This window comes from Prionailurus viverrinus, chromosome D2 (genome assembly GCF_022837055.1).
Source record: "Prionailurus viverrinus isolate Anna chromosome D2, UM_Priviv_1.0, whole genome shotgun sequence".
NCBI classification, from domain to species: Eukaryota; Metazoa; Chordata; class Mammalia; order Carnivora; family Felidae; genus Prionailurus; species Prionailurus viverrinus.
The window spans coordinates 52589690-52733868 of NC_062571.1; the positions used below are offsets into that span (position 1 = coordinate 52589690).

Here is a 144179-nt window from a genome sequence, read left to right on the forward strand (position 1 = left end):
ATTTTAACAAAGCTACTTAGTTTTTTTAAGCAAAAACTACAGCATCAAAAGCCAGCTTTAGTGCAAAATTAACAAACCAAAATTTAGTAATTTACGATAAAAGCTTTTAAAAATTAATTTTTGGAAAGTAAAAGCTACCCCCCCAAAAACGTCCTACCATTTTATATTTTTGCCATATGTAGTTTGCCCATAGTGAAAAGGCAATTCATTCTGAAAATAAAGATGGAGTAAATGACATTTTAGACTCATTTCTAAGTAAATAAAGAAGGTTCTATCAAAATCCATAATCTTATAAAATCAAAGAAATCATGTGCTATGATAAATAACTATTCCTTGCAAACTGGTGCAGCCATCGTGGGAAACAGTAAAAAGTTAAAAATAGAACTATCCTATGATGGAGCAAGTGTACTACTGGCTATTTACCCAAAGAATCCAAAAATCCTAATTCAAAGGGATACATGCAGGGGCACCTGGGTGGCCCAGTCGGTTATTTCAGCTCAGGTCATGATCTCATGGTTCATGGGTTTGAGCCTCAAGTCGGGCTCTGCTCTGACAGTGAAGAGCCTGCTTGGAATTCTCTCTCTCTCTCTCTCTCTCTCCCTCTCAGAATAAATAATTTTTTTTAAAAAAAAGGGATACATGAACCTCAATGTTTATAAGCAGCATTATTTACAATAGCCAAACTGTGTAAACAGACCAAGTATCCATCAACTGGTGAATGGATAAAGAAGATGTAGTATCTATATACAACGGAATATTACTCAGCCATATGAAAGAATGATATCTGGCCATTTGCAATGACATGGATGGAGCTAGCAAGTATTATGCTTAGCGAAATAAGTCAGAGAAAGTCAAATGCCATATGATTTCACTCATAGGTGAACTCTTAGAAACAAAATAAACAAGCAAAGGAAAAAGAGGGGAAGAGAGAGAGAGAGAGAGAGGGAAACCAAGAAACAGACTCGTAGTTATAGCAAACAAACTGATGGTTACCAGAGGGGATGGGGGGGGCGGGGCAGCGATGGGTTAAGTAGCTGGTGGGGATCAAGGAGTGCACTTGCTGTGATGAGCATCAGGTGACCTATGGAAGTGTTGCATCATTGCATTATACACCTTAACTAATATTACACTGTTAGGTAACTAGAATTTAAATAAAAACTTAAAAAAAAAACTTTAAAAACCTATACCACAAGTCTACAGCGTGAATACATAACTAGAATTGGTTCAGAGCGTTGCCGGAGGGGTAGCGGGAGGTGGGATGGTCGGACTGGGAAAGGGGCATTAAAGAATCTACTCCTGATATCATGGTTGCACCACATGCTAACTAACTTGTATGTAAATTAAACAAATAAAGTTAAAAAAAAACAACTAGAGTTGGTTCAGAGACATCGCTGAGCATGATTATTCCATACAAGAACTGCAAAAGAAAATCACAATTAAGTATGGTTGGTATCTGAATATAAGATTTCTGAAAACTGGCAATCCATTTGCTTAGTTTCCAGAGCAGCATCTGTTATAGCAATGTGTCAAATAGTTCACGCCTTTGAAACATTAGGGTTGTTTTCGATTAAAGCACCCAGGTCTTTTCAGTAAGCCAAATGTGCGTAAGATAATGCTTAAATTGTCCTAAAATGAGGAATTTTGGTTGCTAAAGGCGAAAAAGAGGCTGACATTACAGAGGCCTTGCTCCAAGTTGCATTTCTTGTAGTAAAAGCAGGTGTAAGTTATACAGTTGATAGGAACTTTGTGACAAGAACCACGATCAGTAAAAGTGGTGTTTTTCTCTTAGAATAAAGCATAACAACCTACTGGCAAAATTTCTTTATCAAATAAGACTACTGAAGTCTGAATATCTGGAACACAGTTGTAGAAGGCCATTACTATCACATATCCATGCCAGAAGATATTTCACTCTGTAGTTGCTCAAAACCGGGACGCCTGGGTGGCTCAGTCGGTTAAATGCCTGACTTCAGCGTAGTTTGTGTTCTCATGGTTCGTGAGCTTGAGCCCCACTTCGGGTGAGCACAAGCCCCGCTTCTCTCTCTCTCTCTGTCTCTGTCTCTCTCTCTTTCTCTGCCCCTTGTGGGATTCTCTCTCTCTCCCTCTCTCTCTCTGCCCCTCGTTCACTTGTGCCCTCTCTCAAAAAAAAAAAAAAAAATTACAGTTGCTCAAAATCACTGAAATTATGAATCACCTTTAACATTGTACACATTATATTACATGATTCTATACATTATGATGATAGACAGATAATAGATAGATAATATATATTAGGTATATATTAGATAATGGAGAGGCCCTTGATGGCTTCATGTGTTTATCACAGCAAATGCATGCTACACGGAACGAGACTGTGGTTAACAAATATTTTGTGAGTCTGTGGTGTGAAACGGAAAATGGATAACGGATCTGGTAGTGACGGAGTAGCAGCTATACGTTAGAGCAGGGGATGTGCTTCTGTGCAAATCAAAGACGCGGCAGCCCAGAGCCAATCCACAGGCTGCCATGGCCAGCCACAGAGCCCAGCCAGCTATGTACTCCTGCCTCCCAGTCTTTACTCAGTGTAAAGGAAATGGTGACAAGTGTGACAATCATCAAGGTGCAGCTAATATTTTTTTGTTTGTTTATTTTGAGAGAGAGAGAGAGAGCATGAGCAGGGGAGGGACAGAGAGAGAGGAAAAGAGAATCCTAAGCAGGCCCTGCACTGTCAGCACAGAGCCCAACATGGGGCTTGAACCCACGAACCGTGAAATCACGACCTGAGCCAAAATGGAGAGTTGGATGCTTAACCGACTGAGCCACCCAGGCGCCCCAAGGTGCAGCTAATATTTCATGTTTGTGATGAGAGGAAATTTTAAGAGTAAAATTGTTTTTTCGTGTCAAAGTAGCTGTTTGATCACACAGTGTTTAAAATGCTGAGAATAGGGGCACCTGGGTGGCTTGGTCCGACTTCGGCTCAGGTCATGATCTCACAGTCCGTGAGTTCGAGCCCTGTGTCGGGCTCTGTGCTGACAGCTCAGAGCCTGGAGCCTGTTTCAGATTCTGTGTCTCCCTCTCTCTCTGCCCCTCCCCTGTTCATGCTCTGTCTCTCTCTGTCTCAAAAATAAATAAACATTAAACAAAAAAAATTTTTTTAAATGCTGAGAATAAAATATTGTTCTAGATTCTCATCATGCTTGTAAAGACCCTTTTTAAGATTTCAAATGGCTTCCTTAAGCTGCACATCTCAGAAATATACCTAGTATCTTGAATAGCCAGAACTTCTTATTTTAAGGTTTAAAATATCATGATGGTCATAATGCTGAAGTTAACATGCTAAGGTTTCATAAGAAAACTGAATTGCAGTGAAAATGATTCAATAGTCAAGAATTCCACTCTGCCAGCCCTTGATTCTCTTTATTCTTCAAAGAAAGAAACCTATGGTATATTAATGGGCAGATCTTAAAACTGCAACCAGATGCTACAAGAGAACATCAAGAAATATTTCTCTCTTTTTTTAATGTTTTTTTTGAGGGGGGGATGGGGAGGCAGAGCACGAGCAGAGCAGGGGCTAGAGAGAGGGAGACACAGAATCCGAAGCAGGCTCTAGGCTCTGAGCTGTGAGCACAGAGCCTGACATGGGTCTCGAACTCACAAACTGGGAGATCATGACCTGAGCCCAAGTCGGACGCTCAACCAACTGAGCCACCCAGGTGCCCCATCAAGAAATATTTCTTAGAGCCACACACAACCAAAGAGTGTTATTAAATATTCAAATGTTTGAAACACTTGAAACATTAGCATCTGACTGAGAACCAAATGTGCTGTTCAGAGAAAAATCTCCCCACACTTTTGGATCTCCCCACAGTTTTGGATCTGTATTCAGTCCAAAAATCCAAAACTATCTGACAAAGTCTGCAAACATTTGTTCCCACTTCTGATGACTTGTAATTGTGAATTAGCATGTTCTAACTTAGAAGAAAATAAAGAGTAAGAAAACAGCTACATAAAACCCGAACTGCAGTTCAGGTCAGCCATGATCAAACCTGTCAGAGATTACTAATTTTAATATGCTTTACTTTTTAAAATGCTAATAGACTGTAAACTTAAAATTGACTCATTGTATATGCTCTAAAACTCCATTAAGTTGGCCATGGACATTAAAAGTTAGAGAGAGGTTCCCCGGGGGGCTCAGTCGGTTAAGCATTTGACCCTCAATTATGGCTCAGGTCACGGATCTCACGGTCATGAGATCGAGCCCCACATCAGGCTCCCAGCCTGCTAAAGATTCTCTTCCCTTCCTCTCCCCCCCAAAAAGAGAAACACAGACTTATAATAAGTTATGACGAGAGAGTGTTTTACTCTGTTCCTGCATACCACTGATCTACAGCTAGCATCCAAGGTTTCAGGCAGGAACCAGAGGCAGAGTCATTCTCTTCCTACTTACGAGTCATCGAAGTGGATATTATTACTATGCCATACTATTTTTATAAATAAGAAAACTGTAATTTGGGTAAGTAAAATGAGCAAAGTCATATAGATTAGACACACGAGAAGCAGACCGAACACAGATCTTCTCACCCCTAATTCAGAGTCCGATTTACCCCATTCTTTCTCAGCATTGGAGACTTTGGGTACATTTGGCATAGTACAATGCTTTTTGGTTTGTTTTGATTTTTAAGTATTTCTTGATTTTTCCTTTTAAGTCATTTTTTGAGAGAGAGAGAAAGAGCGCGAGCCGGGGAGGGGCAGAGAGAAAGGGAGACAGAGAATCCAAAGCGGGCTCCAGGCTCTGAGCTGTCAGCACAGAGCCCCATGCGGGTCTCAAACTCACCAACCTGTGAAATCATGACCTGAGCTGAAATCTGACACTTAACCAACTGAGCCACCCAGGCACCCCTGGCTTTGTTTTTTGTTTTTGTTTTTGTTTTCTTATTTAGTATTCTTTTTTTCTGTGTTTTTTTTTTTAGTATAGTTGACACATTGCTCTGGTTATTTAAACCCTCAACTTAAAGGAATGCTTATTATCCTAGATCTCTGAGTTGATGGCCACTTAGCTAACTGAAGTTCCTACATCACAACTAACTGCAAAGCACCTGTTCTCTCTTTCGTATGTATTAGTGCAAAGCACCAGTTTCTCTCCCTACCCCACAGCCTGCCTCCCACTTCACTTCCAGACCTGCACGTAAAACAAGGAAGCGGCTGAAAACTGAATACTTTTTTTTTTCTATACCTTGAACCAACATTATGGATTGCAGTTGGGCTGAAGGTTCATATTCATCCTATTTAACGGGTCTTTAAAACTCAGCAGAACTGTTTCCACTAGATGGCGGTCTTTACCAAGAACTGTAAGAGCTATGCCAGCTTGTGGCAATTTACAAGTTATAAAGCCTGACTTTCAGAGAGGTGAGTATACTTATACAAACCTTCTGTCTGTGATTCCATTTTTTTAGCCCCCACTGTGGAAAAAGCCAATAAATGCAAATATAATGTGCTTTTTAAAAACAGAAGAGAAATCGTGTTTCAAGTTGAAATTTTTCTTTGTTATTTTCTTTTTTGGGTTGAAACATATTTGACCTTTAACTGTGTCAATTTAAGGCGTCAACACGTTAATCTGTTACATTCATATGCTGTAATATGACTGTAGTGATAATTAGCACCTCTATCATGTTACGTGTTTGTCATTTAAGTGGGATTAAGTTCTAGTCTCATAGCAAGTTTGATGATGGTAAAACAATATTGCTGTTTCTGGTCACTGTCCTGTGCATTAGACCTTTGGGACTTCTTTACCATTCTCTGGTTTGTTGCCTTAAACAGCACCTGAAAATATTCTTGAAGAAATAAGGACTTTCTCCCAGAAGAAAGACTGAAAGACATATATAAAAAATTATCTCTTGTAATCGTCGTTCATAGTCTCAGAACAAAAAATACCTGTTGAGCACCTGAGTGGCTCAGTCGGTTAAGCATCTGACTCTTGATTTCAGATCAGGACATGATTTCACAGTTTGTGGGATTGAGCCCCACATCTGATTCTGTGCTGACAGCACGGAGCAAGCTTGGGATTCTCTCTCTCTCTCTCTCTCTCTCTCAAAATAAATGAATAAACATTAATTTTTTTTTTAGGGGCTCCTGGGTGGCTCAGTTGGTTGGGTGTACGACTTCGGCTCAGGTCATGATCTCATGGTTTGTGAGTTGGAGCCCCATATGAGGCTCTGTCCTGACAGCTCAGAGCCTGGAACCTGCTTCGAATCCTGTGTCTCCCTCTCTCTCTGCCTCTCCCCTCCCCCCCCACCCCCCCCCACCCCCCAGCTCATGCTCTGTCTCTCTCTCTCTCGAAAATAAATAAAAACATTAAAAGAATAAGTAAATTAAATTAAATATTTTTTTTTAACTTTTAAAGTACTTGTTGGTTCTAAAAATTGTGCACGACATTTGGGAGAAGCAATTGGCTATTGCTATTTATAGTTGGCATTTGTTTTATATCTTTTCTCCAAGTGATAGTATTTTTAAGTTAAAATATAATCTACCTAGTAGAATTTATCATGTGCTACACAGTTTCTCCTCTCATTATCAATGAGATTGTTTCTTCCCTTTAAATGCTTTGTTATGTATTAGTATTTAATGACTTGTTATTTGATTAGTAGAAATAATTCTTTAAAAAAATTTTATGTTTATTTATTTGAGAAAGAGAGAGAGAGAGAGAGTACGAGCAGGGGAAGGGCAGAGAGAGAGAGCGAGAGAGCAGAATCCGAAGTAGGTTCCAGGCTCTGAGCTGTCAGCACAGAGCCTGACGAGGGGCTCGAACTCATGAACCGTGGGATCATGACCTGAGCTGAAGTTGGACGCTCAACCGACTGCACCACCCAGGTGCCCCTACTTTTCTTTCCCCCCGCGCCCCCCCCCCCCACCCTGAGATTTGGAGGGCAGAAGCGACGCAGCAGCCATGATTTTCATGTTTAGAACTCCGCAGCAGGCACTGTTCTAGCTGGTACACGTTTTCCCTTCTCTCTCTTACCTCACGGCTCCCCTTGTTGACCTGGGAACCGCGTGGGGCCTGCAGTTGTTCCAACTTCCTGTGACTCCTCTTTCACCTCCTCTGACTTCTGTTAATTTGATCGTCTTTAGTTTCTCTCAATAATGATTTGTAGTTCTTTGGTGTGATGGTCTTGCCCAACTTTTATTATATCTATTGCCAGGTATGTGATGTTTTTGATGCAATTGGAGATTTCATCTTTTTAAATTTCATTTGCTACTGTCTGTGGCTGGTAGATAAAAATACAAGTTGATTTTTACATTTTGATCATGTATCCTACAACCTTGCTTAAATTTAGTTTTAATAATTCATGAACACTTTTGGGTGTTCTACATACACAATCATGACATCTGAGATTAATGTGTTCCCTTCTTCCTTTTCCTTTTTTGGACTGCCTGGGACCTCTAGTATAGTACTGAGTAGCAGTGGTCATAAAAGGTAACCTTGTCGGGACGCCTGGGTGGCTCAGCTGGTTAAACGTCCAACTTCAGCTCAGGACATGATCTCACCATTCGCGGGTTCGAACCCCACTCGTGTGGGGCTCTGTGCTGACAGCTCAGTTCAGAGCCTGGAGCCTGTTTCGGATTCTGTGTCTCCTTCTCTCTCTGCCCCTCCCCCGCTTGCTTGTTCGCTCTCTCTCTCAAAAATAAACCTTTAAAAAAAAAAAGGTAACCGTGTCTCACTGCCCATCTCAAGGGAGGGTTTGTAAATAACTCACTCTTGAATATTATATTTTCCATAGGTTTTTTGCAGATATTCCTTGTCAGATAAAAGAAATTCCTTCTACTCTAAATTTGCTAAGAGTTTTTATCATGAATGGTTTTATTGCACCTGGGTGGCTCAGTCGATTAAGCGTCCAACTTCAGCTCAGGTCATGATCTCACACTTGTGAGTTTGAGCCCAGCTCAAACTGTGCTGACAGCTCAGAGCCTGGAGATTGCTTAGGATTCTGTCTCTCTCTCCCTCTCCCTCTCTCTCTCTCTGCCCCTCCCCTGCTCATACTCTCTCTCTCTCTCTCTCTCTCAAAAATAAATAAACATTAAAAAAATTATCATGAATGGTTTTTGCGTGATCAAATGTTTTTTCTGCATCTACTGAGATGATCATGAGTTTCTTCTTTTTTCTGTTAATATGGTGAGTTACACTGGTAATTTTCAAATGTCAAACCAACCTCAACAAAAGTCAGTTTGGTCATTATACATCATCCTATGTACACATTGATCGATTAAATTTAGTAATATTTTGTTTAGAATTTCTGCATATCTCTTCTTTTTTTGAGAGAGAGAGGAAGAAAGCATGCAAATGTGTGCACCAGCAGGGGAAGGGCAGAGGGAGAGGGAGAGAGAGAATCTTAAGCAGGTTCCACACCCAGTACAGGGTTCGACTCGGAGTTCAGTCCCACCACCATGATATCGTGATCTGACCTAAATTCAAGAGTCACCCACTTAACCGACTGAGCCACCCGGACGCCCCTGCATATCTCTTCTTAGGAGAGATTGTCCTTATAGGCCAATTTTCATTTCATTTCTTAATGTCCTTTTCAAGCTTTGGTACCAGAAGTTATGTTTAAAATGAATTGGAAGTGTTTCATCTTTTTCTTTTCTCTGGAGGAGTTGTATAAAATTGATGTCATTTGTTCCTGAAATATTTGAAAGGATTTACCCATAAGGCCATGTGGGACTGAAGACTTCTTCATGAGAAAGTTTTTAATTTCAGAATCAACGTATTTAGTTGATATGGGACTGACTATACACTCTGTGCTGTATGTATCATCTTATTTTATTTTAATGCCTATATAATCTATAGCAATGGCCTCTTTTTTTACTGATATTGGAATTTTGTGCTTTCTCTATCTTTTTTCCCTGACTTACTTTGCTAGAGGTCTCTCAAATTTACTAGTCTTTTCAAAGACCCAACTTTTGTGCCTGTCATTTTTCTCTACTATGCATTTGCTCTCTATTGAATTAATTTCTGTTCACATTTTCAATTACTGCTTCCTACTTTTATGGATGTATCTTGCTGTTGTTTTTCTAAATTCTCAAGATGAATATTTAAATACTTCATTTTCAGTCTTTCATTTCCAACTACAGATTTCTGGAGCACCTGTGTGGCTCAGTTGGTTCAGTGTCCGACTCTTGGTCTCTGCTCAGGTCATGATCTCATGGTTCATGGATTCGAGCCCCACATTCCACATCTGCCTGCTTGCAGGCGGTGTGGAGCCTGCTTGGAATTCTCTCTCTCTCTCTCTCTCTCTCTCTTTCTTTCTTTCTCTCTCCCCTTCCCTCTTTCTGCCTCTCTCCCCAGCTTGCACTCTCTCATTCTCTCTTTCAAAATAACTTAAAGCTACAATTTCCCTGTATCTTTTTGGAAGAACACAATTTAAGCCACTACACAGCCTTAAATTAATTATTACTTTTAGTACTTCCCTGGCAATGTTAGGACTTTAGAACACTTTTTTTTTTTTTTTTCTTAAAGAAAGGCAGACTGCCACGTGCAGTGCCTCATTTGGATGTGTCTGGAATCTTGGAAGCTTGACTCCCCTACGTTCTCCTACAAATGGACCTTGAGAGCTTGTTTGGAGGTTCTAGCAGGGGAGTGCACCTACTCCTATACCCTTGACCGAAGAATGTCCTCCTCTATCGGGGAAGGTCATCCTCTTGGACCGAGCGCACAGCTTCGGGAGGGATGGAGCGGTGAGGGAGGAAGGGGACACCCGCCTAGCCAGCCAGATCAGCCGAATCAACCCTGGCGATCAATGGGGTGACAGATGTCGCAGCCAGATCACCCTCACATCCAGGACTTTAGAACACTTTAACTCCATTTACCATTTCCTGCCTTTTGTGTTATTGTTATTGTATATTAATTCTACATATTAAAAAAAAATTTTTTTTACATTTCTTCATTTTTGAGAGACAGAGAGAGACAGAGCACAAGCAAGGGAGGGGCAGAGAGAGAGGGAGACACAGAATCTGAAGCAGGCTCCAGGCTCCGAGCTGTCAGCACAGAGCCCGACATGGGGCTCAAACTCACGAGCTGTGAAATTATGACCTGAGCCGAAGTCGGCCGCTTAACTCACTGAGCCACCCAGGCCCCTGCTTTCCCTTTTTCTCTTAGTCTGCTGGATCTTCAATTTACCTATATGTCAGACCTGTTCACTATGTCCCATTTGTGTCTGCTGAGATTCTCTTTTTCTTAATCTATTTTCTCCTTCTTTTTCTCTATTTTCTTATATCTATTCATCAAAGTTATGCTTAAAATTTGGCTGATATCTATAATTCTGAATCACCTGTCTGAGCTTTCTCTTGTGTTTTTGGTCATTTCGTACTGTTCCTTTGTATGCTTGATACCTCTTGATTGACAGTCAGATATTGTTTGAAAATTTACAGAAGCTCTGGATGATGAGGGAATCTCCAAGGAATGTTCTCCATTTACTCTGCTAGGCAGGCAGAGTTAGGGCTGATCACCTTAATCTACTCAGGAATGAAATGACTCAATATCGGGCTGCAGTTTTCCTAAAGGCTTTTTCTACCCCTTCATCATTCCCACAGGTCATGGAGGCAGAACCTCAGGGAACTGCCCAGACTGTAGGTTGGAACTCTACAGACCTGTCTTGAACTCTAATCCTTGATACTTTAGTAGCCTGAGATGGCTACAATCTCCACTCTGCTTTTCAGAAAGCCTCTGCCCAGCTTCTTGCCTCCTATACTTTGCAGGTTCAGAATTCATCAAAATAGCTTGGAAAAAACTAACCAATGGGGATCAGTTTTCTGCCTGGCCAGGCTTCAGTCTCTTTAGATCCACAGGATCACCAAAAGCTCTGATGGTTTCTCTGCCTTCCAGCAGCGGCCCTTTCCCCAAGAATTTTATGGGTTTTCAGCCACATTCCTTGAATCCATAATTGTGAAATTCCCCATGGAAAAAACACAACTGCAGGATGTTAGCTCAGCTCTCCATGGTTTTCCCCTGATCAGAATTTTGACCTCTCAAGTTCTAAGTTGCCTTAGCAGCATCCCTAGACTCAAGATTCTTTTTTTAATTTTTTTAAATGTTTATTTATTTTTGACAGGGAGAGACAGAGCATGAGCAGGGGAGGGGCAGAGAGAGAGAGGGAGACACAGAATCCAGAGTGGGCTCCAGGCCCTGAGCTGTCAGCAGCACAGAGCCTGACGTGGGGCTTGAACTCACAACCCGCAAGATCGTGACCTGAGCCGAAGTCAGATGCTCAACCGACTGAGCCACGCAGGCGCCCCCAAGATTTTTTTTTAATTCAACCTCTCTAGTTATTCTTAAAGGATGCATTATTCTGCCATAAGTTACTCTATCATACTAAATAAAAGTAGAAGTTCTAACCACAGAGTTTTAGAGCTCCCCCTCCATTAAAGCTATTGATTATCACTCGGGAAGCTAAACCGCTGAATAAGAGAGTTTATCTTTTTTTTAATTATTATTGAGAGAGAGAGAGAGAGAGATTGAGTGCATGCATGAGCAGAAGCAGGGTAGGGGAGAGAGAGAAAGAGAATCCCAAGCAGGGTCCGAGCTGTCAGCACAGAGCTCTAACTCACTAACCCTGAGATCATGACCTGATGCAAGATCAAAAGTCAGATGCTTAACCCACTGAACCACCTAGGCACCCCAATCGTTTTTCTTAAATCAGGTATATGATGATCTCTAAATCCCAACTGTAATTAGTGTGTCCTATGACAAAATATACATTTAAATGATAGAACTTATCATTGGACTATTTTGTCCAGAAACGAATGAGAAAAAGAAATATGCAAAATAAGAAGTATTTCTCACAGCTCTGGATGCTGGGGCCAGCAAATTCACGTCCAGTGAAACCCCTCTTTTTGGTTTGCAGATGGCCGCCTTCTTGCTGGATCTTCACATGGCGGAGACATCATCTCTCTTATGTTTCTTCTGAGGGCACTAATCCCATTGTGAGGACTCATGGCCTAATTACCTCCCAAAGGCTCCACATCCAAAAACCTTTACACTGGGGATCAGGGCTTCGACATATGAGTTTTGGTGGAGACCCATTCAGTCCATAGCAGCTGTGAACTGTGTTCTATGATGAACTCAATGGTCTGTAGCTGTATGTGGTAAATGCTGCATTTGCCACTGAGACCCCTCTCCAGAAATGGAGGACTTCTTCCCTCAGCCGCTGGAAGTGCTGCAGGAAAGCAGCCCTCAGCTCTCAGCTTTCTTTGGGCATTGTTTGGCCTGAAGAAAAATGGCCCAAGATCATACCTCCTTCCAAAGGTAGCTCATATCCGGTAACTGATCAGTGCAGGAGGTATAAGTATCTGTTCCCCTTGGAACTTGGGATAGTTTTGAAGGGCCATTCCAGATGCAGACTTTGTCATCAGGTTGGTTGGGACTGCATCTCAGTTCAACTTTCTCCCTCTACCCAATCCTGTTTCATTCACCTCCCCAATAAAGACCACTGACTAATAAATGTCTTGCACGCTAATCTCTGTCTCAGACTCAGCTTCCCAAAGAACTCAAGTTGTGACACAAACATTAACATAAGTACGTGTGTGTTAACCTTTGCTGATGTATTTTTCTCTTTTGCTGACCTCCATTTTCCAAACTTTCGGCAACAAACATTTTGGGAAAAGAAAAAATACAGAAGTTTTTTTGTGTGTGCTTTGTTTTTGGTTTTGTTTTTACAAAGTATGATGAGGATGTATTTCTATCGGCTTTAGCAATAACAAAATGTGCCGGATTTTTTGTCTCTGGCGAACATAAAATAGCTGAAAATACATAGACATTGAAAAGTCAAAATACCATCCCTATTCAGAGGAATTCAAAGGAATACACAGATGAAAAGTAAATGCGCATATAATCAGTTCCCATTAGGTAGCAAGTTAAATACCAAGCCAAAGCTTCCACACTAAATCATTTTGCAGTGGCTGTCTCCTTCCCAAGCTCCTGCAACATCACACTTGAGCAGAGGTCACTTAGCCTAAAGAGTTCCCTCACCACTCGTTCATTTGACCAACCTACCTGCCCAGTCTACCATTATCTTGTGAGCTGTCAATCCTATACATACCTATGTCTGACAAGCATTTCTTACAACCATCAGTGGCTCTGTGTATTAATTTCCCAGGACTGTTGTAACGAAGTACCACAAAACGAAGTGGCTCATAATAACAGAAATTTATTGTCTCATAATCCTGGAAGCTAGAAGTTTGAAATCAAGGTCTCAGCAGGTCCATGCTTTCTCTGAAACACTCTATGGAAGAACTTCCCATGCTTCTTCTAGCTACTGGCGATTGCCAGCAATCCTCACATGAATTTTCCCCTATGTGTCTGTGTCTGTGTGTCCTTATCTTTCTTGTAAGGGCTCTAGTGGTTGTACTTGGGGCCCATCTTAATCCAGTATGACCTCAACTTAATTACATCAGCAAAGGCCCTATTTCCAAATAAGGTCACAGACTGAGATTCAAATTGCACATGATTTTAGAGGAGATACTATTCAACTCAGTATGTATAGTCTGCCCTCGGGCTCTCCCAAACTCACACCCATCCCATGTGCAAAATACATTTTACCCTATCTCCAAATCCCCCCCAAACCTTAATGCATGGCAGCACTAAGTCTAAATATCAACAATCAATTTGCTCTATGAAAAAAAATAAAGGATATTGAATACCTATCTCATACCGTACTCCAAAATCAAGTCCAGAAGGATTAAGGACACTTACATGTAAAAGGCAAAAATTTTCACTTCTAGGAGAAAATAAAGGATGTGTTTTCCATCCTAGGATAAGGGAAATTTTCTTAAACACACACAGGGACACAAAGTAGATGAAAATATTCATAATTCAACTATATTAAAATTGAGACGTCTTTTCTTTGGGAAAGTAAACAAGCAAGCCACAAACTGGGAGGAGGTAGTTTCAACACTGACAAAGGATTAGTATCCAGAATGTATAAAGAATGCCCAGAGCTCAGCATAGAAGGCAAACAACCCAACAGAAAAATGGGCTAAAGATATAAGTAAGCATTTAATGAAGAGTAAATACAAATAGACTGTAAACATATGAAGAGATACACAACTTTATTTGCATTTTTACATCATCTTAATCATTTTTATGTGTACAGTACAGAAGCGTTAGGTATATTTGCATTGTCCTGTCACCATTCATTAAGAATTCCCACCTTTCAGATGAGAGCTGCAGGGCCACATCAAGCCTCCATGTATTCATGAGTCTATTTCTGGACTATATTTCATTCCATTGATTGATTTAGGTATTCCTCCTCCACTACATCGTAACACATTCTCCAATGCTATCTTAGTACAACTTGGTAATGAATTTTGATATCAGGTAGGGCAAACGTCACACGTCACACCTAACTTTTCTTTGCTTTTTTTTTTTTTTTTTTTTTTTAGATTTGGTCTCCCATATACGTTTTAGGATCCATCTCAAGGTCCTTGAAAACCCCATTGGGATTTTGATGAGACTTGCATTGAATTTATGGATCAATCTGGGAAAGATTGCTATGTTAATGCTATTGAGTCCTCCCATCCTTGGACATGGCATATCTCTCCATTTATTTAGGTCTTCTTTAGTGAATTTCAATAAAGTTTTATAGTTTCCTTCATACAGGTCTTGCACATTCTAGTTTTATTGCTATCGTAAGTAGCAACTTTTTTAAAAATATGGCTTATCAAACTACTGTAAAAAATTTTTTTAAAGCACTTGGAGACATTTTAATACGGGCTGAATATTAGATGATATTAAGGTATTGATGTGAATTTGGTTAGGTTAATATGTTTAAATGGTATTCATTATGGTAAAAGAAAGTAAGACCTTTATGTATTACAAACTTATATTTGAATATTTACTGGTAAAGTGACATGATGTTTCGTTTGTTTAAAAGTTAATAAAAATCATTTTAAATAGTTTATTTTACAAACGAGGAAGAGCTCAAAGAAGAATGGCAAAATAGTGACAAGCGTTGAAGCTGGCTAATAGATACGTGGGAGTTCATTATACTATTCTCCTTATTTTTGTGCATGTTTGAAATTGTCCACGATAGACTTTAAAATTATATTTTCTACCTATTTTTTCTAAGGTATAGAAAAAATACCTTACAGCAACCCTAACAAACTAGTCCACTTTATATAAATGGGATCATACAGTGTTTATCCTTTTTGTTACCAGCTTATTTCACTTGTCCTCAAGCTTCATTCATGTTACAGCATATGACAGGAATTCCTTCTTTTTTAAAAGATGGAATAATATTCTATGGTACATATATACCACATTTTGTTTATCCATTCATCCGCTGTGAACACGTAAGTTGTTTCTACCTCCTGGCTATTGTGAATAATGCTGCTGTGAACATGGGTGTGCAAATATCTCTTAGAGAGCCTGCTTTCGGGGTGCCTGGGTGGCGCAGTCGGTTAAGCGTCCGACTTCAGCCAGGTCACGATCTCGCGGTCCGTGAGTTCGAGCCCCGCGTCAGGCTCTGGGCTGATGGCTCGGAGCCTGGAGCCTGTTTCCGATTCTGTGTCTCCCTCTCTCTCTACCCCTCCCCCGTTCATGCTCTGTCTCTCTCTGTCCCCCAAAAAATAAATAAACGTTGAGAGCCTGCTTTCAATTCTTCTGTATATGTGCAAGAGGCATTACTGGATCATACGGTAGTGTGATTTTAAATTTTTTGAGGAAACACCATACTGTTTTCCCCAGTAGATGCACCACTTTATAGTCCAACAGCGCACAAGACTTATAAAATTTCTCTACATCCTCGCCAGCCCTTATTATTTTCTGGCTTTTTGATAGTAGTCATCCTGATGGATGTGCAGTAGTATCCTACTGTGGTTTTGATTTGCATTTTCCTAATGATCATTTGGTTTTTAAAAATGCTAAGACCTTTTTGAGATACCATTTACATCCACTATATTTATTGGAAAAGTTAATCTGACAATACTAAGAATTGATGAGACAGAGACTTTTAAAAAACATGCTGCTGGGGGGCATGTAAATTATTAACAATCTCTTTTGAAGGACAATTTGGCATTACCTTGTAAAGTGAATTCATTTTCCCTAAGATTCAGTAATTCCAGTCCTAGGTAGTTGGTTCCTGCAGTGCTTTTTAAACCTTGAGTCCACACTCATTTGTGAGTTCTGTAATCCATTTACTAAGAGTCACAATTAGCCCTGGAGAAGCAAATGTTGTTTTGTTATTTTGTGAAACTTTTGTTTTATATACGTATGTTTACTGGTGGAAGACACTAATTGCATTTCTTACACTGTGAGTAATGGTGAAAAAGTTTGAAAACCTCTCATTAATTCTTGAACACGCATACCAAGAGAATGTATATGAATGTTCATAGTAACAAAAATCGGAAGCAAACCTAGTGGCCCATAAAATTGTAAATTTGTGGTGTGTTCCTATAAGGCAACTCTATAAAGCAATGAAAATGCATGCATGCGACTTACATATGTATCCTTAAGGGAAAAAAACACCACAAAGACTGACATTTTTTTATTTTTGTTTTTTACATTTTTTTAAGTTTATTTATTTTGAGAAAGAGAGCACAAGCAAGGGAGGGGCAGAGAGAAGGAGAGATTGAATCCCAAGCAGGCTCGGAGCCATCAGTGCAGAGCCTGATGTGGGGCCACGAACAGTGAGATGATGACCTGAGCCGAGATCAAGAGTCGGCTGCCTAGCCGAATATGCCACCCAGGTGCCCCAAGACTGACGTTTTTATAAAGCTTCCAAAAGAGTAAAACTGAACAATATGTTGTTGAGAGATACACACATGGGAAGGGATTAATAAGAACAAATCAGTAAATAGGGAATAATAAAATTAGGAATACATTTGGCAGGTGGATGAAACGGGGAAAAAAAGATGCAATAGTATTGGTGTCATAGGTCTTAGGTGTATTCATGGATATTCATTTTATTAATATGCAACATAATTTAAATTTATACTAAATATATTATTTATATGTAATTATATAACTTACATATGTATACAAAGGTTCCTTCCTAAAAGTGCATATTCTCTGTCTTCTTGCACAGTAGTGAATCAACCCAGTAGAAACTGAATTTCCTGAAAAACAGGTTAAGAAGTTAAAGACCACAGGGGGGAAAATGCCTGTCAGCATGCCAAAGGTCAACATGTATCATTTCATGTAAGCATATCTTAACTTTCAAAAGTTCCCAGAGGCCAGGGCAGGGAGTAGGGAATGATAAATAGCTAGATCACCACCATTTTTTTCCTCTTAGTTTTGAAAGAGAGAGGGAGAGAGAATCCCAAGCAGGCTCTGTGCTATCAGCAGAGAGCAAAGACCCGCCCCCCCCCTTCCCCCCAGGCAGGGCTCTATCCCACGACCCTGGGATCATGACCCAAACTTAGAGGCTCAACCGACTAAGCCACCCAGGCGCCTGGCTAGATCACTACCTCAACCGTGACAATTATCTCTGTAGTTTTCTTGCTTCTGTAGTCTACATATACATCGCAAATCATTAAACTTTGTCAGCCATCCGTACACCCAGTGTATCCACACCTCATTCAAATCAGTACAATATTGATATATGTATGGGCCCGTTAGTTCTGAGCTAATAACGATAGCAAGAGTAATTAACCAGAGCCATCCCTCTCAATAATTTAGAATAGGAACAAACTTTCATCGCTCTCCTAATTTCCTTTAAATGAACCTGGGGCAGCTCATCCAAACTTCCCATGAAGTGGAAAGCAACTCATTCATTTTCGAGAAGTGACTTACAAGAAGCAACAAAACAGCAGTTGTAGGGGAAGGGAAGAGACAGTAAACAGAAAAGAAATCCCCCACCCCCAGGAGAAAGGGATGGTGGAAACTGAAAAGTGGAGACTAAGACTTCTAAAAAAAATATGCAAGATCGGGAAAACCTTTCAAGCGCTCTTTTCAGTGTACAACAATAAGGAAATTCAGCTCAGGAAAACCATGCCTTTAAAAAAAAAAAAAAAGGCAAGAAACAGAACCATTCGACTTCAGCAAAACCCACTGCAAAGATGGCGGTGGGACGAAGCCCCTTCTCTCGCCGCCAAAGGTCCTCGCCTCGCATTTCCCACAAACCCCTCCGCGCCGCCCGGCTCGCAGAAACCTGCCGGGCCGGTCTCGGACCACTGCGCAAGCGCGGCACCACGTCACGTGCCCTCCCAGGGCTCAGCGGAGCTGGCAGGAGGGGCCTTGCCAGCTTCCGCCGCCGCGTCGCTTCGGGGCTCGAACGGCGGGTTCGTGCTGCCTCTGCCGCCGCCGCGGGGCACCCGGGGGTCGCGGGGCCAAGCGAGGGGCGCGCGGCAGCGCGGCCATGGGACTGCGCCGACCCCGGTGACAGTAGGGAGCCCAGCGGCCCGGGCCCTGAGCGCGTCTCCTCCGGGGGGCCTCGCCCTCTTGCTCGCAGGGCCGGGGCTCCTGCTGCCGTTGCTGGCGCTGCTGCTGGCGGCGGCGGCGGCGGCCAGGATCATGTCGGGCCGCCGCTGCGCCGGCGGGGGCGCGGCCTGCGCGGGCGCGGCGGCCGAGGCTGTGGAGCCGGCTGCCCGCGAGCTGTTCGAGGCGTGCCGCAACGGGGACGTGGAGCGAGTCAAGAGGCTAGTGACCCCCGAGAAGGTGAACAGCCGCGACACGGCGGGCAGGAAATCCACCCCGCTCCACTTCGCCGCAGGTAACCGGGACCAATGCCTCCTCGCCTCGCCCCACCTGCGCACCCGGGCTCTCAGGCCTGAAAGCAGACACGGTGGTCGTCTGCTTTTCCTCGTAGGACTCCGGTGCTGGTCGTCTCGCTCTCGCCGATTGGGGACCGAGGCGAGGACTTGGGGCTAGGGGGCGAGCGTGTCCCACTCCCTGGAATTTTTTTTTTTTTTTTTTTTTGCTTTGTTTTGTATCAACAATACCTGTACCAACTTCCGGTCTTGCTACTCTCAAAGGTTTCCAGACACAAGAAAGAGTAGGGGACCTAGTAGACTTTGTGATTTGAAAGGCCAGTGATTTTCCAAAATCTGTTGTTCTTGCAAGTTCCACTACAGCTCTTACCAATCATTTGGGTAAAGGTCTTAAAGGCCTTTGTAAAATGTGAGGATGTAATTCAGGAGGAGTAGCTTAATTAGCCGTTGACACGTTAGAGTTAATGGGTTTATCAGGGTCGTCAATCATTAGCAAGTTTCTGGAGAGGCTAGAACTGGAAATAGTCAAGTTTGGGAAACCTGAGATCTGACTTGGGCTGGGTGCGGGTGGGTAGTGGCTGCTACATTAACACTGACAAGTTGGGGTGGACAGTGGTAGGATGAGGGAAAAGATGGTACAGGTACTTGAGCTTGCATCTAGAACTGAAGTTGGGACTAACCTCGCCTCATTCTGAGTTTAGATTGTTTGAGTTACTTTTTCTTAATTATTTACTAGGTTGGCTTTAAACGTGTACTAGGTTTAATTGAAGAATTTAAAAGAACTAGAAATGAGACACTCAGTTTATTTCCATAAAGCATTCAAACTTTTCGCTTCGAGGAAAGAGTATATATCCTCAAGTGAGCCATGCATGATTGAAAATGGGAGTGGGTTCTCATACCTAGGATACTCTTGTTTTTTGGGGTTTTTTTTTTTGTATTACATGGTTGTTTAAAACAATTTTGAAAAAAGCAGAAGGATGAGTTTTAAAGCATTCCCTTCTTTTAGAGTAGGCATGATGAGCGAGAAAGAGTGTAAGAAAAATTTCCTTGTTCACAGATAATTGCTTTTACTTGATTTGTTTGCTTTAACTTGCCCTGTTTTAAAATCTAAATACTACTAGGAGGTAATGCTTTCTATATCAGGTACAACTTTGTTGGGTTCCTATTGGGGAGCCTTTTTAAGAGGAAGGAATGGTGGGAGAACTAGAAACAGCCTGTGGGCAACAGAAAGGAAAGGGGGAAAGCCACTGAAGTCAGATCTCACCTGTTTGCCATTTTGCCTAATATTTTAGTCTTTTCTCAGCTAATTTGGGTTGTCTCATTTGGCCATGTAGTCAACATTTAAGCAACTGATTTGGCAAACTCATAACCAACTGATAAGTAATCCAAAGGGTAGTGTTACTTAGATTCTGTTCACTTGATATGTGGGATAAAAATAACCAAGCAAGATCTTAGTTGCTACCTTTCAAGAATCTGGTGTATTAATGAGTTCATGTCTGAAAATAGTAGTATTTAGAGATTATGGGATTAGCTTTTCTTATTGACCTTGTTCCTCCCCCACAATCCCACCCTTGGTTCTGTCCCAACATTTCGAAGTACTTTTTTACATAGATTTCATGTGACTCAGACTGAAGTAAAAAAATTTGTTTTAGGAACCAATCTATCTCACTATTTACCCAAATTATCTGGTACAGGTCACATGACTAAGAATTTAAGGTACAAAGGGAGAATAATAAAATAAAAATTGTGAATGGTGTACATTAAATCAGAGCATTAAAAGCCCTGCATTTAAACCCAGGCATATGAGAAACTTATTTAAAAATTAGTTTTGTAAATTCAATCTGAGTTATTAGTGAGAAAATATGTTTTTTGTTTTTAAGTTTATATTTATTTTGAGAGAGAGAGAGAAAGAGCGTAAACAGGGTAGGGACAGAGAGAATCTCAAGCAGGCTTCGTGCTAGATCCCATCAACCGTGAGACTGTGACCTGTGCCGAACATTAAGAGTTGGACACTTGACTGAGCTGCCCAGACACCCCAGAACCTGTTTTAATTTTTAAATAAATGCATTTAGCTGCATTTACTCTTACATATGGAAAATACATTTAATAATCTCTTGTAGATAGCTGTCAGTCATGTTGATATGCATGTAAACATGCCGTTGGAAGCTCATTGTAGGTGTGGGGACTATGTAACTGCCTGACCAAGTAGTTTCTTGTGTTTGTACATTATAGAGTAAGGTACAAAGGGGAAAAATGTTTTGTTTTGTTTTCAGTAGGCTTCGTGCCCAGCACAGAGCCCAATGAGGGGCTTGAACTCACAACCCTAAGATCAGGACCTGAGCTGAGATCATGAGCTGGAATTATGTGTAGCTTAATCAACTGAACTATCCAGGAGCCCAGAAAAAAATATATATATACTTTTAAGCCAATTAAAGGGGGAAGGGGACATGTTTTTGTCTTTCTGTTTCGATGTCCAGGGAATAGGAATGAGAGATCTCTGCAGACCAAGGAAATGAATCATGATAGAAGAACAGTTTAGAAAAATTTGGTATGGCTCAGTCGGTTAAGGGTCTAAAATATTTAGCTATAAAGAATAAATTGCTGGGGGCGCCTGGGTGGCACAGTCGGTTAAGCGTCCGACTTCAGCCAGGTCACGATCTCGCGGTCCGTGAGTTCGAGCCCCGCGTCGGGCTCTGGGCTGATGGCTCGGTGCCTGGAGCCTGTTTCTGATTCTGTGTCTCCCTCTCTCTCTGCCCCCGTTCATGCTCTGTCTCTCTCTGTCCCAAAAATAAATAAACGTTGAAAAAAAAAAAAAAAAAAAAAGAATAAATTGCTAACCCCAAAGGAGTTAAGTTCTTCTGTTAATGGAAAATAACGTAAATAGGAACTTTTTTCCTATTAGGTGCTTTTTATTATTAAACTAGATTGCATTTCCTCTAGATAAATACTCTTTAAGAAGCCATTTCTTATGAGAAAAATTGTTTCCTCTTCAGTCCCCCACCACACACAAAGGATATGAATGATTTTTTTGTAATGCATCACAAAACTTGTAGCGGCAAGTTGACGGTAGGGAGACTGTAGCTCCAATTTTGCTAAAAGCAATAACACCTGAAATTCTTGACAGTGTAATCCCCTAGAAAACAGCAGTTTTCAGTAAAGGAGATTGGTTCTCTGAATTTATTTCTGAAAGATGAAGAAGAGGGACAGAAACTTTAGGAAAAAGTCATGTTGTTGTCTGTCACAGCCAAAGAAGTACATAGCGTGCTGTAGAATCTTAGGATGGGGTTGGGGGTGGGGATAGAATTCCATGACTTCGGTCTTTGGGGTGTGCAGAGAGGTATCATTCAGTAGAGAAATATGTAAAATCATTTATTAGGTTTAAAGAATTCAGGTGTAGAAATGGTGGGAAGAGATGAGGTACATAGTTGTATGTTGTTGGAGAATGACAAGTTGAAAAGAGCTTGCATTGTGGAGTTCTAGCTAAACAAGGTATCACTTGTTCTGCAGTTGTGTGCTACTCAGCCATCTACATTGGACTAGCCAGACTCAATTTCAGTTCTTATATTCAGTAGAGTGAATTGCAAAGGGTTGTTTTATTTTTTTGGTTCAGTTTGGTTTTTTATTCAGAGGAGGGTAGTGGAATTAGAGCATCTGGAAATTATTATAAAAGCAACAGATAGGAAAACTAGAGTTACTTTAGGGACGAAAGAAGACTAAGGTTAGACAGTGTTAGACAGAATGTTACTGTCTTCACATATGTAGAAGACAAGTAGAAGAGTGAAATGGATATTGAATATGACTTAAGTGGCTTGGGCAATCAAAACCGGGGCCAGTAGGTGAAAGGTTACAAGGAGTCAGACTGACTTTAACAATCTGTTTAACTGTGGAATTGGCTGCAAGTGTCCAAACAGTGGTTGGATTGGCATCTTTCAGAAATGTGGAAAGGATTCCTGCATAAAGGTGGGCAACTGGACCAACAGTCAGAATCTGGATTGGTATAAGAAAGTGGATTGTTTACCCCCAATTGAAGGTTTTAACAGCTCAGCTACTAAAGATATAATAGCTTTTGTGATTGCCATTCATATCCTTTCCCAAAATGGTGCTGTTGAAGACCTCCAAAAACATTTCAATAGCATTTCCTATTCTTGGCTGTAGGCCAATGCCATAATTATGGGAGATACACAAGATATACCCATATTCCTTACCTAGGACTAGAATTTTTTTAAGTTTTTTATTTTTGAGAGACAGAGAGAGACTGAGTGTGAGCAGGGGAGGGGCAGAGAGAGAGGGAGACACAGAATCTGAAGCAGGCTCCAGGCTCTGAGCTGTCAGCGCAGGGCCTAATGTGGGGCTCGAACTCATGAACTGTGAGATCATGACCTGAGCTAAAGTCGGATGCTCAACCGACTGAGCCACCCAGGCGCCTCTAGGACTAGAATTATAGATTGTTTCCAGCATTGGTTTTTGCTGTGGGAGATGATTAAATCCTATATCAGTAAAAAACCCAAATCTGAAATAAAGACCAGTCTATATAAGAATTCAGGGAACCCCCGGGTGGCTCAGTTGGTTGTGTGCAACTCTTGATTTTGGCTCAAGTCACTATCTCACAGTTCATGCAATCAAGCCCCACATCAAGTTCCTTGATGGCAGTGTGGAGCCTGTTTGGGATTCTCTCTCTCGAAATGAATAAATAAGCATTTTTAAAAAAGAATTTAGAATCTTTGGGGCGCCTGGTTAGCTCAGTCGGTTAAACATCCAACTTTGATTTTTGGCTCAGGTCATGATCCCAGAGTTGTGGAATCAAGTCCAGCTTAAGATATTCTCTCTCTCTCTCTCTCTGTCTCTCTCTCTCTTTCTCTCTCTCTCTCTCTCTCTCTCTCCCCACAAAATAAAACAAACAAACAAAAAAACACCTTAGAATCCTTTCTTGACTTACCAGATCTCCCAGTATATTCTGAAGACTTGAGCTGTACTACTTTCTTCAGATCTTGCTAGACTTAGAGATTGACTTCAATAACAATAGTTTGGAGTACTTGTTTCAGTACTTCCCCATTCAGATTATCAGGATTTGATCAACCCAAAGGCTATGGCATTCTTTTCCAAGTTTCTCCTAGTCTGACCAGAGAGGTAGTATATCTGTCCTAAGTTGAGCTAGGCAAAGCCTTTTTCCCTGTATTCTTCATTCTAAAATATATGTGGAAAACACGTTTCCGGATGTTAGTAAAGTTAATAGTAAATGAGAGGTTTAAAATGATATTCCTCAGGGGCGCCTGGGTGGCGCAGTCGGTTAAGCGTCCGACTTCAGCCAGGTCACGATCTCGCGGTCCGTGAGTTCGAGCCCCGCGTCAGGTTCTGGGCTGATGGCTCAGAGCCTGGAGCCTGCTTCCGATTCTGTGTCTCCCTCTCTCTCTGCCCCTCCCCCGTTCATGCTCTGTCTCTCTCTGTCCCAAAAATAAATAAACATTGAAAAAAAAAATTAAAATGATATTCCTCAGAAAAATTTGGTAAGAGTCCTGGCTATATAAGTCAAAGCTGAAGGCCGCTTGATTATACATTCCCAACTCTCAGACCACAAGAGCCTTCTCAGTTTCATGGCCTTGTTGACATTTTCTGTTTCTGAGCTTTTCCTTCTGGCAAAGTCCTACAAGAGACCAGCCTACCTTTAGACTAGCAGGACACAGGGACAGCATTATCATTTTGTATTGGACTGGTTATATCAATGGCCCATCCCACCTTCGGACTGTAAAAGGAAGGAGAGGTGGTGGCTTTTGGTGAATATTCCTAAGCATCCAAATTGATTTCTATTGTGACTTCCACAGTACTGTGGAAAACCATTCCAAAAACTTTGGAAGCCATTCACTGAAAGCATATTTTAGTATGGGAGCAAAATAAGATACTGTTAACAATACAGTAGTATTGAGAACACTGCTCTGACAGTAGAGTTGGCAATAGTTCCGAGACTGATAGATAGCACCTAGATAGTGGTGAAATTTGACAAGAAAGAAACTGAGTAGATTTCTTAATAGCCACAAATCATCAACTCCATACTCTCTGTGAGGGTCATTTGCTTACTGTTCCAACAAAGTATTAAACATTGCACTAAACAGATGTTTATTAAGTCCTGTTTTATGCTAGATACTGGCTTTGGCCAGTGAACAGAAATGAATGACAATACCTACCATTAAGTGACACAGTTTATTGATCAGTAAATTCACTTTACAAATAAGTCTGCTTTGTTTCACTGTCAGTGCTTTTTAGTGAATTCAAGCTCAAGTATGATTTCATCAGTATTTTCTTTCTTTCTTTCTTTCTTTCTTTCTTTCTTTCTTTCTTTCTTTCTTTTTTTTTTTTAATGTTTATTTGTTTTGAGAGGGAGGGGGTAGGGAGAGAATCCCAATCCAGCACAGAGCCTGACACAAGGTTGGAACTCATGAACCGTGAGATCATGACCTGAGCCAAAATCAAGAATTGGACGCTTAACCAATTCAGCCACCCAGGCGCCCCTGATTTCATCAGTGTTCTCAAATGTAGAGCAGTGTTTGAAGATGAGTGCTGTCCCATAATTATAAAATAGACTGCATTGTATCCAGTGTATCCTGAGCAGCCATGACTGCCAATGAGATCCTTGGGATTTAGAGATTGGCACTAACTCCAAGGATATACCTTCTCAGGTTTTACCTAGCCAGTGAGAGCATTATCAGAATATATCCTATATATCCTGAAATGCTTTTTTTTTCTTTTTTTTTAAGAACTGAGTACTTAAAAGAAGACTTTGAACTGTTCTTGAGACCATATGAATGAAGATTTCATCAAGGATTAGCCCTCAGAGTTCGGGAAGCATCTTAAATCTAAAGATTTTGCCAAACTCCCAACAATAAAATACTTAGAATTTGAAATAGCTACCTACTGACCCCCCTCTAATCCCCCCCCCCCCCCATGCCAAGGAACTGGCTTCAGGCATTCAAAAGCTGAGAGTCCTCATCTACTCTTTTAGGATAGCAACATGATCTCTACCCACATAGTATACTCATTACTATGTGACTTGTAAAAAGTGCCTATATCTGCTGTCAGCCTCCTGACAGGTTTTAGTCATCCTAATGGCTAGAGAATCATGTTAATACAAAGTTACTGAACAGTCATCTGTGTCTTGGACTGTTGGTAACTGTGTAGGTATAATAACTTGACCCATTCCACCCCTGTTTCTTCCCCAGCTAAAACTTCAGTTTTAGTATTTAGTCATACATGTCAGTATTGAGTCTCTTTAACTGGTTTTAAGCAACCTTCTTCAATTCCCAAATGATATTTTAACAGAAGGCTACTACTTGACCCGTCTTCAGCTAGATCACCAGTCCTTTGGGATAGATACCTTCATAATTGACACAATATCTTGTAATAAGTACATGTTCAACTAAAGCTGTTTCTTTTTTGAGAAGTTAGCCTGTGAATTATCATTTTGATTACTTCAGATGTGCTGATTACCATTGAAGAAATAGTGATCCTCCTTCTAAAAGTGCTTGGGCACATCAAGTAGCTTTCCCTAAGAAGAGATACTTTGACTAATTTTTCTTTGTTCTGATTCCTTTTCTCTTACTCTCCAGTTTAAGAATTCTTTTATAAAAGCATTTCCTCCAGGTGGGTGCTGAATGGCTGGGAAAGCAGAACTATTAATTGGGGCAACTGTGGATGGCTTACTTGGAGAGGACAGTAAGATCGACAATGCTCAGGCAGAGATAAGGAAGACTAAAGTCAAAACATAGTGGCAAGATATTTGGCCTTTTCCTCCTTAAAATTTTCCCTCTTGGGTTCTGCAGTGCCATCTATTCTTAATTTTACTTCTTAGGCTCCTTTTCTCATAGTAATTCAGCAAATATCAACAAATTGCTGTGTGCCACACAGTGTGACGGACACTGGGAAAGTAATAATAAACTAAAAGACATGGCTCCTGCCTTTTTTGGAACTTAAGAGTCCAGAAGATGAGTAAATGGTAAATCCAGATTTTAGTAAGTGCCAGAGGTTATTGCCATGAACAACCAAGAAAAAAAAAAAATCTCCATTTCTCCGCAGGTTGCGTTCTACTAGACAAAAGGGGGAGACCAAATAAAGAATGTTAAGATAGAAAGTAACACTGGTGGGTAGAATGGACTGCTTTAGATAGGATGGTCAGGGATGGCCTCCTTAACATGGTGATATTTGAACAGAATAGACACTAGGAGGAATGAATAGTGAGTGACGGCTACCGTGCGTAGTGAGAAATGCAGAGAACAAGGGAGGAGCAGTCCAAGCAGAAGGGCAGCATGTACCAAGTCCCTGAAGTAATGTTGGCACACTTGAAACAAAAAAAGCTGGATCATAGCTCAGAAAGCATAGAGTGGTGTGAAATGTACTTAAGAGAAGTAGGTAAGAGCCAGTTTTCATGCAACAGGCCTTGCAGGACACAGCACAGTGATTAAATTTTATTCTGTGAGCATCAGTGGGAAGCCAGTGAGCTGTTTTTTTTTTTCCCCAATTACTCAAACTTTTATTACATTTCAGGAACAGAAGTAATCAAGAATTTAAATGTAGTACATTTAGCCAGTGAACTATTTTAAAGTATCATATCACTGATGATATAATGATAATGTAATGTTGGTACATATTTATTTTTTTATTTTTAAATTTTTTTTTTTTAATGTTTATTTATTTTTGAGACAGAGAGACAGAGCATGAACAAGGGAGGGGCAGAGAGAGAGGGAGACACAGAATCTGAAACAGGCTCCAGGCTCTGAGCTGTCAGTACAGAGCCGGACGCGGGGCTCGAACTCACGGACCGCGAGATCGTGACCTGGCTGAAGTCAGACGCTTAACCGACTGCGCCACCCAGGCGCCCCTGTACATATTTAAATAATTTAGGTAAATTTAAGTAACTTACTAATGATGATTTTATTTTGTTTTTTAAGTTTATTTTTGGGAGAGAGAGAGCACAAGTAGGGAAGGGGCACAGAGGGAGAGGGAGAAAGACAGACAGAACCTGAACCGGGCTCCAGGCTCCAGGCTCTAGGCTCTGAGCTGTCAGCCCAGAGCCCGGTGCAGGGCTCGAAACCACAAACCATGAGATCATGACCTGAGTTGAAGTCAACCAACTGAACCACCCAGGTGCTCCGATGATGATTGTTTTCAAAAGGTCCCTTGGGACAGAAGTAGAGTGAGGGGCCCAATTAGGAGACTGTTGTAATAATACAGGATGGAGACAATAGTGATTGGGTCGGGGCAGGGTGATTGGAAATGAAGAGAAGTTCTGGAACATGTTAAGTTTGAGATGCCTTTGAAATATCCAGGTAGAACTATGTCCAGTAAATTGTCTGTAATTCAAGTGAAAAGTCTAGCTACACTGGAGATTTAAATTTGGAGGTTATGTATGTAGTTGGTACTTAATGCTGTAGGAGTAGATGAGATCACCTAGGAAGGGAAAAGAGGATAGAGAACTGAATCTTGAGGAATGCTGACATTTAGAAATTGGGTGGAGGAAGCAAGAAGGCCTCAGCTAGATAGGACTGTCCAAGACTTGAACTCCTCTTCTGCCAGAGACCTGTTTTGTCTGTAGCCTTCCTCATCTGAGTTGATGCCAGCTCCACCCCTCTGTTTCTCAGTTCAAAAACCTTAACATCATCCACGACTCCTCTCTCTCTCACCTTTTTACCCCTACCCTCACCCCACATCCAATCCATGAAGAAACTATACTGCTTCTGCCTTCAGAGTACCCAGAATATGCCCTAATTACTCTCACAATTGCCACCAGATTCTTAGAGTGGTCCTCAAGCCTGTCTTTCTGGCCCTCATTAATTCTGACCTCATCTCCTACTTTGCTAGTGCTTTCTCACTCAGCTCCAGTCACTCTGGCCTTACTGTTGGCTGTTCTTTCAAGTCTTTGATCAAATGTTACCATCACAGCAATACCTATGGTTATAGCAGCACTTTTGATAACAGCCCAATTATGAAAAGAGCCTAAAAGTCCATCAACTGACGAATGGATAAAGAAGATGTAGTGTGTGAAATATTACTCAGCGGTCAAAAAGAATGAAATCTTGCCATTTGTAACAATGTGGGTGAAACTAGAGTGTATTATGCTAAGCAAAATAAGTCAGAGACAAATAAATGATTTCACTCATGTGGAATTTAAGAAGTAAAACAGATGAACATAGGGAAAGGAAAGCAAAACAAGATAAAAACAGGGAGACAAACCATAGAACAAACTGAGAGTTGGTGGAGGGGTGTTGGGTGGGGGGATGGGCTAAATGGGTGATGGGCATTAAGGAGGGCATTTGTTGGCACCTGGATCACTCATTTGGTTAAGTGTCTGACTTTGGCTCAGGTTATGATCTCACTGTTTGTGAATTTGAGCCCCGTGTCCAGCTGTATGCTGATAGGTTGGAGCCTGCTTCAGATTCTGTGTCTCCCTCTCTCTCTGCCCCCTCCCCTGTGTGCTCATGCACGCGCTCTCTCTCGCTCTCTCTCTTTCAAAAATAAACATTAAAAAAATTTTTAAGTAAAAGGAGGGCACTTGTTGGAATGAGCACTAGGTGTTCTATGTAAGTGATGCATCACTAAATTTTATTCCTGAAATCATCATTGCACTATATGTTAACTAACTTGGATTTTAATTACAACAGCAAAGGGGCGCCTGGGTGGCTCAGTTGGTTAAGGGTCTGACTTCAGTTCAGGTTATGATCTCACAGTTCATGAGTTCAAACCCTGCATTCAGCTCTGTGCTGACAGCTCCATCCAAGCTTAGAGTCTGCTTCAGATTCTCTGTCCCCCTCTGTGTGCCCATCCCCCGCTTGCTTACTCATGCGTGCGCACTCACTCTCTCAAAAATAAATGTTAAGAAAAAATTTTTAAAGAAATAAACCAAGAACAACACTACCTATGATGACCTCCTTGTTCAACTTTACAACCCATCTCCTTACACACACCCTGATCACTTCTTATTCTGCTCTTTTTGTAATTACCTTCTAACATAATTATTTTTTGCATTTATTGCTCATCTCTCCCACCTCCACAGAATAGAAGTTCCTCACAGGCAGGGATTTGGTCTCTCATTCACTAGCATGTCCCAGGCACCAGAAAAAGTGTCTCTCATATAGTAGATATTCCCTAATCATTTGTTGAATGAATGGATGAGACAGGAGGAAAACCAGTAGTGTGTGATGAAATGGAAGTTTTGGAGACACTATTTCAGGAAGGAAGGGAGTAGTCAGTTGCCAAATGTTGTTGAGAGGTCTAGTCAAATGAAAACAGACATATATCCCTTGGATTTGGTAACATGGAGATTTTAAGTAACCTTGATGAAAGCAGTTGTAAAGAAGCAGCAGAAGCCAGATTGGATTTGGAAGAGGAGTGAATAAGAGAAAGAATTGGTGGCAGCCTCTAGAGATTTGATTATGAAGTGGAGCAGAAAAATGGAAATTTGAATTTAGGGAGAATATTTTGTATAAAATGGAAGATACAGAACATGTTTACATACTGTCAGGAATGATCTAGGAGAGAGGGAGGTATTGTTGGGAGTGGGGAGAGAACAAAGACTTTGAGAAGGGACTAAAGTACAAGATGAAAAGGGATTGATCTTTGATAGAAAGTACACTCCAACACAACAGAAAACTAGCTTCAGATGCAATTTTGACAGTCATATCTCCAGCTCATACCAGTTTCCTGAGTTCAAGATCTGCGGAGCTTTCTACTTGGCATTCGTTCCACAGGCACCTCAAACTAAGCATTTCCAAATCCAAATGATCTTATCCCATGAAACCTGTTTGTTTCTCAAAGATCTGATGGTCACCCCTTCCTTCTCCTCTTTCCCCAGAGTAAAGAAGTTACCAGGTGCTTTCTTGTCTCTTTAGTTACTCCTGTGTACAGTAGAAAGAATTGGAACCAATTTATCCCTGAGAAAGGACCTACAGGTCTCCAGCTGTTGATGGTTTGACTTACGATTGTACTATTTTACAGTGGTGCAAAAGCGGTATGTGTTCAGTAGAATCCATACTTCGAATTTTGAATTTTGACCTCGTGCTGGGCTGGCACCGTGCAATACATGTTGGTGATGCTGGGCAGAGGCTTTGAGCTGCAGCTCCCAGTCAGCCTGTGATCCTGTAATGACAAGGGTAAACAACCGATACACTTAAAACCATTCTGTTACTCACTTTCAGTATAGTGTTCGGTAAATTATATGAGAGACCCAACACTTTATTATAAAATAGGCTTTCTGTTAGATTTTGCCCAACTTTAAGCTAATACATAAGTATTCTAAGCATGTTTAAGGTGGGCTAGGCTAAGTTGTGATTGATGTTCAGTGGGTTAGGTGTATTTAGTGCATTTTGGACATACAGTATTTTCAACTAAATGGGTTTATCAGGATATAATAACCCCATTATAAGTTGAGGAAGATTTGTAGTTAAATTATGGTACTTCCAACAGATAAATTAGGTAATGATAGGAGTTGATTTCTTGGATATTATTAGAGTTTTTAAAGGAGGATGCGAAACTCTTTGCTGTTTTTAAATACTAGTAGGTATTTGCTTGTCCTTCAGTAACCATTTTTATGTTGTAGCAGTTTTTTTATGCTGTTTCTAAGAGGAGGCTTAGTAATATAGGAATAATTTCCTTTGGGTCTTTGTGGGGGCTTTTCAAGGAGGATTCAACCTGAATTGTATTATTAAATTGAATTCAGTTAATTTGCAACTCTGTGAGTGCCAGTTATGTACCAGGTGTTGGGTATTTTTGCAGTGATCATGAATTTTATAAGATTTCATTAGGAATTGTAAGCTCACAGAGATACATACACCCTTCTCTCCTCCCTGTTCATTGCGGCATTATTTACAATAGTCAAGACCTGAAGCAACCTAAGTGTCAATTGATGGATGAAGGAAATGTGGTATATGTATATTTAATGGAATATTACTCACCCATAAGAATGAAATCTTGCCATTTGTAACATGGATTGACCTTGAGGGCATTATGCTAAGTAAAAGAAATACTGTGTGATCTCACTTATGTATGAAAGCTTACCCCCCCCACCCCACCCCCCAAAAAAACCCTCCTAGAACAGATTGGTAGTTGTCAGAAGTGGGAGGTGAAGGGGTGGGTGAATCAGTGAAGGTGGTCCAAAGATAAAAGCTTCCAGTTACATAATAAGTCCTGGGGATGTAATGTACAGTATGCTGACTATTTTAATCACTGTATATTTGAAAGTTGCTAAGAGAGTAGATCTTAAAAGTTCTCATCACAAGAAAAGGAAATTTGTAATTTATGTGTGCTGATGGATGCTAACTAGACTTAATGTGCTGTTCATTTGACAGTATATAAAAATGCTGGATTACTATGTTGTACACTTGAAACTAGTACATTATTTGTGAGTTGTGTCTCAATTTTTTTTTAAAGGCAAAAGATTCCACTAAAACCTGCCTGAAAACAGTTATAAAAACAGTATTCCATAAGACAAAGTCCAGATGCCACCTTAGCATGACATAAAAGATTTTTCCTCATCTGGTTATCTGCCTAATTGGCATTCTCTGTCTTATCGTGAATGATTTGCTTTTTCATGCTTCCGTGTCTGTGTACATTTTGTCTCTTCTGCTTGGACTGCAGTGTTCTACCCTTGCTCAGATCCTTCCCACCCACCTCTCCTCTCCTCATTTTCTTCATGATCCCTTGATTTTTCTGTAAGTCTTCAATTCAGATTTCACTGGAATCTCCTTGGGTAGTCCTTCCTATTCTCTGCTTTTCCCCCAATTTAGGTATTCCTTTCTTTGGACTTCAGTAACATTTTTGGTATACCTCTGTTATGGCAGTTGTATTGAAATGATGGCCTTTTTTTGTTTTTCCACATCTTAAATTGTGAGCTCTTTGAGAATAGGGAGAATCAGAGATAGGAAGATACTTATCTTTGTGACATGGAGCCTAGCAATATTAAAACAAAGAATCCAGTTAATCTTTCCAACCATCTAATTCTTACGTCAGCTGCAACTAGGCCAGCCCCAGGCATACACCTTAAAAAGATTCTGCTGCTTTTTTTTTTTTTTAAGTTTATTTATTTTGAAAGAGAGTGCAAGCAGGGGAGAGGCAGAGAAATAAGGAGACTCTCAAGCAGGATCCACACCGTCACCTCCGCCCATACAGGGCTCGAACTCCTCAAACCCTGAAACCATGACCTGAGCTGAAATCGGGAGTTGGACACTTAACCAACTGAGACACCCAGGCACCCCACTACTGCTGCTTTCTCATTCAGCTCCCACTCTGGTTTTAGAAAAACTGTATTCAGGATTGGTGGTTTTGAGAATATTCGGGTAAGGGTCATCTGGGTGGCTCAGTCAGTTGAGCATCTTACTTCAGCTCAGGTCATGATCTCGTGGTTCATTAGTTCAAGCCCCGTGTTGGGCTTATTGCTGTCAGCCTTTCAGCATTGAGCCTGCTTTGGATCCTCCGTCCCCCTCTCTCTGCCCCTCTCCTACTTGCACTTCCCCAAAAATAATTTCAAAAAATTTTTTTAGCAAAAAAGAATATTGGGGTAAAACTTTAGATGAGTGAGAAGGGGCTTCTGTCTCTCCTAGCACTCAGGTATAACCTCCCCATCTGCTTTAACATATGCCTGAAATTCTTCCCATTTCATTTTGTTTTAGCTGTAAAAAAGGTTTTAAGTGTTGTTATGTGAAAATGGTAAGAGATTGAAATTCATTAGTACTGATTCTGTAAACCAGTATAAATGAGTTGTCAGACTTTTTTCTTTTGTTTGATATGGGGCCAGTTACAGCAGAACTGTGGAACATGGTTTTCTGAAGGAGGTCTCCTACCTAGAAAGAGGTTGCTTGTGTTGTGCACGTGACAACGTAGGGGCTCCTTTGAAGACACCTGATGTCACACTGTTGCCCAAGATCGCTTCTATTTTCATTGCATAGACTAACTGTAAGCAGATATTTTTTGTGTTGCTATCTCATAGTCCCTAATTTAGTGGAATCATTTTTTGAGATAGATGTGGGAAAGAGATTCTAGCAAGAGTTATATACTTTGAATATCTGAAAATGTATGCACGCTAAATATGCAGAACTCCATATTTGCAATTAGAAATGCCATTAGAGAGTGGGAAACATTTGAACTCTGGGCTTTCAGTCACTTACTTCATAACCTTTCTCTGAAGTTAGTAGTACACTTGACCCTTGAACAACGTGGGGGTTGGGGTGTTGATCTCTGTGCAGTCAGAAATCCACATATAACTTTTAACTCCCCAAAAACTTAACTACTAATAGCCTACTGTTGCCCACAGCAACCTTACTGATAACATAAACAGTCAAGTAATAATATTTCATATGTCATCTGTATTATATACTGTATTCTTAAGAGTAATAACAAAGAGAAAATAAAATACATTTATAGTACTGTAAAAAAATCTGCTTATAAGTGGACCCATGCAATTCAAACCAATGTTGTTCAAGAGTCAGCTATACTACCTAAAGCATTGGAGAGTCCCTCTGCTTTCTTATTAAGATTAGTAAGTGATATATTTCAGACCCTCTTTTCATCAATTATTTTTTTAATTGTTGTATCTTTTGTTATTCTTCATCCAAAGACATTTTAGCGTGGCTAGTATTTATTGACACTAATTGATGTATTCTCTTTGGCAAACTTAAATGTGGATAATTTGTTTTCTTTTAGGTTTTGGGCGTAAAGATGTGGTTGAATATTTGCTTCAGAATGGTGCAAATGTCCAAGCACGTGATGATGGAGGGCTTATTCCTCTTCATAATGCATGTTCTTTTGGTCATGCTGAAGTAGTCGGTCTCCTTTTGCGACATGGTGCGGACCCAAATGCTCGTGATAATTGGAATTATACTCCCCTCCATGAAGCTGCAATTAAAGGAAAGATTGATGTTTGCATTGGTAAGTCTGTTTACTTTCCAGAATATTCTTTTTTTTTTTTTTTTTTTTAATTTTTTTTTTTCAACGTTTATTTATTTTTGGGACAGAGAGAGACAGAGCATGAACGGGGGAGGGTCAGAGAGAGAGGGAGACACAGAATCGGAAACAGGCTCCAGGCTCTGAGCCATCAGCCCAGAGCCTGACGCGGGGCTCGAACTCACGGACCGCGAGATCGTGACCTGGCTGAAGTCGGACGCTTAACCGACTGCGCCACCCAGGCGCCCCCAGAATATTCTTGAAGTAACTATTCTGAATCTAAGTTAAATTCATTTGTTAATAGGATCAAATTCTGCCAGACTTTATTTAAATACTAGAGAATACTTTGTGATTTAATCTAACCATTATTTACTGAGTGTCTGTTTTTGTATGTTATTGAGCTTAAGTTCCTTAAAGAAGAGAGCACAAAATTCCCATTCTGTAGAAATTTAGATAAGACACATGCAGAAGCAAGTAAAGTCATGATAGAAGTGAACAGAGAGTGTTAGAGGATACTGAGTACCATGACTGGGTTGGAGTCAAGTTTCTCCTTCCTGGAGTCTTTCCAGGAAGTTGTGGGAGAAAGATTGAAAAGGTAGGTAGACTTCTTTGTAAAAAGCTTTGAATTGCAGATTAAGGAGCTTGATACTGTTATGTAGGTAGTGTGAAATCATTGAAGACTTTGGAGGAGACAGTCTGGTAAGAGTAGTATATTTTTGAAAGAACGATCTGGTACAGTGCTGGGTTGAATGGATGGCATCAGAGAGACTAGCTTGGAAGCTGTAAAATAATCCCGATGAGAAATGAGGGCATCAAGGAGGGTTGTAGAATAGAAATGGCAGGATAAGTAAAGAAGCATTTGAAGGACATATGATCAGTTAACAAATGATACAGGATTGGCCTGATAGGTTGGTTGGTCACTGACGGAAAATTATAATTGAAAAGATTATTTGAGAGTTTTCATTAACCTGGTATTGACTTTTCTGAGCCTAACAGTCAAGGGTTTCAGACTCTGCTTACCTTAGCTCTATTTCCTGATTCAAAACAAGGACAGCTGAAATCCTTGAGACAGCTAGAAAACCAGTTCAGTGCACTAGGAAAAGTCCAAGTGCTCTATGCTGGATTTAAAAGTTGCTCTCTTGGGGCACCTGGGTGTCTCAGTCGGTTAAGCATCCGACTCCGGCTCAGGTCATGATCTCACTGTTTGTGAGTTCCAGCCCCACATTGGGCTGGCTCTGTGTGCAGACAGCTCCGAGCCTGCAGCTTACTTTGGATTCTGTCTCCTGCTGTCTCTGCCCCTCCCCCGCTTGCGCTATCTCAAAAATAAATAAACATTAAAAAAAAAAAGTCACTCTCTCCTCACCCCAAAACCCCATATCGCTATTTATAACTATTTATACCAGTCCCAGCCTAGCTCAAGTTAGGTCATTTGTAATCAAGATACAAAATACTTTACCTAGTGGCCTCTGCCCTGTTCTGCTTTCCTGTGTGTTATCTGAAATTGCTGCTGCCCTCTGCTCACAGCCCTTTTCTAGTTCCTGAGTCATAGACCTATAAATCATCAGCTTTAATAACGTAGCATTTTCCAAATACGGTTATAGATCTGCACTGTCCAGTATGGTAACTGAGCACGTGTGATGCAGCTAGTCTGAATGGAGGTATACTTTTAACATACCGTATTTCAAAAACCATGAAAGAAAGGAATGCAAAAATCTCAATTTTATATTGATCACAATGTAAATATAAATGTTGAAATGATGGTATTTTGGGTATATTGGATTAAATAAAATATTGAAAATAACTTATCCTGTTTTTAATGTGGCTACTAGTAAATTTTAAATTACATATGTGCTCACGTTTTATTTCTGTTGGACAGCACTATTACAGGTAGTGGTAGAGTGGAATGAATATAATAACCCTGTCAAAGAACAGGAGGTAGGCTTCCTGCTCTGCATGTATTTGCCTGTCTTTCACCAGCACTTACTTAAAGAGTATGCTAGAATTTTTTTTAAAAATTTTCTTCCATGTTTATGTATGTATTTATTTCAAGAGACAGCACAGAGCCCAATGCAGGGCTGGATCTCACGAAATCAAGCATCAGCTGAACCAACTGAGCCACCCAGGCACCCCTAGAATATCTTTATATAACAAGTAACAGTAGAGAATATAGCTCAAATCTGTTCTTTTCATGGGCTCTAGGATGTAACATAGCAGTTTTGATTTGGGGCTTGTTAACCCTACAGAGTATTTTTCTTTTCTTTTTCAAAGAATTTACCTGTGTGATTTTTTTTTTTTTTCCCCTCCTTTTTTAATTCCACAGATCCCTGTTCCCGGGCTTTCATAGCTTTGGAACTTCTATTTTTGTTATGGTAGGACATTCTTTGTAACATAGGCAGTGTTCCTTTGGAATGAGAAAACAAGCTTTTAAGTAAACTAGTCTTTTATTTCTTTATATACTCTGATCTGTCTTCAGTCACAGAGCAAAGGAAACCTGACATTAATCTTAGGGGACATTTATTTAAGGTGTCTTATACATTAAATAATGCAATATTTTCTATATTCTTATCTTTAAAATATAACATTTACCATACTGTCAGGATATGAAAGGTCTTTAAATAACTCTAAGACTTCTGGACCAGAGTTTTTGAGAAAATGATTTACTAAAAGAATATTGTCATGGTTACCATTTTGAAAGGTAGTGTTTCTGTGTTGCAGTGCTCTTACAGCACGGAGCTGAGCCAACCATCCGAAATACAGATGGAAGGACAGCGTTGGATTTAGCAGACCCGTCTGCCAAAGCAGTGCTGACTGGTAAGCCGATGTCCTCTCTTTGGGTATTCCAGGAAGAATATAAAAAATTGAGCTCGCTAGGTAGACAGTCTGCTTCCTGCGGTTAATGATGTCAACTAGATTTTGAAAATGCTCTCAGTTCAGTTGTTAACTCTTTTCTACATCTGGACAGTTGATATTTGATTTTTGTGTAAGAAAAGTAAAGCTTTTCTTTTTTCTTTTTAAATTGGTCTTTAAATATGTGATTTCTGCCTTATTTTGGGTCAGGGGTGTTAGATAGTTGTGTGTTACTATCATGTATTCAGGATTTTTAAATGTCCCTGATTTTTCCAAGCAAAAATAAACAATTGGAACAACATCAAAATAAGAAGCTTCTGCACAGAGAAGGAAACAATCAAACTAAAAGGCACCCTAGGGAACAGGAGCAGATATTTGCAAATGACATATCTGATAAAGGGTTAGTATCCAAAATATATGAAGAACTCACAAAATCCAACACCCAAAAAAACAAATAATCCAATTAAGACATGAGCAGAAGACACGAACAGACATTTCTTCAAAGAAGACATACCTGATGACCAACAGACACGTGAAATGATGCTCAGCATTACTGATTGCCAGGGAAATACAAATCAAAACTACAATAGGTACCACCTCACACCTTACAGAATGGCTAAAATCAACAACACAAGAAGCAGCAGGTATTGGTGAGGATGTAGAGAAGAAGGAACCCTCGTGCACCATTTGTGGGAATGCAAACTGGCGTTGCCACTGTGGAAAACAGTATGGAGATTTAACTCAAAAAGTTAAAAATAGAACTACCCTACAATGCAGTAATCACACTACTGGGTATTTACCCAAAGAATACAAAAACACTAATTCAAAGGGATAGGTGCACCTCGATGTTTATAGCAGCATTATTTACAATAGGCAAGATACAGAAGCAGGCCAAATGTCCATCAATAGATAAACGGATAAAGAAAATGTGGTGTGTGTGCGCGCACACACACGTATAACATACATAGATACATAAACACACACAATGCAATATTACTGAGCCATAAAACAATGAAATTTTGCCATTGACAACAACATAGATGGAGCTAGAGAGTATAATGGTAAGCAGAATAAGTCAGAGAAAAACAAATATCATATGATTTGACTCATATGAGGAACTTAAACAAAAAGGGGGGGGGGCAAAGGGGACAAAAAGAGCAAGAAACCAAGAAACAGACACTTAACTATAGAGAACAAGCTGATGGTTACCAGAGGGGAGGTTGGTGGGGGAACAGGTTAAATAGGTGATGAGGATTAAGGAGTGCACTTGTTGTGAGGAGTATCAGGTAATTAAAAGCTTCAACAACAACAACAACAAAAGAGTAGCTTAAAATAAGTGAAATCTCAGAAATTTTTATTAGCCAGTGAATAAGGAAACATCTCATTTTGAAATCAGAGAATTTCTATTTCCAAGCTAAAGCTGCCTAAAAATGCTACTTTTCCAGGCATTGCAGTTGTTCTGCTAAAATTTTTTTGTGATATATATGGTTTTACAAGGTTCTGTATAGGCTGTCAGTTTATAAGAAGTTAAAAAAATAGGGGCGCCTGGGTGGCACAGTCGGTTAAGCGTCCGACTTCAGCCAGGTCACGATCTCGCGGTCCGTGAGTTCGAGCCCCGCGTCGGGCTCTGGGCTGATGGCTCAGAGCCTGGAGCCTGTTTCCGATTCTGTGTCTCCCTCTCTCTCTGCCCCTCCCCCGTTCATGCTCTGTCTCTCTCTGTCCCCCAAAAAATAAATAAATGTTGGAAAAAAAAAACTAAAATAAATAAATAAATAAATAAATGTCCTGATTTTTCAAGATAACATGTTTACCCTTTTAATATACTATTTTTTAAGCTTTTTTTTTTTTTTAATGTTTATTTAGAAAGAGAAAGACAGACAGGTGGAGCACGAGTGGGGGAGGGGCAGAGAGAGAGAGAGAGAGAGACATAGAATCCAAGCAGGCTCCAGGCTCTGAGCCTGACATGAGGCTCAAACCCACAAACCATGAGATCATGACCTGAGCCAATGTCGGACACTTAACCAACTACGCACCTAGGCACCCCTAAGATACTATTTTTTTTAATGTATTTTAATCTTTTTCTTTTTCTCTCTTTTTTTATGAAACCCTTTCAAAAAGCTCTAAGAGCTCTAACCATTCCCTTTTCTAGACAGAGGATTCTGGTCATACCAATTTCATTACCATGAAGAGTGTCAATTATTGTTCTCGCATAACATATTCATGTCTTTGGAACCTCTTAGGATGTGTAAGGCTTAGTCTCTAGGTTTACTTAGACTGTCAAGCCTTTTCAAGTGGTAGTATCCACTTCAAATGTTTCTCCTTCATCAGACTGTTTCCTTTTAAGCAGCTCTCTGCCATATTATTTTCTGGATTCTTCTTCACTGTGTGATCACCATTAGAATCATGTCCAGTCCAATAGTCAGGAGCCTGAGGGCTTGTGCTATGAGCTCTTGTGCTTGGAATTTGTGATATTTCTTCTGGTACTACTGAGAAAATTTAGACTAGTCCCTCAAAGGGGTTCTAGAAAAGTGAACTGCTGTAACTATAAATCCAGTGTTTACTTCCCCCTTCCCTATTCCATGCTATTCCCTGCTTTTTTCTTTTTAAACACCTTGGTGCTGAAAGAAGCCTTGCACTAGTAATCAATATATAATTTGCACTGTGGGCAGCAGTTTGGATTTTATTTCAGCAAATCAGTAAGCACTATCCATTAGGTTAATTTAAGTTATATTCATTTTAAAATTTTGTTTGTATTCGTTTGTAAATATGAAAGCTATAGGCATAAAGAGTTTATATTTGATCCAATTTTTATTTGCATATATTTAAGTAGCATTATAATAAATATAATTTTAGTGTTGAAAAATCTTCTGGATCCATAAAAATGTTAACAATATGTTCAGTTGATAATGCCGTAGATTATCTTTTGTTATCTCTATAATGTTGGTATATTGAATTTTGTTTTGTTTTACCTTTGAGTGAAGTTGTGGGTGCATTTTGTCTGTTGAATAAATAACATAATTGGTTTTAGGAAATTTGGAAAATTCTTTCCTTTACAAAAAAAAGCAAAAGCTCACCAATAACCTACCACCTAGAACAAACTTTTGAAAGTTTGGTTTATTTTCTTCTTGGCTTTCCTTTTTTGGTGAATATTGTTTTAATAAAGCTTCATTATGTAATATTGGATTTTTTTTTTTACTTTTATAAAAATTATTCCATGTTCTTTATATAATTTTAAACTGTACAATATTCTGTTAATTAACCATTTTCCATTTTTTGGAAATTTTGTTTATCTACTTTAAATATAGTTCATGAGGATCTTTATGCATAAAACTGTTACTACTTTTGTGACTCAATTTTCTTTAATCTCCTTTTTTCCCCTAATTCACAGGTGAATATAAGAAAGATGAACTTTTGGAAAGTGCCAGGTATGTACTGGTGTAATAAATACGTACCAGGAATAACTTCATCATTAATTTTTTTTAACAACAAGCAAACTTTAAAAGAGAATTATTTTTTTAATAGTCACATATATGCCTCCATATAGGCTCTGATAAAGAATACAAATTACTAATACATTTTTTTGTGTGCTAGGAGTGGCAATGAAGAAAAAATGATGGCTCTTCTTACACCATTAAATGTCAACTGCCATGCAAGTGATGGCAGAAAGGTACTTCGTTTTGCAACTAAACTTGTGTTCATCCTCCTGGTAACATGAAAGTTACATTAGTGCATTTGTGTCACTAAAAATTAAAACATTTGATGAAGGGGCACCTGGGGGGCTCAGTCAGTTAAGCTTTCAACTCTTGATTGTGGCCCAGCTCATGATCTCATGGTTTGTGAGATCAAACCCCGCATCAGGCTCTGTTCTGACAGTGCAGAGCTTACTTGGGATTCTCTCTCCCTCTCTATCTGCAACCCCCACCCTGCGCTCTCTCTTTCTCTCTCTCGCTTTCAAAAGAAATAAACTTAAAAAAAAGAAAATGTTTGATGCAAATGCTAATATTTCTTTTAAGTAATAGTTTGGATTCTTAAATTTAGTAATACTTTATTGATAATAAATACATAGTTGTTTGCTTCTTATTTAATAACGAACTTACAAACTTTTATGCCTTCAGTACATATGTTGGATTCTGTAAAACCAAATTAATACCTTTATCAAGTTTTTTTCTGGATTTTTGGTATTTGGATTTTTACCTTTTCACACATTTCTGTAGCTATTAATTTCATTAATTTGATTAATATTTCAGTCAACTCCATTGCATTTGGCAGCAGGATACAACAGAGTAAAAATTGTACAGCTGTTACTGCAACATGGAGCCGATGTCCATGCTAAAGATAAAGGGTAAGTAAGCATTTGAAACAGATGAGGATTTCTCAGATGTTTCTGTCCTTGTAATAATCTCTGTAATCTTATAAAAATCTTACTGTTTGCTAAACAGCATAAACATTATTGAGTTTTTACAATATGCAGATTGCTCTCAGGAATCTGAGAATTATAAAATCGTAAAGCTCCCACTCATAGGGCTTACACTGCATTTAGGGAGAATGGAAAGATAGCTAGCAATGTGAGATCTCTACCGAGTGTGAGGTATAATAGAGATAGTACTTTAGGAGTTCCCAGGAGGGAACTCTCAGTGATGGCTGTAGTGGCTGGAAAATCCTTCAGGAGGAGGTGATACTTGACCTGGACTCAGTTCAAGAGAGCAGAGAGCTTAGGAAACATCTTTGTGCAAGAGAATCTGTGTGAGAGGAGGTGCTGAAGCATATATTACAACATCTTTAAGAAACAATGACTAAACCAGTATGGCTGAAGCAGATGATTTATGCAGGAGGGAGAAATGAAGTTTAGGGTTGGAGAAGTAGGTAAGAAGCAAGTTTTAGAAGACTTGGTATTCTAGCCTAAAGAATTCAAGCTGTGAGCTGTGAGCCATTGAAGGATCTTAAGTAAGGGGAAAATTTTTTCCAAAAGAGGGGTTTTAGGGGACACACTCTGGCAGGAATGTGTAGAGTAGTTTGGAGACAAAGAGCCAGAAGGAAAAGGGCAGTTAGAGTAATCATTGTAGGGGTTCAGGCACGATGAGAATCTATAATAATGTTGCAGAGGAATGGAAATGAAGACATAGGTGCAGGAGATATATTACAAGGTAAGTATGGCCAAGATTTGTTGACTGAATATGATGAATGAGAAAGAAATAAAAAGATAACTACATTTCAAATTCTGAAGCTGAATGACTGAAACCCAGTGATACACATGCTAAAATCCAGGAGGGAAATCTTGGAAGAAAACGTTGAGTTCCCTTTTTTTTTTTTTATGTTTATTTATTTTTGAGAGAGAGACAGTGAGCATGCATGAACGGGCGATGGAGGGGGGTGCACAGAGACAGGTAGAGAATCCCAAGCAGGCTCCATGTAGTCAGGGCAGAGGCCAGTGCGGGGCTCGAACTCAAGAACCGTGAGATCATGACCTGAGCCAAAATCAAGAGTCTGGGCACTTAACCGACTGAGCCACCCAGGCACCCCTGAGTTCACTTTTAGAACTCTCGGTTTTATGAGATGATGATGAGGGCTCAGGTAGAGAGAGCCAGTAGATAGTTGGGAATGAAATCGGTGCTCAGGAAAGAAATCCTACAATGAAAAATGGTGAGGAAAGCCACGAGCCTTTAAAGAGAGGACAGGTAAAATTAAAGGCTAAACTGTGTGTGGCTCTTCCTCACCAGCAGCCATCACGATAGTGTCTGTGGTAATTAATGAATGAGTGATCCCCAAGGAAGAGCAGCTTAAAGGTACAAGTCAGGATTTTAAGGTTCCACCGTACCTTCCTATACAGAAAGTTCTTTCTCCATTGCCATCATGAAGGAATTGGGTTTTAGTTTATTAAGTAATTTACCCTACAGAATCTGAAAAAAAAAGTCTCAAAGAAGAGCCAGTTTTTGAGCTTGGAGTCTGGAAAAGATTATAGAAGCCAGGAGGGAGGGAAGTCTGTTCTACACCAAGGGGATAGTATGTGCAGAGGCATCAAGGGAACTGCAAGTGCTTGAGTGTACCATCATTGAAGGGTAAGGTTCCAGAAGGCCAGACCATTGCATGCCAGGGTAAGCAGTTGGAACCAGCTTTCAAAAGCAAGGAAGAACCAGTGAAGGGCATTAAAACAAGGAGTAACTGCGTCAGATTTACCTTTTAGAAAAATCTGGCTACAGTTTGGAGGGTAAATTGAAGTGGAGGCTGTTTCAGTAGTATAAGAAGAAATAATAAAGGCCATGGTGTTAGCCGTGCAGGAAAAAAAAGATGGATTTGGAAGCGACTTGGGAGTTAGTTAGGATTGTTAGAACTTAGTGCTTAAATGGGTGTTAAATTCTGTTCATTTCTGTTTGAAGGTCACAAAAGCCATTTGCTATTTAAATCTAAGTGTAAATTTAATTACAATTACGCCTAGGGGATCTGTAATAACACAGACTTCTTTTCACCCTCACCCCATACTGTAGTGATCTGGTGCCCTTACACAATGCCTGTTCTTATGGTCATTATGAAGTAACTGAACTTCTGGTCAAGGTTAGTTCTCTTCTGTTTTTCTTAGAATTATAAAACCAATTTGAAATACATCGTATACTGTTCACTATGTGTTTTCAGTGCTTGGTGGGTATAGAAGGAATATGTATAATCCTTACATAGATGATTTATAGGTCAGCATTTGACCACTTTGAGGTTTATGAGGTACCATATGGTTTTATTTTATTTTTTCCAAAAAAATTTTTAATGTTTGTTTATATTTGAGAGAGAGACAGAGCGCAAGCAGGGGAGGGGTGCAGGGAGGGGAGGGACAGAGAGAGAGGGAGACACAGAATCCAAAGCTGGCTTCAGGCTCCCAGCTGTTAGCACAGAACCCAACACAGGGCTCGAACTCCCGAACTGTGAGATCATGACCTAAGCTGAAGTCGAGAGCCAGAGGCTTAACCAACTGAGCCACCTAGGCACCCCGGCTCTCAGTACTTTTTTTAATGAAGTATTTGTATGTACGTATCTATGTATGTATGCTATTTAAGTAATCGCTCCATTCCACATGGGCCTCGAACTCACAACCCCAAGATGAAGGGTCACATTGTCTTCCAACTGAGCCAGCCAGGAGCTCCTTTTAATGAAGTTCTTAAACTGAAGTATATTTAGCTGAGGGCAGCTAGGGTGAAAGGAAGTCTAGAAACCATCTGATAAGAAAGATGAGTGAAGGAGCTGAAGGTGTTTAGACTCAAAAAGAAAATCGTAAGAGTTGCTTTCAAATACTGCAAAGAATGTTGATCTCATTTGCTCCGAATATCAGTAGATCAAAGTTTAAAATACATGTTTAACTTAAGATAGAAGATAACTTGTAATAAGATTTACCTGGTAATTATGAAAAATCATGTTAGTTGAGAATTAGTTTCCCATTATTGAGAATACCAAAAAGGGTAAGGAATTCATTTGTCTTGTGCAGGAATACTGTGGAAGGGATTGTGAGAGATGAGATTGAACTGGAATGACTTCTGTGCTCTGTCCAACTCCATTACTTGAAATGGCTGAAATTAAAAAGACTGACAAGGATGGGGGAGCACTAGAACTCAAACATTGCTGATGGCAATGCAAAAGTAATACAGCCACTTTAGAAGACTATTTGGCAGTTTCTAATAAAAGTAAACCTATACTTACCGTATCATCCAGCAATTCCATTCCTAGGGACATAGCATGTGTCCATAAAGGGACTCGTACATGAATGTTCATAACAGTTTATTCATAATAGTCAAAAACTAGAAAAAATGCCCATCAACAGAGTAATGGATAAGTAAATTATGGTGTGTCTGTACAATGGAATGCTATTCAATAAAAATGAACTGTTGATACAACATGAATGAATCTCAGAAACACTGTATGTGAAAGAAGCTGGACACAAAAGTACATACTGTGTTATTGTATTTTTATGAAGTTCAAGAACAGGTAAATCTAACATGGTGCTAACAGAATGGGGCCAGGAATTATCTATAAAAGCGTGAGGGAACATTCTGGGGTAATGAAAGTATCCTATATCTTGAGTTGGGTGATGTTATCATGGCTGTATATATTTGTCAAAACTTGTCAGATTATTCACTGAAGAACTGTGTTTTGCCATATGTAAATTATACCACAAAAAAAGAAAAAAAATTAGAAATTGGAAAAGATGCAAGTTAAAGCTTCATTCTTAACTGTGTTTTTAACAATAAAAGAGTTAAATAAGGCCCTTGTGCATAGGCCTAGCAACAAGCTGCTGGTTTTCCGTGGGGGGGAGAAATGTATTTCTGAAATAATTAGTTTGAAAAGTGAACTTTGAGAACATAACTTGTTTAAGCATGCATGATGTTAAATTATACAGTACTAATAATTCTAAACTCTCTTACAAATTGAACACTAAATATATGCTCTACCCGCCTCCCAAACCCTCAGCATGGTGCCTGTGTAAATGCAATGGACTTGTGGCAATTCACTCCTCTTCATGAGGCAGCTTCAAAGAACAGGGTTGAAGTGTGTTCTCTTCTCCTAAGTTACGGTGCAGATCCAACACTGCTGAATTGTCATAATAAAAGTGCTATAGACTTGGCTCCCACACCACAGTTAAAAGAAAGATTAGCATGTGAGTATAAAATGATGAATGTTCAACCTCGAATATTAAGATACCAATAAACTAAAAATTTGTTCTTTCTCACTGTTTTTAGAAATTTTTAAATAATAGCTATGATACCCTTAGCCATGGGTATCGTTGTTCGTGCTAGCATATTTAGTCACTTGGAGGTTTCTACTCGAGAACTTCTAGTCTTAAGATGCCGTGAAAAGAAAATATATTTGTGTTTGTTTTTTCAAGTCAAGTTCAATGCTTTTTATATGTGTTAGTCTAGATAGTTGGTATGGGTTTGAAAAGAAAGAATTTGGGTTTTGTTCCTATCTTTGGTGTGAGTTTCTGATTAATCTGCCATGAAGTTACAGTGTTATTTGTAGGATTGCTGTCTTGTAAACATAGTCCCCAGATTTTACCATCTAATATGCTTTAGTATGTAGGCAGTTCTATGGTTTTCGGTCTATAACTGATACAGATGTAGTGAGAAACAGCCACCTGGTTCAGATACAGTATTACTACATAGAAGTAGGAAACTGATGTTAACATTTGTATTCTTCTGGAACAATAAAGGCTAATGGGTGGTGTCACAAATCTGATGCATGAAAGGAATGTTGAGAAAATACTCTAATTTGTTCATCAGTAGGTGGCTCTTAAAAATATTTGATTTTCTGGTCACCGGTTCTCTGATGTGTGAGCAAAATTACCTGCTGCTGCCATGCTAGTGTAGGGACCATGATCACTTTTTGTTTTATTTGTTTACTGAGAAAAATTCTCTGCTTTGGAAAATTCTTAGAACTCTCAGGTCTGGGAATACATTGCAGTACTCTGGGTCCCTACAGACCAAAATAGACCCTGAGTCAGCCATGGGCTAAATCTGTGTATACATTTGGGGATGAATTGGGTCATAACTGAGAAAAGCTGGTATAGCACTGTCTTCCTTTTGGGGGGTTATATTTGGAGAATATCTTCAGAACCTCAATAATTTACATGCTTTTTCTTCATCTAGATGAATTTAAAGGCCACTCGTTGCTGCAGGCTGCACGGGAAGCTGATGTTACACGAATCAAAAAACATCTCTCTCTGGAAATGGTGAATTTCAAGCATCCTCAAACACATGAAACAGCATTGGTAATGTTTCAGATTAAAGTTTTTAAGATGCAATAACCAAAAACATGCTGAACTAATCATAACGTCATACTTCTTTTGATGACACAGAATAACATAATGTCCTACTTTTACTAATAGAATTGTTTTAAAGATTTGTTTTTTTGTCATTAGTACCTGAACATGTATAAAGAAAAAATTTCAAACAGTACAGAAAAATAGACAACCTCACCCCTCTAAAAGGCAATAGTATTATTCATTTAAGTATCCTTCCAGAAAAAAAAAACTATTCATATACTGACATATATTATAGGTAGCCTTTTTACTATCATAATAGTACATATCATTTCCTTTTTTGTTATATAAATTGTAAATGCTTGTGATTGAGAATTTTGAACCCAGTCAGGGTAATGAAAAAAAAAAATAATTCTGCCATCCATATAAAAACCACTTGCTTTTCCTTCCAGTATTATAATTTTTTTCAGAATCAGTCTAAGGTCTGTATATATCCCCTCTATACTGTGTGAATAATGTGTCTATGTGAGTAGAGGCTGCTTCTCAGATAGAGGTAGTAACACTTCTGTGGAGCTGTAACAAAGTAGATGAGAATTGGGCAGTCTGTGGAAAAGCAGAAAAGAATGGGATCCAGTAGGGATAAAGTGATGGCAGATAGGAAGAGAATGGTGTAATCAGACTGTCTTAGAACTAACGGTTTAAAAGGAACAAAGTCAGTGCTGCTGTATGAATTGCAGAATGTGCTTTGAGTGAGGGAAGAGGACCCTAAGTAAACAAATATGGTTAGGGGCAAATTTAACTCATAGTCCTACTTACCTAGTATCTTGTAGATAATTCATTTTCTTGGTTATTGGCTAATTTCCTTCCTTATGCCATGATGTAAACTATGTGAAGGTCATGTAAGAGCCTGTCTATAACACATTTTAGGCCTTTTTGCCACTCTAGTTGTAAAAAATATCTAAGCAAGAAAAATAGTAAAGCTGCAGACTAATAAGAAATGCTAGTGCAAATTATCAAGATGGTGCAGAGAAATCTGAAAAGACTGACAGGAAAATTTTCTGGTCTGAAAAGCTAATACTATATATTATTTTCCCTGTAAGTAGTCTGCTATTAAACAACTTATTTCTGTTACTAACGTTAAAACCTACTAGGAGTTAAGTATTGGGGGATAGTTATGGTGCAGGGAGGGGCAGTATTTTCCAGGCTTCCAGAAATTACAGGTGCTGCCCCAGGATGGGGCTGAGGAGTAGGAGTGCAGTTTTGAGATGGATGTGATCAAGAATTCTTGGAAATAAACTATTTCTATTTTGTGTGCTACCCTGATAGATAGATGTCCTGGGATGGTAACTCCCGACATACCAAAGGAGCTGTGTTTACCAGTTAGAAATGGTTTTTATTGAGGGCAAAGGAATGATTTTGGTGACAGCAACAACACAGAATGAATCTGAAGCAGTCATGAAGATGAGATAAGCTTTATAATTAATAGGTTAAAGTAAGAGAACAAATTTCATATGTACTTTGAATTTAGATATATAGAACAACTTAGCTTAACAATTATCCAGAACTTTTATCCCATGAATTCTCAGGCTTCAATTGAACTTAGTATCTTTACATTGATCTTGTCATTCACACATTCAGACATTTGTTGAACACCTATTGTATAGGAGTATTATCTTGGATATTAGAGATGCAAAGATTTTGGGACATGACCATGAGATACATACTAGGTTTATAACTGGCAAATCCCCACTTCCTGACTCCTTTCCTCTTTGACGTATCATAGATATAGATGCTACAGCCTTCATTGTAGAGCATTTCATCTTCTCCCATTGATTTTGACAAATCCAAGCTAATCCAAGCTCCTTATTCTGTTGAAGCAACTAGTTGAGAAAGAAGTAAATACTAATCTTGGCAGCTATTTGATCCGTGCTGTTACCAAGCAGCCTCCAGAGCTGATGAGTGTCTTTTATTTCTTCATGTAAAGAAACTCCAACCTTTGGGGTGTTTCATTAATTAACCTTTAAAAATAACATAAATACCATGTTATGTGGGAATAGTTTTAAAAGGAGCATTGGTCACAGTAATTTGAATTTTCATCACATCACTATTGACTTTTTCAAAGATGTAGGACAACTGTAAAACTCAACCAGAATATTTAGTAACAGATACCCTCTCGTAAATAGGATTTGCAGGCCCTGCCAGAATTTGGTAACTGTTGTACATTTTATCCAATAGAATGTCTTTGAGTAGCAAAGTTAGGTCAAAAATAAAACAAAGAAATTAAATAACTTCTTGGTTGCTCTTGATTGGAAACACAAATGTTCTTAAATAAAAATCAGTCATGTATAGTCCTTGATTAATGCTGCAATTTAAATTATCTAGCATTGTGCTGCCGCATCTCCGTACCCCAAAAGAAAGCAAATATGTGAACTCTTGCTAAGAAAAGGAGCAAACATCAATGAAAAGACTAAAGAGTAAGTATACATTTAGTAATTAAAAATTATTGACCTTTTATTTTTTGGATAATATATTCACTGTCTGGCTGACTTTTTCTTTTTAAGATTCTTGACTCCTCTACACGTGGCATCTGAGAAAGCTCATAATGATGTTGTCGAAGTAGTAGTGAAACATGAAGCAAAGGTATACTTCCTTTTTGGTAATCTTTGGTAATCTAGTGAGTTATTTCCTGTTTAGCAGATGAAATACCTGGCTTCCTAAACTGTATTCTCTCTCACAAGTGCTATTTCTTTCGTCTTAATCTATACTTAAAAATAGACTAGCAGGTACTTTTCTTTATCTGATTTTTTGCTAGGAAACCTAAGGATTTATTCAAAAGTACATGCTTCCTTCTCCATTCCCGTTACCCACACCCCACTGGTCAAGTTTACCTTTGAGGTCTTTTTTTAACAATACTCTTGAGAATATCCTCAGCTGGAGACACACTGATTCTGACCCATCATCTCCAGTCTTCTCTCACTCATGTCTTCTGTTCCTTGGTTACCATGATACTCTTGTTATCCCCAGCCACAGTCTTTCTTATTCTCTGTTATTTCTGTGACTAAGCCAAAGGACTTGGAACAGAAGGAAGTAAATTATTTAAAAAATTCGACTCCCCATTCATAGCTCCCCATATTGGGAAGTCAGTATTCTTTAGTTGACATTTGTATACAAAGCATTTTATTCTTAGAATACTTATGTTTTCATCAGGCTAGAGATCATCACTTGTTACCCAGGAACTTTAAAAAATACCACTCAGTAAAAGATACACATGGCATCCCAGATTGGAAGAGATGACAGTCATCTAATTCAACAGCTCTCACAGTTTTTAGCCACAGAACCTTGCCTTTTCCAAACAGAATCTTGAGTAGAAACTCATTATGTAACAAAGAATGGAACTGCTCTGAATGAAAGGAAAAGAAAGGAGTAGAGACCCTTTAGCCCTTGGGTGGCCCCAAGGCTCTTCCCTAAATGTGCTTTGCCAGAATAGTTTTCTGATCTGTCCTTCTGTGGGATCCCACTCAAGGAATCACTCAGAATTCTTTCTACAATTTCTTGTTTGTGTTTCCTTTCACTGTTCTAATTTCTCTTTGATTTGGGGGAATTCTTGATAATGTATAATCTCAGTCTTTCCTATTGTAAATTACTGAATAAAATAAAGTTTATTTCTGCTTGACTGCTTGGCATATCTCGTCTGTTCTATAACTTTTCATAGATTGCTTTTTTCATACATGTGGTGCATTACTAGAAGAATATCTGGATACATACTAAATTTGAGTTGTGAAACTCAACGAAGCAATCTTGATGAGGGTGACAAACTATCCAGGTGTGTTCAGGAACTGTGGGATTTCCAGAAACAGGATTTTCGGTGCTAAAACCAGAGAAATCCCAGGCAAACCAGGACAAGTTTGTCACCCTGATCTTCACACAAAGTGGTACCCAAATAAAGTTGTCAAGTGGGATGTATTTCACTTTTCAGTGAGTTTTGTTTTGGGAATAAATAGATTAATTGTCCTGAGCATTTTAAATCAGTTTTCAGTTTCCAAAAGCATGGAGACTAGCTCTCTATAATCTAGTTTGAGATTCATTGAGAAAGTCTGAATATATTCCTGTTCAAATATTCTCCAATTCTATGAATATGAATTGGATGTGTCTCAAATCACACTAGTGGCCACAGGATTGATTACTGAGGAACTTAATTTCTCACTTATGTTTAAAGAATTACTTCCCTGGTAGGGAGGGTTGCAGGTAGAGATGAGATGGGGGAATTAACATTTTACTATGTTGTTTTATTACATACCCATCAGTTTCTCCCTCTGTCCATAAGTGTATATATACATATTACATATTTCAGAATAATTTGCAAATTGCTATACACTTCTCCCTAAATATTTCCATATAGGCATTATCTAGAGGTTAGTATTTGTTTACAGGTTTTGGTGGGATTTAAAACTTACGTGCACTGAAATGCACAAATCTTAAATGTACGTTTGCTGAGTTTTGACTAACGCATAACACCTGTGTAACCAAAACTTACCAAGATATAAAATGTTATTTCATGGCAGAAGCAGGGCCCCATCCAAGGCAATCTCCACCCATAAGGCAACAACCATTCTGATGATTTCCTGTATAGATTAGATTTGCCTGTTCTAGGCCTTCATGTCTATGGAATCATACAATACATACTCAGTGTAAGGCTTTCTTTTCAGTATATTTTGGAGATTGATCCATGTACCAATAGCTTGTTCCTTTTTATTGCTTAGAAGTATTCTGTTGTGTAAATGTATGTAATGTGTTTGTGTATCTATACAGATTATATTTGGATGATTTAAAAAGGTAGAAGATTAAGCCGATAGGAATAAATGTTTTCAATGCTAACTTAGTCTCTGGCTTTGTTACTGTCGTGTATCTTGAGGGTTAGTCTCCGCGTTTCTGGACCTCAGAGATCTTTAAGAACACACGAGTTAAAATTTTTTAGGCAGTGTCTACCTCAAAATGCAGTAAATTTACTAATACTTTAATGTCAAACACAACTGTTATTCAACATTTCCTGCTTTTAACCCAAAAAAAGGTCTTTTCTGGTATCGGCCTTCATGAATTAGTGAATTTATGCTCTAGATTTGAGCAAAAACACTTGTTTTGGCACCAGATAAGAGGCTTCATAAGAGAATAATTAGGATTTTTAAATCAGTAGCAAGTGTTAAATTCATAATTGGATGGTTTTAAGTTTTGTGTTGCAGGCTAATTTTGGCTTTTTCTGCATTGTTAAGGTTAATGCCCTGGATAATCTTGGTCAGACTTCTCTGCACAGAGCTGCACATTGTGGTCATCTGCAAACCTGCCGCCTACTCCTGAGCTATGGGTGTGATCCTAACATCATATCCCTTCAGGGCTTTACTGCCTTACAGATGGGAAATGAAAACGTGCAGCAACTTCTTCAAGGTATTAAATGCTTTCATGAAATCAACTTTTTAAAATTATCCTTTAGGGGGGCGCCTGGGTGGCGCAGTCGGTTAAGCGTCCGACTTCAGCCAGGTCACGATCTCGCGGTCCGTGAGTTTGAGCCCCGCGTCGGGCTCTGGGCTGATGGCTCGGAGCCTGGAGCCTGTTTCCGATTCTGTGTCTCCCTCTCTCTCTGCCCCTCCCCCGTTCATGCTCTGTCTCTCTCTGTCCCAAAAATAAATAAACGTTGAAAAAAAAAATTTTTTTTAATAAATAAAATTATCCTTTAGGGGCGCCTGGGTGGCTCAGTCGGTTGAGCGTCCGACTTCGGCTCAGGTCACGATCTCACGGTTCATGAGTTTGAGCCCTGTGTCAGGCTCTGTGCTTGACAGCTCAGAGCGTGGAGCCTGCTTCGGATTCTGTGTCTCCCTTTCTCTCTGACCGTCCCCCGTTCATGCTCTGTCTCTCTCTGTCTCAAAAATAAATACATGTTAAAAAACAATAATAAAAATAAAATTATCCTTTAAATTTTTTCACATATTACATGGCAGTTGGTAGTAAAAAGAAAATGTAGAATTTGACTGTTATTTCATAACTTTTTCTACTCAGTGCTCCAGATGTCATGAAGTCTTAGTTATGATTTTCCAGTAGTGTTTTCTGCCCAGTTTCTCTTAAGTTTTTATCTAGAAAACATTTAAGAGTGAGCTATAATAGTTGCTATTTCTTTAAAGAAAGGAAAACATAAAAAGGTAGGTGTCTCTTAGTTGATCCATAATGATAAATAATGCTCTAAAGACTTGCCCTACCTCTTTGCTGTTTTATTATCTCCTTCATATATGAGGCATGTAGAATTTGTACCAGGTAACCAGCTATTTGACTTACTAAAACATTTATTGAATACCTGCATATTCATTACATTTTTAAATATTTATATCAAATATCTACATTTTGCCTAGGTTATACGTTTCAGCCTAGAAATCTGGTCCAATAAATTTGAAAGTGACTTTGACATCTCAGGGCTCAAATGAGAAGAAATCTAACAGATCAAGCCTCTTATATCTTTAACAGTCACTTTTGATGATCCTTATGCCTGTGGTCTTAGAAACCAGCTTTTGAGAAAAACACTGAATAGATGAAGGCAGGTTGGTAAAACCTCCTGGAAACTGCCAAAGCTGAACTAACTACAAGATTCTTAGAAGATTCTCTTTAGTTCCCTGTATACGATATGTTTGTTCTGGCGTCAGGTTTGGGGTTATAACACTGGTCCTATTCACTTGCATAGTGATGGACATTTATAGTCTTGCTAGTTTTGTGCTAAGTGATTTCTTACCTTTCCAGCGAGTTTCTTAAATTATCAAAGTAGAATTTCCAGGTCAAAGGATAACATGTAATTGTTGAATCATCTTCTAGAAAGGTTTTTAAGTACCATTTTATACTCCTACTGACAGTGTATGACAAGACCTGTTTGTCAGCGCTAGTATGATTCTTAATCTTTTTGTTGGGTGAATGTGTGTGAATTTCAGAAGTAATAGATGCTTTTTTTTAATGCAAAATATAGAAATATTGTCAGGGTAGCCTCCCCCATTTCCACCCTGCCACTAATGGATAAAAAAGAAAAATCTAGTATTGCAGTATTTTAATTTTGCATTTCTAAGATACAGGTTGCAGTATTTTTTCCTTTTTTTTTTTTTTATTTGCCTTCATAATTTTATTTTTTTTATTTTTATTCTTTTTATTTTTTTTTTTAACGTTTATTTTTGAGACAGAGAGAGACAGAGCATGAATGGGGGAGAGTCAGAGAGAGGGAGACACAGAATCTGAAACAGGCTCCAGGCTATGAGCTGTCAGCACAGAGCCTGACGCAGGGCTCGAACTCACAGACCGCGAGATCGTGACCTGAGCCGAAGTCGGCCGCCTAACCGACTGAGCCACCCAGGCGCCCCTTGCCTTCATAATTTTAATGTTATGTTATTGCCTGACATATTTTTCCTAATTGATTTGGGTCCTGCCTTGGTGTACTACTCTAAGATGCTTTTTTACTCCAGGTATAAAAATATTCACTTAGATTTCTTTGAGTATTTTTAAGGTTTAATTTTTTATCCTTCAGTCTTCAATCCATTGGAATTTTTGTTCTAAGATACAAAGTACATGTTTTCTTTCTTTTCTATGAGATTTTAAGTGAGCTATAAAACAAAATTTCAGACCTGAAGATGACTTTAGTTATCTTCTAGTCGATCTTTTCTCTTTTTAGAACTGAAAAAATCTGAGGCCCTTCACCCCAGTTCAGATAGCTAGTTAAAGGCAGAACCGTGGTTAGATCTCTGGCCATTGCTCTCCTAATGTAAAGCTTTTCCACCATCCAGTGGCCTTGGTTGTAGAATATGCCATCTTTCATCTATTTTACATTCCGTTATATTGTTTAAATCACAGTTTATAGTTGTTATTCACATTTACATACATTTTGCCTGTTTATATGTATATAAACATTTTGCCTGTTTATATGTTTAATGTTTCCCAAAATTCTTTTTTTGTCTCGAGAAAGTTTTTAACAGTGTCTTAATGGTTTTCCCCTACTACCTTGGAGATTTATTATGTAATCTACCAAACTGCAAAAAGAACTTTACTTTGAGATAAGATGCCTCCCTTAAAGCTTGGTCCTACCTTCTAAATAAGAGCTAATCACTCTTTCCTTCTCTGTTTTTAGAGGGCATCCCATTAGGCAATTCAGAGGCAGACAGACAATTGCTGGAAGCTGCAAAGGCTGGCGATGTAGAAACTGTAAAAGTAAGATATGATCTTGTGTTTTTGTTAACTTTTGGGTTTTATTTTCACGGTGTTTAATGTATCTATACTGTTGTAATGAAGAGCCTAGTTATGTATATGTGCCTTGTTTTAAAAGGTAAATAATGAGGGACGCCTGGGTGGCTCAGTCGGTTAAGCGTCCAGCTCTTGATTCCAGCTCAGGTCGTGATCTCACAGTTCACGAAATTGAGCTGACAGCACAGAGATTCCCACTCTCCATCTCTCTCTGCTCCTCCCCCACTCACAGTCTCTCTCAAATTAAAAAAGACAAAACCCTTTAAAAAAAAAAAAAGGTAAATAATGATAATCTAGTTCTTCTCTCCAAGTAAGGATCATTGTGCAATGAAAAACTTTAGTTTCACATGCATCTCAGTAAATACGTCACAATCACAAACTTAAGTAAACTGCATGTTTATGGAAGTACATTTTGTTTAAAGCACCTATTCATTTGTCCCTTTAAAAGAATAAGATACCAAATTATTGTCCATTGTTTACATGACTCATAAAACAGGAATGGGAAAAAGAACTAAACAGTGTGTCACTGTGTCTACGTATTTCTTCTGGTTTCATTTCTTTGCCCTTTTCTACCACTGTGTTGTCACTTTTCGGATCCACGGTCTCCTAGTAATCTTCAGTTCATCTAGCCAGCTTCAGTTCATACGCGGCCCATCTCCTGTGGTTATCCTCTGTTGAATTACCCTTCTTCACATTTTGCTTTACTTTTTACCATAGAGTCATAGGTAGTAGTTGAATGCCTGTACCAGATATTTCTGTTACCTACAGAAATGGTATATCCCAGTAAATAACTCAGAGCCTAACATTCTGAAAGAGCAAGACTATTTTTCAATTCACCTAATATAGGTTAAAATTAACATGTTTTATGAATTAAATAATTCTTCAGTAATGCAATGGGTGTTATTTTTTCACTGTTGCCCTCAGACTTTTTCAAAAACAGTGCTGGTCCTATTTGAGGGAACAGTGATAGGTAATAAGTTTTATAAACTAAATTTGTTGATGTGTGACAGAAGTAGCCAAATAAAACAATTTCACTGTATTTCTTTTGTGTCCTCAATCCTGAACAGACTCACCACACAAAGATTTCCTGAGAATGAAATATGTTGGTGTCATCTGAACTTGAGCTCTAAGGAAACTTATTCACTGTCCTTTTAAATATAAAAGAGACCTCTGAAAGTTGATTTAAATGTGCATGTAATCTTTTCCTGCTGCTTTATGTGGGTAGATAGTAGTATAATCATCTCCAAGTAACTTTAGATTTTATTTTTTAAATAATTTCATTTTTCAAAGAAAAAAAACACCACTATAATGCAGTCTTATTGTTTGGTATGTTTTATATTTACATTCTCATTCATTTAAGTAGGAGGTTAAATAAGATACGGAAAGGAGGATTTGGTTTCTATTACTGAATACTGCTGACTTACAGAAAAACAAGTCACTTGAGTTAAAAGTAGTGAGCTGGTTCTTTTTTTTTCTGGAAAAGTGATTTAAAAAGTAAAAGCAAGGTGCCTGGGTGATTAGTCAGTTAAGCATCCAGCTCTTGGTTTCAGCTCAGGTCACGATCTCACAGTTTGTGAGTATAAGCCCTGCCCCACACCAGCCTCTGCACTGGTGGCACAGAGCCTACTTGGGATTCTCTCTCTCTCTCCCCATCTCTGCCCTTCTGCTCGCACTGGCTCTCGCGTGCTCTCTCTCTCTCTCTCTCTCTCTGTCTCAAAATAAATAAACACTTAAAAAAAATTAAAGGCGGGGCTCCTGCGTGACTTAGTCAGTTAAGCATTGACTCTTGATTTTGGCTCAGGTCATGATCTCACAGGTTTGTGGGATCAAGCCCTGAGTCAGGCTCTGCTCTGACAGCATGGGGCCTGTTCGGGATTCTCTGTCTCCCTCTCTCTCTCTCTGCCCCTGCCCTGTGCATGTGCTCTTGCTCACTCATTCTCTCAGAATAAATAAATAAACTTTAAAAAAAATTAAAGTCAACTAGTTAAAGGGCTACCAGCTGATTTGAGTGGGGGTGAGGGTGCTGGGTTAATTTTAAACACTTGGGGCGCCTGGGTGATTCAGTCAGTTAAGTGTCCAACTTCAGCTCAGGTCATGATCTCACAGTTTGTGAGTTCAAGCCCCACGTTGGGCTCTGTGCTGACAGCTTGGAGCCCAGAGCCTGCTTTGGATTCTGTGTATCCCTCTCTCTGCCCCTCGCCCACTCATGCTCGCTCGCGCATTCTCTCTCTCTCAAAAATAAACATTAAAAAAATTGTTATTCATTCACTTACATATATTCAAGAGCATAAAGCTATATCCAGTATATATAATAGTGGAGACTAGACTTTGTTTTTGTAAAGATAAAAGGAGTCCAGAGCAAGAGATAAAGAGAAGAGATGGGGGCAGGAATTGGACTTAGAGAACAAAATAATGCCATTGGATTGAGGAGAGCCCTTCCTTTCTCATTCTCTGGGAATAAGAATTAGGCCGTCTTCACTTAATCTCTGCTTTTAAAATCACCTGATGGTAATTTATTTCCACAGCCTTCCTAGTCCTTATCTGTCCGTAGACAGGGGACTTGGTGTGAATCACTGGGACAGTGACATGTGCATATTACCCAATGAACATTCAATTATGTGTTCAGTTGTGTTTGTTTAAATACATCAGGCTAGATATTTCTTCCTAGGTGTTAGAAAACTTGTCTCAGAGTATACAAAACTAAACCGAGAGGTAGGGAGTAAAGTGGCTGGTGATAACTACCCAAACTAGCAGCACATGGCACATGTATTAAAAATATTCATTTTTCAAAGCCATGAAATACTGTCTCAAATGCAACACTGAATCTGTAGATCTGTCAACCTCTTGCTTGAAAGTGTAAAAAAGCTTTATCAGTCCTCTGATTAAACCCCCTGAAGTTAAACCCATGGATAGCTACCTACTTTGGTTTATTAGGCTTAAGTTATCCCTGCTTTTAAGGTAAGATAGTAAAAAAGTAAGAGTTTTTACTAATATTGATATTCTTTGGACTTTTTTTAAGCACCACAATTTATTATGTTTCTTTTTTCCCCCAAACATTTGTACTTTTCCTACAAGCATGAATAAAAATGCTATTCTTACAGCTTTTCTCATTTAGGCTTCCTCATCTAAAGCAAAGAACACAAAAAAATTATTTGACTCTTAATTTTCCCGAGGATTATAAGTGTAGTTCCTTGACTACAAGCATCACCTGGGAACTTGTTAGAAATGCAGGTTCTCAGGCCTCACCCGAGACACACTGAATTAGAAAATCTGGAGATAGGATCCAGTACGCATGAAAATTTGAGAACCCCTGTCTAGAGCAGTACTTCTAGAACTTGTAGCACTACAGACTGTAGTGTGCTTACAGATCATCTCGGGATTTTGTTAAAATGCAGGCTCTGGCTCCATAGATGAGGGTCTGAGATTCTGCATTTATAACAAACCCCAGGTGATGCCAATACTTCTGTGACCCGGTCTACCTCTACGTATATTTGCCATGAACGATTGCTGATAATTGGTACTTTAGATTACCTTTGTGTAAATAGTAGTAGTGATAATGATAAAATTTACCCACTAGCTTTAGCCTCATCTTTAGGCATAGATGAGAGGACCAGAGGGATGGATTCCCTATAAATGACAAGGTAAAATAAGAATATAATTCCCTGTAAATGACAAGGTAAAATAATGGGGTGTATGGGTGGCTCAGTCAGTTGGGTGTCCAACTCTTAATATCTCAAGCTATGATCCCAGGGTCGTGAGATTGAGCCCTGTGTGGGGCTCTGCGCTGACAGTGCAGAGCTTGGGATTCTCTCTCTGCCTTTCTAACTGCCCCTCCCCAGCTCTCTCTCAAAATAAGTAAGTAAATTTAAAAAAAGAAAATAAGTAGTTTCTGAGAATATTGATTTAATGAGACAAAATAAATCAGACATTTGAAATTTCTACTAAACTAATGAAAACAAGTCAGGATAGTCAGCATCATATGTGTACTGTGTTCCATCCTACAGAAATTGTGCACTGTTCAGAGTGTCAACTGCAGAGACATTGAAGGGCGTCAGTCTACACCACTCCATTTTGCAGCTGGCTACAATAGGGTGTCTGTGGTGGAGTATCTGCTGCAACACGGAGCTGATGTGCATGCTAAAGATAAAGGGCAAGTACCAAGAATTGCTGTGGCCTCTTTTCCTTTATCTGACCTTTCTAGGAAAGTGTGAAAAAAATTTTTTTTTAAAATCTTTTTCGGATAGTTGGGTTGGTAGCGCTTTTATTTTCAGAGAAGTCTGTTACCTAACACTGGCTTAAATGTAGCTTCTTAATTTCAGTTAAGATTTTACGAGGGATCTGGGGCGCCTGGGTGGTTCAGTCGTTTGAGCGTCTGTCTCTTGATTTGGGCTTGGGTCATGGTCCTAGGATTCTGGCATCAAGCCCCATGTCCAGATTCTCTCTCCCTCTGCCCCTCCCCTGCTCGCACACTCTTCTCTTTCTCTCTCTAAAAATAAGTAAGTAAATAGATTTTATAATGGTTAGCATTTATATAAAGCCTTATTTGTATAATGCTTTGTAATCTTATAATGACTAAGGAGATGAGTGTGTTTGATTTTTAATATAGTGAATTTTTCAGTATGCATTGAGGATATTTGAATTCTTCCTGTGTATTTTTCTTCAGAAGTATACAGTTCTCAATTCTAGATAGTCTACAGGTGTTTGTTATATTCTCTGCAATTTAAAAAATTTTTTAAATTTCCTCCCAGACCCTCCAAAAATAATTCCATTTCTGTTTTCAAAATATTTAGGTTCTATAAAATAATAATAAGCAGTGTAATCTCTTATGCAGTTCAAGAAATATGTCAGGGGTGCCTGGGTGACTCAATCAGTTGAGCGTCTGACTTCGGCTCAGATCATGATCTCACGGTCTGTGAGTTCGAGCCCCGCGTTGAGCTCTGTGCTGACAGCTCAGAGCCTGGAGCCTGCTTTGGATTCTGTGTCTCCTCTCTCTCTGCTCCTCCCCCACTCATGCGTGCGCACACGCTCTCTCTCTCTCAAAAAAAAAAGTTAAAAAATTTTTAAAAATAATAAAAAGAAATATATCAGTTATATGTAATTCTAAGTTAAATCTGTCTTTGTGGGGGTGCCTGGGTGGTGCCACTGGTTGAGTGTCCGACTTCGGCTCAGGTCACGATCTCAAAGTTCGTGGGCTTGAGCCCCGCATAGGCTTTGTGCCAACAGCAAGGAGCCTGCTTCAGATTCTCTGCCCTCCCCTGCTTGCGCGCTCTCTCTCTCTCTCTCTCTCAAAATAAATAAATATCGAAAGATAAATAAATAGTGCCTGAGTGGCTCAGTCAGTTGAGCGTCTGCTTTTAGCTCACGTCATGATCTCATGGTTCACAAGTTCGAACCCTGTGTCAGGCTCTGTGCTGACAACTCGGAGCCCGGAGCCTGCTTTGGATTCTGTGTCTCCCTCTCTCTCTGCTCCTCCCCTGCTTGTGCATGCGCTCGCTTTCCCTCTCGCTCACTCTCTCAAAAATAAGCATTTAAGGCAAACCATAAGAGACTCTTCAAAACTGAGAATAAACTGAGGGTTGATGGGGGGTGGAAGGGAGGGGAAAGTGGGCGATGGGCATTGAGGAGGGCACCTGTTGGGATGAGCACTGGGTGTTGTATGGAAACCAACTTGACAATAAACTTCATATTAAAATAAATAAGCTTTTTAAGAGATTTTTTTAATAAAAATTAAATATATATATATATCTTTGTGTTGCATTCCTTATGTAATTTTTCATTTCAGAGGCCTTGTACCTTTGCACAATGCATGTTCTTATGGACATTATGAAGTTGCAGAACTTCTTGTTAAGCATGGAGCAGTAGTTAATGTAGCTGATTTATGGAAATTTACACCTTTACATGAAGCTGCAGCAAAAGGAAAGTATGAAATTTGCAAACTCCTACTCCAGGTATATTTACTTACTATGGACTGGGTTTAATTACATAGAATATGTTTATATTTCTAATAACTTTTAATATAAACTTAAACTTGTAAAGGAGTATGAAACAGCTAATTCTCTACCTCAGTTTCAGAATAAATGTCATGAACACTTGTATATCTTAATCTGCTAGGATGTTTACCACACACAGGTTTATTATATAAAGTCAGCTATCTTCATGTAACAGTTCTCTGATGATTGTCTTAATTTTTTCTATATAGTACTTTAGCCTCAAGACATTTGATGGATTGTGTAATTTATAAGCCAGATTTATTTGGCACTAATAAAAGTGATAGTACTGGTTTAATACAGGTACCAGTGTAGATATTTTACACTAAAAACAAAAGTTAGAGCACTTGGCTGGCTCAGTCAGTAGAGCATATGACTAAATTAAATCTATACTTTATGTCAGTGTTCGTGAAAATTAAAAATAGCATACATGAAAGTCAGTTGTTAATGAAATACTACCTTATTTTGAACGTAATGTAAAATTTTTATTAAATTGCATTATAGGGGTCCCTGGGTGGCTCAGTTGGTAGAGCATGCGACTCTTGATCCCAGGGTTGTGAGTTCAAGCCCCAAGTTGGATGTGGAGCCTACTTAAAAAATAAAATAATAATAGTAATAATTTAATTGCATTGTTAAAGCCCAATAATATTTAACTGCCTCTGTATTCTTTTTATTATAATTTTCTGTGTACTAAATCAAATATAACAACCATGTTCATCTTTAAGGTAGAGTCTCTCCATATAAAATAGGATAGGTTTTTTTTGGTATAGTTACATTGACTATTTTCTTCTTGACTAAGGGCAAACTTAAGCTAGTACCCCTTTGTCTATTTTTCACATGCCCAGCATGGTGCGGACCCTACAAAGAAAAACAGGGATGGAAATACTCCTTTGGATCTTGTTAAAGATGGAGATACAGACATCCAAGATCTGCTTCGGGGAGACGCAGCTTTGTTAGATGCTGCCAAGAAGGGTTGTTTAGCCAGAGTAAAGAAGTTGTCTTCTCCTGATAACGTAAATTGCCGTGATACCCAAGGCCGACATTCAACACCTTTACATTTAGCAGGTAAGTGAATGAAGTTGCATACCTTTAAGCTGGTGACATCTAAGATTCATTTTATTGGAGTAAAATATTTCCTGCAAGTAAATTTAAAAGATGCAACTCAGATGTCGTCTTTTACCACCGTTATACCTGAGTATATTTGTACAGGGCAACTGTATTTCATGTTCACTTTAGTGCTAGTGTGTTTCATTCGGTAAGAACAATTGAAAGAGGCTCTGCCGGTCACTATAATTTTTAAATCCTCTTTGGTGTTTGAGTTTTGGCCATATAAACTTGAAAAATTAGCCTGCTTGAGCCAGCTTTCCTCCTCGTGCTAAAGCTCTCCACCCTTGGGGTAGCTATTAAGCACAAGCAGAAAAAAATCTTAAGACTAAAAAGTTACGTAAGCCTATTGCCAAAGTAATTTGTTGTATTTGTTAGTCCTGCCATAGGAAGGTACTGGAGGCTTCAACAACAAACTTTTTCTCACAGTCTGGAGATCAAGGTGTTGGCAGGATTAGTCTCTCCTTGGGCTGCAGATGGCCACCTTCTTACTGTGTCGTCACATGGCCTTTTCTCTGTTGTGTGCACATGCCTGGTGTCTCTCACAGTATGTCCTAATCTCCTCTTATAAGGACACCAGCCAGGTTGGATTAGGACCTTCCCTACCAGCCTCATTTTAACATAACTACCTCTTTCAAGACCTCATCTCCAAATACAGTCCCATTCTAAGGTACTGATGGTTAGAGCTCCAACATAGGAATTTGGGAGACAGTTGAGCACATAACATTTTTACAAGTTTTCACTCATGAAATTGGCACAGTGCAATTGCTTTTTAGTGCAGGTGTACAGCCTGGTTTCTTTAGCTGCGTGGAAGATGCTAGGGAACGGGCACCTCTGTTGCTTCATTGGTGTCACATTAAAGGCATAATTTGACTCATACAAGTTTATCTAAATATACAGAGTTTAGAAAGAAAAATAAATCAGAGAAAAGAGTAATGCAGGTGTTTCTGCCACTTTGTGTAAAATGGGAGATGGATGTCTACTCTTATTTTTTTTTCCTCTCTCTCTCTCAGTTTATGTTAGTCTCATAGTGTGAATAACTGAGTGTGCTCTTAGTATTTAAAAGACAATTTGGGGGGGCGCCTGGGTGGCGCAGTCGGTTAAGCGTCCGACTTCAGCCAGGTCACGATCTCGCGGTCCGTGAGTTCGAGCCCCGCGTCGGGCTCTGGGCTGATGGCTCAGAGCCTGGAGCCTGTTTCCGATTCTGTGTCTCCCTCTCTCTCTGCCCCTCCCCCGTTCATGCTCTGTCTCTCTCTGTCCCAAAAATAAAATAAACGTTGAAAAAAAAAAACTTTAAAAAAAAAATAAATAAAAGACAATTTGGGGGATGCCTGGGTGGCTCCGACTGGGTTAAGCATCCAGCTTACGGCTCCGGTCATGATCTCGTGGTTCATGAGTTTGAGCCCCACGTTGGGCTCTGTGCTGACAACCTGGAGCTTGCTTCAGATTCTGTGATTCCTTCTCTCTGTGCCCTTCCCCCGCTCATGTTCTGTCTTTCTCTGTCTCTCGAAAAATAAACGTTAAAAAAAATTTTTTTAAGACAATTTTGGTGATATGTGATTTTTACCTTTAAACTTTCACCACCTGTAAGTTGGGACCCCACTGTCCAAGGAAAAGAATTACTCTATGTCTTTAGAGAATTTTGGTAGTGATAACCACAAGTGCTAACATGATGACAGAAAGCTTTTATACTTCCACTGGTAATCAGGAGTTTTTCATCCATACAAGACAGGATGTGATGTGACATCCGATTTGAATTATGCTGTGTATATTTATTTATATTAGCTCTTCTGTATCTTTATGGTAGCTTATCTAGAACATTTAACAATAACTATTTAAATCTGTGTTGTCTTTGTAAGTGGTAAATAAGTTGTATATGCAAAACATTTCTGCCTCCTTGTGCAGTTTTATAACTTGAGACCTGAAAGAACTTTTGGATTCATTGTAATACTTAGTGTATGGTAGTTCTGTGGTTTTGTTTCTCCCTTCTTGATCTTAAATGTTTTGGCTTTAAATCCTTTAGCAAAAGAATAAAAGCTACAAAAAAATAAATGTGAATAAGATATTTTGAACTATTTTAAAGTTTCAAGTGATACCTGGTTTTATGTTGGCAAAGTTCCCAATTTGCTTTCAATCTATGATTGTGTGTCAAATAAGATATACTTTACCATAAGACTATGTACTAAGATAACTAACAGTTCCCAGTATGACAGCTAAGAAGTTATGGTATATTTATAAAATACTAAGTTTCACTTCATGGCTTTAGCAACATTAGGTTCTACTATCAGACACGCACAGGTGTATATCCCTAAGATCTCACTCTACAAAAAGCATGTCTTTGCAGCCTTCCGGGAAAATGGAGTCTTGAGACCCATGCTGGTGTGCTGTCTCCTATTCTGCTGGCCACTTGTGTTTCTAACTTGGCTTTTATATGCTTAAATGCCTTTTATTTGTAGCCCTTGAGACCATGTACCTGAGTACAGGAAGTTGTATATAACAACCATAAAGGCAGGGACTCAGGTAGGTTTTAAAAGGAAAGATATTAGCAAATCAGTCAGTATAACTTTTGAGAGGCTGTGGAATGCATATCACTGAAAGCTTCCAACTTGAGACCAGTGGGCAGTTTTTTTCATAAGATAAAGTTTTAATATATTCTAGTGGAGAATTTTAGATTTCTGTAAACTTGCTTTATTTTTCAAAGCATGTCTATGCTTTTTATACAGATATATACAGACACGTAGATTTAATTTTTTATATTAACAAGTGGAAGTAATTTTAATTCTTTTCTAAATTAGCTGGTTATAATAATTTAGAAGTTGCAGAGTATTTGTTGCAACATGGAGCCGATGTGAATGCCCAAGACAAAGGAGGACTTATTCCTTTACATAATGCAGCATCTTATGGGGTAAGTTCTTTTATATTACCTTTAAAAAATCTCTAAAATTTTCAGGGCGCGTGAATGGCTCAGTCAGTTAGGCGACTGACTTCGGCTCAGATCATGATCTCACAGTTCATGGATTCAAGCCCAAGTTGGGCTCTGTGCTGACAGCTCAGAGCCTGGAGCCTGCTTTGGATTCTCTCTCTCTCTTTCCCTCTCTCTCTCACTCTCTCTCTCTCTCTCTCTCTCTCTCTCTCTCTGCCCCTCCCCCACTCACACTCTGTCTCTCAAAAATAAATGTTAAAAAAATTTTTTTTTAATCTCTAAAATTTTCAAAGTGGAAATCAATATTGCAGTTCTCAAAGGGCATTTAGTTTGACTTTTTCGTTTTAAAGAGGAATAAATATGAGGGCTAAAGAGATTAAATAATGTCCAGGTTTCAATTCTGAATCTGTTGTAAGCTTGCTCTGTGACATGCAGCACATTTGTCATTCATTTTATTATCTTCCTTAGCACCTCTTATTTTCAGTGAGATGTTAATGATTTTGTTTATTTGTTGGTACCAGGAAAACCACTGGGACTCCTAAGAGTCCATAGAGATTCAGGTGCATTGTTCCTGAGTTTATAACAGCCCTAAATATTACAATTAGCATTGACCATTTTCAGTAGGTGTAGTTTGAATAATTGGGGAAGGTTGCTGGTTTCTAAACTGATGTTCAGCAGTTACAACACTTGGATAAATGAGAAGTTGTTTAAGTCGCATTCATTTATTTAGTTCCTGTCCTGTGTAGAATTCTTAAATGTTTTCTGATTTCTCAAGTTATTAAAATGTCTACTGTAACTTTTAATCAACTACCCATAAATTATGATGTTGGGGAGAAACACGATTTTTTTTTTTTTTTTTTCATTTCCAGAGTAGGTTTGAAAATATGGAAAAATAAGTATGTAGCTAGTTTCTTCTTAGGAACTAAAATGTGATAACATTTCAGACTGTAACAGGAGTATTTTCTTTTACAGCATGTAGATGTAGCAGCTTTACTAATAAAGTATAATGCGTGTGTCAATGCTACGGACAAGTGGGCTTTCACACCTTTGCATGAAGCAGCCCAAAAGGGACGAACACAGCTTTGTGCTTTGTTGTTGGCCCACGGAGCCGACCCTACTCTTAAAAATCAGGAAGGACAAACGCCTTTAGATTTAGTTTCAGTAAGTGATGGACTCTTTGAAAAATCTCAGTGCTTTTCTTAACTTTTTAATGTTTGCTTGGTACATATAAAATATCTTTATGGTGAATGTGGCAAAATCTTTTTTTAGCTCAGTTTAAATATAGGATTTCTTTGGTGTTAAAATGTAATATGTAAATAATAGGACTATCAATGAGCTGTTGTATCCTGAGTGCTTTTGGAAATAGGAAAAAGAAGTATGAGGTATAGCTGCTTACGTTAATTTGGAAATAAAATTTCCAAATACAGGCCCTCAGTGAAGGCTGTTAAGGGGCATACTGTGCAAGGTCACATAGGACACTGGTCTTGATGAATTTCCCCTCATTGCCCTCAGAGTGCTACAGCCACAAAGCCTGCTTCTTGTCAGGATTCCAGTTCCTCCCACACTGCCTGTTCCCAGAGTTCCGGTTCCGTGCTTACTTCCCCAAAAGTGTTCATAAAACAAGCTTGTTCCTTAAGTTTTTGGGGTTGTGGTCCCCCCCCCCCCCCAGGGGAACTCATGTAGGAGTCTCTGTTGTAGCCTCCACTTCCTCTTTGGCCAGTGTGACACAGGCTCCTCTCTCACCTCTACCACTGAGGAAATTGGCCAGGGCACTGGAGGGAAAGAGAGAAGAAATTCTTGTTGAGATACAAAGGAAAAGCAGTCCCTTAGATTGCTTTCTACTGAGAGAGATTTCACTGTCACAAGTTACACTGAGAAGCTGATTCAGTTCAGCTTCATTGGGGGTTAAGTAGATTTTTCTCAGCAGGCTGACAGCCCAACCATATTTGTAACATTTCTTCAGGGAAGTGTCTTTCCAATCCCAAACTACCTTGGGAACGCACTTTTCTAATTCATTCCACCCATCTGTTAGTCCACCAGACATAATTGACATGAAACAAAGTGCTCTAGAGAACAGGTGTGGGCTTTAGAGCCTAACAGACTTGCCTTAGAATTCTGGCTACCACTTGTAGTTGTACGGTCTTTCACCTTGCCTAATCTCTAAGCCTCAGTCATGTCATCTATAATGGGGGTGAAATGTCTGGTTAAGGGGTGCCTGGCCAGCTCAGAAGAGCATGCAGCTCTTAATCTGAAGGTTGTGAGTTCGAGCCCCACATTGGGTGTAGCGATTACTTAAAAATAAAATTTTTAAAAAGAGAGAGAGAGAGAGAGAGAGGGAGGGAGGGAGAGAGAGAGAGTGTGTGTGTGTGTGTGTGTCTGGTTAATACGAGAATTAAAGTAATGTACTTAAAGTCCCAGGCATGATAGCAGATACATAAAAAGCACCCCATAGATGATGCTAATATTATTTTAAAATGTGGGTGCTGTGGAAGTCCTCAGACTTGGGAAGAAAAAAGATAAGGATTAAAATAGGCAATATAAATGTGACTAACCATGAAAACAAGTACTGATTTACTTCTTGCTATTAGTGTCTTGAGCATTGTGAAAAAAAATAATATATGTCACTAATTAAGCAAATTAAAACTAGTAAATTTGAGGATTTTTTCCCGTACTAGTAGATTTGATTAAAATGGTTATCTTTGTTTTCTCCCCCCCAAAAATAACTCAATTTTAAGGATGTATCACTGAATATTTTCCAGGAAATATAAACACACCATGTAGATTCAAGTTCCATGTAGATTGAATAAGAGTAAAACCTTGGTTTAGGAGCATAATTCGTTCCAGAAACATGCTTATAATCCAGAGCACTTGTATATTAAAGTGGATTTCAAGAACCGTTGGCTCCGTTTTGATCATGTGATGTTCAGCATCACGTACTGCTCATCTTGAGGAACGCTCACAGAACAAGTTACTCGCAATCCAGGGTTTTACTGCTTCTTTCAGAGTAATTGCGATAGTGTTAAAAAATTCTTACCTTTTAAAATTGCTGTTACTATAGGGGCGCCTGGGTGGTTCAGTTGGTTAAGTATGTGACTTCGGCTCAGGTCACGATCTCATGGTTCATGGGTTCTAAGAGCCCCACGTCGGGCTCTGCTGACAGCTCAGATTCTATGTCTCCCTCTCTCTCTGCCCCTCCCCTGTTCACACTCTGTCTCTGTCTCAAAAATAAATAAACGTTAAAAAAAATTAAAATTGCTGTTACTATAATTCATTTCAGTGCTTTGCAGAAAATCATAGTATGAAAGTTAGGGTTTTTTATGCTTAGCCACATTTAACAGGTTTGTTCTTATTCTCTGTCTTGGAAGAGATGTTCTGAATTATGTTTTATATTTAATAACAGCTTAGCTGGATGTCACTTATTTGCTTTACTTTTTAAAATAATCATTTTTATGTTATATGCAGTTCTAGTGCAAATCTGAGTTTTTGTCGTATTTTTTAATGTATTCTGTTGGGTACAGGAGAATTTTAAAACTTGCTTATCACAGATTTAATCTCTCTCTGACACACACACTAGGCAGATGATGTTAGTGCTCTCCTGACAGCAGCCATGCCCCCTTCTGCTCTGCCTTCATGTTATAAACCTCAAGTGCTCAATGGTGTGAGAAGCCCAGGAGCTACCGGAGATGCTCTGTCTTCAGGTCCATCCAGCCCATCAAGTCTTTCTGCAGCCAGCAGTCTTGACAACTTATCTGGGAGTTTTTCTGAACTGTCTTCAGTAGTTAGTTCAAGTGGAACAGAGGGTGCCTCTAGCTTGGAGAAAAAGGAGGGTAAGAATAACTTTCTAACTTGTATTGTAGCCGCCTAGTTGTCATTTAGAATGCAAACAAGTCATGTTTTAAATACAACTGTTAGTATCAGATTAATTAGCATAGCCTTAACATTTTAGTCTTTCATTGTTTTCTTTACATTATGCTTTCAAAAGGTTTAGATGGCTTGTGCTTGAGTAGTTATGCCTTTACCTAGTCCAGTATATTATTAGAGTTAGGAAATATCTTTACTCCATATCAGAATACCCAGTTGTGAAGATCTTTTTTTTTTTAAAGGAAAGAAAAAGACAGCATACTTGCGGTCTCTATAAAGCTGTACTCTTTACCTTTTACCTGTCAAAATTCATCTCACCTTATGTAACATTGTGGAACTTGTTTTCATAAACTTTTTTGTGAAGTAGCTTATATCTTCAAAGATAAGGAAACTTTTTGAGTGGAAATATAATTGACACACTAGTTTCAGTATGGGCACTTATTTTAAAGATACAGTTAAAAATAAATTTTTTTAAATGAAATGTTTTTTTTAACCTGAAAGTGCCCCATTGGCTGTTTCTTCTATGATGTTGAGATTTTATAGCTTTCTCTTTTTGCAATTTTTGATGCAATGTTTTGCTTCGTCTTTGCATTCTTGATGTGTATAGTAATACCACATAACCTTGTTGCTAAAATGTTGATATACCTTATTCTGTTTGTTTGTTCTGGATTTTTTATCTTCCAGTTCCAGCAGTAGATTTTAGCATAACTCAATTTGTAAGGAATCTTGGGCTTGAGCACCTGATGGATATATTTGAGAGAGAACAGGTGAGTAAATGAATTGATTTGCTTGGTTTGGTGTTCTGTGAGACCTCAAGAAAAAATTAGGACATCCTTGAAGTGCCTTAAACCATTCAACTGTTTGTGGGGAGAGGAGAATGTTTTTTTAAGGGACTGGAAATCAGTTAACTCTTCTAATTGGGCTTGATCTTGGAATTTCTGCTTAGTTTATTAGCACATAAAAATGGACTCTCATGAAATAAGAAGTACATTGAAACAAATGAAAATACACATTCTTTTAAGTGCACATGGGACATGCGCCAGAATAGGTCACATATTAAGTCACAACATCAGGCCTCAACAAATGCAAAAAGATTGAAATCATACCATGCGTATTTTCTGACCACAGCGCTTTGAAACCAGGTCAACCATAAGAAAATTTTTGGAAAGACCATAAATACATGGAGATTAGACAACATGTATTCAACAATGAATGGGTCAACCAGGAAATCAAAGAAGAAATTTAAAAATATATGGAAAAATGGACTGTGGTGTAGTAATAGTAAAATAGCTTTCCCAAATGGAAAGCTTAGCTTATTTAGCCCTTAAAATAAGTTATCCTTGAGCTTGGTTTGTTTAGTTCAGTTGTGTCACTCATTGCCTGCTCTGAGTCTGACACTTCGCTAGCCACTATGGGAAGGTATATAGATATGCTAAGTATGTATCTGGGCTTTTCCAGAGTAGTCCCAATTTATGCCATCAGAATACTGGTGTTTTTTCTTTTTCTTTTTTTCTATTTTTTTGGTTCAGAAAATATAGTTAGTGTAGACTTGTACTCCTAAGGAACTTTTGATCTACTTATGGAGCTCTAACAACATATGAAGAAATAAGTTTTGGGCATAGATTTTAGAAATTCAAAGGGGAAAAAAAAGGTTATTGCAAGCTGGACTACTCAGGAAAAGTTTCATGGGAGACGTATAAATAAAACAGGATCTTTAGAATGTCTTCAGTTTCACAAAGTGGAAATAAAATATTAGAGGGTAAAGAAATAATTTGAACCCTGAGGCACAAGTACCAGTTAGCATAGTCTGGAGTCTGGAGGAACCAGTGAAGGCCTTGTATAAATGGGTGGGTTGTGGAGTGATAGTGGAAAAGACAAAATAGAATACCTGAATGTGATTAACTTGAAAGTACATTTTTGTTTCGCAGCTTAATTCGGTTCAGGTTCTTATGTTAAATGAAAATAACACTATTTTTTGGTAGTGCATGACTGAACTTCAGTTAGCTGCAACTTTTCGGTTTCTGTTTAACAACTGGTTTGCTTTCATTTCTAAGCTGTTCAAAAAAATCTAAAGTAAATGTTTGAATCTAATACATTGTGAGAACACCAGTATGTGAATGTCTACCAAATAGAAGTCTTCTAAACAGTTTCATCCTCTTTTGTAAGATCACCTTGGATGTGTTAGTTGAGATGGGGCACAAGGAGCTGAAGGAGATTGGAATCAATGCTTATGGACATAGACACAAACTAATCAAAGGAGTTGAAAGACTTCTCTCTGGACAACAAGGTATTTCATTTTAAATCAGTGCTAACAATTTAATGGTTGGTATAAAGGCAGCCCTCAACTTACTAAATGATAATTTTTTTTTCAACGTTTTTTTATTTATTTTTGGGACAGAGAGAGACAGAGCATAAACGGGGGAGGGGCAGAGAGAGAGGGAGACACAGAATCGGAAACAGGCTCCAGGCTCTGAGCCATCAGCCCAGAGCCCGACGCCGGGCTCGAACTCCTGGACCGCGAGATCGTGACCTGGCTGAAGTCGGACGCTTAACCGACTGCGCCACCCAGGCGCCCCACTAAATGATAATTTAAAATCTATGAGAGAGAGTCCATTTAATAGGAAGAGCAGTAATTAGAATTTGTGAAACCTGGTATCAGGTCTTAATGCTGCTACTGTTAAGTTTACTGAGCTTCTGCTGTTAGTAGGTGAACTTAAGTAAAATTTCTGGGCTATTCAGAAGTTTGGGAATTGCTTTAGCTCTGAAGTATTTCTCTTAAGTATTCAGTTACTTCTGAAGTTATTCTAGCCCTAAAATTATGAGTCTAAAAGATCAGAAACTTGAATATCTTTCTGTCTTATGATAATATAATAGGCAATGCCTAGGCATTGAGGTGTGCCCATAAAATAATGTTGTAAATCTCTTTTTTTGTTGTATGTAAATGGCTAAATTCTTTAGCACTTGCTGTGAAAGTACTGGGAAACAGTGTTGTAACTGAGAACACTTGACAGAACAGCATTGAATAATATCTTTATTTCTTCTGAACATTACTTAAAGAAAATGCAAATTGCATTTGTTCAACAGATGTTAACATTTCCCATGTACCAAGTCCCAGGTATGAAAAGGTGAATTGTTCTAAATATCAAGGCCGCATTTTTAACTTAATTGTTAAACTAAGGGTGTGATTTACCCTGTCTGCGGACAGACACATCCTGTCATTGAAGTCCTGGCTGTACAACTGGAGTTGAAGAAAAAGACTAGCAAAAATGAAGAGCTTTTCAGGGAAGGATGTATGGTAGGCAGCGTAGGGGTCATCTCTTGAAAAGGAAAAACTACCTCTAAAAAGTAGGTGACTGAAGCTGAGCAATACTTTACACTGGAATTCTGGAATAGAATCGATTGAAAGTGGATGCACTTTACTTTCCTGGTAGGGACTAGGGCAAAATGTTTAAAATATGAGGTAGTCTGGGATATGTCTAGTATAGATGACAAAATTGTATGAGATAAAGACAGAAAACCCGTGACTCCCTGGAATGTTAGTATACAATATAAAAAGTATCAAAAATGAAGAGAAACTAGAACCTGCAGTTGTAGACAGCCATCATGACTCTACTAGAATAATACCAATCCGGTAGGATAGAAATTACGGTGGAGTACTGGAATAACAAGGGTCACTTATGAAAGAGGCAGGTTAAAAAGGAAATCGGACAGTGTTTGTTCATTAAACATATAGTGTCTGGGACACAGTTATTAAGACTGCATTGAAAGGCTCAGTAAACAATGACAGAAACAGGCACACCGCCTCCAAGTGGCAGAGGTGTGTAACTCTGTGCCACTTCTGGTCTGTGGTCATTCTGATACATACAGCTGCAGTCGCAAAGGATCATCCACTCCCACGTGGAGGAGAAATGTCACGACGCACAATGACTATGTCTGCTCTAGCACATCAGGGTCTCTTGCCTACATAAAGTTACCACCTTCCTTGTCTTCATTTGAAGCCAGGATTCTATACCTACATTCTACCTCATTTGCAAAGTGGAACCCGTGGCAGTCTTCTGACAGTCTCTCATTTTGCTGGCTTAGCCTTAGCTCTCATTCAGTGCATCAAGTCAATACATTACTTGTCCTGATCTTTTAGTGTTTATAAGACATCTTGGGGTGGTCCAGAGATGCTTTGGTCAAGCGTGTGTCATGGTCTTTATTCTGGTAAGTCTTTAGTCTCTGAAATATTCTTCTTTGTAAAGTCTCCATACTTCCTGTAGATAATGTACTTCAGACAATGTAATTCACATTACATACCTGATAAGTCTTTATCAGAGTTTAGCATGCTGGTGGTGGTATTGTTATTCAGACCAGACCCAGAACTAGAATAGTGCTCTTAGTCTCTACACTCACACTGCCATGCATTGACCCAGCAGTAATGGATTTGAGCCCTACCTGGGAAAACAGCAGAGCTTTAGAGATCTTGTAGAGACTGAAGGAAAGGTTTGTTACAAATACATGGAAGAAATTAGAAAATTCTGTTTAAAATTCCACTTGAAAAGTTTTTGTGAGAGTAAAGGTACAAAATACATAGTTGTCTTGACCATTGACATTCAGTAAACACAGCATTCATTGCTGAATTAGTGACTGTGAGGGGTTAGAATAAGCATTCAGGGAACGCCTGGGTGGTTCAGTTGGTTAGGCGTCCAACTCTTGGTTTTGGCTCAGGTCATGATCTCCTGGTTTGTGGGTTCAGGCCTCGCATCGGGTTCTGTGCTGACAGTGCAGAGCCTGCTCAGGATTCTCTCTTTCTCCCCCTCCCTCCCCCTCTTGAGCGTGCACACATTCTCTCTCACACAAACTTCTAAGTAAATAAATAAATTGGAAAAATGAAAAACAGAATAAGCATTCAGTAGTCGGTAAACTATGGAGTGTCATTCTAGGATGATTTAAAATTACCTGAAGCTGTATAAATTTCTGTCATAATTCTTCCTCATATTTACAGAAATTAAAGAGACTAAATGCTGAAAGTGCTGAGTAGTTAGTAAAGGAAATAATCTGAAGAAGAAATTTTGTGACAACCTCCTTAAGGATAAGGGGTAAAGAATAGAAAGGTTTTTCTGCATTATTCCCACAAAACCCTTACAACTTGTGTCAAAATTAGCAACCTAGATGCAGTGTGGTGTTCTGGTTTGGATCCTAAAACAGAAAAAGGACATTAATGGGAAAATCTAATGAAATCCAAATAAATTCTGTAATTTACTTAACAAGTGTGACCAGTGTTGTACTGTGGCTATATAAAATGGGAACATTGGAGGAGCATTAATATTCCTAATGGTGACATTAGGAAGTTGAGTAAAAGGTACACAGGGACGCTCTATGTAATGTCAGTCTTTCTGAAAATGTAAATTAGTCCAAAATTAAAAGTTTTTAAAAATAGGTAGTAAGCAAGAAAAAAAGGTAGTAAGCATCAGATAAATCAGGTGGCCATTTTGGGTTGATGTTAATTGGAGGGGACGGGGACTTGGCATAATTTTTTTTTTACCTTCAAATTTTATTTACTAGGTCTTAACCCGTACTTAACTCTGAACACCTCTGGAAGTGGAACAATTCTCATAGATCTATCTCCTGATGATAAAGAGTTTCAGTCTGTGGAGGAAGAGGTATGTTCATATACCTTAAATAAATGTTGGTTCAATAGCTGAACTTCTAGAGGTTTCCAGATCTTGAAAATATAATAGGATTTTAATTGTCCCTAACTCTTTACCACCTGGATGAATGTTCAAAATCAGCGTTCAAGGTACACTCCCTCAATAAACCTTGAATCCAGTAACTTGGTTCAATACTGCAATTAATACTGACACAGAATTCTGTTGGAGAAGAGTTAACTGTCATTTGGGGGGGGGGGGGGAGATGCAAATATTCCCTCCCTTCATGAAGGCAATTGCAAAACCCAGTATCTCATACAAGACCCAGAATATGTGGATGCTACTTTTCCAGGAAGTTTTTCTTCCAGCTTTCTTTTCACGGAACTCTTGGATCCACTGAAATCTTTGAATAGTGCTTTACAGTTTGAAGAACACGTATCCTGTACGTGTGAGGAACACAGGGATAGAAACTTGAGTGAAACTGAGTTCTAATACTCCAGAAACTCCAGCTCTCAATGAAATACATATTGTGCTTTACTAGGGCAAAATGAATGGGAGCAAATAAATGATTGTTTTATTTTTTTATTTTTTTTCTTTTAATTTTTTTTTTTTTTTAATTTACATCCAAATTAGTTAGCATGTAGTGCAACAATGATTTCAGGAGTAGATTCCTTAGTGCCCCTTACCCATTTAGCCCATCCCGCCTCCTACAACCCCTCCAGTAACCTTCTGTTTGTTCTCCATATTTATGAGTCTTCTCTGTTTTGTCCCCCTCCCTGTTTTTGTATTATTTTTGGTTCCCTTCCCTTATGTTCATCTGTTTTGTCTCTTAAAGCCCTCATATGAATGAAGTCATATGATATTTGTCTTTCTCTGACTCATTTCACTTAACATAATACCCTCTAGTTCTATCCATGTAGTTGCAAATGGCAAGAATTCATTCTTTTTGATTGCCGAGTAATACTCCATTGTGTATATGTACCACATCTTTATCCCTTCATCCAATCAATGGACATTTGGGCTCCTTCCATACTTTGGCTATTATTGATAGTGCTGCTATAAACATTGGGGTTCACGTGTCCCTTTGATATAGCACACCTGTCTCCCTTGGATAAATACCTAGTAGTGCAATTGCTGGGTTGTAGGATAGTTCTATTTTTAGTTTTTTGAGGAACCTCCATACTGTTTTCCAGAATGGCTGCACCGGCTTGCACTCCCAGATTGTTTTATTTTTTAGCATGTGAGGTGGTTAGCTTTGTATGTTTAACTCACCCATGCATCTGCTCCTTTTTCTTCCTTTAGTTTGCATTATATAATTTTCGCCTAAAAGTATTGTTTCCAGATTGACTAGCTAACAGCTATCTCTAGAAAGTAGTACTTGTGAAGTTATAGAAGAACTCTCATATAAACAAGAAAAATATTAAAATCTCATTTTGTATTCTCAAAAACAGAATCATAGGCGTCAAGAACCATTTTCCCCAAATCAAAAAAAGCAAAAGTAGGGGGTGCCTGGGTGGCTCAGTCAGTTGAGCATCCGACTTCGGTTCAGGTCATGATCTCACAATTCCTGGGTTCCTGAGTTTGAGCCCCATATGGGGCTCTGTGCGGACAGCTCAGAGCCTGGAGCCTGCGTCAGATTCTGTGTGTCTTTCTCTGCCACTCCCCTGTTTGCTCTCTCAAAAATAAACATTAAAACAAATTTTTGAAGGAAAAACAAAAGTTAATACACATATATTTGACATATTTTTCCATCAGATGCAAAGTACAGTCCGAGAGCACAGAGATGGAGGTCATGCAGGTGGAATCTTCAACAGATACAATATTCTTAAGGTAATAAGTTAGTGAAAATAAAGTTTTCTGAGACCGTAGTTTTCAAAGCCTGAAACAGTAATTAACTTTCATAAGAATATAATCTGTCTAGCCTAGTAAGTCTTTGACATAGCATCAAGGGATATTTGGGGAAAGGGTAGATCCTTAAAGGTTAAGATTCTCAAAATCCCTGTACTATTTTTCATTTTTTCATTCTTTCTTTCTTCCTTTTTTTGTGCTGTTTTCGTAACAAATAATTCAGCATTTGTTGAATTATCTTGAGATCATGACAAATCCATTAGGTTTAGGACCTTAAATATATAAATTATTCAAGTACTCCTTTGTAGCAAAGCTGAATATTCTTTGTGGCTCAAGAAAAGACTCCATCTTTATACTTATTTGTCCTGTGACTACTCCGTGTGTCCATGAGTCCCCCATCTATACAACTTTTTTATAATTTTAATAGTACTCCCTCTGTACCTTCATCTTTTCCAAAAATTGTCTGAGGTTTTAAGTCATTCAAAGGAGAGTCCTGTCTTTTCTTGATACCAGGTACTCTTCTCAGGGCCTTTTCCAACTTTGCTGTGTTTTTCTTGAACTACAGCAAACAAAAATGCATGCTCTACTTGAGATGAATAAATCTTTTTATTAACTACATTGATATATTCTTAATAATTATGAAATAAAACAAAATGTGGCAAATATCTTTTTAATACCTAAATTTTAAACTCAAAAGTGAACAGTATCAAATATTTCAGCTGTTTTATATTATTGTCATATATATACTATTATAAGTGTTATATTAGATGTTGTATTTTAGAGTTAGTGAATACTAAAACTATAGGAGATTGCGTTCATCCTATTAGATGATTTAAGGTAAAGAAATCCTGGGAGCTCCTATTTATTAGTTTATATCATAGTGTGACAAGAGTGACATCTTGATATTTCCATTCATGAACATATGTAATATTTTTAATAAGGCAAATAATCATGCCTTTTATTTTCTTAATATAAGTGAGATCGCTGTGTCAGTTGTGTTCCTTGATTACATCTGTAGCCATATTTGAGTTTTTTTAAGCCAAGACTAAATCCACCAGCTCCCAGATGTGCTCTAGGACCAGCAGGGGGCTGTAACACCTTTAAGCAGAGCCAAGAAACAGCTCTAGGGTTGTGAATTTTGATCCTAGAAATACTCCCAGTGAGACCAGCATCCATCTTTAACTCTTCTCAAGACAAAAATTTTAGGAATTGGAGGGATAGGGAAGGGTAGAGAGAGTAGTAGAGGCGTGTCTGTGTGTGTGTGTGTTTTAAGAATGTTTTTTGTTGGGGGTTATTTCAAATATTTTTCATTAAAAGCAGATACAGATGATACTTTGAGCCAAATAAAATAGGATGAGGTGAAAGATAACCGTTCTCTTTTTAATACTTACATACAGAATTCAGTATACCTGATTTGGAGCTGTTTTAGTAATAATTCTAAATTAATGAGAATGGAAGTATTTTAGTTTATGGTATTCTTGACCTTCCCATAAGTCCATATATAGCTTTTTTCCCTTTGAAGTTTTTCATTTCCAAAATGTAGCTATATTTCTATCTTTATGTTTGAGACCAAGTATTTTTAGCTGACTAAAATAAAACATAGTTTATATTTCACAGAAGTTTTGCCTCTCTTCTGACTATGTGGCCTATTTAGGTTAAGATGAACAAGTAAAGTAGTAAGTAATTATGACGTAAAGATTTTGATTCCTCTGGTTTCTTTTTTATAGATTCAGAAAGTTTGTAACAAGAAACTATGGGAAAGATACACCCACAGAAGAAAAGAAGTTTCTGAAGAAAACCACAACCATGCAAATGAAAGAATGCTATTTCATGGTAAGATTCCTCAGGGCAGGGGGCAGCGCTGGCAGGCTCAGTAGGTAGAGCATGTGACTCTTGATCTCAGCGTCATGAATTCAAGCCCCAATTTGAGGGTGGAGATTACTTAAAAAAATTTTTTTGGGGCGCCTGGGTGGCGTAGTCGGTTAAGCGTCCGACTTCAGCCAGGTCACGATCTCGCGGTCCGGGAGTTCGAGCCCCGCATCAGGCTCTGGGCTGATGGCTCGGAGCCTGGAGCCTGTTTCCGATTCTGTGTCTCCCTCTCTCTCTGCCCCTCCCCCGTTCATGCTCTGTCTCTCTCTGTCCCAAAAATAAATAAACGTTGAAAAAAAAATTAAAAAAAAAAAAAAAAAAAAAATTTTTTTTAATGAAATCTTTAAAATAAAGAGCTATTGTCATTGAACTTAGGGAATTTTCTAAGAACTTCTGTTGGATTGAAAGCACTATTTGTCTTGAAATTTCCTCTTTTCTTTTATGCTGCAAATTGACAGGTGTTGATTGGTCTTTGAGATTTATAGCAAAGATGAATGTAAATGTTAACGTAGTGTTTATCAAGTCTTCAAGCACATAGTAACTCCGGTATTTTCTTCATTTGGCCTTGATTGCAGAAAATTTTTAGAGACCTGTAAAGTTCTATGAAACACAACATTTAAATTTTATAGTCCCCTGGAAGAATGGCTATAGCAGACTGAATTGGTGGATAATATCTAAATGGTATTTCTCATTCTAAAACCCTAAAAATCATCATGATGCTCTCTTGTCAAAGAGTGTAATATTCATTTAGGTACTGACTTGATGGTTATAATGAACGATTTTTCTGTTTTATAATAAATGATTTTGGTTTTTCCAAATTAATTGAAATAAGTGATTCTGGTCTTCTGTAGTTCTGTAGTGGAATTCAGTGTATTTTCCTATTCCTTTATGAACAGGGACACTAATCTTAATGAATCAGTTAACTGTTACATTGGCTTTTCCTAACGCCCACCCCTCACCCTACTCTCTGGCCTGGTTCCCATGATTACCTCCTTTCCTTTGGCTAAGCTCTCCTTGGCACCCATGCACGGAAGGGGGTGAGAATAGTCAGTATGCAGAGAGTGAAGGAACACACATTTGCAGATAGAATCTGGTGTGACAGGATGAAAGGCAGCGAAGTGGAGAGATGAGAAGGAAGTATAAAGAAGAAAATAAACATGAAAAGACCACTTTGGCCACTTGATATCTAGAAAAAGCACACAGACATGGGATGTCACTGTAAGGCTTAATTGCATACAGCCTTGCTATAGGAGATGAATTATGAGACTCTTGGTTCTGGATTTGAGGTCTGGAATTTGGTAACTTTAGCATTTATATTTTAAGTGATCTTTTTTTCTAGTTGAATCTTTGTGTGTCCTATTTTTTGGCATTTCATCCACCCCCTTATTAGAAACATCAATCAACGTTAGCATTTCTTTTAAAGTAGTTAATTATTGGGGCGCCTGGGTGGCCCAGTGGGTTAAGTGTCCGACTTCGGCTCAGGACATGATCTCACAATTTGTGAGTTCAAGCCCCATGTTGGGCTCTGTGCTGACAGCTCGGAGCCTGCAGCCTGCTTCAGATTCTGTGTCTCCCTCTCTCTCGGCTCCTCCCCCACTCACGCTCTGTCTCTCTCTCTCAAAAATGAATAAACGTTAAAAAATTTTTAAAAATAAAATAATGTAGTTACTCTAAAGGAATAAACTAGGTGACAGGTAACTTGTTATCCTTGTTTTTTTAATATTCTTTATATCGGTGGTCAGTATGTATGTTTAGGAATTTAACTTCAATGAAGATTTCATTTTATTCTTCTAAGATAATGTTAAATTCTTATCCATCTACATCTATTTTAGGATCTCCCTTTGTGAATGCAATTATCCATAAAGGCTTTGATGAAAGGCATGCCTACATAGGTGGCATGTTTGGAGCTGGGATTTATTTTGCTGAAAACTCTTCCAAAAGCAATCAGTATGTATATGGAATTGGAGGAGGTACTGGGTGTCCAGTTCACAAAGACAGATCTTGTTACATTTGCCACAGGTAAGAGATCACTTGTTCTCATTTAGTTTGGTAAGAATTTAATAAGAACTAGTTTCATATTTGAGAAATTAGGGGAGCAAGGCATCATCTTGGACAACTTTAGGACTCCAAGATAGGTATTTTTCAGGTTGCTTTTGGCTCTCTCACCAGTTGTAACAGGAGCCAGTGTTTATTAAATGATCTGTGTGAGCCAAGCACAGTTCAAACCACTTGACCTATTTAACTCATTTAATCATTAGAACACCTAGTGCTTTAAACAATATGAAGCAGAAAATATCATTGGGCATGAGAGATATTATTGTGGCCCTTAAATATTATAGGACTCGTGGATTCTTTAAAAATGTGTATTCAAATGCGGGGCGCCTGGGTGGCGCAGTCAGTTAAGCGTCCGACTTCAGCCAGGTCACGATCTCGCGGTCCGTGAGTTCGAGCCCCGCGTCGGGCTCTGGGCTGATGGCTCAGAGACTGGAGCCTGCTTCCGATTCTGTGTCTCCCTCTCTCTCTGCCCCTCCCCCGTTCATGCTCTGTCTCTCTCTGTCCCAAAAATAAATTTAAAAAAAAACGTTGAAAAAAAATTTAAAAAAAAATGTGTATTCAAATGCTAAAATGGCATTCCTTTGCCAAGTCTAGTATTTCATAGGAATGCCTGTAGGAGTCTCTCTTCCACTGTGATATGATCCTAATCCTGAATTTGTGATATTACTACTTGAAAAACTTATCATGAAACACATTCCTTTTAAAAAGCACATTATTATCAAATAACTACTTTGCACTTTTTCCCCCGGTTTTACTCTGGCCTAACTCATTTGTTAAAATCATTCAAATAACTTGCCCCTAATTAATCCTCATAGGTAAATATAAATTATCTTTTGTCATTTGAAAAATTAAGTAAGGTTAATTACTGAAATTCACTCAACAGTTAGGGTACTGCTTATACAGATCTGAAGCAATCTTCATCAGATACTAGCAAGCAGGAGAATCACCTAAAGAGCTCGCTAAAACACAGATTCCTGAGCCCTACCTACTGAGTTGCTGACTTAGTAGGCCTGAGAGGAGGCCCTAGAATATGAATTTCTACCAAGTCGTCAGGTGATGCTAATGTTTCTGATCACTGATCTTGAAGAAAACCCTAGAGCAGTAGTTCTCAGCCTTGGTGACACATTGGAATCACCTGGGCAGCTTTAAAAACTGATGCATGTGTCCCACTCTCAGAGGTTCTCATATAATTGGTCTGGCATTAGGATTTGTAAAGGCTTCCCAGCTGATTTTGAAACGTTGCCGAGGTAAAGAACTCTGGTCCTGGGGAGAAACAAGATTTGTTTTTGTATTACTCTTGTTTTCCCCCTAAGTCTAGACTTGTGTAGGTGCCTGAAGTCAGCCCTTTTGGATATGAACTCCCATCCACTTCTGTTTTAGATCATAAATTGGACAGTTTAGAAAGCTTGTAATCTCTTGAGATTCTGTAAATTCAACTCTGCTGTCATATTATCTGGAGGTAAAATAGTTCAGATTATAATAATGTTCTAGTACCACCTCTCATTACTTTTTAGAACAGAGTGGTTGGCTGTCTGGAAATAAGTTTATTAAAATTTTTAGGGGCACCTGGGTGGCTCAGTCAGTTAAGCATCTGACTTCAGCTCAAGTCATTATCTCACAGTTCGTGGGTTTGAGCCCCACATCAGGCTCTGCTGACAGCTCAGAGCCTGGAGCCTGCTTCAGATTCTGTGTGTCTCCCTCCCTCTCTCCCTCCCCCCCCTCTCAAAAATAAATAAACATTAAAGAAAAAATTTGGGGGGCGCCTGGGTGGCTCAGTTGGTTGGGTGTCCGACTTTGGCTCAGGTCATGATCTCATGGTTCATGGGTTCAAGCCCCGTGTCGGGCTCTGTGCTGACAGCTCAGAGCCTGGAGCCTGCTTTGGATTCTGTGTCTCCCTCTCTATGCCCCTCTCCTGCTCGTGCTCACTCTCTCTCAAAAATAGATAAACATTAAAAAGACTTTTGTCTTTGGATTATCACAGGGCTGATTGGGACTATAATACAAATTGATTAGCAATGCTAAAGTTTCCAACAGGCTTATTTAGAATAAAAAGTATAGATAACCTCTCTTTGGAGAATAGAATTAACTCATTCACCAAAATCTCTTTCTGTCCTTGGAAAAGAAGAAAAGCCATGAAGTAATAAAAAAAGGCTTATTGGAAATAAGGCAAGTCAATCATATATATGCCTGGGGATCTGGAGAGTAATCCACTTAAACTTCTGGTAAGGGAAGACCTATTTGAGGAACTAACATTGCAGCCGAAACCTAAAAAAACCAAGTGTTAGCCAGTTTGAAGAGTGGTAGAATAGATACCATTCTCTATAGTAAAGGAAACTGTGTATGATGGTCACTAGGTAAGAGAGTTGGTTTGTGTGAAGAAAGAAAATTAATGCTCCTGGTACACAACGCAAGGTAAGATTAGAGAATTTGGAGCCGTTGTAAGGAATTTGGATTTTCTTCCAAGGATACTGAGTAACCTCTACAAGGTTTTAAGCAGAAAAGTGATGTGATTTGATTAATGTTTTATGTGTTGGATTTTTTTTTCCCCCTAAATAACTTGTTGCTTGGATGGAAAATAGTTTAGGAATTAGAGTAGAAATAGAGTAGTTCAGAGGCCATTGTTCCCAATCCAACTGAAAATTTTGGTGATCTGAATTTAATGGTAGCCATAGAATTAAGAGAATGAGTTTCAGATACAATTTGAAGGTGGAATCAACTAGACTTAGTTGGATAAATGTCCAACTTTGCAAGCTACTTCATGGGGGTTCCTTAAGTTTGCTTCTCCTTCTCACTTGGGCTGTGGTTTGTGCTTTTGCTAGGATACAAACAAGTGGAGTCTCCGTCTCTATAAGGTCATTCCATTCTCAGTTGTTATAGTTAAAATAAGGATTAAAGTGACAGATTCATTAATGAGAGTAGAAGACATTCTCACAAAGTTCTTTTAAGGGTGAAATGACAAAACAACTTGTGTTTATGTATAAATACATTAAAAAGCTTATGCAGTCTACACAGACAATGTCTTCTGCCTTGTCTTCAGAGAGATCTTTTCCCTTCCATGTTATAGGCAGCTGCTCTTTTGCCGGGTAACCCTTGGAAAGTCTTTCCTGCAGTTCAGTGCAATGAAAATGGCACATTCTCCTCCAGGACATCACTCAGTCACTGGTCGACCCAGTGTAAATGGACTAGCTTTAGCTGAATATGTTATTTACAGAGGAGAACAGGTAATTCAGTTTTATTTGCTCATCTTCAGAAATTATTTAGAGCCATACTTTAACCTTTTCTTACTAATCTCTTAAACTGACACGGCATATTGCCCTGAGAACTGGGTTGTTGTTTTTTTTTTTAACTTTTATTTGGAAATAATTTCTCATTTACAGAAAAGTTGCAAAAATAATCGAGAAGTCCCTTATTTTCCCATTGTCAACATTTTATCTTTCTCTCCCGCGTGTGTGTGAATACAGTTTTGTTTTTCCTGAACTGCTTGAGGGGAAGTTGTAGGCTTGTTGCTTTACCCTTACGTACTTTAGTGTGTATTTCCCCAAAACAAGGACATTGTCTTAAAATTATCAAAATCGGGAAAATACCATTGTTACAATATTCTATCTAACTTACAGACTTTATTCAGATTTTGCCAACTACAGTGGATCTTTTTTCTGTTTCTTACCTTCTGTAAAATATAGTTAATCAGAATCCTGTATTTAGTAGTTAACCTATCTGTAGCAAAGAAGCAAACAATTCCCTCTTGCTCTTAGTGACACAGGTCCAGTCAAAAGCATCTCTAGATGCTTGTGTTCTAGAGCAGTGTTCTTAACTGAGGAAATGTAGCAGAATCACCTCAGTTATTAAAAACAAACACACACTTAGTATTCATCCTAGACCTTCTGATTCAGAACCTAAGTGATTGGAATCAAGGTAAGGATGTTTTGAGAAAATGTCCTTAGATGATTCTGATCCACAGCACTAATTTAGAACCTCTTTTCTAAAGTTTGGAAATCCTTATAGTAAAATGTTTAAAACAGTTTGTTTACCAGTGTTTAAATTGATCTTTCTCTTCCAGGCTTATCCTGAATATTTAATTACTTACCAGATTGTGAGGCCCGAAGGTATGGTTGATGGATAAATAGTTGTTTTAGGAAACTAAATCCGCTGAACCTAAAGTCATCTAAGCAGCTGGTGGCCTATTAAGTTTTACTCCTTTGCTGAGAAGTATCATCTTGTCCACAAGCCTGTGGCCAAAGGATAAAAAAATGTGAAAGAAGTTTAACATTCTGACTTGATAAAGCTTTAATAATGTACAGTGTTTTCTAAGTATTTCCTGTTTTTCAGCACTTTAACAGATGCCATTCCAGGTTAAACTGGGTTTGTCTGTACTAAATTATAAACAAAGTTAACTTGAATCTTTTATATGTTATGCATTGATTCTAACAGAAAGTGTAATCCCCTCAACAGAACTCATTTTACTAATACAGTACTGTGTTCTTTAAAACACAGCATTTACACTGAATACAATTTCATTTGTAAAACTGTAAATAAGAGCTTTTGTACTAGCCCAATATTTATTTACATTGCTTTGTAATATAAATCTGTTTTAGAACTGCAGCGGTTTACAAATTGTTTTTCATATGTACTGCCCATCTGTACTTCATCGTGCATCATCATGATTGAGTGATCTTTACATTTGATTCCAGAGGCTATGTTGAGCTATTATTAGCAAAGACTTTGTCAGTTAGGAAAGATTGATATATCAGATTTAATTTGCTGATGGAAGCATTTATCTCTCATTAGAAATCTTTCCCATTTTAGAACTTACTTCATAAATACTCTGGGGATTTAATTTCTGGTACCTTTGTATAAGACACATTCCAAAGAGCTCTAATTATGAACGTCCTGATAATTAAAGACACTTCTTTACTGGCTTCAAACTCCCGGGTCTCACATTGGAAAATTCTGTCATTTCATTTTGTAAAAATTAGAGCAAGTGCTTCTGTGTTTTAGAGGCTAAATCCTGCCAGTGAAAATTATGGTGTTCTTTTCATGGAGTGTAAATAGGAAATTACATTTCAGAGGTAGGAACGGTAATTCTGACTAATTTTCCAATGTATTCTAATTACCCGAAATCTAAAGTGGGGGGATGGAAGGGGAAGCGAATGAGAGTGGGTCGTTTTTTATCCTAAGTAACTTTTTCTTGTGTTTTCTCCTTGGCCTTACTGTTAGAGCCGATCTTTACACCATAGGTAAACTGAACCCAGAACCATGAAATATAGGTGTCCCAGTTCTCTCCAGGTCGCCTGAATGGGCAGGTGCTGTGAGCCATTGCTTCCTGGTCCTCGGTTGCCTCATCATGACACTAACAGTCAGTTGGAAATACACTTTGTGTGTGCACCACATGGTGACCAGGCTTGTTTGGCAGCTGTGGAGGGGAATGCTATCCCATAAAATGCCATTCCTGTTTTCTAATGTAAAACTGTCTTTTCCATGAAATAGGAGAAAGCATCTTGGTACAGAGACATGAATTATAGCTTGTCAGTCTAGTCGTTGACTCTCGCTCCCTCAGAAAGCAAGGCAAGATTTTTACCGACTTACGTCTCTGTAAGTGGGAATGTTCCTCTTCAGTCTCTGTGCCAGTTCACTTTTGTTTTACATTTTATTCCGTCTCTAAATTACCTGGCCCTTTGCATTAACTTGTACATAAAGTGCTAGAAAATCATGTTTCTTGTCCTAAGTGAGAGTTAATCAGAGTAAATGCATATCTGGAGTTGTTTCTAGGATGTAAATTGTGATCATTATTTAAGAGGTCAGTTCCTGACCTGGAAGTGCTTTTATACAGTTCTCTAATAATTGCAGTTATGATCCTAAAGTAATTTCTTGGAACACAATGGAGTATGCCAAATTTTATATAATTTTTCAGATTCTGGAAGCTTCCAGATTTTATAATTAGAAGCTAATGAGATGAGTTAATGGAATTTATATTTACCTACCTTATCTCTCAGCATTGAGCCCGTTACTCACCCTGTAGGTGAATCTGGAATTACTTTTCATGGAAAATCATCGAGATCTATGAGTTTATGATATTGCAGCCTGTATTGTTTCATCTAATCCATTGCTTAATTAGTGTGTTATTTTTCTATGAATGATTATATTGTGGTTAATATGTTAGCATGGCAATATTTTCAAATAGCTTTTGGTTTGTTGACAGTTTGAGGGATTTTGGGGGGTGGTTGGGGGTATTTTTTTTTGGAGTTTTTGCATGAAATATCTTACTTTATAATGATGGAATTGCTTTTTCTTTTGTCTTGTGATTTTTTTTGGGGGGGGGAGTGAGAATTAACTTTTTGTGTGGGTAGTACTATTATATCCATCTTGGGTGTCTTATTTGTACTGTATCACATTCCATACCTTCATTTAATTCTTAATAAAGTGTTCATTTGCTTTTCTGGGTAGCATGGTAATTACTGGAATAGTATAAATGTTTTGAATGGTCTTGAGAAAATGGATTAAGATCGCAATAAACCACAATTGCAGGAAAACAATGCAGTTCTGAGTCTAACAGTGATAGAATGCAGTTTAAAATTTGAAATATTGAGTTTTGTGACCATAATCTCTCAGATGCTTTGATATGTGATGCTTTTAGACATATACTCCATCCAGTACAACTTTCAACAAACCTTAAAGGTCATTCCCAGGAAATCTATCTTCTTCTAAAGAGGAATATATATCTACATTTTTTTTTTTTTTAAGTAAGCTACTGTAGGCCCAACGTGGGGTTTGTACTCACAATCCTAAGATCAAGAGTTGCATGCTGTACTCACAGAGCCAGCCAGGTGCCCCTAAAAACAATTTTTATAAGTTTTAAAATCTTAAAGTTAGTGGTATTTATTACTCTTAAAGTATAGGGACATCTGGGTGGTTCAGTCCATTAAGCGTCTGACCTCAGCTCAGGTCATGATTTCATGGTTCATGAGTTCGAGCCCCACATCAGGCTCTCTGCCGCCAGCATAGAGCCTGCTTTGGATCCTCTGTCTCCCTCTCTCTCTGCCCTTTCCCTGCCTGCACACGCACTCTCTTTCTCTCTCTCTCAAAAATATTAAAACATTTTAAAAAATTATAGTAATATATGTATTTTAGATTACAGTGTAAGTGTTCACGTGTGTGTGTGTGATCAATTCTTTGCTTTCCATAATAATAGAATAATGGTGCAAATAACCTATGAGTCATTTGGCTTTGGAAGATTTTTCAGCAGCTTAGTCTTACTCCTTTAGTTAGGACAATATGTTTGCTTGCTAGTTCCTAAGCATCCTACTATATGATACGATCCAGTTCTTTTCATGGTGGTGAGGAAAGAAAACATGTAAATAAATTCCCATAAACTTTTGTAATTAGTATTCCTGACTGGCCCTTTACCTTTTGTTCTCTCTGTTAGAGAACAAAAGTGACGAAGAAAGCAAGTAGGAATACTGATTCTTCACCAGGAGAACGGTCAGACTCTTTTTTTCTTTCCCCAGTTCGGTTTAGTTTTTAATATTTGACTTGCTTTATGGATTATCAAACTTCTAAAACTGTGCACTGGAGGCATCCTGGCTTGGCGTGCAGAATGGAGGTGTCTCAGAGACCCAGGTTGCTTGTACTCGAGCTCCCCACCCATCCTCTGCCTCCCCTTCTTCCTTTGGAGGGCAGGAGACCTGTCCTATTCTCATAAAGTTAGACTATAATGTGGCCTTTTCACTGCTCAATCTCCTCCCCGCCCCTCCTTTTCATGCTTACTAGCTTAGGCAGACAGTGACCTAAAATACTTAATTACACCCTTTTCGGTGGTTCTTGCTCCTTACAAGCCACCACTGTCAGAACTGTCTTCCTAGTTCATCATCCACCCACAGTTGCCCTCCCCGTCACACAGAGGCACAGAGCCCCCCACATGGTCTGCCGGTGGAGCAGTGCCACAGAGAAGTGGAGAGAACTACAAGATAAATCAGGAAAATACCCACATAAAAGAAAGAGATGAGAAATAGAAGAGGGCTGAGAAAGATGGAGTATAGAAGATCCAACTTAAAAGAATATAGGAGGGAAGAGATTTGCAGATTTTTGTGCAGTTTATTAAAGACATAAAGTTGAAGCATGACATACCAGGAGAGCACCTGAAAACAAATCTACTTCTAGACATGTAGTGGAATCACGAAAGGCGAGAAAAGTCAGGGTCACCTGGGTAGCTCGGTGGGTTGGGTGTCCGACTTCAGCTCAAGTCACGATCTCACAGTTCATGGGTTCAAGCCCCACATCGGGCTCTGTGCTGACAGCTCAGCCTGGAGCCTGCTTTGGATTCTGTCTCTCTCTTCCCTCTCTCAAAAATAAACATAAAAAAAAAAAATTTTTAATGTTTAAAAAAAAAAAAGAAATATAAAAGCAACCAAAGAGAAAACATTACCTGCAAAGGAATAATGACATTAACAGCAGGCTTTTCAGTGACAGCAATATAGGCCAGGGGACAATAAAATAAGTGCTGAGGGGGAAAAAATGTGTTAGCTATGAATTCTACACATAAAGGAGTATTTAAAAGGGAGGATACGGGGCGCCTGGGTGGCTCAGTCAGTTAAGACTCTTGGTTTTGGCTCAGATCATGATCTCATGGTTTCGTGAGATCAAGCCCCTCATAGGGCTCTGTGCTGACAGCATGGAGCCTGCTTGGGATCCGATCCCTCCCCCATGTGTGCCGTCTCTGTTTCTCTCAAAATTAAATAAAAACTTCTAAAAAAAAAAACCTAACAGGGGCGCCTGGGTGGCTCAAGTTGGTTGGGCGTCCGACTTCGGCTCAGGTCATGATCTCACAGTTCATGGGTTCAAGCCCCGCATCAGGCTCTGTGCTGGCAGCTCAGAGCCTGGAGCCTGTTTCAGATTCTGTGTCTCCCTCTCTCTGTGCCCCGCCCCCCCCCCCACACACACACTCTCTTTCTCTAAAAAATAAACATTAAAAAAGAAATTAAAATGAGCTGCAGGAAGAAGAGTAGACATTTAAAGGGGGGGGGGCAGGGAGGATAAAAACACATTTTCAGGTTTTGCTGAAAGAACTCATAGGTTCGTTTTTTAGGACAAAAGGCAATTGAGTCCAGAAGGAAGGAGTTAAATGCAAGAAGCAGAGTGAACAAAGAAATTGGTAGGGCCACCTGGGTGGTTCAGTTGGTTGAGCCTCTGACTTCAGCTCAGGTCATGATCTCACAGTTTGGGTTTGAGCCCCACGCCCAGCCTTGTGCTGACAGCTCAGAGCCTGGAGCCTGCTTTGGATTCCGTGTCTCTCTGTGTCCCCCCACTGCTCTCTATCTCTCAAAAATAGACATTTAAAAAATAAACATTGGGGGAAAAAATTGGTAAACAGACTGAAATACTCATGTAAAAACAGACTGTTTTATTAACTGATAGAAGAAAATCTTCAAGAAATAACAAATGAAAAACAAAAGTAAGAGGTTGACCAGTATATATGATTTCCTGTTTTTTACTGCTATTTCTATAAAAGGAAAAAATACAATATACATTTGATTCTTTATGCATAAAATGCCTCCAGGATACACATAAATTTGGGAGGACACCAAAGGTGTTAAAGACTTCACTATATATCTGTTTAAAATAAGTGTTGTCTATAAAAATACTACAGAAGTAAAGAATAGATTTGAGGTTTTAAAAACAAGGAATTAGGGGCATTTGGGTGGCTCAGTCGGTTCGGCATCAAACTTCAGCTCACACCATGATCTCACGGTCCATAAATTTGAGCCCCGCGTCGGGCTCTGTGCTGCCAGCTCAGAGCCTGGAGCCTGTTCCAGATTCAGTGTCTCCCTCTCTCTGCCCCTCGCCCCCTCACGCTCTGTCTCTGTCTCTCTCAAAAATAAATAAACACTAAAAAACAAAAACAAGGTGGAATTTAAAGTACTACTTGACAATGATATAGGAAGATAAGAGAAACCTTAAAATGTTGATGAACTTCAGTGTGCATATTACATTTTTAAGGATAATCAGAGTGGAAATAGAATTGTAAAGGTGAAAAAAGGGTAGAAAAAATGGAATACTCCAGTAGAAATGGAAATAACAGGCAACGCATGTCCTTTTTGTCCCCAGAGGTGTAAAAGAATCCAGCATTGGTAGGAAATACCTATAAAGGGCTAAGAATAGGCTAGACGTGCCTGAAGGGGGTTGGGGGAGAGGGCCAGAGTTGGAAAATAGAATTAATGCTCTAGCAACTAAGTGTGATATTGGTGCAGGGATAGGCTCATTTGACCAATTGAATGGAGTATATATAGGATTTTTATACATACCAGAGATAGCATGACAGCATTATAATGCAGAAAGAAGGGTCTTGTCAACAAATTGTTATGGATAACCATATGAAAAAACACATGTATTTGGATGCATAAACAAAAATTCTAAATGTATTTTCTATAGGGCTTCTGTAGGAAAAGTAAAGTATGTTAAATGTCGAGAAGAAACTCTGGGAGACTTTCTGATTTGGAGACAAAAGAGAACTTTTAACTGAGCTTTAATGAATGCTAGCCCTAAAAGAAAAGATTGATAAAATCATATTAAAATTAAGAACATCTGTTCATTTAATAACCTCTGTGAAGAAAGTAAAAAGGCAAGTCACAAAGTGGGAGAAAATATGTGCAGCACATGTAAAGGGCAGAGAAACTCAGCCTGTACTAAAAACTGCATATATAAATCAATATATATTTAAATCAATTTTCTATATAAGCCAAAAGCCAGCCTCCTGCTTATGAGAGAAACAAAAGTCAAGAATCAGACGAGGGCTGTCCATCATCGCTATTTAGCACTCTTCTGGAAAATGATAAAGGGGACAGTCAAGCTCTTTTTACTTACAGTTGATACACTGAAAAACTCAAGATCACCTGAAAAACTGCTAGAATAAGAAAATTCAATAAGATGAGTAGGTACAAAATTAATAAGCAGTAAGTAGAAGGCTTCCTATTTATACACAAAAAGCAGTTTTAAGATGAAATGGAAGGACGATCCCATTTATAATAAATAAATATATATATATAAAATACGTAAAACATATTTAATGCTACTTAGAGACAAAATACGTTGGCACAAATAGAGTACCATATGCTGTTCTCGGACGGAAAGATTCACTATTCCAAAGATTTCGTTTCTCCCTTAATTAACATGTAAGTTTCCCATGACCTAATAACATATCAAACCTTTTCTTTTTTAATGAAATAAACTGACAGTTTCAGGTGTAGGGCACAGCAGTTCCACAAGTCTGCTTCGCCGTGTGCACCACCAGCCTGGCCGCGTGTGTCACCATACGGTACAACTGCATGGTGGACCTTTAATCCTGCTGACTTACTCATTCCGTAACTGGAAGCCTGTGTCTCCCACCCTCCTTCACGCATTTCGCCCATCCCCCACCTCCTGCAACCACCAATTTGTCCTCTATTAATGGTCTGTTTCTGCTTCTGGTTTGTTTATTCACTTGCTTTGTAGATTTCACATGTAAGTGAAATCATCTGGTTTTTGTCTCTGTCTACAGATCAACCTTATTGAGGGAAGGAGCAGAAACCCATACAAATTGATTCTAAAGCTCCCATGGAAAAATGAATGTACGAGGATTCTTATTAAATATTTAAGGAAAGAGTGAAGGGCTACTGGCCGTATCACATCTTAACAATGTTCTTCAACTATTATTAAAACAGTAATCCTGACACATAGGATAATCACAGTGGAATGGAAGAGAGCCCAGAAGGCTCAAATCCACTGTATGTGATAAAGGTAGTATATTATGAAATTGTGGGAAAGGTAATGGTCTTGCAACAACTGAGGAGCCATCTGGAAAAAACAAAGTTGGACCCAAGCCTTACTCCTTACGTCAGAATATTTCAGGTGAGTCAAATGTGGGATGGTAGAAATGAAACCGCAGAGTTACAAGAGAAACACAATATTGCTAATCTAGGTGTAGGGAAGATCTTTCTGATGTAACACAAAACCCAGAAGCTATGAACGAGAGGATTGATAAATCCAACTTCAGAAAAATGTTACGTCTGCAAACAAAAAGATAAATGCCAAACTGACAAATATTGGCAGTGTGCACAGTAGACAAGGAATCGGTTCTCTTTTACATAAAAAGCTCCTGAAAATCAAGAAGCAAAACAATAACCCAACAGAAAATGAATATACAGAAAAGGCAAGGATAGTGCCATTTAAGGGAGAGAAATTCAGCTTACTCATACACTACAACACCACCTCTATTAGCAAAGATCAAGGAGTGATACTCAAAGTAATAAACACCCTGAACACTTGTCAATCAGGACAGATTCAAGACTCCCTCTTCTGCCTGGCGCCAGTCCTTTAGATGGTGGCTTGTGGGAGGGAGCGGAGGGGAACGGAGCTGCTGAGCTACCCGAGAGAACGGATCGTTTAGGGGGCTTGGGACAGAGCTTGTTGCCAGTGGGTATGGAAGTATGATGGTACCTAACCAGTACAACCCCACTGGTGCAGCACAGCTACCTATCAGACCTGGTGGAGAGTACCTCTCTTGCATTGTTGAGAAACAACCTCGGAAAACACTGTTTGCCCAAATTGTAAATGGACATACCTTTCCGTGAGAGGACCCATGGTAAGGAAATACATCGCAGCCTTATTTGAAATGACAGAGTCGTAAGTAACACATGGATCAGTAGGGAACTGGTTAAGTAAATTACAGTGCATGCATACACCAGAAAGTCTGCAGTCATGAAAAGAATGGGTCAGTCCTGTGTGTACTGATGAAGGCAAATTATTGAGGAAGGGAGTGGGAAGGGAAGCAAGATTCAGAGCAGTGTGCATGGTAACTTACCATTGTAAAAAAAATAGAGGAGAAATATCAACATGCGGACTTATTTGTCCACAGGCTATCTCTTAGGAGTTGGGGGGAATAAATGCAAATACATGGTAACAGTAATCTGAGAGATCTGGGTGGCAGGGTACCTACAGACGGAAATGAAAGCTAATTTTCCATGCTGTATTCGTTGGACTTAGAATTTTGTACTACAGGGGCTCATTTAAACATAATTTGTTTAGGGCCGCCTGACTGGCTCAGTCGGTAGAGCATGAGATTCTTGATCTTGGCGTTCTAAGCTCAAGCCCCACGTTGGATGTAGAGATTACTTAAAAATAATATCATAAAAATAAAGATATAGGTAGTATTTGTTTAAAGATTGGGCTTAAGTTAGGTAATATCGAAGGGTTCTTTTTTTTTTTTTTTAATTTTTTTTTTCAACGTTTATTTATTTTTGGGACAGAGAGAGACAGAGCATGAACGGGGGAGGGGCAGAGAGAGAGGGAGACACAGAATCGGAAACAGGCTCCAGGCTCTGAGCCATCAGCCCAGAGCCTGACGCGGGGCTCGAACTCACGGACCGCGAGATCGTGACCTGGCTGAAGTCGGACGCTTAACCGACTGCTCCACCCAGGCGCCCCTCGAAGGGTTCTTTTAAGCTCCAAGTCTGCTAAAATGTGACCAAAACGAACTGAGAAGTCGCCCAAACCTGCTTCATCTGCCATCTGCCCCTTCCTGGTTCATAGCCTCCATTCTTCCCGTTGTTCAAAACAGGAACCCTGTGTCTTCATGTTTCCCTCACAGCCCGAGTCATCCCACTTAGATTCCCTGCTTTCACCCTTGTCCACCACCCCCATTGCACATCCCATGCTCTATTTTCTTTCTTTCTTTCTTTCTTTCTTTCTTTCTTTCTTTCTTTTTCTTTCTTTCTCTTTCTTTCTTTTTCTTTATTCTTTCTTTCTTCCTTTCTCTTTTCTTTTTCTTTCTTTTTTTCTCTCTTTCTTTCTCTTTCTTCTTTCCTTCTTCCTTTCTTTCTTTTTATTAAACTCTAGTCTATTTTCAACTCAGGAACCAGAGTAATCCTGTTGAAGCATAAGTCAAACCATGTCGTGCCTCTTGTTCTAAATTCTGCAGTGACGCCCCACATCACTTAAAAAGATGATGTCCTGGGGCACCTGTCTGGCTCAGTCAGTGGAGCATGTGACTCTTGAGGCTGTGAGTTCAAGCCACACATTGGGTGTAGAGATTACTTTAAAATAAATCTAAAAAAAAAGGGAGGGGGGTGAAGTCCTTTAAATGCACAGCTTGACATATATGACCTGCCTCTGCCACCCCTGTGTCACCATGTCCCACTCTACCCCCTGGCCATGTCAGCCTCTGAACAGGCTGACATGCTTCTCTCTCTGAACATGTTTCCCCCAGCCCTGGCCTTTGCAGGTGCTATTTCTGCTGCCCAGAATGCCCAGCTTTCCCTGTGACTTACTCCCCTGCTTCCTTCCTTATTGTTCAAATGTCACCTTCTCAGGGAAGCCTTCCGCAACCATCTTATTTTAAATGTATTGCAACCTCCCTCTTCCCCAACTTGCTCCAATCCTCCTTACCCTGCTCTGTTTTTCCAATTAAACAGTTTATAAATTCAACATAGTGTATTTATTATATTTATTGCCCATCTCCCCCACTGAAAGAGAAGCTTCACAAGGATGGATTGCAGTGATGTAGCCCAATGCCTAGAACAGTGACTGACACACATAATAAACATGTGGTTAATGAGTGGTCTTGTATGTTCTTCACTCGATTCTTTTAAAGTCTACTTACCATCATATAGCTAATAGTGGCATTGCCAGTAGTAACAATTGTAACAACATGGTTATTTATCAAATCCACTTCCAGCAATAATGATAATATCAATTGTCATAATTATGTATCCAATTCACTGTAGCAATAATATCAATAATTATTTTTAAAGTTCACCACCAGTAACGTAATATCAGTAATCCCAGTTACCATGTATTAAGTCCTTACACCAAGAGCCAGATAATCCCACATAGATTATCTTTCAGATAAGGGAACTAGAGCCCAGAGCCAAAGCTGATAAATCTTTTCAGATTCCCTTCCCTCCGTGTTCCTCGACCTTGTAAGCACCCTTGGCAAGCTGTATGGAGTCTTTCCTCGAGACTCTGGGGGAATGCTATTTGTTGCCTGAACCGTGCGGAGATGCCGGATGGATAAATCTCTGACTTTTCTGGTACTTCCAGTCTGCGGTCATGCGGAGTTATTGCTGTGTTCCTCTCCCAGAGCCAACACTTCCTCCCATCTCTGTGCAGGTTCAGAGGAGCTTCATGTCCCTACAGGCAGAACACCAGCCCAGTGTGCCCTCAGTGCCTCCCTCACAGAGGCTGGAAAGGATGTTTTGGAGTTTTGTTTTGTTTATTTTTGAGAGAGACAGAGCATGAGGGGAGGAGGGGCAGAGAGAGAGGGAGACACAGAATCTGAAGCAGGCTCCAGGCTCTGAGCTGTCAGCACGGAGCCCGATGCGGGGCTTGAACGCACGAACCACGAGATCATGATCTGAGCTGAAGTCGGACACAACCGACTGAGTCACCCAGGTGCCCCTGGAAAGGCTATTTTTACTGAGGATCTCTAATCAGCTGAATTTTAAACTGACCAATCGTCAGAACAGATGGATTCTGGATGAAGCTGTAATCCAGAGGTTGAAACTGATTTCTGTTGGCACTTTCAACCCTATCTGTCAGGAGCGAGTGGGAACTCTCCTGGGGAGTGTTCTGTCTCAGAAAGAAAAGATTTCTTCTGTTCTGACCACTAAATAAAGGGAGAATGAATCTAGGCAGAAATGAGCTGGCTGAAGTTTAATAGATTTTAATATAAAAAGGCTAGCAGATTGCAGTGGAAGCAAATATAGTCAATTTGTATTTATAGACAGGGATTAAATAAACTAATCCGACAGGACTCTTTGCAGGCAGTTGTTCGGGAGCAAGACAGATCCATCTGCGTGCAAAGAATTGCGAATGAATGAGGATCCGTGGCTCGGTGGGCAGGCAGAGCATAGAGGAGGCCACCAGTCCGGATAATCAGACATTCACATTTCCCACTGTTTTGTTCTATTGTATCCAAATGTGAGAAGCTGCTTTCCAGTCCCCCACATACAAAGCTCTTTATTGGACTTTACTGAGGCATGATCCCGACTGCTTTACTGAAACTGCCAGCCTCAGGAGGAGTTTTGCTTGATGGCGTCTGGCAGCTTGGTTTTGCCCCCAAGTAGATTTATGAGCTGTGAAAGATGGTCAAATTAACACCCTAAGCATTCCTGATAGGATTAGGCAGTCGGAGACAAGGCTGCATTTGCATACCACCCAGATACAGCGCGCAAGTCTTTGTGCCTTCCCAGCCCTTCTGGGTGGGGTGTGGAGAGGGCGAGTAGGAGGTGACACCACAGTCCCCTCTCCGAGCTGGCAACACAAAGGGTCACAGTGAGATTCCAGATGATGTTATTTGGTATTTAACATCTTTTAATGGCAGCATCTCCCAATCAAAAGGACTGAGCTGAAGTGGTAAATGCATCCCCTTTCAGGGCTAGCTACTGTGCATGACTCCCCAGGGAGAGAGAGAGAGAGAGAGAGAGAGAGAAAGAGATCGTCTCCTCTCTGGGGTGGGATTGACTCCTCCCAATTGCCCAAACAAGCCCGGAGGGTGTGAGAGTTTGAGCCTTAAAAACATCCATTTACATAATACTAATTACCGATTGTTCTGACTGTAAAGCACATTCATTGTAAAACTTTGAGAAAGGCTGAAAATTACAGCAAAGTGAAAATCACCCATTATCCTGTTTCTTAGAAATGGGTAACTTTGGGGCACCTGGATGGCTCAGTTGGTTAAGCAACCTACATTCTTGATTTCTGCTCAGGTCATAATCGTACCATTCGTGAGACGGAGCCCCAATTCGGGCTCTGCACTGACAGTGAAGAGCCTGCTTGGGATTCTTTCTCTCTCTCTCTCTCTCTCTCTCTCTCTCTCTCTCTCCCTCTGCCTCCATCCCCTGCTCGTGCTCTCTTTCTCTCTTTCTAAAATAAAAAATGTTTCAAATAGAACTAAATAATAAGGGTGAATATATGATCTCAAGATGAGGAAGCATAAAAGCATTCTTTAAGAAGTTATAAATCAAGGGGCCCCTGGGTGGCTCAGCCAGTTAAGCACCGGCTCCTGGTTTCAGCTCAGGTCATGATCTCATGGTTCACGGGTTCAAGCCCCGCGGTAGGCTCTGAGATGAGAGCTTGGGATTTTTCTCTCTCTTCTCTCTCTGCCCCTCCCCTGCTTACACTCTCTCTCAAAATAAATAAGCTTAAAAAAAAATAAGTTAAAAATCAAAAGATTGAGCAATATGGTTACATTTTTAAATTGAATTTGATATGTAAAAAAAATACATAAATACAAAAAAAGAAATTCAAAATGGACCAGAAATATGACAAAAAAAGTTCAACTTTAGAATTAACAAAATCGGAGCACCTGGGTGGCTCAGTTGGTTGTGTACCTGACTCTTAATTTCAGCTCAGGTCATGATCCCAGGGTCATGGGATTGAGCCCCTCATCAGGCTCCACACTGACCGTGAAGCCTGCTTACAATTCTCTTTCTCCCTCTGCCCCTCTCTTTCTCTCTCAAATTAAAAATAATAATAATAATAATAATGGTTGTCATTTAGGTAAAGAGTCTGATATATAATACCACACAGTAGATGATATTTGTTATTACTTCTTTTAATATCTAAAAAGGAAGTCTGGGAAATGCTGTTTTATGATTTACAGATTAACCTCCAGAGAGGTTACACCAATTTATACTCGCACCTACATATAAGAGTACCCACTTTCTATACTGTGAGGCCCCCCCAACTGAAGAGTTACATCACGACATCACTATATATGTGGGTCCCCATCAGAGAGGCAAGGGATGATTTGGGTGGTAGGTTATTTATGTAGTTTAAATTCCATTGGAACCCTCTAAGAAATGGAGGGGAGCCAAGAAATCCAAAACTTTGAGTAAAGAGGATTGGAAAATACCTTCCTGATTCCCCAGGACTCTTAGTGATATAGTGGGCCAGGAATGAACGGTCAAGAAAGAATTCTTGAAACGTTTTCAGGGCAAAAAAAGGTGGGGTTTTTTAAATTACTATTTTATTTTTGTTATTATTATTATATCACAGGGACAGGACCCATGGGCAGGAAGAGCTGCACTTGTGCCTCTGAGAAGTGACTGATTAAATACCTTTTAGTCAGTGTGGGCTAAGGATAGCATAAGTCTCTAAAGCTTTCAGGCCCATGAGGGCCTAGCTGCTACTGAGTTAAGGCTATATTTACTACTGCCTAGAAAAACATCAGACTTGAGACCCTTCAGATGTATATCAGTGGGCCAGATGGTGTTTCTTGTTGTTGTTGTTGTTGTTTAAGATTGTTAATTTTTTTTTAAGTAAACTCTACATCCAACATGGGGCTCGAACTCACAACCCCCAGGTCAAGAGTTGCATGTTCCTCCAACTAAGCCAGCCAGGTGCCCCTCAATGGGCCGCATGTTTGAAAGATGATTGCTAATATATAGTTTATGGCTATCAGAGAAAGGGACACTAACAAGAGCAAAGCTGTAGCGGTAAAGCAATCAGGGAAGTCCTTGAGAGAGCTGTGGGAGGGTTACAATCTGTAAGCCTCAGGAGATCTCCCTGGAGACTGTGAACTGCAGCCAAGTCTGGCCTTTGTTTCCTTTTCTCCCATCCTTTTTCCCCCCTGAACAACTTTGACCCTTAAGGTTGTTGACAATGGAAGGTCCTGTCTTCTGTGACTTCCTCCTACTGAATAGGGGCTTAGAAATGTCCCTACCTAATGGTCAACATTGGTCAGTTGGGAATTTAATAGGAGTTATGGAGAGGCACCTGGGTGGCTCAGTCAGTTTAGCGTCTGACTCTCCATTTCAGCTCAAGTCATGATCTCACCATTCGTGAGTTCAAGCCCCACATCAGGCTCTGTGCTGACCGCAGGGAGCCTGCTTGGGGTTCTCTCTCTCTCCCTCTCTCTATGCCCCCCCCGCCCCCACTCTCTCTCTCTCTCTCTCTCTCTCTCTCTCTCAATAAATAAACATTTAAAAAAATAATAGGAGTTATGGAAGGCTGACGCACCTGTAACTAGAGTTGATAACATATAGGAGTCTCCTTAAACAGAGAGGATCATCTGTCAGCTTGAAATTATGTCAGTGGAGGAGTCTCGGCACCAGGTGAAGAGGCATCGGAGAAACAGCAAAACATGATTAGAGTAACAAGAAGAAAAAGAAGCCCAAACAAGAGTCCTTTGATGACCAAAATCCCCCTCCTGTCCAGGAGCTTCACCAGTCAGTAAGAGAAAGGGAGGGGTCTTTTAGAGCACCCACTCGAGTGTTCGTGACAGTTAGAAACCCAGAAATATTTTTGTGGTAAGCCGGGATATATACACGGCATTCCGTTTTTATGATAACACGCATTCTACCATGTACAGGAGTTAAAACGTCTGATGCCATCCTATTTCGTCATATTGCCCTGTGCATTTGTGCGTGAGTGAAGCCAGTCAGAACCTTAATGGTTCGAGAGTATGAAAAGGTCCGATTTGTGGCCTGGGAGATTCCAGGTGGTACTGACTTTAGGCCAGAGAGTGACATTGCGCTTTGTTACAGAGCTATCACAAAGTGTCTGAGTCATAGATGACATCTAAGACACGGTTACATAAGGAATGCCAGTCTGCGCCCTGAAATGGGGAGACCCAACAAGGCAGACTGGACGTACTCGATACCAGCGGAATTCCACCTACCCAGCAAGCTGTTTGATTTTGAAGCATACTGCATAGCCCATTGTAAGAAGGAATTACCAGTATAAACCGGGGCAAAGAGAATGAGAAAGACAGGTACAACCTTCATTGTCCTTTGAAGAGAAGTGTGAGAGCTTCCACAGGTTCACAGGAGTAACAAGACACATTAGCTGGCACACTGGATCCCTGTGAGAAAGATAACAGATTTAGTTCTTGATATAGGAGTCCATGAGGAATGTCCTTCTCATTTTATGGCCGGGAGAGTACATAAAATGACCTCGTAGGGGCCCTTCCATTTTGGAGTTAAATCCCCTACTGTGTTAGACTTCCAATCATTTATTTTTTATTTATTCATTCATTCATTCATTCACTTCAGAGAGAGAGTGCGAGTAGGGGAGAGGGGCAGAGGGAATCTTAAGCAGGTTCCATGGTCCGCACGGAGCCCAACTCAGGGCTCTATCCCATGACCCTAGGTTCATGACCTGAGCCAAAATCACAAGTCAGACGCTCAACTGACCGAGACACCCAGGTGCCCCTAGACTTCCAATCCTTTCAATAAACCATGTCTCCTGGATTTACATGAAGTGGGTTGTTAGTAACAGTTAAATCAGGGTTGGGGAGGGTATGGTCTAGTATTTGTTTAGTATGAATTAACCCAGCCTCGAATAATTTAACGGAGCATTATAGTCTGCATCTATTGATGGGTCTAGAGTGAGAAAAGGCTTTCCGTATAATAATTCAAAGTGGCTTAGCCCTATTGATTGTCTGGGGGCAATTCTCATTCTGAGAAGCCCTATGAGTAACAGAGCGATCCAATTTTCTTGAGTCTCAATGCTTAGTTTAGTAAGGTGTCTTTTTAAGGCGTGGTTAGCCTTTTCCACCTTTCCGGAAGATTGTGGATGCCAGGCCAAATGCAAATAGGTGTTGATTTTTAGGGCCTGAGCTATTTGCTGAGTTATTTCTGCAATAAAAGACAGTTCTTTGTCACTTTGTAAGAACTAGGTCCAAACCTAAGGACAATCTCCCTTAATAGAGTTTTTGTCACTTCAGTGGCCTTTTCTGTTTTGCAAGGGAAGGCCTCTATCCATCCTATAAAGGTGTCTACATAACCAGTAAGTATTTATATTCTTTACAAGATGGCATTTGTGTAAAATCTAATTGCTCCCCAGGATATGCCCCCTGCCTTTGGAAAGGGGGTTGGTAAGAATTGATCATGATTGACAGACCTGTTTTATGGTAGTGATTAGTGGGTTTTTTTTTTTTAAGTTTATTTATTTATTTTGAGAGAGATTGAGAGCAGGGGAGCTACAGAAAGAGGGGAAGAGAGAGAGAGTCTTAAGCAGGCTCTGTGCTGTCAGTGCAGAGCTGGGTGTGGGGCTTGAACTCACGAACCACGAGATCATGACCTGAGCTGAAGTCAAGAGTCAGATGCTCAGCCAACAGAGCCACCCAGGTGCCCTGGTAGTGGTTACATTAATTCCATTAAAGGTGTTCTTAACCATTTGTCCCAGGGCCTTTTTACCCAGGTGAGTAGCCTGATGTATACCCTCTGCATTAGTTTCCGTTAACTGCTTTTGGGTCTGAAGACTTTTCCTCTATCATTTATTTATAAACCCAGCCTTGTGCATTTTTTGAAAAATCCCTGTTCCTGGGATACTCGGATTTCATGATCTGAACAGACAGGGGATATATCTTTTACTGGTGTTAGGACTGGTATGAGACTCAGGCTTTGTGCAATTTGGGTGGCTGTGTGCTCTGCCATGTTATATCCTTTAGATTCCATAGACATGTCCCCTGAGGTGACTTACAGCCACCTCTTTAGGGCTGGGGTTGTGTACAGCGTCTAAAAGGGCTATTATTTTAGGTCCACGTTTGATGGGAGAGTTATGACTTGTTAAGGACCCTCTTTCCAAATTGCCTCATGCTCGTGTGGGACTAGGACGGCATAGTGAGAGGCAATATAGATATTAATCTTGAGCCCTTCTGCCAATCGTAAAGCACGAGTGAGTGCCATTACCTCCAGTTTCTGGGCGGACGTATTTGCTGGAAGGGCTTTGGCCTCAATAGTCTGGGGTTAGACTGACTAAAGCATGCCCAGCTTTTCGTATCCCCTTTTCTATGAAACTCCTGCCATCGGTCAACCAGTGGTCATCTGCATTACCAAGAGGAGAATCTTTTAAGTCTGATCTGCTAGAATAAACAAGATCAATAACTTCTACCCAGTTATGTTCTACAGAAGTACAATGGTCAGATCCAGGTGTAAGGGCAGCTGGGTTTAAAGTCTGACAGGTCTTAAAGACGACTTCAGGTGTATCTACAAGTATAGACTGCCATTAAGTCGGCACCTCCATCATCTATTGATGAATGGCCTTTACTTGCTGAAATACTTGGGACCTGATGCGAAGCCATCAGTCAGGGACTGTCCCATAGTAAGTTTTCAGGCTTCCTCTACCGGGAGGGCTGTGGCAGCCACCGCTCAGAGACAAGCCAGCCACCCTTGTGCTACATTGTCAAGTGGCTTTGACAAATAACCCACTGCTCTTGTTTCATTTCCTAATTTCTGGGTAAGAACTCCCAAAGCCTGACCCTGTTTCTCTGCTACATATAAAGTGAAAGGTTTTTTTCTTAATTTGGTAGAGCCAAGGCTGGGGCTGATAAAAGCTTAGCTTTTAATGTCTTGAAGGCTGTGTGCTGGCCTTTAGTCCAGAGTAAAGGCTCTTCATCAGGGCCCTTAACTGAATCATATAGTGGTTTGGCCTAGAGCCTGAATCCAGGAACCCACAGAGGGCAAAAGCCTGCCATGCCTAGGACGGTGCAGGGTTGTTTCTTTGTAGTTGGGGGCTCAAGGTCTAATATAGCCTTTTTTTCTGCCAGTAACTAGAGTATGGTGACCTGGTGTTATTAGCTCATATCCTAAATGCTGTACTTTCCGTTTAGATATTTGTGCCTTTTTAGGGGAGACGCGACACCCTCTGTCTGCCAGGAAATGAAGTAAGGTTACAGAATCACTGTCAGACATTTCCTTTGTGGGACTGCAGATGAAAACATCCACATATTGAATTACAGTCCCCGGAGGCAGGGATATATCACGAAGGTCTTTACTAAGTACAGCCCCCAATAAATGAGTAGTCTCCAAATCCCTGCGGAGAGACCGTCCAGGTTAATTGAGCAGCCTGTGGACTCGAATGTGAGGCCCATTCAAAGGCAGATAGTGGCCGCATCTCTTCACTTAGAGGGATGCAAGAGAAGGGGTCTTTTAAATCCAGTGCCGTAAACCAATTCGCATCACCAGGGACCTGGGTGAGAAGAGTATATGGATTTGGATCTATGGAATAGGCACCACTGTCTCATTCACAGCTCTCAAATCTTGTACCACCCAATATTCTCCATTTGGCTTTTTTACCAGTAAAATCGGAGTGTTAATAGGAGATTGACAAAGCCTTAAAATACCATGTTTAAGAAGTTTATCAATAAGTGATTGTAACTCAGGCTTCTCCTCAGGGTTTAAAAGGTATTGTCTTTTGTGAGGTATAATGGTCGGGTTCTTTAAAGTCCCTTTAACTGGTTGAGCTTTAAGAGCCCAGCCTGGGACGTCACAATCCCATCCTGTGGGTTTACTTCCTTCCAGATATTAGAAGGGAGATCAGTACAAGGTCTTGGTTCTCCAAGTGTTAAAGAGAACAAGCCATCCTCTTCTTTAATAAGAGCAGACTTGCTCCCTAGTTTTTACATCACGTCTCATCCAAGTGATGGAACGGAACAAGACGGAAGGACCAGAAAAACATGAGTAACCGATGGTGTTTTGGATGTACAAGTTACAGGTGTTGTCGGGTGGGCACGTTTTAGTTTCCCATTCTGTGTCAACAATTTTATGATTAGAAGGACAAGTAGGGCCAGAGTTCTGAATAAGGACAGAGTAAGTGGCTCCTGTAGCAATAAGAAAATCAGTGAGCTTACCTCCCACATCCAGGGTAACCCAGGGCTCAGTCATTTTGATGTAAAAGGAGCTGGACCAGCCTAGGGTCCCATCATGCCAGACCCTCCGGTTTTGACCCAGACGGGGGAGTGAGTGCCTAATCTCCTCTCCCTGAAGACAAGGACAGTCTCTCTTCCGATGCCCTTCTTTTTTTACAAGCAGGACATGGCCCAGGAACAAAGCCTCTGTGGGGACATTTTCTGCTCCAATGTCCAATCTGGCCGCATCTGAAACATGGGGTCTTACCTGACTTCTGGTCTGGAGTTGGCCCTTGCCCCTGGTGATTCTGATGTGGTGGGGAGGGAGTCTGCAAGGGTGTCAGTCAATGCTCAAGCCTGTATCTTGCCCTGTAACTTCACACGCTGGTCCTTTTCCTGTCTTAATACCACATCTCTATTATTAAAAACTCTAGGAGGCGTTGAGTGGGGGATTTGAGGGCCTAAGCCCTTTTAGTTAACTTTCAGCAGATGTCAGGTGCTGACCGACTCATAAAATGCATGTTTAAAATAGTTACTCCTGGGGTGCCTAGCGGGCTCAGTTGGAGGAACGTGAAATTCTTGATCTCAGAGTTGTGAGGTCAAGCCCCACGTTGGGTGTAGCAATTACTTAAAATAAATAACTCTTAAAAATAAAAATAAATAAAATAGGGGCACCTGGGCGGCTCAGCCAGTTAAACGTCCGACACTCTTGGTTTTAGCTCAGGTCGTGATCTCAGGGTTGTGAGATCGAGCCCCACATAGGGCTTCACGGTGGGCATGGAGCCTGCTTAAGATTCCCTCTCCCTCTTGGGGCGCCTGGGTGGCGCAGTAGGTTAAGCGTCCGACTTCAGCCAGGTCACGATCTCGCGGTCCGTGAGTTCGAGCCCCGCGTCAGGCTCTGGGCTGATGGCTCAGAGCCTGAAGCCTGTTTCCGATTCTGTGTCTCCCTCTCTCTCTGCCCCTCCCCCATTCATGCTCTGTCTCTCTCTGTCCCAAAAATAAAAATAAAAAACGTTGAAAAAAAAGATTCCCTCTCCCTCTTAAAAAAAATAGTAATTAATAATTAGATAGTTATTCTCTCAGATGTAGTTGGGTCCAGGTTTATGTATTTACAGATAGCCTCTATTAGGCGACCGTGAAATAGAGTGGGATTTTCACCAGCTCTTGGCGTAACTTCTCAAATTTTGTCAAAGTTTACAAGTTTGGTAAGTCCTTCTTTCATTCCTTCCATCAGGCAGGTGATCATCTGATTTCTTCCCTGACTATCCTCCTGCTAGGTCCAGTGTGGTTGGGTAATTGGGACAGCAGCGCCCCCTACTGGAAAGCGTCCCCTATCGCCATTGCCAGGCCATCAGCAAACTCTTGAGCCCCTGCCAGACCCCGCTCTTTCCTCAGGGATGCAGAAATGAGTTAGTAAGATATATATATATCATATATATGATATATATGATATCTTGCTAGGTCAAATCAAACATAATGGATACTTTGTTGATAAACCTCAATAAATTGAGAAGGATTGCAACTACGTGGATGGAACTGGAGGGTATTATGCTAAGTGAAATTAGTCAGAGAAAGACAAATATCATATGACTTCACTCGTATGGACTTTAAGAGACAAAACAGATGAACATAAGGGAAGGGAAACAAAAATCATATAAAAACAGGGAGGAGGACAAGACAGAAGAGACTCATAAATATGGAGAACAGACAGAGGGTTACTGGAGGGGTTGTGGGAGGGGGGATGGGCTAAATGGGTCAGGGGCACTAAGGAATCTACTCCTGAAATCATTGTTGCACCATAGGCTAACTAATTTGGACGTAAATTTTAAAAAATAAAAAATAAAATAAAATAAAAATAAATTGAGAAGGATTTTTGGAATATTATCCTAATTGTTGTTTTATTTGAACCAAGTCTGCTCTGGAGAACAGGACACGGACTCTGATACCGCCCATTTCTCCATTAGCAACCTCCCTGCAAGGATAAAATCCTGATTTAGGGGGAATTCCAGGGAAATAAGGAGTCCCACTCCTAGTGTGTCCAGTAGGGCCAGGTGCAGAGGAGTGGGGGGGGGGGGCTCGTAAGGAGGAGGAGAAGTGACAGAATCAACGTCCCCTTTATTTGGAGAGTCCTGAGATTCCTCTGGTAACCTGAGTTCATTAGGAGGAGGAACAGTGAGAGAGTCAGCATCCCCTTCATTAGGGATGGCCTGTGATTCCTCCGGCAATCTGGGCTTGTCAGGAGGAGGAAGAGGCCTGTTGAGACAATCATCATCCAATATATCAGGAGAGAGCTTGTTAGCCTAGTTACCAGCTAACATTCTGCAAGAGGCCATTATATCGGGGTCCTGATTTAGGTCCATGAAGGCCTGGACATAGGGTGCCTCAGTCCATATGCCTTGTCTCCTGCAGAAGAGATCTAACTGACAAATAGTATTGAAGTTTAATGTCCCATTAGCGGGGCCATTTTTTCTTCTCTCCTAAGGAGTAGGGAGGCCATGCACTGTTACAGAAGATCAGTTTTTCTTTTTTTTTTTTTTTATTAAAAATTTTTTTAACATTTATTCATTCTTGAGAGACAGAGAGTACGTGAGTGAGGGAGAGGCAGAGAGAGAGGGAGACAGAATTTGAATCAGGCTCCAGGCTCTGAGCTGTCAGCACAGAGCCCGACACAGGGGTTCATGCAAACCCACGAACCATGAGATGATGACCTGAGCCCAAGTTGGTTGCTCAACCGACTAAGCCACCCAGGCGTCCCCAATTTTTTTCTTTCTTAAATCTTGCAATCCAAATTGTTTCCAGTGGGCTAAAAGGCACCCCAAGGGAGGGTCCTTGAGAACTGAGGAAGACGATCCGTGATCCTAGAAAAGCAGAGAAGGTCCATTACCAAGAAAATCCCTCCCAACTCCGGGGAGGTGTCCCATGCAGGATACGTCAGAGGTTCCTGGTGTCAAAGAGACCAGAGGTGTCCCTCAAGTGAAAATCACGATGGGGGCGCCTGGGTGACTTCGGCTCAGGTCATGATCTTGTGGTCCGTGAGTTTGAGCCCCGCGTCGGGCTCTGGGCTGACTGCTCGGAGCCTGGAGCCTGTTTCAGATTCTGTGTCTCCCTCTCTCTCTGCTCCTCCCCTGTTCATGCTCTGTCTCTCTCTGTCTCAAAAATAAATAAACGTTAAAAAAAATTAAAAAAAAAAATCACTATGAATACCGCCTTGTCCTATAGGAGGGATGCCCCCCCCCCCACCCCTGGCTTCCCCATTGCATCCTAGGCTCCAAATGGGTGCCAGTGAATGGACTGAAGAAGAACCTGATGTTTTAACCCATGGAAAACACAAGAAAAACTTTAGAAGGGGAAATTACCCAATATTGCAAGTTAGTCAGTCAGTAGGGGACATTGATGAAAAACAGGAAGGATGGAAATCCATCATGCTGTAAGCGACATTCCAAGTCATGTAGCCTTTTCAGCCAACTTTCCTAGAGAACGGTCCCTGGTTGGGTTTTAATTTAATCGGGTACTGTTTCGGCCGGTTCCCAGGGGAGGTCTCTTGGCCTCCATAGATGTAGATAGGAAGATCACATTAGACCAACGAGGAGGAAAACTTACGAGGGAGTCTTAAGATTGGCAGCCATCCTAGTGACAGGTGGCTGTCCCGAGCCCCAGAAAGACAATTTGCGTAAGAATAGGAATAAAGAGAGGGCATCAAGTTTCCCGGTCTCATTACCATTCAGGCCAGGGTCCTAACTTCCAGCCCAAAGGCAAGCTTTTATTCCTCCCCGTAGAGTTAGAGGATTGCAGCCTGAGCAACCAGACGTGAACGTGTTCCCACTAGGACCGTACTCCTTGAAAAGGCCCTGAAATGAAAGGAAAGGAAAAGAAGAGAATGTACTCACCGACTTTGCAACGAGGCTCTGGGTCCAGTTAAGAAGGTTCAGAGCCCACATTCGTTCGTGTGCCCAAATGATGTAACACGGGCTGGGAGCGAACGATCAAGAAAGAATTATTGAGCCGTGTTTGTGCAAAAGGTGCCTTTACTATAGCCTGGGGGCAGGACCCGTGCTCAGAAAGAGCTTCACTTGTCTTGTGAGAAGTGACTGATTAAATATGTTTTAGTTAATGGGGGCTAAGGACAGCATAAGTCTTGAAGGAATTTGGAAATAAAGTTTTCAGGACCATGAGGGGCTAGCTGCTGCTAAGATAAGGTTATTTACTCTTGCCTAGAAAAACATCAGCCTTGAGATCCTTCTGTGGGCCATGTGTTTGAGACGATCGCTAACATATATCTTGGGGAGTGTTTATGGCTATCAGAGAAAGGGACACTAACAAGAGCAAAGCTGTAGCGGTAAAGCAATCAGGGAAGTCCTTGAGAGAGCTGTGGGAGGGTTACAATCTGTAAGCCTCAGGAAATCTCCCTGGAGACTGTGAACTGCAGCCAAGTCTGGCCTTTGTTTCTTTTTCTCCCATTATTACCACCATGGTAGTCCATCCTGTCTCATGCATAAGCCCCGATCACTCTATGGCATGTTAGAAGATTGTATGTCTGCCATTGGATATTTTTTAAAGCACGTGTTTGGGCTTCTTGTCTTTTATTTTCAGGATTAAATTGTTGTCTGTGGTATGAAATGGGTTTTCAGAATACCACCCTAGTTCCTAGCTTTGTGTCTATGGAAAATAAACCCGAATTTTATTAGTCAAATAAGGACTTTCATCTAGGAGTCATGTAGATTGTATGATTAAGTGGGACGTTGTGTAAATCCATTGTGCTAGAGAGGGGTTCCCAATGCTAGCTGCCATTCGAATCGCCTGGAAAGTTTGAAAAGAATGCTGTTTGGGCCTGGGCCTCACCTCCAGAGATTCTGATTCAGTTGGTCAAGAATGGACACGAAGCACCTGGGTGGCTCAGTCACTTGAGCATCTGACTCTTGATTTTGGCTCATGTCATGATCTCACGGTTTGCGAGGTCAATTCCTGATGATGTGGAGCCTGCTTGGGATTCTCTCTCTCTGCCTCTCTCCGCCCCTTCAGCTCTCTCTCTTTCAAAATTAAGAAATACACTTTAAAAAAAAATCTAGGGGTGTCTGGGTGGCTCAGTCGGTTAAGCATCTGACTTCGGCTCACGTCATGATCTCACGGTTGTGGGTTGGAGCCCCCGCATCAGGCTCAGTGCTGACAGCTCAAAGCCTGGAGCCAGCTTCAGATTTGTGTCTCCCTCTCTCTCTCTACCCCTTCCCTGCTCACACTCTGTCTCTCTCAGTCTCTCAAAAATAAATGAACGTTAAAAAAATTTTTTTAATCTAAAAAAAAAAAAAAAAGGATGGACTTAGACTATTGGTGTATGTTTTTAAATCCCAAACAGTTCTAATGTGCAGCCAGAGTTGAAAGCTGCAGTATTTCATTCCTTGTTCAAATTGCCTTTCCAACTGGGCCGCGGCTCCATGTAGACAGGGGCCACATCAGTCTTGTTCATGACTATCTTCCCAGCACCCAGCCCAATGGCAGGGACATTGGTATTAAATGAATATAATGATGCCCTTTGGAGTTCACTGATTTTTTTTAAAGCCTGAATGGCAGCGTGTTTAGATCCAGCGCTGGCTTTGGGGGAGGGGCGGGAGGAGGTGGAGGGACCGTAGGCTATAAGAACCAGTTTGAGCAAAGTGTGGAGGTACCTGGAGGAAGCAAGTGAAGATGAGTACATCATGGCTGACCAGGGTATGTGGGGGTTTTAGCAAGGGTTGGGGGCAGGCTCAGCCGGCCTTGAGTGCGGGAAAACTGACTCGGTGTGAAAGGCTGAATTTACTTGCTCCTTGAAGGACCCTGGGATATCAACTGCATGAGAAAAGTGAAATGTGAGGCCAGCTAAGAGCCTGCAGTAGAGACAGGAGTTGGCCAAACCTAGGGAGCTGTGGAGACACCCGTGTGCAGAGGTCTGCTTCTGCTTTCCTGTAATTCCAGGCACGAAGTTGTGCTGTAAATCAGAGCTGTAGAGCCTACGGCAGTGTCAGAGTAGACACCCAGGGAAGATTGATGAGACTTGAGTAAGGGGGATGGGTAGGGGAAGAAGGATAAAACGCTGGCATAGAACAGTTCCAAAGACTAGAAGAGATGCTGCTTTGGATTTTCTCTGCAAGTCCCTGTTTGAAAGGATGAAGGGAGGCCCAAGCCTTGGCTTCTTTAAGAGTTATTTTGTTTTGTTTCTGGCCCTGAAGCAAAATCATAATGGCGGTGCTTGGTGTAAGGGAGGGGGACACCAAGGCGTGATTTTTATATATATTGGCTTGTTTTGAAATATTCATTGTTTAATTTTGGATAGGTATTATATTTACCATGATTCAAAATCATTAAAGTACAGAAAGATACTCAATAAAGCCTCTCTCCTATCCTCATTCCTCAGTCACCCGGCTCTCCCACAGTTGATTAATGCTATCATGGTTCTAGTGTAACCCTACAGGAGATTTTTTTACCTACGCAAGCAAATATGAATGTATATGTACAAATATACTTTAACCCCCTTTTAAAATTTGTATTATACACACGATTCTTTTTTTTAATGTTTATTTATTTTGAGAGGGAGAGAGAGAATTTCAAGCAGGCTCCACTCTGTCAGCACAGAGTTCAAGCACAAACCCTGAGATCATGACCTGAGACGAAATCAAGAGTCAGACGCTTAACCAACTAAGCCCCCCAGGTGCCCCTGTACACACTAGTCTGATTTTTCCTGTTTTCTCTCAATGACTATCTTGTGGATCTTTCCATATTAGTATACAGACAGCATCCCCAGCTTCTTGACAAATGCATGGGATTCCATTTTGTGGATGTGCTACAATCCACGTTAGCAGACTCGTACTGATAGGCATGGACAATGTTTCAAATATTTGTCATTACAAAAAAAAAAAAAAAAAAAAAACAACAGTACGCTTCAGAACAACTATATGGTCACATTTTACCTGTGTGAGTACATCTTTAAGATCAATTTCCAGAAGTGGAATTGCTGGCCAAAGGGTCAGAGGGAGTGCTGGGGGGAACCAAATGGATTTAGTGCAAAATGCAAAAGGTATAAAAGAGTATAGAGTGAAAAGCAAGCCTCCCTCCCACACCATCCCTGCCACTCAGCTCCCTTCATAGAATCAGCCAGCATTATTTGTTTCCTGTGTATTTCCCCAGAGATTATGTGCATAATCAAATACATACATATATATATATGTATGTATATATATATATGTATATATATATGTATATATATGTATATATATATATATATATATTCTTTCTTTTATTCTTATTTTTTATCCCAAACAGTAGTACACAAGACACCTTGCTTTCTCTCTCTCTCTCTCTCTCTGTCTACAATAAATCTCCAAGATATTTCCGTGTCAGTATAATGTTGCCTCAGTCTAAAGGGGAATTTTCTAGCCATACTCAGTGTGGTACAGTTGTGATCATTCTTTTTAATTTCTTTTCTCATCCAGCCAGAAAGCAATTTAGCTCAAGCCCGAGATTCTCATAGAGTTAGAAAAAACTCTTACACGTTTTTTTTTAATTTTTTTTCTTTTTTTCAACGTTTTTATTTTTATTTTTGGGACAGAGAGAGACAGAGCATGAACGGGGGAGGGGCAGAGAGAGAGGGAGACACAGAATCGGAAACAGGCTCCAGGCCCCGAGCCATCAGCCCAGAGCCCGACGCGGGGCTCGAACTCACGGACCGCGAGATCGTGACCTGGCTGAAGTCGGACGCTTAACCGACTGCGCCACCCAGGCGCCCCTCTTACAGGTTTTTAAGATGTGTGTGATTTGGGGGATTTGTCTTATTATTTAAATGTCCTATTTGCATTTCCATCTCTGAACCATAACGTGAGAGGAAGAAGGACTCAGGAGGTAAAACCTGAAATGAAGCCTCCCAAATGTTCTGTACTCTCTGACTTGCCAAGAGCTGGGGACTCCTGGAATCCATCCATCACTTCAAGCTGCAGCAAGTCTCCTACCCCATTCAGCCTTCACCTACTTTATGCATTGGTGTTTAGCATAAGATCTTGTTAGAAATAAGGATTTGTGCCTGATATACCCCCTTGGATTTCAGAAGAGGGTAGTGAAGACAAGAGACCTTATTCAAGGTCACCCCACTGGGGTCCTTCTTATGAAGGGCCAGAACCCGGGTCTCCCAAGTAATGCCTACATCTTTCTTCTCTCCTCATGCCACAATCTTTACCTTCTCAGGACAGGTTGTGTCCTAAGATGGCAGCAGAGCATTTAACCAGTTCCCTCCAGGGGCACCTGGGTCGTCCGACTCCTGCTCAGGTCATGGTCTCCTGATCCATGAGTTTGAGGCCCGTATGGGGCTCTGTGCTGACAGCTCAGAGCCTGCTTCAGATTCTGTGTCTCCCTCTCTCTGCCCCTCCCCTCGCTCAAAAAATAAACATTAAAAAAAAAGATTAATCAGTATCCTCCAGATGGCATGCGTGCGTGTTATTGCCGACACCACTTGAGCCCAAAGACCTGCTTGAACAGTGGACATTCGGGGCATTCTAGCAGAACCTCTGGGAGAACATTAGGAGAAGAAGACCGTAGGTAGACTTCCGGTCTCCCCTGTAGCTTACAAGTCTAATCAGTACGAGGCCAAAGAAATGCCAGATCCGTGAATCAAAATGAAACACTTCTGGGTCTTGTCCAGATGAATTGCACCGGTAGTTACTGATCATGGTATCCCCTTTTTAAATCTTTTTTATGTTCACTTATTTATTTTGAGAGAGATGAGCGTGCATAAGGGAGGGGCAGAGAGAAAGTGGGAGAGAGAATCCCCATGGGGCTCAATCCCAGGAACCGTGAAGCATGACCTGAGCCAAAACCAAGGTCACTTAACCGAGTGAGCCACCCAGGTGCCCCCGATCATGGTTTTCTTATCAGAAGCATCTGGGCAATTTGCAGGTTAAAAGTAGTTTCCCAGGTGCTGCCCCACAGGGTCACTCTGAGAAGATCAGAGTGGGGGTGCAGAAATCTGTATTCACAAGCTTCCTGAGTGGTTCAAATAGAGCTAATGCTCAGCCCAGATTTGAAGAAAATACCAGTGAATGGGAGGAGCATTCTAGAGTCAGATACGGGTTCCGAGACTGCTCTTTCCCTCAAGACACCTGCTCTGAGCCTCTGTTTCTCACAATGGTAAGTGTGGAGAAAGATCATGCCTCACAGGGGAGCTCTGAGGTTCAGATGAGGTAATGTCTGTGAAAATATTTGACAAAGTGTAAGCTGCATATAAATGTGAGGAGGCGTTACCTCACTGTGCCCAAGAGGAAGATATCTGGAAGAGCCTGATTTATTTTCAGAGCTCTGCAAGAGCTCCCAGCTACCCTTGGGAAGTCTGCTTCAGAATCCACACTATCTTCCTACTAAACATTCCTCTCCTTCCTTTGTCGGTGGGCTTTGCCTGTGACTTCATTTTGGGTCAGCTTCCCGTTTTCAGGACTTTGTGCTAATTGGTCGATGTCAGAGGCTCAGACTTCTTCTGGCATCAGGTATGGGACAATGAAGGGTCCTCTCCCTGCAGACCTGTAGGTGGCCCGTCCCGTCCATACCTCCTGGACTTAGGGGTGCCTTTCTGGCTTGAATCTAGGTCACAAAATTGCCTTTGTTAATCCCATGGGGTCACAGTTGTGCCCAGAGCTTCAGAGGAGGACCAATGAAACGGAATAAACGCCTTAAATTTGCTTCTCCCCCTTTCCTACAGAGAGACGCAAAGTACCTAAAGGTTAATGAAATGGAGCCAGAGTGAGGTTTGCTCCCTGGGGCTCTATCTGAGGGGTGTGATGTTGAGTCAGAGGTAGTTTAGTCAGGCCTTCAGTGGGTCTCTTAGGATGTCAGGTAATAGCACACCCTCCTCCCAGAAAAGAAGTTTGTACTCTGTGGTCTCCCATCGAATGAAAATGCAGCCTGCCTCAGCCTGGATTAAAAGATTTTCTTTTCTCGCTCCCTTTTAAAGTGCCTGCAGACTTGGAACTACCATTAAAACCAGAGATACATTGCAAGAGGGCATTTCATGCCAAGGTGGTATCGAATCTCAAAGAATGTTAGTTAGCGACGAGAGAGGGATGGGCAAGGAGAGTGGCCCTGGGCAGGGAGAGCACTAGATTCCAGCCCACGTAGCTTCCCTTTACTGACACGAAGGACTCTTCCTTCATGTGGCCTCCTTCTCAGGCTGGCTGTTCTTGACCTTTCTTGACTAATGTATTCATCATTTTGGCAGGCCTGGCGATTTTTCAATAAAGAAGGGGAAGCCAGAGGCGCCTGGGTGGCTCAGTCAGCTGGGCATCCTACTTGGGCTCAGTTCAGGATTTCACAGTTCATGGGCTCGAGCGCTGCATTGGGCTCTGTGCTGACAGTTCGGAGCCTGGAGCCTGCTTTGGATTCTGTGTCTCCCTCTCTCTCTGCCTCTACCCCACTCCGAGCTCTCTCTCTCTCTCTCTCTCAAAAATAAATAAACCTTAAAAAGGGGGGGGGGGGAAGCCATTTGAAGATAGGAACAGTAGACTGTCAACTGTTGCCTATGAAGCAACAATTATAGCACACAGCTGAAGGTGAAGCAGGGAAATCAAGAGAAGAGTACATTTTCCCCCGTTGTCTCTATGTTGCCCTAATTAGTGCACGGTGAGTGTGAAAGGAAGGGCATTCTTTAAGAAGACCCGGTTTCCTTCCTGAGAGAGAGAGAAGGAGAGAGGGGAAGGGAGAGAGAGAATTTTAAGCAGGCTTCATGCTCAACTCGGAGCCCAGCCCGACTCAGGGCTGGATCCCATGGCTCTGGGATCATGACCAGAGCCCAAATCAAGAGTCAGAAGCTTAACTGACTGAGCCACCCAGGCAGCCCAAGAAGACCTGGTTTTCTTATACACCTAGATTTTGATTTACTTTTGTTCCAACTTCAGGAAACATTTCCTGAATGCTTTTTAGAGACCTGGCGGTGTAAAGGAGGCTGAGGAGGAGGAGGAGGAGGAGGAAGCAAAGAACAATTATTAGCACCTATTAAGCTCCTGCCAGTGAATGTTTTCCTACAGAAAATTAAAAACCATCATCTTCCCTCCCTTTGCCTTAGTAATTGTCCAAATTTTGCTGTATGTTGGAATTAATTACCTGGGTGCTTGTTTATTCGTTTTTATTTTATTTTTTATTTATGTTTATTTTTAAATCAAATTGTTAATGTTTATTTTTGAGAGAGAGAGTGCATGCAAGAGCGGAGAAGGGGGCAGAGAGTGAGAAGGAGACAGGATCTGAAGCAGGCTCTGTGCTGACAGCAGAGAGCCCCATGCAGGGCTTGAACTCATGAAGTAGGATGCTTTACCGACTGTCACACAGGTGCCCCATACCTAGACACTACTTAAAAATATATATATATACTGACACCACATTCTCACCCCCATTTTGATTTAATTGGGATGTGACATAAACCACCAGGAGTTTTAAAAGCTCCCCAGGTGATTCTAATGGGAACCACCACCCTAACTTCTATTTCTTCCTTCAGGAAGACTTCCCTGATTTCCCTCCCTCTCTTATCATCTCCATACACTCCTGACCCTGACCCTGTGGGGTGGCCCTCCCATGGGCTCCTGTGGCACCTGGTACTTAGCCTTTCCTAATACTGGTCACTTTAACCAACACTCTTCCTCAGGAATACTGGGAAATTCTTTTTTTTTTTTTTTTAAGTTTATTTATTTTGAGAGAGAGGAGAGAGAGCTTGTGAGAGCAGGGGAGGGGCAGAGAGTTCATTTCACTCATCCTGAACATGCCGATTTACTTTCTCTGGTGACAATAAATTTGTGAATGGCCCACTTAATCACACTTTCTTCCAATGTTCGTGGTCATTGGATCATGTAATAAAAAGCATTTGCAGTATTTTATCTTTTCTGTAGCTTATTAAATATTTTAGGAACTACTGCCAGCTGAAGCTATCAAAAGATCCCAAAATGTGTTTTTGTTTTTTTCACAAGAGGGGGTTAAATGATTAGACTTGGTTCAGGAGCGTTATGAGTGAAACATCTTTATCTTCACTTGGGTTTCTGTAGACTCGAAACCTGGTTTTTCCCTTTTGTTTAAAAAAAAAAGTTTACAGGCTATGTTTTACAAAAGTAAAGGCAAATCAGTAAAAACGTACATTTTGCCCAGCCCATACGGATTTAATGAAAGGGCGCGCGCACGCGCGTACACACACGCGCGCACATTTCTGAAGTTGAACCACGCTTTATTTCCAAAATCAGACAAAGAAACAGATCTACAAACACAGGCCCCCTGTAACATCACCGAAGGGGTCAGATTACACCGCCGGGCGACGGGGGCCTTCAGAACCGCCGTAATTGTCTCCACGTTCTCGGCCCCGCATCTCCAGCTTCGGCGACGCCGGCAGACTCGCTAATGTGCCGCTTTGTAACCCCGCCGGGCCGCGTGAAAGGCGGCGAAGGTAACGTGACCGCGCCGAGCGGGGTCGCCCCGGGAGGGGCGCGGGCCTGGCCAGTGGGAAGGTCGGACGCGGAGCAGCGACATCACCCCACCGGCATCAGGCCATCGCCTCCATTCAAAGGCAGAATGTGGGCGGGCGGGGGGCGCGGGCCCCTCGGCCTGCCGTTAACCCTGTGCGCGCCCCAGGCGGAGCCCCGCCCGCCGAGCCCGCGCCCGCCGAGTTTCGTTGTCTCCGCGGGGACGCGTGGCTCTGTCACTGTTGTCTTTTTGTTTTTGTTTTAATCTCGTCATGTAATCGCTGTGATCGCGTCTCCCGGAACCCTAGAGTCTCACTACAGCTCAGATGATTTAGAAAACATTTTAAGGTCATTGTGGGCCCCGGGAAGCCAATGCAACGTTGGTGGCTTGTCTTACTGGAAGTCCCGGCACAAGCGCCCGTCAGAGGGGAGCCAGCGACCATGCAGGCTCTTAAAACCGCGCCTCCTCCACACTTTACACGTGGGAGCCCTGAGGCAGAAGCCCTGTCTCTTACTTTTCTCCCCTTCTCTGTAAATTATCTTACTAAACAGAGGCATGGTCAGTTTCCAGTTAGTTTTGGGTTTTGTTTTTTTTTTCCCCCCAGTTAGTTTTTCTTCAGACTTTTTATTTAGGAAATAGTCAACTTACAGAAAAGTTGCCAATGTGTTGCCATAAAAGAAGTGAACATTCCTCTTTCATCTAGATTCACCTGTTGGCAGTATTTTGCCTTCTTAGCTTTATCGTCTGTGTAGAGAGGTTTCTTTCTCCTGCATTACTTGAAAGTAAATTGCTGAACTCAGGACATCTTTTTTACATACAGCAACTAGGAATAAGGATGTTTTCCTTCATAACCACAACTATCACTCTTAAGAAAATTAACCCTAATTAAATAATTTCTCTTAAAATGTAGACCACACTTCCATTTTCGCAGTTCAAAAGAAATATTTTTTAAAGTTTGTTTGTTTTGGGAGAGACAGAGCATGGGGGAGGAGCAGAGAGAGAGGGATGTCCTGTCAGGGCAGAGCCAGACTAGGGATGTGAACTCAAGAACTGTGAGATCATGATCTGAGCCAAGATCAAGAGTCTGATGCTTAAAGGACTGAGCCACCCAAATGCTCCTAAAATGTACATGTTATAAACAAGTATATATCATTTTGCAGCCACTGAATAATATTATTACACTTATTTATTTTTTTTAAGATTTTATTTTATTTTTTAAACAATAGTTATTGTTTTTTAATGTTTATTTATTTTTGAGAGAAACAGAGACAGAGTGTGAGCAGGAGAGGGACAGAGAGAGAGGGAGACACAGAATCTGAAGCAGGCTTCAAGCCCTGAGCTGTCAACACAGAGCCCGATGCGGGGCCGAACCCACTAACGGTGAGATCATGACCTGAGCAGATGTCAGATGTCAGACACTTAACCAACTGAGCCACCCAGGCGCTCCTTTAAGATTTTATTTTTAAGTAATCTCTACACCCAACATGGGTCTGGAACTCACAAACAGGAGATCAAAAGTTGCATTCTCCACCATCTGAGCCAGCCAGGCACCTCTACATTTTATATTTTAATCCCTTAGATCATTGAGACTGAATAGTAGCCAAGATTGTGATAGAAAACATGAAATGCAATCAGAGCAGGCCAAAAAAAAAAAAAAAGAAAGAAAAACTGAAAAGAAAAAAAATTTTTTTCAGAGTGATCTGTTTAAAATTTTAAGCTCTGGGGTGCCTGGGTGATTTAGTTGGTTAAGCATACAACTCTTGATCTCAGCTCAGGTTATGATCTCATGTTTCATGGAATCGAGCCCCACATAAGGCTCTGCATTGACAGCTTGGAGCCTGCTTGGGATTCCTTTCTCTCTTTCTGCCCCTCCCCCACTCGCTTGCGTGCTCTGTCAAAATAAATAAATTTAGGGGTGCCTGGGTGGCTCAGTCAGTTAAGCGTCCGGCTTCGGCTCAGGTCATGATCTCGCGGTCTGTGGGTTCGAGCCCCGTGTCAGGCTCTGTGCTGACAGCTCAGAGCCTGGAGCCTGTTTCAGATTCTGTGTCTCCCTCTTTCTCTGACCCTCCCCTGTTCATGCTCTCTCTCTCTCTGTCTCAAAAACAAATAAAACGTTAAAAAAAATAAATAAATAAACAAACAAATAAATAAATTTATAAAGAAAATAAAGATAAAAATTTATTTATTTATAAATTAAACCCTAACTTAGGACATAACCACATAAAATGTGCAAAGAGGACATATCCAAGCTATCTGTATAGAACTTATCAAAACAATGAAATCTGGGGGTGCCTGACTGGCTTAGTTGGTGGCATGTGTGACTTTTTTTTTAAGTTAGCTTTTTTTTTTAATGTTTATTTATTTTGAGAGAGAAAGAACATGCCCATGTGCACAGGGGAGGGGCAGAGAGAGAGAGAGAGAAAGGGAGAGAGAGAATCCCTGTGCTGACAGCACAGAGCCTGACTTGAGGCTTGATCTCACAAACTGTGAGATCATAACCTGAGCCGAAACTAAGAGTAAGATGCTCAACTGACTGAGCCACCAGGGTGCCCTGGCATGTGTCACTTTTGATCGCAGGGCTGTAAGTTTGAATCCCATGTTGGATGTACAGATTACTTATAAATAAGATCTTGAAAAAAAATTATATCTAGTTAGAAAATTACTCTCATCAAATCTACAGCTTGAATAAGTAGATGAAAATCTTTGCATCTCCAAATTCTTCACTAAAGGGAGAAATAATGACTGATCAAAGCAATGAGAATTTTAAAAGAGAATTATTCTGGGGTGTCTGGCTAGCTCAGTCAGTAGAGCATGCAACTCTTGATCTCAGGATTGTAAGTTTAAGCCCCATATTGGGTGTAGAGATTACTTAAAAAAAATAATAAAATCTTTAAAAAAAAAGAGGCATAAAGTATAAAAGAGAATTATTACTTATAAATCACAATTCAAAAGCTCAAATACTACTCTGGACTATTAGGAGATGAAGAAAATTACATCCACGAAATCAGCAAGCTAGGTAACAAGGAGAGGACCTCTAGAACTTAACCATGTTTTGGGGGTAAGAATACTGGAAAAATGGTCATCACATTCTTGTGCCAGCATGAGAATGTTTCTAGCAAAAAAAAATTTTTTTTCAAATAAATGATTATCCAATTTTCCATTGTATTAACTTGGCAGAGTTTAGTATTTCATTTTACATAAAAATTGCTGCCAATGGAGAACCTATGAAACTAACTTTTATATTCCAGGCAACAAAGACAAAGTATTCTGTTGCTCCCCTTACATTTTTCACAGCCATCTTCATGATTAGCTTTGGCCAATGAAGGACATATTTAGATTCTCTGTGAAAAGAACATGACTGTCAAAATACCTAGGAATAAACCTAACCAAAGAGGTGAAAAATCTATACACTGGAAACTATAGAAAGCTTATGAAAGAAATTGAAGACACATAAAAAAAGGAAAAATATTCCATGCTCATGGATTGGAAGAACAAATATTGTTAAAATGTTGATACTACTCAAAGCAATCTACATATTCAATGCAATACCTATCAAAATAACACCAGCATTCTTCACAGAGCTAGAACAAACAATCCTAAAATTTGTATGGAACCAGAAAAGACGACGAATAGCCAAAGCAATCTTGAAAAAGAAAACCAAAGCTAGAGGCATCACAATCCTGGACTTCAAGCTGTATTACAAAGCTGTAATCATCAAGATAGTATGGTACTGGCACAAAAACAGACACTCAGATCAATGAAACAGAATAGGGAACCCAGAAATGGACCCACAAACATATGGCCAACTAATCTTTGACAAAGCAGGAAAGAATATCCAATGGAATAAAGATAGTCTCTTCAGCAAATGGTGCTGGGAAAACTGGACTGTGACATGCAGAAAAATGAACCTGGACCACTTTCTTACACCAGACACAAAAAGAAACTCAAAATAGATACAAGACCTAAACACAAGACAGGAAGCCATCAGTCTCCTCGAGGAGAAAGCAGACAAAAACCTCTTTGACCTCGACCGCAACAACTTCTTGCTCAACATGTCTCTGGAGGCAAGGGAAACCAAAGCAAAAATGAACTAGTGGGACCTCATCAAAATAAAAACTTCTGCACAGTAAAGGAAACAATCAGCAAAACTAAAAGGCAACTGATGGAATGAGAGAAGATATTTGCAAATGACATATCAGATAAAGGGTTAGTATCCAAAATCTTTACAGACCTTATCAAACTCAACACCTCAAAAATTAATAATCCAATGAAGAAATGGGTAACAGACATGAATAGACACTTCTCCAAAGAAGACATCCAGATGGCCAACCTACACATGAAAAAACGCTCAACATCACTCATCATCAGAAAAATACAAATCAAAACCACAATGAGATACCACCTCACACCAGTCAGAATGGCTAACATTAACAACTCAGGCAACGACAGATGTTGGTGAGGATGCGGAGAAAGAGGATCTCTTTTGCATTGTTGGTGGGATTGCAAGCTGGTGCAGCCACTCTGGAAAACAGTGTGGAGGTTCCTCAAAAAATTAAAAATAGGCCTACCCTATGACCCAAAAATAGCACTACTAGGAATTTATCCAAGGGATACGGGAGTGCTGATGATAGGGGCACATGCACCCCAATGTTTATAGCAGCGCTATCAACAACAGCCAAAATATGGAGAAAGCCCAAATGTCCATTGATAGATGAATGGATAAAGAAGATGTGGTGTGTGTGTGTGTGTGTGTGTGTGTGTGTGTGTGTACACACACACACACACACACACACACACACACACACACAATGGAGTATTACTCAGCAATCAAAAAGATTGAAATCTTGCCGTTTGCAACAACGTGGATGGAACTAGAGAGTATTCTAAGCATATTTCACTTTTAAAAGGAATAAAAATGCTTTTTTAATTTTTCAGAAAATCGGTTATTTATTTATTTAAATGCTTATTTTTGAGAGAGAGAGAGAAAGCAGGAGTGGGAGAGGGGCAGAGAAAGAGGGGACAGAGGATCTGAAGTGGGGTCTGTGCTGACAGCAGAGAGCCTGATGCAGGACTTGTGACCTGAGCCAAAGTCGAAGTTTAACTGGCTGAGCAAAACACCCAGGGACCCTGAAAATCGGGGGTTTTAATTACATGAAATTGCAATGTGATATGTAAATAAAAGTAACATTCCGATAAAACAAGGAATTCAAAACAAGGAGGAGAAAATGTTTGCATGACTCTGAAGAAAGATTTATTGATAAACACCCTATACTAATTTATTTATTTTTTATTTTTTTTAACATTTATTTATTATTGAGAGACAGAGACAGACAGAGCATGAGCATGGGATGGGCAGAGAGAGGCAGAGACAGAATCTGAAACAGGCTCCAGGCTCTGAGCGGTCAGCACAGAGCCCGACGCCAGTCCTGAACTCGCAAACCGTGAGATCATGACCTGAGCCAAAGTCGGACGCTCAACTGACTGAGCCACCCAGGCACCCCTACACTAATTTCATACAGCCTATTTTCTGGTCATTATAGAATGGTATAATCTCAACTGAAAAGACATTTGAACAAACAGGAAACTTTGAAAGAAGAACTTAAGAACTATTGTATGGAGGCACCTGGCTGGCTCTGTCGGAAGAGCATGTGACTCTTAATCCCCAAGTTGTGAGTTTGAGCCCCACGTTGGTATAGAGATTACTAAAAGAAATAGTTTTCAATTTAAAAAAACTTTTAAAGGAAGAAATATTGTATGGCTCTAGATATTACTCCAAGAAAGGAAACATTGCAATATAAGTGATAGCAATTTACATGATGAAATTAAATTATTTAATAACATTTTCCGGGATGTCAGTTTATCATGCACAATTCCAATACAATGAATGTAATTTGTAAAACTGCGGGTTCATTTCTGAATTGAAGAAATCTACTGACAGATAAATTGCTACTGCCTCAGCAGAATAAAGTATCTCAAAATTGAATTGAATAAAAACCATCTAAGAACCATAATGACTCAAAAATTATTCTCCAATTTGGCATTTCTGGCAATAGACCACGGGTTATGCTGTTATAATCCCGACAACATAATTAGCCATTTTGCTGAAATGAGGATTAAAAATAAATACATAATAATTTGTGAATTATATGTTGCTATTATTCATCTTATGTTCACTGCCCTGTCAACAGAACACCAGACATGCACCATAATCATTAAATTTCGTTGTCTTGGACATTTTGCCAACTTTCATCCATGTAAAATCATAGTTTTCGTATGTAAATATTTAAAATTGTTGTTTGAAAGTATAGTCAAGATAGGATGGAATATGTATGATCTTGTTATGATTATGTGATATTTAGATTAATATTTAGACATATAAGTGAATTACCCTCCATTGGAACTTTTGCCAAAGGTCCTGCAAATGTTGGAGGGAGACCTAGAGAGGCAACTGCTATTTGGTGTGAGGTTTCTGCCTAAATAATCTCAGTATTGCCCACCCCTATTTCCACAGCTCTCAGACCGTTACCTCCAAGAACTCTCCTGGTGTCTTGCCCTCTCCCTCTTGGGTTTCCAAAGATAACACTAATGGGACAGAGCTTCTTTGACGTGTGCCTCTCAGTTTAGGGTGGCCCATCCCTCCCTGGGGACCTGGCACAATTTACTGGGGGTTGGACCCCAGTCATCTGAGTAATACCACACAGCATAGGGTACCTTTGATCCCCACCAGCTCTTACACCTGGGAGGTTAATAGGCAGCGATTGTTCCCCAACCACAGGCAGGGTTCAGGCCTGGAGAACAGGCCACCGGGGCCCATCCACAAACTCACAGAGCTCATTAAGCACCCTCCCACGCTTAGATCTGAGTGCTCCCTTTCAATATTTAGCAAGTGCTGGGAAGTCTATGAATTTCAATTCCGATCTCATGGCAAACTTTGAGATAAACAGTAAAATGATAAACAAAGGAACTTTCATGTTATCAGTATTGAATTTTGTAAAACTGCACTACCAAAATAACATGCCAGTCATGCCTAAATTGTCTTCCAAATGCTTTTCAAAATCCAAAGAAGATACTTTAGATATTAAACAGTAGTTGTTACTTTTTTAATGGCAAATGGAACTGGGTGGCTATTACAAGACACGACCTCTTCTGCTATTTTAAACAAATTAACCGCTAAGCAGTTGTCAAATTTGAGGCTGCTGGTAACTTAAGGCTGCAGCCAAATGCCCCCACTAGCCACTTCCTGCCCCTCCCCTCTTACATCCCACCAGCTGGTTCCACAAGGCCGATTATCCTGCTGGCGAATAACTTCAGCGCTCAGCCTTCAATCTGCCCCTAGCCTTTTTAAGGCACCTACTTGCTTTCAGGCACACATGCTTGCAGTGAGGTCCTCCTTCCTTCTGGGCGACTCACTCAGAGTTTGGAGAACACTTGTAGGCTCCAGCCATTCACAGTTACTCAAAGTGGTTTCACCCTCCAGATTTTCCGGAGGGTTTATGTTGCAAAGTTTAACATGGATTTGCAGAACATCTAAACGCATCTAAGGAACTGACTGGTGCATGGATGCCAGGGTGGCTCAGGTGGTTAAGCGGCCAGCTTCAGCTCGGGTCACGATCTCACCGTTCCTGGGTTCCTGAGTTTGTGCTGACAGCTCAGAGCCTGAAGACAGCTTCAGATGCTGTGTCTCCCTCTCGCCCTGCTTGCACACTGTCTCTCTCTCTCAAAAGTAAATAAACATTAACACATTTTTAAGAACTGGTTGCATAGCCACAGGTTGAGGCTGTTGGTGTGAACTAAGGAATTCAAGATAAGGCTGTCCTAAATGTCTTTCCGCTAGGCGCTTGCTGCTGGTACGTTTTCAAAATACTCCAATCCTGTGTGTGCTTGTGTATGTGTGCTGTTGTGTGTTGTTTTGCCTTGCCTTTTTTTTTTTTTTTTTTTTTTTTTAATTGAGAGCGTTCCAGAGAGCCTTGGGCAGTCATTGGAAGGGATAAGAAGAGGGAAAGGTAAGTAACTCCTCTGAATGCCGGTAAATATTTCACCCTGGGGCACTGTGAAGGAATACTTGTTCACGGTTAAACATCAGCTGTGACATCTCACCCTCCTGGGGGATCCCACACTAGCCATCTTCCCTTCACCCCTCTCCCCACGTCTTCAAATCAATGCACAAGGGCCCTATCCCTGTCTCGATTTGGAGAAGAATCGTTCTCATTGTAACCATTGTGCATGGGAACAAAAGAACATATGGATCAAAGGTTTAGGGTCGTCAGCCCCACCACGATCACATGACCACCCAGCTCAAAGGAGGCAACTGTCAACTGAAGTGCTGGTCGGAAGCTTCTGGCCTTTCATGGAAAGTCCCTATGGTTACCTAGAAACAGTCCCCTCACGTCATTGACATTGTTTTGCACTGTGCTGCTAATAATCCTTTGGAGATTCTGTATTTAGCCATTTCAAGTTGTCTGCTTAATGAAAGCATCCTTTCTCTCTCTCTCTCTCTCTCTCTCTCTCTTTTTTTTTTGTTCTTCTGAAACATACAGTCCTGCATCCCTCCAGCCCCCAAATTCATTTTGGTTTTCCCTGAGTGCTCGAGAAGCAGTTGCCTCACACTCTAAAATCCTGTTGGTAGTTTTTTATTGTAGCCATTGCTACATGATTAAATATTTTGTGTGACGTAAATGTAAATATTGTCTTAAATGAGTAGATTATTTACAGATGGACATTGTTTTAAATGTTAGGACCTTTGTTTAATTATGGCATTAAGCGCATATATGTTTTCATTTATTCAGGCCTTCCTTTTCTGGCCTCAGAAGTATTTCTGTGTTCCTCACATAGCTCCTGCAAAATTCTTGAGTGTATTCTAAGACACTTTACCTTGTGTTGCTGTTACTAACGGCACTTTCCATCGTCTTTTCTAACTGCTGTTGTCTGGATATGATGACCACCCAAGAATATTGCCGAAATGGCCTTCTTACTTTAAAAGGGAGAGGAGGGCTTTGGCCTGCTTTTAAACACTGAAACAGGGAAGAGTTTGAATGTGGTGAGCTAGAGGTCACAGGAGGGACAAACTTGGGGTAAGTTCATCAAAGCCCTGCGGCTGTAAGCACTGGTCGAAAAGTAAGGAGAGCTGCCCTTTGAAGTTGTGACAAAGCCGGGAAGCTGGGAGGTCAGTTGTGGTCCCCAAGCCTTCTGAGACCACAAACATCCTTGTCTCTGTTCAGGTCACCCCCATCCAAGGAGGTGTCATGTACCCCCCGCTTCCACATTACGGGCGCCATCACTGTGTATCGTACACATTATCAGATCATTCTCTCTTCCACAACCACACATTTCTTGCATATTTTTTTTTTCACACTGTTATTAGCTAAGATGCAGCATTGCTGATCATCATTTTGTGTAAGTGCCCTTTAAGATGGTAGGTTCCCTTTGGATGCTTTCATGGCCACACTGAAGGAATGTGTGAGCACTGAGGATATACTTAATGCTTGTTTGAGATGTGCCAGGAACTGTGCTTTACCATAAGCATCTCATTGAATCCCACCAAGAGCCCTATGGGAAATTACTATCCTTTTCCTTCCTATTTTACATAGGAGAAGATTGAGGCTCAGAGAGATGAATAAGTTGTTCCAAGGTCACACAGCTGGTTAGTAGCAGCCGCAAAGTTTGAACCCAGGAGTATTGATCTCTGTCACCTAAAGTGTTGGTAGCTTTAAGCAGTAATATCTTTTTGTGGTGGTGGAAGAAAAAGAGACCTAAATTATGCCTCAACCAAACTGAAATATTATTTTATAACAGTGGCAGTGCGCTGCTTGGATCTGCCCTAGCGAGAGCCTGTTGTGAGCAATGTAGTTAGGGGACGTGTCCAGCTGCAACACCTTCAGAATCCATCACAGCGTCCACACCCAGAACATGTTCTTCCCAGGCCACTCCCAGCCAATGACTGTGCCTGCCGGAGTGCTAGAACCAGGCCATCCCTGTTCTCTGTGGGACTCCTCCAACCTCAGTGTTGGGGCTCCCCACCGGCCTGGCTGAGGGCTCCTCAGAGCTGCAAGACCTAAGCCTTTTCCTATCCAATCCTCTTTCCTACTGCTCTCCCTGCATAGGACTCAGAGGTGCTCCCCAACATGGGGCTCAAACTTACAACCCCGAGATCAAGAGTAGCACGTGCTACCAACTGCGCCAGCCAGGCGCCCCTGTAATGTCACTCTTTATCATTTGTCATTGTGTTGGAATTTACTTTGTTGGATATTAGCATAGCCCCTTGTGGTAGGCAGAATAATGGTCCCCCAAAGATGCCCATGTCTTAATCCCCAGAATTTGCGCATAAATTATGTTGGATAGCTTTAGGGAACTAAGGCTGCAGATGGAGTTGAGGTTGCTAATCAACTGACCTTGAGATGAAGAGACTATCCGGGATTATTTGGGTGGGTCCAACATAGTCACAAGGCTCCTTTTATGTAAAAGACCGAGGCTAGAGAGGGAGATAGGAGTTGCCGTAATGAAAGCAGAGGTCAGAGTGAGGTGATTGCTGTCTTTGAAGATGGAAGGCGTCCATGACCCAAGGAATGTGGGCAGCCTCCAGAAACTGGAAAGGGCAGGAAATGGATTCTCCATCGTGGATTTTCTCTCAGGTGGGCCTGACTGCCCGTTGCTTCTAGTTTGACCTTTTTAAGGAATCTTGTTTTGGCCTTGAACTTTGTCCTGTTGAGGTTTACCCCTAGAATTGTCTTTGAGTCATCAGAATGCAGAAAATTAAGACACGTTTTTCAGTGACAATCTGCCCAGGCAATGAGATATGGTAGAAAGTTGGCATTTATGAGCCTACTAATATTCCTGTACATATTTGCTTTCTGGATTGAAAATGCAGGGCAGACTGACAGCATGCCAAGCATATTGTGATTAGCCAGTTCCCATGAGTGCCAAGCAAATTTATAGTCAAATTGGACTAGACTCTTAGATATCTCTTTGTAGTTAAATAAAATTGAGAGAGAGAGAAAATAAATGAAAACAATATCCATAGGAAAAGGGAATATGTTTGTGTATAACAACAAAGGACTGTTTTTGTGTGTGTGTGTGGCAGTTGAGGGGGTCACAGGTTTATTACTACAATGGGTTGAATTGTATCCCCTGTAAAATTCAGTTAAAGTCCTAATCCCCAGTGCCTCAGAATGTGACCTTATTTGGAAATAGAGTCATAGCAGATGCCATTCAAATGAGGTCCTCCTAGAGGAGGGTGGGCCTCTTATCTGCCCTTTTGTAAGGTCTGGTATCTTTATCAGAATGGGATGTTTGGAGCCAGACACACACAAGGGAAATGCCATATAAAGAAGGCAGGACTCTAAAAGCCAAGGAGTGTCAAATATTTTGCCAACAAACTACCAGAAGTCTGGACAGAGAGATGGAACAGGTCATGTCTCATAGCCTTCAGAAGGAACCAACCTTGCTGATACCTTAATCTGGACTTCTAGACTCCAGAATTATGAGACAATAAATTTCTATTGTTTAAGCCACCCAGTTTGTGGTATTCTGTTACAGCAGCCTTAGCAAACTAGCACAGTTATTTAAAGATCTAAGCAGAGAATAAAACTTTATGGAAATACTCAGGTGATATCAACTTTGTAATCATTTCCTATGCAACTAAAGAGATTTAGTGTTTGTTTGTTTAAATAATAATTTTTTAAGATTTTATTTTTCTTTGGGCACGTGGGTGGCTCAGTTGGTTAAGCATCTGACTTTGGCTTAGGTCATGATCTCATGGTCAGATGAGTTCGAGTCCCGCATGGGTGACCTGGAGCCCTACTTCAGTTGAGCCCCACTTCTTTGTCTGTCTGTCTCTCTCTCTCTCTCTTTCCCCCCTCTCTCTCTCCCTTTGTCCCTCATGAGATTCTCTCTCTTTCTGCTCTTTGCTCACTTGCATCCCCCCCTTTCTCAATAAAAAAAAAGATTTTATTTTTCTTTTAAGTAATCTCTACACCCAAGGTAGAGCTCGACCCTACATCCTCGAGATTAAGAGTAGCACACTCCACTGACTGAGCCAGCCAGGTGCCCCAACAGATTTAGCTTTTGTTCATCAAGTGAGAAGTGGTTACTGTGGAAAACGGTGTGGAGTTGCCTCAAAAATTAAAAATAGAAATACTATACAATCCAGTAATTCCACCACCAGATATTTACCCAAAGAAGACAAAAACACTAATTTAAAAAGATAAATGCACCTCAATGTTTGTTGCAGCATTATTTACAAGAGCCAAGATATGAAAGCAACCTAAGTTATCGATAGATGAGTGGATAAAGACATGCTGATTATAAAAGGACACAAGTGAGTGAAGGGCAGAGAGAAAGAATCCCACAAGAAGCAGAGAGAGAGAGAAAGAGAGAGACAGAGAGAGAAGTGGGGCTTACCCAGGGCTTGTGTTTTACCCAAAGCAGGGCCCGTGGCTCACCCGAAGCGAGGCTTGAGCTCACAAACTTTGAGATCATGATCTGAGCCAAAGTCAGATGCTTAATGACTGAGCCACCCAGGTACCCAAGAGAGAGAGAATCTTAAGCAGGCTCCACGCTCAGTGCAGAGCCCAACATGGGGTTCCATCCCACGACTCTGGGATCACGACCTGAGCTGAAATCAAGAGTGGGACACTCGACCGACTAAGCCACCAAAAAAGAATGAGATCTTGACGTTTGTGACAACATGGATGGACCTAGAGGGTATGATGCTAGGTAAGTCAGACAAAGACAAATACCATAAGATTTCATTTACATGTAGAATCAAAAAAGCAAAATAAGCAAAGTTGAGCCAGACCATAAATACAGAGAACAAACTGGTGGTTGCCAGAGGGAAGGGGTTGTGGGAAGGGCAAAATGGGCAAAAGAGCATGGGAGACACAGGTTTCCAGTTATGGAATGAGTAAGTCACAGGGATAAAAAGTACAGCATAGGGAATATAGTCAGTGGTATTGTAATAACATTGTATGGGGACAGATGGTAGTTACACTTGTGGTGAGCATAGCATAACGTTATAGAGTTGTTGACTCACTATGTTGTATACCTGAAATTAATGTGACATTGTGTGTCAACTATACTTCAGTGAAAAATGGGAGAAGTAGTTAAACAAAACTTTACTTATTTTATGTTCATACTGTGTACTATGTATCGATGACAAAGCCTCAGGTATATTTATATTCACATGCTAATTTAGAAGGATCTTGAAAATATATTATGTGAAAAGTAAATTGTAGCTTAATATATATAGCATGATTCCATTTATGTACGAAAGAAACAACATATATGTTAAATACATATAGGGGCGTCTGGGTGGCTCAGTCAGTTGAGCGGCCGACTTCGGCTCGGGTCATGATCTTGCGGTCCGTGGGTTCGAGTCCTGCGTCGGGCTCTGTGCTGACAGCTCAGAGCCTGGGGCCTGTTTCGGATTCTGTGTCTCCCTCTCTCTGACCCTCCCCCATTCATGCTTTGTCTCTCTCTGTCTCAAAAATAAATAAACATTAAAAAAATTTAAAAAAATAATAAATACATATATGCACTTTGTATTGAACAAAGTCTGAAACTTTACATATATCCAAATTTGAGAACCTCAGGCCACTTCTCAGTGGTCTAAGTATCTATCACATCCAGAGGGGAAAATGAAACCCTAATGGTTCCTACCAAATTCTAACAGTCAGTGGTTACTTCTGTGAAGAGGAAGGAGACGAGAAAGAAGCTGAATAGAGGTTTTCACATTTTACTTGTTTTAGGAAATTTTAATGAAGATGTGTATCAATACCTTTTAAAGTCCTAAGTGCATACACCCTTTAAGCCACAAACTCCATGTATAAGACTTTATCTGGGGGGCCTGGGGGGCTCAGTGGGTTAAGCATCTGACTTCAGCTCAGGTCATGGTCTCACAGTTTGTGAGTTCAAGTCCCGCTTTGGGATCTATGTTGACAGCTCAAAACCTGGAGCCTGCCTTGGATTCTGTGTCTCCCTCTCTCTCTATCCCTCCCCTGCTCACACTCTGTCTCTCTCACACTCTCAAAAATGAATAAATGTTAAAAAAAATTTGTTTTAAGTTTATCTTGCAGATATACTTGCATGTATACACGATAAAATAATTTTAAAGTTATTTATATGTACTTATATTAGTTATCTATTGCTGTGTACCAAATTGCCCAGACTGAGTGGCTTAAAGGACACACATTTATTATCTCATATTCTGTGGGTCAGACACAGCTTAGCTAAGGTCTTCTGCTTCACATTCTTTCATGACCCTGTAGAGTCTCAAACAGGGCTGGAGTCTCATCTGAGGCTCAGCTGAGGAAGGATCTGCTTCTAAACTCATAGTTGTTAGCAGGATTTAATTTCTTCTGAATGTCAGGCTGAGGGCCTCAGCTCCTTGCTAGCTGTCGGCTAGAGTCTGTTTTCAGTTCCTTGCCATGTGGGCTTTTCCACATGGTGGCTTTACTCCATCAAATTCAGCAAAAGAGTCAGCTAGCAAGAGAGAAGATACAGTATTATGTGATGTAGTTACAGAAGTGACATTTCAGGGTGCAAGGGTGGCTCAGTTGGTTAAGTATCTGACTTCGGTTCAGGTCATGATCTTGTGGTCGTGATCTTGGGGCTCGCTGCTGTCAGCACAGAGCCTGCTTCGGATCTTCTGACACTCTCTCCCTGCCCCTCCCCCCTCCCTAAAATAAATAAACATTAAAAAACAAATGAAGGGGTGCCTGGGGGGCTCAGTCGGTTAAGTGGCCGACTTCGGCTCAGCTCATGATCTCGAAGTTCGTGCATTCAAGCCCCATGTGGAGCTCTGCTGCTTCAGATTCTGTGTCTGCCTCTGTCTCTGCGCACCCCCCCCCCCCCCCCCCCCGCCAAAGAACATTAAAAAAAATTTTTTTTTAATGAAGTGACATTTCATCTCCTTCGTTGCATTCCTTTGAGATTAGAAGCAAGCTACCTGGTCCTGCCTACACTCAAGGAGAAGGGATTACACAGGGGTGTGAATACTAGGAGGCAGGATAATATAAGTAATTATATTAGTTATATACTCACATATACATCAGCCACAGTATATAACTCATAGAGTTAATAAAATAAAATAAATACTCTTATTTGAAGAATTTGGATTTAACTTTGATTTCTTTTTTTTTTTTTTTAATTTTTAAGGTTTATTTTTAAGTAATCTCTACACCCAACATGTGGCTCAAACTCACAATCCCAGGATCAAGAGTCACATGCTTTTCCACCTGAGCCAGGAGCCCCAACTTTGATTTCTTTTAGATAGATTTTGTTTTGTTTAGCATTTGGAGTCATAGGTGTTTAGGTTGTAAGGACCAACAACTTATTGTTTTAATGTAATATGCAGCTATATGTTCCAAATGGAGGACCCAAATGTTCAGAATAAAACTATCCCACCTTGCTAAGAAGAAAATGACCATGAGGGCTGAACTTCAAGCTTGGGAGTAAGTATTTGTCACATGGTCTCCTTGCATTCTTCCAAGAAGTTTTTTCACTAATAATCATTAAGTGGTATTCTGACATCCTCTCCCCTCCCCTCGCCACCTTACCCCAGGGTAAGATTAGAAATGAAGAATAGTAGGAAAGCTGTCTTTACAGACCGGGGACATTCGAAAGTGAATGCCCCGAGATATTTCTTTAAATTTGATTTTGAGACAGAGAGAGAGCGAGGGAGGGGCAGAGGAGGGAGAGAGGGAGAATACCAAGCAGGCTCCACACCTGTGAGGACCCTGATGCAGAACCTGATGCAGGCTCGATCCCATGAACCATGAGATCATGACCTGAGCTGAAATCAAGAGTCAGAAGCTTAACCCACTGAGCCACCCAGTTAGATCTTTCATTTTTTAAATGGCCATTGTATTAAGTATTGTATTAAGTTGAACCACATAAAATTGACATTTTTCTGTAGGTCAGAATGGTCAAGTAACAGGTCCACATGTACTCTGTGAAAGGGAAGAATATGAAAAATGACTTCCAAAGGCTGAAGGAGCCATAAAAGGGAAGAAAAAAGCTAGCTTGACAAGAAATGGCTCATTAAGGGGACTTACAGACAGAAGCATGTCTTGGGCTCCGCAAAACCAGTAGATCTCCTGGACCCCGCCTCCCTTAAAACCTACCCTCATCTAAGGTGACTGGGTGGCTCAGTCGTTGAGCATCCCACTTCGGCTCAGGTCATGAGCTCACCGTTCTTGGGTTCAAGCCCTGCATCGGGCTCTGTGCTGACAGCTCAGAGCCTGGAGCCTATTTCAGATTCTGTGTCTCCCCCTCTCTCTCTGCCCCTCCCCTGCTCCCATTCTGTCTCTCAAAAATGAATAAACGTTAAAACAAAAACAAAAACAAAAAACCTACTCCTATAGCCCTAGAAGCTGAGAGTACTTGTTGGGGGACCACCCAAGAGGAAATGTCTAAGGGTAATTGTGTGTCATAGTTATAGCTCCAGGGCAGATTAAGGATGTTATGCTCCTGGGATGTACTTAAGAGTGTGGTTAAACAAAAGGAAAGAATGTGGGAGGGGCAGGGATGCTCAAGAAGGTTTCTGGTCACAGCACAGTCATCAAGGTGGATTTGTCCAAGATGGCCTTAGTTTGGTTCACACAATATGGCTCAATCCCATATAAATGGGTTGCTTGGGGCACCTGGGTGGCTCAGTCTGTTAAGGTCAGACTTTGGCTCAGGTCATGACCTTGTGGTTTGTGAGACGGATCCTCTGTCTCCCTCTCTCTGTCCCTCCCCTGCTCTCTCTCTCTCTCTGTCTCTCTGTCTCTCTCTCTCTCTCTCTCAAATAAATGAAAATTTTAAAAAGATAAATGAGTTGTGACTTACTTTCCCATTGATTGAAGTTGTTTCTGTTTTTTGGCCAATATAAACGATGTTGCTATTAATAACTTTGTATGTGTTTCTATGTGTCTTTGTGTGAGAAATAAGCCCACTGACCCAAAGGAGGGATGAGGAGACACGGAGCACGGAGAAGCAAGGCTTTAATCAATGCTCTTGCTGCAAGAGTAGGTGCCTGGGGCCACCTGGGTGGCTCTGTCGGTTAAGCATCTGACTTCAGCTCAGGTCATGATCTTGTGGTTCATGAGTTTAAGTCCCTTGTCAGGCTCTGTGCTGACAGCTCACAGTCTGTAGCCTGCTTCAGATTCTGTGTCTCCCTCTCTCTCTGTCCCTCGGCGCGCATGCTTTGTCTCTCTGTCTCTCAAAAATAAATAAACATTAAAAAAAAAAAAAGTGGGTGACTGATGGACAGGCACACTCAGGGCAGTCACGGCAGACAATTTATCTCCTAGTGTGCAAGTCCCTCCCCCAATTCCTCATTGGCTGAGGACTACTGAGGTTAGTCTTACCTGGAAGCCGCCAATGCCCATGTAAAGTAAAAAGTATTTTGATTGGAACAAATGTACATTCCTTGAGGTGACTCAGATACTTCAGTTTTTTTTGGTGCATACTCATTGCCAAGCCCATGAAAAAATAAGCCTGTGAAATGGTGAGGGGAAGAAGAACCATGAAGTGAAATGTCTAAGGGTTTGGGACTCCATTTGTGTGTGTGTGTGTGTGTGTGTGTGTGTGTGTGCAAGGGGGTGGGGATGGGGAGTTGTACATATTTCCAATAGATTGTAAACCTATTGTTAACTAGACAGCACAGCTTTTATTTGGAATTTTTGAAAATGAATCATCTCACTTCTCACACCTTCTATTAATTTGTCTTTAGCCACTCCTGGGTGGCTTAGTTGGTTAAGTGTCCGACTTTGACTCAGGTCATGATCTCATGGTTAGTGAGTTTGAGCCCCATATGGGGCTCTATGCTGTCAGCACAGAGCCTGCTTTGGATGCTGTGTGTCCCTCCCTCTCTCTCTTTAAAAAAAGAAAGAAAGAAAAGAACTATCCAGGTTAAAGGGTATGGGTATTTCAAATTTTGAGAAAATAAACTGCCAACTTCTCTTCCATTGAGGTTACACCAATTTACACCCCCACCAATGTTATCTTAGAGCTCTTGTTTTCTGGAGCCTTCAGCGGCATAGTATATATTTTTTCCTTATGCCATACTGAGGCACAAAAATTATTATGACTTGCCCAGATTACACCTAGAGGCAGAACTGGGACGTGGCCCAGGAATTTTAAATTTACATCATTTCTCTTCATCATTTCATTTAGATTTTCATTCACTTCCCACACTGTTTTTTGAGTTACAGTACACCCAAGTTTACCTCAAGCTAACACCTTCGAAGTGGGCTTCCCAGATAACCAGACCTACACTTAAAGCTCATCTTCCTGGGGCGCCTGGGTGGCGCAGTCGGTTAAGCGTTCGACTTCAGCCAGGTCACAATCTCGCGGTCCGTGAGTTCGAGCCCCGCATCAGGCTCTGGGCTGATGGCTCGGAGCCTGGAGCCTGTTTCCGATTCTGTGTCTCCCTCTCTCTCTGCCCCTCCCCTGTTCATGCTCTGTCTCTCTCTGTCCCAAAAATAAAAAAAATATAAAAAAAAAAAACGTTGAAAAAAAGCTCATCTTCCTAATCTCTTACATGTAGAAGCCTAATTTCTTTTATTGTTGTTCTCATTGTTCTCGAAGGGTTTCGTGTATAATCCTAAATTCCAGCTTGTCAAAGTCTAGTCCTCTGTCAGGGTGTACCCACCCGGCTTCCTCAGCACCAAACGAAGTCCAGGACATCTGGCACAGTATCAACAAGTATACATTGTTTAGTTAAATTGATTTTTAAATGTATCGTTCTGTAAGGGATGAAGATGTAATATCTCTTGGGTACCTATTATGTGCCAAGTTTTGCGTGGTGCTGGGCGGTATCCAACACGTCACAGAATCTATTCTTCACGGTAAACCTGGAAGTTGGTAAGCCTTATTCAACAAGAGAAGAGAAAGACACAGGAAGAGATTAAGCAATCTTCTTAAAGTAACCCGGAGTAAGAGGTGGGCAGAACTAGTATTCAAACCAGTTGTCTCTGGCTCCAATGCCAGTGCTTGCCCACATCTCAAGAGCTGCCTCCTGGGCACTTTGCCTAGGGTGCAAAATATAAGGGATTACCAACAAACTCCATCAAGATAAATGATATTTTAATGCAATATTTAAAAAAATAAAAATTAATGTAAAACAATCCCTGATAAACAAACCATCAAATTTTTCAATGAAGACAGTATTATTCTTTACTGGTTTTCATTTTGCCTCAGGCTCCAATATAGCCTCCCTGAGTACTGTTGCTGATCCTGTTTTTATTTAAAATCATAGGGGCGCCTGGGTGGCACAGTCGGTTAAGCGTCCGACTTCAGCCAGGTCACGATCTCGCAGCCGTGAGTTCGAGCCCTGTGTCAGGCTCTGGGCTGATGGCTCGGAGCCTGGAGCCTGTTTCTGATTCCGTGTCTCCCTCTCTCTCTGCCCCTCCCCCGTTCATGCACTGTCTCTCTCTGTCCCAAAAATAAAAAAAATAAAAAAAAATAAAATAAAATCATAAATGGGGGGCCTGGCTGGCTCAGTCAGTAGAGCATGTGATTCTTAATCTAGGGGTCATGAATTCAACCCCATATTGGGTGTAGAGATTACTTAAAAATTAAATATTAAAAAAAAATTTGTTAACGTTTATTTATTTTTGAGACAGAGAGAGACAGAGCATGAACGGGGGAGGGTCAGAGAGAGGGAGACACAGAATCTGAAGCAGGTTCCAGGCTCTGAGCTGTCAGCACAGAGCCTGACGCCGGGCTCCAACTCACAGACCGCGAGATCATGACCTGAGCTGAAGTTGGCTGCTTAACCGACTGAGCCACCCAGGCACACCAAATCATTTTTTTAATGTTTATTTATTTTTGACAGAGAGAGAGAGAGTGCATGAACGAGTGGATTAGGGGCAGAGAGGGAGACACAGAATCCAAAGCAGCCTCCAGGCTCTGACCTGCTGGCACGGAGTCTGACGAGGGGCTCAAACTCACGAACTATGAGATCATGACCTGAGCCGGTCAGATGCTTAACCAACTGAGCCACCCAGGTGCTCTGTTAAAAATAAAATCTTAAAGGGGCACCTGGGTGGCTCAGTCAGTTAAGTGTCCAACTCTTGATTTTGGCTCAGGTCATGATCTCACAGTTCGTGAGTTCAAGCCCCGCATCAGGCTCTCTACTGTCAGCACAGAGCCCGCTTTGGATGCTCTGTACCCTTCTCTCCCCTTCATTCACACTTTCTCCAAAATAAACATTAAAAAAAAAGTTTTTTTTAAGTGTAAAAGCAAACCATAAGCTAGGACTTAGACTAAGTCATTGGATGAAAACGTTGTTTTAGAAGGATTAAAATGTTGGTGGTATGTCAGGGCAAACGGAAATAGAGACCAGAGGACTTCATAGGTTGAAGATTTTGCCTGGTGGAGATGAGTTCAGAAAAGCAAACTGGGCATGGAGTACATGGGTGTAATTCTACTTTTCCCTGCTAGCTCTGTGCTAAATAACTTGGGAAGTACAAGAGAATAACATGGTTCAACACTTTTAATAAATTCTCTGTCTCCAATAGACTGAGTGATAGATGTCTCACCACTTCTGATACCCATGTTTGATCCCAGCTCACAATAAACCTGGGTGAGCCCTGGCAACTTTCCATTCACTTTTTTTTTTTTTTTTAAGATTTTATTTTGAAGTAATCTCTACACCCCAGGTGGGGCCCAAATTCACGTCTCTGAGATCAAGAGTCATGTGCTCCACTGACTGAGCCAGCCAGGAACCCCTCCCTTTACTCTTGATGGCACCTGTTGGGGGAGAATACCCAAGTCCTTATCATTCCTCCTTATTATTTTATTTTTTATTTATTTATTTTTTAACATTTATTTATTTTTGGGACAGAGAGAGACAGAGCATGAACGGGGGAGGGGCAGAGAGAGAGGGAGACACAGAATCGGAAACAGGCTCCAGGCTCTGAGCCATCAGCCCAGAGCCTGACGCGGGGCTCGAACTCCCGGGCCGCGAGATCGTGACCTGGCTGAAGTCGGACGCTTAACCGACTGCGCCACCCAGGCGCCCCCCTCCTTATTATTTTAGACCGTTTGATTCTGTCTTCTCCCATGTGCAGATTTGTCCTTCTGGCCCAACCTTCCAAATCTTTCTAGATGCTCCAGATACAGAAGCCTTTTCGATTTCCCTGGCTATTTTGGTTGTCTTTCTCTGGAACTCTTCTTCCTTGGTATATAACATGTGGTACTCTACAGAGAGGACATGTTGATTTTCACATGCAGTTATCACTATGCAAAACTATGTATAGGATTCTGGAGTGAGAGTAGCGGTGCCATAGGGACCTCAGATTTAACCTGGCCTAACTCTCCTCAATGTACATAGCCAAAGTCACTCCAGAAGCTGGGGGCAGGGTCTGTCCATTTCTCTTTCACTGCAAGCAACTGGCTTCTATCCGTCCGATTTCTGTTCTTGAGATGAAGTCCTGGTATAGTTTTTCTCAAAGAATAAAGGAGCAGAAGCGGGAGCAATCTGCACTGTGTACTTGGGCCTAGAGTTTGGCCTTTCCTTCTTTCATGGAGGTAAGCTCATCCATCAGACTGTCAAAGGGCACACAGGAAGGATTGGCATTTGTCTTGTTTCAAGAGGTAAAACCATGATTCTCGCTATGGTTCTAGACAGTGGTGTTTCGTTTCTAATCTCCTTCTCTGATGACACCCAAATTTTGCCAACCTTTTTAGAGGAAGTGTATACTGGCCCCAGTCTTTTTTTTTTTTTTTTTTTTTTTAATTTTTTTTTAACGTTTATTTATTTTTGAGACAGAGAGAGACAGAGCATGAACGGGGGAGGGTCAGAGAGAGGGAGACACAGAATCTGAAACAGGCTCCAGGCTCTGAGCTGTCAGCACAGAGCCCGACGCGGGGCTCGAACTCACGGACCGCGAGATCATGACCCAAGAGGAAGTCGGACACTTAACTGACTGAGCCACCCAGGCGCCCCCTGGCCCCAGTCTTAAGGGAGTGGTCTCTAACTACTCTGAACTTCCTTTCCACGGTCAAGATGAATTTTATCTAATGGTCAACGTTACTCAGAATGTGGCCTCATAAACCTGGCCTGAAACCATGTGCAGTCCGAATGTTTTGCCAATTGTGTGAATACAAGAAGGTACAGAAAGGTGAGACATAGCTAACATTTCTTAAAGGCTGGTCAAAGAAAGTTCAGGAGAGGTTCGGTATCTGTAAGATTGTTGCATTTACCACTGTTTTAAAGGAGTGGGTGTGAGAAGAACAGAAGGTCAGAAAAAGGTAACCTTATATCTAGCAGTGGCTTAAAAGTCCCATGGGCTCAGGCCTGTAATATGAATGAATAAAGTTTACAGATAAGATTTCTAGGCACAGCAGAAAACTCTACACAACATGCCTGAACTACAATGGGCAGCCAATATTCAGTGTCAGCCAATGGTTGCCTTGTTGGAAGGTAGATCAAAACATGTATAGATCTGATTTTTTAAGAGAATTCAGAAATCTTAATTTTTATATGAAATTATTTAATTTTTAAATGCTGGCAACACCTCCAAATTGAGAGGGAGGAAGAAGAGAGGAAAACTGAGAGAACCACATGCAGGCCAAAAGAACAATGATACAACCCAAGGTTTGCCAGTTTGACACTCCTGCTTTATGCAGACTTCTTGTCTTTTCCTTACCATTCAAGAGATGTTTGGGAACTTACTTCAAGCTACACTCAGAACTATATCAAATGCAGTCAGAATTTCCATTGCCCTGCCAGCTCTTTCAAGTTATCCATACAGTCTTTATTGAGCACCTAACATGTGCAAAGTTATCATCGCATCTTACTTAAAATGAAATATGTTAACAATTAATTACATGAAACAGATACAACTTCCATAATGGTCCAAATGACTCTGAGATATATACTTAATTTCAGCTTTTTAAAAAATATATGGTCAAATGTAAAGAGGATTCTTTTTTAAAACCTACTGGAGCACTACAATCCACCCCTGAATTTAGAAGATTAATGGGAAAATTTCAGAACATAAGGCATCCCTCTGCTTAAAAGTAACACTTCTAAAAGAATTCAAGGGCAACCATCCTGAAAATCTTTTCATTGGAGGCAATTTTGACCTCTGAATGGCTTCTATCCCAATAGAGGTCATCTATGACACGAAGCAGTACCCAAGTTCATACTAATTCCAAAAGGGGGAGAATAAAAAAGAGTTGGGAATCTCGTCAGCTGATTGGGTGAGAAGTCACTAAACAATTCAACCTGGCTCAGGGTATCAATAGATCCTGATTACATTTTAATACAAATGTGTTAAACAGTACATGTTTTATCCTGCTTCCCACATGAGATTTACATCACTCTCCTCACTTTTCCCCCCTTAGTTTTTTTCCAGCCTCCCTCTGTACTCCTGTCTCTCTCCCCAGTCTACAGTTTTTGCACATTTAAGGTATGCCTACTTCTGTTTCCACTATTTTTTCTGCTCTTAATCAGGGTTGAGACTCTTCAAAAATGTTTAACGTCTCTGCTGTCTCAGAGATTCTCCATACCCCTTACACTCTCATCCCAAGGCCCACGCCCTCCCACCCCCTCGCCCCATTCTAGAACCTGGACTCCTCCCCACTCTCCATCCCTTATCTCCTGGCCTAAGATGCCCTTAACTTCTCCTCCCCGGCTGCGTACCTCCCCCCACCCAGGTTCCTCCCCAGGCGGGCAGCCTCAGCCATTCCAGAAATTGACAAAGAAGTTGCAGAGGGAATGCCACTTCTCAGCACAGTAGGTCTCCGTGAGCTTCGCGTTCTCGTCCAGCCCGTCGGGATCGGGCCCGGTCCCCAGGGGTCGCTCCTGGTCTGGGTCCGAGGCCGCCTTCCTCTTGCCGCCGTTGGTCTCAGACGGCTTCCCTCTGGGAGACGCGCCGGCGGGAAGTCGGGCCCCTCCGGAGGGGCCGGGCACGGGCTCCCGGAGGCGCCCCCGGCTCCTGGCGCGGGGCTTGGGATCCGGGGGGAATCCCGCCGCAGTGGGGCGCGCGGGTGAGGACGCGTGGGGCACCAGGCGCAGCTCAGCGCCGTGGCCCTTCTTGCCCGCGCACACGCGAGCCTTGAGCGGAGCGGGGTCCTGGCACGGCCGCCGCTTCTTGCGCAGCCCGCCCAGCACCTGCTTCCAGTAGTGCGCGCCGCGGACTGCGTAGGCGGCGCAGCGCTCCGGCTCCCCGCGGTAGGCGCACTGGTGGCGCGCCCCGTCCGGGTCCTGGCAGCGCAGCGTCAGCTCGCTGCCCGCAGCGGGCCCCGGGGCGGGCAGCAGGAGCTGCCAGCTGCACGCGTGCCGCTCGGGGCTGACGAAGCGGCCGGAGGAGCCGCCCGCGGGACCCGGGGCCGGCTGGGCCGCGCTGCCTGCCGCCCCCTTGTCTCTCCGGGCGTCCACGAGGAGGCAGCCGCCCAGCAGCAGCAGCGGCAGCAGCAGCAGCGGGACCGACGCTCGCTGCCTCCGAGGACTCATGGTCCGCGGGGTCTGCGCTCAGGTCGGATCTTTCGGGACGCCTGGGCGCTTCAGTGGTGGCAGGGCCAGGAGAGCAGCGTCCCGCGGACCTGGGCACAGAAGCAGAGACCGCTGCTGCAAACCATCTACGAATTCCCCTTCCCACAGCAGCCTGAGAGAGGCCCTCTGAGAAAATCGCTTACTGTCTGAAAAATCGTTTTAAATCTTTTTGAAACCCTGCGCGAAGACGAAAAGAAAGCGATGCCTGAAAATTGCCGCTTCCACCCCCTCCCTTCTTCACCCTCCAGTAAACTATCTACAAAAACATTTCAGATTATTTCTGGGAAACATGCGTTTTGACTGCACTTTGGACTTACCGAGTTCTAGGAGAGGTGGTGGATCTTTATTAGGGTAGAGGGAATGACTGCGTGAGAGATTAGTCGGTCTTAGCCGGCTCCCAGTGAATGAACGTGTTATGAATGGGACAGGAGGGGCCTCCCCCACTGTGCCCCTCCCAGACTTCTCTCACACTGGGAGATTTCCCACCACCACACACATACACACCCCAAATGTATGATAGAAGTGACACTGTGGCATGAAATATACATCTTGTGTTTAGCTTCCCATGTTTAAAATAATCATGCAAATTTTAACAAGTCATTCTTTTCTTTTACATATTTAACCATCCGAACATAAAGTTAAACAGATCTAAATTTTAAGAGTTAATAAAAAATTTCATGTTAGAAACAAAACAACTGTCCGTGTTCTAAACCAGGCATTGCACTCTCTTCATATCATTCTGAGTTCTATATTTTCACCCAGCACTTCCGTAGTGTTCCTTATCCTAATAATGTAATCTGAATAAAAATAATAAAATGTACTAATAAAAATGTATCCTAGTTTATTAATATACCATAGTGTCCTGCAGTTCACCCAGAGATGGGCATTTGGGCTTTTTATTATTTTTAAGTATTATAAATCAATTATAAAACTGCTTGCAAAAATTAGAAGTTTAAAAAAATAACTTATTTGGATTATAGTTACAAGGTAATATTACCAATTCAAATGCTGTCATCTTTAAGAGTTAATGTATTCTTGAATCTTGAAAATTTTATATTTAAGCAAAGCTTAAAATATTCCATCTTTTAAAAAATGTTCTCAGTAACACATGTGTTTTTTCATTTCAAGAGTTTGTAACACTTTATAATTGTTCTATACATGTGAGTATTTTCCTAAAATAACTACCCAAGATGTCAAGAAGTCTCATTATATTTCCTAGTGTTTTACTGCAGACAGTATTTTCTATGACTGAACTCCTTTTTGGTATTGTATTTGAACAGTTATAATTTGATCACTTATAAAAACCAAAATATTTCAGAATTAGAAGAATGAATTTAAATATATGTTAGTATATATTAAATATATAGTAGTCTATACTGATCTAAGAATGGAAATTTTTTATCTCTGGTGAGATCAGACAGATTAAATGACTTACCCAAGGTCACACATCATTTAGCGATAAAGCCACAAGCTTTCAGCGATCAATAACCTTTACATTTCAGTTTTGTATTACATTATCACTTTCAAAGTCATTTATGTCTTTGTTATATCAATTCGATGTTTAATGAAAAGCAGTTAGTACCTATGCAGTTAACAAATATTAATGTAAGTTTCATAAACAAGAGTAGCATATTAATATACTTCAAAAATGGAAACTTCTCTCTTTCCCAGAAAACCATGTTTGTAGAGTAAAGCACCGCTAAGGAGAGTTACAGACTTGTCTGTTGCTCTGGCATTACTTCTGATCGGCTACTGAAAGGAATTGGAATCGTTTCTCAGCTAAAGAGTGACATCTTGTGACATTCTGTACTAATTACAATGAAAAAGTTGATTAATTTGAAAAGTCCTAATCCTTAAGAGAGCGATTCCAGAGGCATTGTCAGAAATATTGTTCCCCGAGGAAAAAGGATACACAGATGTGCTCTGCCACGTCAGAGAGGGGTAATGTCTTACTACAAGTTACTTTTTATTAACTGTGGTAAAATATACATATCACAAAATTTACCATTTTAAACATCTTTCAGTGCACAGTTCAGCAGCACAAGTACATTCACACTGTTGTGCAACCATCAGCTCCCTCCATCTCCAGAACATTTTCTTGTCTTCCAAATGTACCCATTACACAGTAACTCCTCATGCCTTGCCTTCCTTCACCTCCTGGCAAGGGGCGTTCAACTTTCTATTTCTAGGAATTTGACTATTCTGGGTACCTCCTGTAAGTGGAATTAGATAGTATCTGTCCTTTTATGACTGGCTTACTTCACTTTGTATAATGTCTTCAAGGTTATTCCTTGCTATAGCATTTGTCAGAATGTCCTTCTTATTTAAGGCGGAGTAATACTTCACTGTTTGTATACACCACATCTCGTTTGTCCATTCGTCTATTGATGGGCTCTTGAGTTTCTTCCACCTTTTGGCTCTTGTGAATGATGCTTCTCTGAACATGGCTGCACAAATATCTGTTTGAATTCCTGCCTTCAATTCTTTTGGGAATATACCCGGAGTGGAATTAATGGATCATATGGTAATTTTATTTTTAACTTTTTGAGGAAACCCCATACTGTTCCCATAATGGGTGCACCATTTTACAATCCCTGTAACAGTGCACAAGTGTTCCAATTTCTCCAAATCCTTGTCAATGCTTGTTATTTTATTGTTTGCTTGCTTGCTTGGTTTTGTTATTATAATAGCCATCCTAATAAGTGTGAATTGACATCTCCTTGTGGGTTTTTTTTTTTAATTTATTTATTTTTGAGAGAGAGAGAGCAGAGGAAGGGCAGAGAGAGAGAATCCCAAGCAGACTCCCTGCTGCCAGCACTGAGCCGGATGACGAGCTTGAACCCATGAACCGTGAGATCATGACCTCAGCAGAACCTGGACCTCTTGAAGTCCTTTGCCCATTTTTTAATCAGGTTGTTTTTGTTGTTGTCTTTGAGTTGTAGGAGTTCT

The 144179-nt window shown here is 40.6% G+C and overlaps 2 protein-coding genes across 3 annotated transcripts; one reads left to right on the top strand and one right to left on the bottom strand.

The window, feature by feature from the left end:
• The first annotated feature begins 18176 nt into the window (after positions 1 to 18176).
• TNKS2 (tankyrase 2) lies at positions 18177 to 87137 on the top strand. 2 transcript variants are annotated; one of them, XM_047825139.1, is made up of 27 exons: positions 18177 to 18674; positions 34351 to 34575; positions 37306 to 37401; positions 40826 to 40862; positions 41029 to 41104; positions 41685 to 41779; positions 43920 to 43986; positions 45883 to 46069; positions 47058 to 47179; positions 49553 to 49644; positions 49732 to 49810; positions 52438 to 52609; positions 55314 to 55393; positions 59431 to 59576; positions 61209 to 61374; positions 62259 to 62478; positions 65313 to 65422; positions 66413 to 66601; positions 69015 to 69267; positions 69986 to 70068; positions 71468 to 71588; positions 74849 to 74946; positions 76687 to 76761; positions 78507 to 78612; positions 80481 to 80667; positions 83768 to 83924; positions 84761 to 87137. In XM_047825139.1, the coding sequence occupies exons 1-27, from the start codon at positions 18476 to 18478 to the stop codon at positions 84821 to 84823; spliced, it is 3501 nt and encodes a 1166-aa protein (XP_047681095.1). In that variant the 5' UTR covers positions 18177 to 18475; the 3' UTR covers positions 84824 to 87137. The 2 variants fall into 2 exon arrangements, with proteins under 2 accessions (XP_047681095.1, XP_047681096.1); XM_047825140.1 differs by lacking the exon at positions 76687 to 76761.
• A 53277-nt stretch (positions 87138 to 140414) lies between these two features.
• On the bottom strand, positions 140415 to 141191 carry FGFBP3 (fibroblast growth factor binding protein 3). Its single transcript, XM_047824469.1, has one exon. It carries the CDS (start codon positions 141189 to 141191, stop codon positions 140415 to 140417), a length of 777 nt encoding a protein of 258 aa, XP_047680425.1.
• Between the last annotated feature and the right edge of the window lie 2988 nt (positions 141192 to 144179).

Bases quoted from the DNA above. Each gene is read 5' to 3' on its own strand.
- TNKS2 (XM_047825139.1), top strand. From the start codon at position 18,476: ATGTCGGGCCGCCGCTGCGCCGGCGGGGGCGCGGCCTGCGCGGGCGCG. The intron at 47,180-49,552 runs GTAATGTTTCAG...TAAATTATCTAG, and splicing joins AAACACATGAAACAGCATTG to CATTGTGCTGCCGCATCTCC. The intron at 59,577-61,208 runs GCAAGTACCAAG...TTTTCATTTCAG, and splicing joins GTGCATGCTAAAGATAAAGG to AGGCCTTGTACCTTTGCACA.
- FGFBP3 (XM_047824469.1), bottom strand. From the start codon at position 141,191: ATGAGTCCTCGGAGGCAGCGAGCGTCGGTCCCGCTGCTGCTGCTGCCG.